The sequence below is a fragment of the Cryptomeria japonica genome, chromosome 2 (assembly GCF_030272615.1).
Source record: "Cryptomeria japonica chromosome 2, Sugi_1.0, whole genome shotgun sequence".
Lineage (NCBI taxonomy): Eukaryota > Viridiplantae > Streptophyta > Pinopsida > Cupressales > Cupressaceae > Cryptomeria > Cryptomeria japonica.
In genome coordinates, this window is record NC_081406.1 from 215,975,106 (window position 1) to 216,119,284 (window position 144,179).

Below are 144,179 nucleotides of genomic sequence, written 5' to 3' on the forward strand. Positions count from 1 at the left end.
ATTTTCTCCTTCTTTGTATTCTATATTATTAACTAATTCTAATGAACCAGAAGAATATGAAGAAGCAATGTAGGTGGATGCCAAACAACAGTGAGAGCTAGGCATGAAAGAGGAGATGGACTCCTTGATGAAAAATAAGACTTGGGACTTAGTCCCTTTACCTGTAGAAAAAAGAGTCTTGCCTAACAAATCTATTTATAGGCTGAAGGAGGAGGAAGGAGGTTAGAAAAGATATAAGGTCAGGCTTGTGGTAAAAGGTTTTGCACAAAAAAAGGGTATAGATTATGATGAAATATTTTCTCCAGTTGTAAAAATGACTTCAATTAGAACTGTACTTAGTCTTGTGGCTACAAATGATTTACATCTTGAACAATTAGATGTGAAAATAGCTTTTCTCCATGGAGATTTGAAGGAGGAAATTTACATGTTGCAACCACAGAGATATGAGGTCAAAGGTAAGGAGAACTTGGTGTGCAGGTTGAAGAAAAGTTTGTATGGCCTAAAGCAAGCACCCCGATAATGGTATTTAAAATTTGATAGTTTCATGGCTGAACATGATTATCATAGATGTCATTCTAATCATTGTGTATATTTCAAGAGATTGGATAATGGCAGTTATATTATCCTGTTGCTTTATGTCGATGACATGCTTGTTGCTAGTTCTAACATGGAACACATAAATGATCTTAAATAGAAATTAGCCAGGTCATTTTCTATGAAGGATTTGGGTGCAGCTAAGCAAATTCTCGGTATGAGGATTACATGGGACAGAAAAAATAGAACCTTGAATTTGTCCCAAAGTGACTATATAAAGAAGGTGTTGAAAAGATTTAACATGCAGGATGCAAAAGAAGTTAGTACACCTTTGGCTATTCATTTCAAATTGACTAAGGAGATGTGCCAAAAGGCACAGGAAGAGGTAAAGAAAATGTCTAACATCCCGTATTCATCAACTGTTGGCAGTCTGATGTATGCAATGGTATGCACAAGGCCAGATATTGCACATGCAGTGGGAGTTGTGAGCAGGTTTATGAGTAATCCGGGTATGGAACATTGGAATGCTGTGAAATGGATCCTTCAGTATTTGAAAGGAACCACTACAAAGGCATTATGTTTCAAAGGATCTAATGCTACTCTGAGTGGTTTTGTTGACTCTGATCTGGCAAGTGATATTGATTCACGGAGGAGCACTATAGGGTATGTTTTTACTATAGGGGGAACTGCAGTCAGTTGGATTTCTAGGCTGCAAAACATTGTTGCACTTTCAACCACTGAAGCTGAGTATGTTGCTGCTATAGAAGCCAGCAAGGAGATGATTTGGTTACAATGTTTTTTGGAGGAATTGGGTCAGACACAGGAGGAACACCCATTGTATACTGATAGCTAGAGTGTCATTCATCTTGCGAAGAATTATGCTTTTCATTCAAGGACAAAGAACATGCAGCTTAGGTACCACTTCATCTGGACTGTTGTGGAGGAGGGTCAGTTACGGCTTGAGAAGATTCACACAAGTGAGAATCCAGCCGATATGTTCATGAAGGCAGTTCCACAAGAGAAGCTGATTTCTTCCTCAGTTTCTGTTGATCTTCTTGATTGATAATTGTGGAATGTATACTAGTCGAGTCCTAGTGTTTTATCCAGTGGATGTTGCATGTATAGTGATGTCGTGTAGTTTCAGTCTCCAAGTGGGAGATTGTTCGATGTGGAGCTTGATCAGTCTCCAAGTGGGAGATTGTTGAAATGTGGCGACTGATTAGCAAAGTATTGTACACTCAGCATGTATCCTTGCTGGGGTTTGGGGCTGGGCTAGGCCCTGAGCAGGGGTTTGGAGGTGGCAGCCCCCAAAGCAAGAGAAGCCCGCTATGGGGGTTCGGGAGCGGTAGCCCCCGAGAAAATTTTTTTTGCCATTTTTTTGTTGATGAAAACTGACATTGTAATAAAACCCTAAAAAGGCTGACTTTGTTTGTTGCCCTAAAAATGCATGTTATAAGTGGCTGGGATGCTTAAGGCATTGTAGTGTTGGTGTACTATTTTTGCTGGATAATAAGAAAGATTGGATGACTGTGTATGGTGGACGTAACCCATTCTGGGTGAACCATGTTAAATCTCTATGTTATCTGTGTCCTATTTTATTCCTTTATCTTTCGTATTTAAATCTGCATATAATTGTTAGTTAATATTTGCTTCAGATCTTCTTGAAACCCTAACATAGTCCCCTCTTTATGTAATCACATACTTGCTATAGAAGTATTATCTGACCGTGGGTAGGCTTCCCATCGTGGTTTTTCCCTTTACCAGGTTTTCCATGTACAAATTTTGGTGTTATCTTTTTTGGATGGTAGGTAAATGTTCTTGTGGATTATATTTGTGTTTAACTGTTATATCTCTTATTTAAGTATTTAGTTTATGTATTCCGGTAATAAGGTTTTAATGCTTAAAGTTATATAATTTTTTAACAATTGATTCACTCCCACTCTCAGTTGTTCACTGGTTATCTGAGTTGTCTAACAATTGGTATTCGAGCCTAGTCCTCTCTGTAGAAGCTTAACCGCTCGAGGAAGATCCTATGGCATCTAATAGTTCAAGTTCATCAAGTTCATCTGCAACTATTTTTTGGAGATAAATTCCTAGGCTTGATGGAACAAATATAGAGTATGGAATATTTGAATGGAGACTCATCTAAGATGTCTTGGCAAGGAGATTTGGAAGATCACTGAGAAATGATATATACCTCGTAATATGGCATCTAGAAATCCTCTTCTGGCAGGCTTGGATAAGGACATTGAAAATGATTGTAGAGCTAGAGAAGCCCTTTTGTGTGCACTTTTTAATTAGCAAATTATGGGACTAACCGGCAAATCAACTGTAAAGGCTTTATGGGATAAATTGGAGACTCTGAATAAAGGTGACCCTACTGTTAAAATTTCTAAACTCGATGGTTACCAGGTGATATATGAGAACCTAAAGGTGGAAGAAGATGAAAGGATTACTGCTTTTATGGAGAGAGTAAATGAAATTGTTCTAGGAATTTAGTTCTTTGGTGGATCTTTGAGTGAAGATGAAATAGTTTCTAAAGTGTTGAGAGCCTTGCCACCAACTTATAAGATGAACACTACTGCAATTAATGAGTTAACAACAATGGCAAACACTTATGTTAATAGAGATACCTTGGTTGGGAAGTTATCATGTTTTGAGCTCGAGGAATTTGGTCCTTCTAGAGTTGCAAAATCTGAACCTGCTTTTCATGCATCTACATCATCTACTAGCAAGAGTGATTGGAAAGACTTATATGCTAAGGAATTGGAGGAAATGAAGAAATAATATAAAGAGTTTGAGCAACTTGAAGCCCTATTTTCTAGAAGAGTACCTAAAGGTCCAACAAGAAGTAAGTATGAAGGAAAATCACCTTTTAAATTTTTCTCATGTAATAAGATAGGTCATTTTGCATCTAGATGTCCTAAAAGGAATTCAAGATTTGAGGAAAGAGCTAGAAGATATTTTAGGCCTAACCATGATTATCAAAACAAGCATAATTACAAGAGGAACAAAGATAAATCGTGTTACTATACCGATGAGGAAGGTGTGACTGATTCTGATGATGAACTGTCACAAGATTGAGCTAGTGGATCCAGTAATGGAAAGGAATGGGTATTCTTGGATATCAAGGAAGATGATCTGATACCTGAAGAAAAATCCCTTGCTACTAAAGTTCAAGACAAGGATGAATGGGTAATAGATAGTGGATGTTCACATCATATGACTGGAGATAAAAGGAGGTTTCTATCTTTGCAACAATTTGATGATGGTTTGGTTAGATTTGGAGATGACAAAGCATGCATGATCAAGGAAAGAGGAACTATATCATTGGATGGTAAGCATTATATTGATAATGTTTATTATGCTAAAGGTTTAAGGCATAATCTTTTGATTGTAGGACAATTGGTGGATAAGGGATTTCAATTACAGTTCAAGGATGGAAAGTGCAAGATTATCAACAGATATGGATTGGAGATTGCAACCAGTACTTAGACTAAAGGTAACATATTTCATTTAAACTTAGGTGAGAAGACATGTTTGATTGCACAAATTTATGAGAGTTGGATATGGCAAAGGAGGTTATGTCATGTGAATTTTGATTGCATTGTAAAGATTAGTTCTACTAAGGCAGTGAGAGATATACCTAATATTGTGAAACCCTATAATCCATTATGTAAGGAATTTCAATTGGGAAAGCAATTCAAAACTTCTTTTAAGAGTATACAAGATAAATCTAATGACGTTCTTGATCTTATTCATACTAATTTGTGTGGTCCTGCTAGAAACAAGAGTTTTTAGGGTGAGATATTTTATGCTAATCATTGATGACTATTCTAGAATAATGTGGCTTACTTTTCTAAGGGAGAAATCTGAAGCATTCAAAAACTTTAAAATCTTTAAAGCTAAATTTGAGACAAAGATAGGATTGAAGATTAAATCCTTAAGGTCTGATTAGGATGGAGAATTCACATCTGATGAATTTAACAGTTATTGTAAAAAGAATAGGATAAGGAGACAACTATCTGCACCTCAGACACCTCAGTAGAATAGAGTTGTGGAAAGGAAGAACAAAACTATCTTGGATGCGGCTATAACTATGATGATGGAAGCTAATTTTCCTCATATCTACTACAGAGATGTTGTGACCACAATATTATACACATTCAACAGACTTCATATCAAAGGAGATACCAGTAAAACACCTTATGAGTTATGGTTTGGTAATACACCTATAGTTAAGTATTTTAGAATCTTTGGTAGTAAATGCTATATCAAAAGAGGTGATTCCATTGGAAAGTTTTATCCTAGATGTGATTAACAGATATTTCTTGGTTATTATAATGAAATAAAAAAATATAGATGTTATAAAAAAAGATTGAAGAGAATTGTGGAGAGCACTAATGTCAAGGTGGATGAGCTAAACAAAAGTCAAATTAGAACTTATGAGAGAGAATCGGTAGTGGAAAATATCATAACTAAACTAGTAGCACCTACATTGGAATAAAATATTGAACGAGTTACTTCGATATTATCAGAAAATTCAACAGTAACTGAAGATCAGAGTAGATGAACAAAAATTCAAAAGTCTCCTAAGTATGTTAGGTCAAATCATTTAGAAGATCAGATCATTTGAGACATGAATAAAGGAGTGATGACAAGAAGAAGGTTGGCAGCTAATGAGGCATGTTTAATTTCTCAAATTGAACTAGCATCAGTAATTGAAGCATGTAAAGATGAATGTTGGATAAAATTAATGGAAGAGGAATTAGATCAGATAGAAAAGAATAATACATGGACTTTAGTTCCTCGGCCTAAAAATAAGAATGTTACTGGCACTAAATGGGGTTTAGGAATAAACTGAATGAAGGTGGACAAGTTGTGAGGAATAAGGCTAGATTGGTTTCTAAAGGATATTCTTAGAAGGAAGGAATTGATTATGATGATACTTTTGATCTCATAGCTAGGATTGAAGCTGTGAGATTATTTCTAGGTCTCAGAGACAACTAAGAGGGGGGGGTGAATTAGTTGTCCAATAAATACAAACCAAAATTAACTTAACCAAACTTAATGCTTAAGGCCGGTAAACCAAACTTTAATGCCGGTAGACAGTTTAAAATTTAATTTAAGTACCAGTAAAGTTTAATGCATGAAACATAAAGACAAATAACATACACAACACATAACACAATTATTTGTACGTGGAAACCCTGTAAGGGGAAAAATCAAGGTGGGAAACCTTACCCACAATCAGATGATACTACTGCGAATAGTATGTGTGTACAATACGGAGTTTTCACATGTAGAAAGGCCAACTTCCTAGAGCTCACTGCTCAATCACAAAATGGGAGTCACACTGACTACAATTGGATGGTTAAATCCAATGATAATGTACTATGTAAAATAGCATCTTTATATGCTAGATTTAGTACCGGTTAAGCTTTGATTTGCCTTCTTCAAACCTTACTTCAATCTTGAATGATGTCTGTGTGTATAGCTCTACTTATATTTGTATATACCAAATATTACAACCTTATAAACCTTTTTTGCAATCCTATATCAGTCTCATAAATGAGATCTTACATTTATACCATAACCTAAGACCAAATGAGTAGGTCGGCTCACTAAAAGATATTACAATAAAATAAATAAAAAATGAATCAATATGAAATTCATGATGTTGGCTCAAATCATTAACAATAATAATAAATCATCTTCATGATGTGTCGTGCTGATCTAGATTAGATATGCATGTCGGTCCATAACCTAGAGCTATTTGCCGGTAACAGCAAATATGCAAACCCGATTATATCGATGAATAAATGTCCAAACAATGTCTTCAACATAACCAAGTAATCTCCAAGTCATTCCAAGTGTCGGTAAACAATATAATATGTCAGTGAACTAGATACCGATGATGGTGCATAAGTCACTTATCATGTCGATGAACATAACCAAAGATCTCCAAGTGCTGATAAGTGTTGACAAGTGTTGACATCAATGAAAAAACCATATCAACATATCCAAAATACCAACAATATCCCCCTTTGGCATTGATGGCAACACAAGATGGAAAAACCATCAAAGTGTCAAAACATAAATGCCAAAAACCAAAAACCAACAATCTCCTAAAGAGATCATCAAAATAAAGATAAAGAGAGTAACAATCTCTCCCCAAAAAGATAATGTGTTTTTCCATAGATATCTCTCCCCCTTTGACATCAAATACCAAAGCAATACAAAACCAAATACAATCAGTTCAAAGAACTTATCACAAAATATAAATTTATCAATTTATCCAAATACTCCCCCTGAGAAGTAGCTCTCCTCATAAAAACCAAAAAAAGTTTTCTCTATTAATTATGCCAGTTGATGACAATCATCAACTGTCTAAGTCTCTATCAGTGGGGGTATAACCCCAAGCTTCTCTCTGAGATACTCAAAAGATTCTTTAGGCAAAGGCTTAGTAAAGATATCTACAATTCGCTCTTTAGTATTCACATAAACCAATTTCACTTCTTTTGCTTCAATATTCTCTTTTAGAAAATTGAATTTGATAGAAACATGTTTAGTTTTAGAGTGAAATACCAGATTCTTTGATATATCAATTACTGCCATATTATCATAGTAAATTGTTATTGGTTCCTTGCATTTTACCTTTATGTCCTTCAACATTTGCTTGATCCATAATACCTGTGTACAGTTAGTTGTTGTTGCAACATATTCTGATTCTGTTGTTGATAAGGATGTGCAACTTTGTTTCTTTCTCAACCAAGAGATTAATCTACTATGAAGAAAAAATGCTCTATCGGTGGTGCTTTTTCTGTCATCTACATCTCCTACCCAATTTGCATATGTGTATGCACATAAATCAAAGTTTTCATCTCTAGGATACCATAAACCAAGATTTGTAGTTCCTTGTAGATACCAGAAAATCCTTTTCACTGTTGATTCATGATTTTATTTAGGATTACTCTAAAATCTTGAAACAATACATACTGCATTCATAATATCAGGTCTTGTTTGTGTCAAATACAACAAACCTCCTATCATAGACTTGTACCTAGTCAGATTAATAGGTGTTGATTCATCCTTCCATGATAGTTTATCAGTTATAGTCATAGGTGTGCTTACCGGTTTAGAGTTTTCTATGCCAAATTTCTTAAGTAATTCCTTCAAGTACTTTGATTGATTTATGAATATACCTTTATCAATCTGTGAAATCTACAATCCTAAAAAGAATTTTATCTCTGCAATCATAGACATTTCAAATTCTTCTTGCATCTTTTTAGAAAAGTCTTTATACAATCCATCTTCTCCTCCAAAGATTATATCATCAACAAAAACTTCAATAACCAAGATGTCATCATTAGTCACTTTGTAATATAGATTTTTGTTAGCATTACCTTTAGTAAAACCAATCTTCAAAAGATATTTGTCCAATCTAGCATACCAGGCTCTAGGAGCTTGCTTCATTCCATATAAAGCTTTCCTTAACCTGCAAACCATATCTTTGTCATCTGTCAAAGAGAATCCATCAGGTTGTTCAATGTAAACTTCTTCTTCTAGATCACCATTCAAAAATGCACATTTAACATCCATTTGATATACTTTATAGTTCTTGTGTGCTGCAAAAGCCAAGAATAATTTGACTACCTCAATTCTAGCTACTAGTGAAAAGGTTTCATTATAATCAATTCCTTCTTTATGTGAATATCCCTTACACACTAGTCTTTCTTTGTTTTTGATTACCTTACCATCTTCATTAAGTTTATTTTTGAATACCCATTTAATTCCAATTACATTTTTTTCTTTAGGTCAGGGAACTAATATCCATGTGTTATTCTTTTCAATTTGTTCCAATTCATCTTCCATAGCTTTAATCCAGTGTTTATCTTCACATGCCTCATTAATTGATGTTGGTTCAATTTCAGAAATAAGACATACCTCTTCATTTTCCAGTCTTCCTCCAGTCATAACTCCTTGATACTTGTTCCCAATTATCTGATTTTCAGAGTGATTCAATCTTACATACTGGGGTGTTTTCACTTGTTGTTGTTCTTCAGTCACTGTGGAATTCTCAGATGATGCCAGTGTGACTAGATGAACATTTTGTACTGATGTGCTCTTAGTAGGTTCCTTTGTGATTATCTCAACTACCAATTCAAAGTCTATAAACCTTCTATACTATTCATCAATCTTCACATTTGCACTTTCAATGATTTTCTGCAATCTCTTATTAAAACATCTATATGCCTTGCTCTTAGATGAATAACCAAGAAATATTCCTTCATCACTTCTAGGATCAAATTTGCCAACATACCCATCTCTTCTAATATAACATTTACTTCCAAATAATCTGAAATATTTAAGAGTATGAGTATTACCAAACCATAGTTCATGAGGGGTCTTACCGGTTTCACCTTTGATGTGAACTCTATTGAATGTATAAATAGTTGTATTGACTGCTTCTCTCCAATACACATGAGGTAGATTTGCTTCTGATATCATGCTTCTAGCTACATCCAAAATAGTTCTATTCTTTCTTTCCACAACTCCATTCTACTGGGGTGTCCAAGGTGCTGATAACTATCTCTTAATTCCATTCACTTCAAAGAGTGTATTAAATTCTTTAGATGTGAATTCACCTCCTTGATTTGATCTCAAGCATTTGATTTTCTTACTAATTTCATTCTCCACCATCACTTTGAATAGTTTGAACTTCCCAAAAGCTTCTAATTTCTCGCTAAGAAAAGTAACCCAACACATTCTAGAATAGTCATCAATGAATTAAGTCAAGAACATTATTGGATTTTTTTGGTATACTCTTAAAAGTTGCTCTAACTTGTTTTCCAAATTGACATTCCTTACATACCAGATTGTGAGGCTTAACAATCTTAGGTAAATCTCTTATAGCCTTAATTGTACTAATCTTCACAATGCAATCAAAATTTACATGACACGGTCTCTTATGACAACCAACTTTCATCAATATGTGGAATCAAGCATGTCTTTTCATTGTTACTCAAATGAAAGATATTACCTCTAGTCTAATTACTCATTGCGATTTCTAAACCAGTTTTGTTCATGATTTTGCATTTATCATTCTTGAATTGTAACTGAAATCCCTTTTCAACTAATTGACCAACACTCAAAAGATTATGCTTCAAACCTTCAACATAGTAAACATTATCACTATTATGCTTACCATCAAAAGATAAAGTGCCTTTTCCTCTGATCAAACAAGCTTTGTCATCTCCAAATCTTACTAGACCTCCATTGTATTCCTAAAAGGTTAAGAATTTACTCTTATCACTAGTCATATGATTTCAACATCCAGAATTAATAATCCATTCATCTTTATCTTCAATTTTAGCTTTCAGGGCTTGCTCTACCAGTTGAATAGTAGGTGTCGGTTGATCTTCTGTTATAGCAACAAAATCCCATCCATTATTTGTGGGTTCCTCATTAGAATCATCAGTAACTCCTTCATCAATGTAGTAACAAGAATTGTCTCTATTCTTCTTAAATATGTACCTTTGATATTCAGGGTTAGGCTTATATGTCCTTTTAGCTTCTTCTTTCAATCTTGCATGTCTATCAGGACACCTAGAAGCCATATGACCAATCTTATTGCAGTTAAAACATTTAAATGGTGCTTTACCTTCATACTTACTTCCAACTAGACCTTTAGGCATTTTCCTTGCAAATTGTGCTTCAAGCTCTTCCAGTTCTTCATTCTCCTTTCTAATTTCTTCAAGTTCTCTTGCATAAAAGGCTTTCCAATCATATTTCTCAGATGATGATGATGATGCTATAGATGATGATGATGCCTTGAAAGCTAAGTCTATCTTAATGGTAGCAACAAGACCAAGTTCCTCAAGTTCAAAAGCTGAAAGTTTTCAAACCAAAGTGTCTCTAGAAATTGATGCATTAGGCATTGTTCTTAATTCATTAATAACAGTTACTTTCATTTTATATGCCGGTGGCAAAGCTCTTAAAACTCTAAAAACAATTTCATCTTCACTTAAGGTTCCTCCACAACATTGTATACCCAAAACAATTTCATTTACTCTTTCCAAAAAAGCAAAAATCCGTTCATCTTCTTCCATTTTCAGATTTTCATACCTGACCCGGAAGCATTCCAGTTTTGCAATTTTGACTATAGTATCACCTTCATTCAATGTTTCCAACTTGTCCCAAATAGCTTTAGCAGTAGATCTATCTGATAATCCCATGATTTGCTAATCAGACAATGCGCTCAAAAGTGCTTCTCTTGCTTTGCAATCATTTTCCTCATCTTTAGCCAAGGTTGGTGGAATAGGTTGACCTTGAGTAGGAACAACATATCCATTCTTTGTAACATCCCAAATGCCCTTCCCAATGTAATTCAGACATGTTTCCATATTGATTTTCTATATGCCATAGTTGGTTCCATCAAGCTTCGGACTGTCCTTCCTGAAATAGTTAGAAGACATTGGATCTCCTCAAGTTGTTAAACTTGTACAAAAAGAGGACTGGGCTCTGATACCAATTGCTAGGTTCCGAAGGCAACTAAGAGAGGGGAGGTGAATCAGTTGTCCAATAAATACAAACCAAAACTAACTTAACCAAACTTAATGCTTAATTTCGATAAACCAAACTTTAATGCCGATAGATAGTTTAACAGTCAATTTCAGTACCGGTAAAGTTTAATGCATGAAATAGAAAGACAAGTAACATACACAACACATAACACAGTTATTTGTACATGGAAATCCTATAAGGGGAAAAACCATGGTGGGAAACCTTACCCATAATCAAATGATACTATTGCAGATAGTATGTGTGTACAATATGGAGTTTGCACATGTAGAAAGGCCAACTACCTAGAGGTCACTTCTCAATCACAAAATGGGAGTCACACTGACTACAATTGGATGGTTAAATCCAATGATAATGTGCTACCTAAAATAGAATCTTTATATGTTGGATTCAGTTCCGGTTAAGCTCTGATTTGCCTTCTTCAAACCTTCCTTCAATCTTGAATGATGTCTGTGTGTATAGCTCTGCTTATATTCTCATATACCAAATATTACAACCTTATAAACCTTTTTCACAATCCTATATCAATCTCATAAATGAGATCTTACATTTATACCATAACCTAAGACCAAATGAGTAGGTCGGCTCACTAAAAGATATGACACTAAAATCAATTACAAATGAATCAATATGTGATGCATGATGTTGGCTCAATGCATTTACAATAATAATAAATTATCTTCATGATGTGTTGTGTTGATCTGGATTAGATATGCTTGTCGGTCCATAATCTAGACCTATTTGTCGATAACATCAAATATGCAAACCCGATTATACCAATGAATAAATCACCAAAACAAAGTGTTCAAACAATGTCTTTGACATAACCAAGTAATCTCCAAGTCATTCCAAGTGCCAGTGAACAATATAACTTGCCGGTGAACTAGATACTGATGACTGTGCATAAGTCACTGATCATTTTGATGAACATAACCAAAGATCTCTAAGTACTGATAAGTGTCGACAAGTGTTGACATCAATGACAAAACCATATGAGCATATCCAAAATACAAACAATTATTTATTTCTTATGCTGCCCATAAGAACTATAAGTTTTATCAAATGAATGTTAAGTGTGCATTTCTGAATGGAGATCTTGAAGAGGAAGTTTAGATTGAGCAGCCTAATGGATTTTCACTTTTAGATGACAAAAACATGGTTTGAAAGTTAAGGAAAGACTTATATGGATTGAAACAAGCCCCTAGAGCTTTATACGTAATATTGGATAAATATTTTTTGAAGCTTGGTTTCACTAAAGGTAATGCTGACAGTAATTTATATTATAAGATCATTGATGATGACATATTGATTGTTGAAGTCTTTGTTGATGATATCATTTTTGGAGGTGAGGATAAGTTATGTATGGAATTCTCTGATAATATGAAGAATGAATTTGAGATGTCTATGATTGGGGAGATGAAATTTTTCTTAGGTTTGCATATTACTCAGACTAATAAAGGTATTTTCATCTGTCAAATGAAGTATGCTAGGGAGTTGTTGAAGAAATTTGGTATGAAAAATTCTAAACTGGTTGGTACACCTATGGTTACAAGTGAGAAATTCACTATAATAGATGCATCAGCACCAGTAAATCCTACAAGGTACAAGTCTATGATTGGAGGTTTGTTATATATGACTCAGACTAGACCAGATATAATGAATGCAGTTTGTATTGTATCAAGATATTGGAGTGATCCTAGAGAGAATCATGAGAGTGTGGTGAAAAGGATTTTCTGGTATTTGCAAAGAACAACTGAATATGGTTTGTGGTATCCTAAAAATGATGATTTTACACTATGTGCATATATAGACATAGATTGGATTGGAGATGTTGATGACCGGAAGAGCACATCCAGTGGAGCTTTCTTTCTTGGAATGAAACTTGTTTCATGGATCAACAAAAAGTAGTCATGTACCTCTTTATCTACTGTTGAAGCTAAGTATGTTGTTGCTGCTACTACCTATACATAAGTTCTATGATGAAGCAAATGTTGAAGGATATATGGGTGGACTGTAATGAACCGGTAGTTATTCATTGTGATAACTCTGCTGCTATTAACATATTAAAGAATCTGGTATTTTATTGTAAGATAAAGCACATATCTATCAACTATAAATTTTTGAAGGAGAATGTGGAAGAAAATGAAGTCAAACTGTTTTATGTGAAGACTAGAGAGAAAATTGCAAATATCTTCACTAAACCTTGGCCTAAGGAATCATTTGAGCACTTCAAAGATAGATTGGGGGTTTCTACCCCTCTAGTAGATACCTAAGTGATGCTAATTAGCATCAATCCGATATGCATTTACAAAGCTACTCGTCATTCCAGATTGATGTGTTGGTGCTACTACTCAGGGGGAGTAGTTAGCTATGTGATTCAGTGGATTTATAATATTTCTTTGATATTTATGTCAAATTTTTATCATTGATGTCAAACGGGGAGAGATATATATGAAAAATAGAGCTTAACAAGGATATCATTCACAAGGGGAGTTTGTTAACTTAATTGTAATATCATCTTATGGGAGATTGTTGGATGTCTTCCTTTGGGGAGACTTGTTTAGCATTTCTTGGCACTTGGATGTCTTTTCACATCTAGTGTTAGCATTGATGCCAAAGGGGGAGATTGGTTGCAATTGGAGGAATTAGTTATTTTTTTCATTGATGTTTTTTGTCATTGATGGCAACATTGACTATTTTGGTTCTTTACCGGTTTTCAGTAGGTTCTAGTAGAGCGGTTGGATTATGATATTGACCCGTTATGCTTTGATATACTTCGGTTTTTGGAATTGGTTTATATTTTTCATTCATGCTATTAAAATGTGTATCATGATCAGTTGGTTCAGGATTTGATGACTCAGGAGCTATCATTTGTTCTAGTCTGCCTTTTAGTCACCGGTGAGGGTTCTACTGATAGATCTTTGTTGAAGATCTTTTGATGCATGTGATAAGTGTTGTTGGTGTGGCTTCTAGATGGTTTTTGAGATGTTGATGGTTATCTTTTTCATATTCTTTTTTATCAGTGGTGTTGAATTTGGGTTCGGACCTAATGCTATCTTATTCGGCTAAGTTATGGGCTAGTTTATGTAACGTATTAGTGGATGATCCCGATGTAGTTTCGGTTGGATCTATTCATTGGATTATGTTGTTTTGGTCTTAGGTAGACTTGGTTGATCATTGGATTGTTGGTTTATGTTATTAATTTATTGTATTATCTTTTAGGTGGCCGACCTAATTATTTAGTTCCTGGGTTGGTATAGATATGATGTAAGATCTCTTTGTAGATTGTGGGTTTTTGGGATATAGGTTTATTTGTGTGTGAATAAGGTTGTAATCATATGCGGAGGTTTTGGTTGATCATAGGTAATCAAATTGGGTTGGTGAAAGAGGTTTAAGACCTTTGGTACTGAGCTTAACTGGAACTATATTCAGGCAAAGGAGATGTTATTCTTGCAGTTCACTCTTCTTTCTAGATTATAGATTGGATTTATTTTATAGTCTGTGAGGCTCTTTTTGTGATGAGAAGTGTGCTCTAGGTTGTTGACCTTCCTGCATGTGTAGTCCCCTCTTTGTATAATCACATACTTGCTATTGAATTATTATCTGACTGTGGGTAGGCTTCCCACCATGGTTTTTCCCTTTAACAGGTTTTCCACGTACAAATCTTGGTGTTATCCTTTTTGGATGGTTGGTAAATGTTATGTGGATTATATTTGTGCTTAACTATTATATCTACTATTCCAGTATTTGGTTTATGTATTCTGGTAATAACTTTTTAATTCTTAAAGTTCTCTAATTTGTTAACAACTTATTCACCCCCCATCTCAGTTGTTTTCCAGTTATCTAAGATGTCTAACAATATCAACATATTCCTCTATGTGTTCTAGTGTTGCAGTTAGATTAAATAAGTTAGTTTGGCCAGTGTGTCGTAGATTAGTTGTTGTAGATTAAAGGATTTTGAGATAAGTATCTCTAGTTGATTCAACAAAAGTTTTGTATGGTCCACATGGTGATTTGATCAGGTCATGAGGTCAAGTATTGAGGTTAGTTATTCAGTTGTTCAGTGTTGATAAGTGTTCTGGATTTTTCTCTCCATTGCAATATATTGGTTTACAGATTTGGGAGAGTGTTTGGGACATTCTAGTGTGTCCTTAATTTAGATGGTTTGTAATTTGGAGGTCTGCAAGTGTATCTTTCAGTTTGACACTCATTTTAGTAAGTGTTCTTGAGGTTTGGTATAATGATGATGATGATGATTCTATTAAGTGGTGATGTTTTGGTTGTTGTTGTGGTAATTTGCATTGCTTGTAGATGATTCTAGATTGTGTTATATTTGTGTTGATGGTATGCATTGATCGTTTTGCTTGTTGTTGATGATTTTCTCTGGTATGTTCATGTTACATGACTTTCTTGGTAATCGGATGATTGTAGCATGTTGCAGATGTTCATGGCATAATTATTGAAGGTGTTGTGTGTTCGAGGTGGTGATTTGGGTCCACACTATGTCTTAGCCAATATTGTTTTGGTTTGCATGTATTATTATAGAGTGTGTGGTCATATTTTGTAATTTGTATTGTGGGTTGAACCAACCTTGAAATATAGGTTGATGATTTATATAAATATACATAATAATCATATGAGAGATGTATCTGCGAGTGTATTCAAATGTGTATGATCAGATAAGTGTGTGAACAAGTGTTTTGATCTTTTGGAAGTGTCGAGAAGTGTGGTAGAGAGGATTAGATCGTGTGCTTAACCAAAACTATAACCATGCATGAGGAGATGTTATTCTATTAGCTCATGATCTTTTGAATATAATCCAAATCTTTTGTAAGATAGTGAGTCTTCCCTAGGGTTGTAGCCCTTTATTGTTATTGATTTTTAGCAGCGAGCCCTAGGCAATGTGCCTGAATGCATGTGCATTCACCATTGTAATATTTTATATACTTCTAGCAGGTATCATCTCATTGTGGATTTGAATTGGTTTTTAAGTTATGTTTTTGTGCAAACTAATTCACCTCCCCCTCTTAGTTTGATATATTGTTTCCAACAATTGGTATTAGAGCTAGATCCTTTGGAAGAAGCTTTACCACTTGAGGTAATCTGGGATGGCAATATATGCTTACAAGAAGGATAGTCTGAGATTTGATGGAACAAACTACTCTCTTTGGAAGAACAAGATGGAGTGTCACTTGAGATGCATCGGTGAAGATTACTAGAAGATTACTAAGAATGTGTATAATGTTCCTCAGAATGGTCCTTCTACTCCAGATGAGATAAAGTGAATATGGGTAGGAAACATGGACCCCGCCATCCCGCACAACTCAGATCACTCCAAGGCGACACTTAAGTGATCAATTTAGCACATGGGGATTATTTAAGAGTCATTGCATTGTGGAACCCAAATATGTTAGGATATTTAGGACTTAGGATTCTTAGAAAAATAGGCAACATAGTAAATTCCAATCCCTCATAAAAGTGACCAGCCCAACTCAAACATCCTAGTACACAAGACGAGTCAAAGCATGATGAGAACCCCTCTAGTGAAAACTTAAAACCTTAAAACCCACTACAATTGGTCAATAGAAAAATATAATAATGAGAAAGGATTTCATACTTGGGACATGTAGAGCTTAAACCCTTTAAACCTATTTGATAAACCAAAACCCTAAGGGATTTAAAAGACCATAGGAGCAGAGACTGAGGCAAAATTTTGACACTTCCAAGTCCCAACACATTCCATGAGGTAATCTTGAATAGAAAATAAGTTATTTTCCTACTATAAGAACATACTTTAATTCCTTATTTCCATAAATTATCAATGTCTAAGATACTTTAAGAATCACAACAATGTGTCCTCATATAAGAAACATAATCATATCCTAATACATCAACTTCCATTTCATATAAATATATGATTCATTTTACATCAAGGGGCATAGCTCTCAACTATAAATACAACTATCTCATGGATTTTACTAATATCAATGCCACATGAATCATTTTACATATAGCTGCTCCAAGAAACCATCCAATAGTTGAAGAGATAAGAATCCACATCCATGAAATAGAGCATCCAGGAAGGACATCCCAATGGCAGAAGGCATCAAACCACATGATAATGTGGAGCCAAAGGAACCATCCCCTATAGTAGGAGATGACACAAGGTCCCATACACACTCTAGACCTAGAATGACCTCTATCAACCAAAGAGAGACAACCATACTAATATCACAATTGAAAAGCAACCACATACACAATAAGACAAATCACATCACATGACTAGGTCGAAAGCATAAAATCCCATAGGTATATCAACAACCATGGCATAAGGAACAAGAACACATGTAGGGAAGAGTGTTATCACAAACTATCCTCACATAGAAGGGAATAATATATATACACAGTGGGATCTCCACCTGGCACTATGGGATCTCCACCTATGAGAGAATCAAGGGAGTTTGGTTTATCATGTCCACGGTCTTCCCAAGATCATCTTGATTCTCCACTCAAGGCATATGAGGTGGGGCACTAAAATACACTTAATTATCTTATTTAGGTGAGTCCTAATTACCCAATGCAACTAATTAATTATTAGGGTTATCCTCTCATGAGCCCAGGTCCATCACATGGAAGCCCATTCCTCCTAACCATGTTCCAAGATATCATGAAATATCCACATATTCATAAGCAACAAGAATGAGAGCCAATCACAATGTCATCAAGAATGAATCCAGAGCCTTAATAGAAAACCAATAAATAGGGGAAAGAAAATAACCTCTTGCTCAACCAAAATAATATAATCCTCTGCAATGAGGTACACATCATCTTACTGAAGCTATCACAAAATAATCTTCTACAATAAGGAATAACCATCTTGCTAGAGAAATCACAATAACCTCAACAACAAGGCACAATACATCTTTTTGGAGCCAAAAATCATAAAATAGCCAAATCTGAGCAACAATGAACTCTAAATATCATAATAAAGCCAAAACATTGCCTTTGGTACAAATCAAACTAAGGAAAACTTAGTATAGAAAGACAAAATGATCAAATACAAAAAACAAAGTAGAACAATGTTTTTGCCCAATAGGACAACGCATTCGACTATTACTTCAACGCATATAACTAATAGATCAACACATATATAATACTTTGCAGTGCATACAATAATTACTCCAGTGAATTTATTACTCAGAACAACGCATATGATAGGAACAATGGTGCAAATGCTAGATTTTGAAGCACATATAACCATCTCAACAATGCATTTACCCAATAGGGTAGCACATATGGGATATATATTGGCACATACACAAATGAGAATAGCACATAGACATTTAGGAATAGTGCATATACAACATGGAATAGTGCATTCAATCAAACCAATAGTGCATTTATCATAACAATGCATTTGACTATAGGTTTAGTGCATTCATAATAAAATTCCAAGATACGAAGATATAGATTCTATCAACTCTAGGACAAAGATGTCTTTGAAAGGAATAAAAAATGCATCAGATAGAGGCACAATGGTAATTGCAAACCAAGAGACTTAGTGAGGCAAAAAATGTTGGCATTGAAGTTGTCATTGATGTCAACATGTGTGTGTATAGAGCTAATTTTATGAAGTTGTAGAAGAGATTATTGTAATGTCATTAATATCAACAAGGTCATATTGCATATTGCAAATGAGTAGAGCAAGTGTAGCCTGATAGATATTGTGTAGGGAGACATATAGGACACTCACTGGATCGAGATACAGTGAGATGCAAAGGCATGCAAAGATGATTGATGTTGACAGTTGCACTATTGGATAAAGTGTTGGTGCAACAAGATATAACACACCATGTTAGTCCTACATGGAGATATAGAAGGTAAGCATGGGATGTGCTATTGGGACAAGTTATTGGACAAAGAAGACAAAGGCTAGTGAAATGGTAAAGGCATTGATAAAATGGGTTTGAATCGGAAAAAGTAAAGCTACATTTGTGTATAACATGTCAGGTTAGTCGCATGTAGTTACAAGCATTGTCAATTGCAACTATGTATAACATGTCATGTTAGTTACATAAATGCTACAGGTCAAGCACATAATGTGCATGTTATATCAATCTACAAAACTGTAGAAGGTGACTGAGATGTCAATAACATGATGGTTATGTGACTACAAATATCAATAACATGACGATTATGTGATTGCAGATGTCAATAACATGATGGTTATGCTGTTAGGATTCCCACAGATACTGAGAGGGGGGGTGAATCAGTATCTAACTGGTTATTGGAATTTCTTATCTTAAAACATGCAAAACATAATATAACAGTGTACCGGTATGCAAGAAATAATGCAATAAATAGAATTAAGAACATCCACATGAAAAGCACACCATAACACAATGATTTAACGAGGAAAACTGGTGTGGGAAAAACCTCGGTGGGATTTATGACCCACAATATTATCTTATTGGCCAATAAGAGAATATTTTTACAATAGGGGGGCCTGCACATGTAGGAAGGCAAACAACCTAGAGCTCACTGCTCAAACACAAATGGGAAGTCTCACTGACTTACAATGTGGATTATACAAATCCAATATCTTATACTGCTTTATAATAGCATCTTCAATGCCAGATTTAGTATCGGTTTCTGCTCTGTTCTTTACATATACCCCTTAACCTATATTTCACATAATAGGTCTGCCTAAATTCACCTTATCATATTTTCTTACTTCTTACAAAATGTCCTACAATGACTTCTTATATATACAAGTCATTTTATAATGATATTGAGTCATCTTACAAAGTTTATTAAATAATAAACAAAATATATTATAACAAAATCCTATCGGCCTCTGTGTCGGTATACTTGCTTTCTCTGTGCCAGTGTCGGTGTCCTGAGTGCCGGTGCAAAGTATGTTCTGCTAATGCCGGTGAGTTGCCTTGCCAGTGCCATAGGATTGTAAGGTTGCCATCAATGACAAAACCTTTAATGACCTTCAATGTCTCATTGGAGTTTCCATATGCCAACAATCTCCCCCTTTGGCATTGATGGCAACACTCATGATGAGAAATTTCAAAAAGTGTTCTCCAAAAATGTGTGTTCAAAAATGTTACCAAAAATGTGTGCTCCCCCTAAGCATATGATTCTTGTAGTGTTCCTATAGTGTTTTGAATTTTCTCATTCAACTACTCCCCCTTTGACATCAATGACAAAGGTTGTCAGGATGTTGGTAGAGTTTGTAGTTTCAACCTTGTAACTGGGAAGTTACAATTTGAAAAATATCTCCCAAGATTAAGTTTATACTATCCATAAACTTTTTGCTATCCTTTATTGTTGTCTCTGTTCTCTTCATTGTACCGGTGAGATGTTGTAAATGCTCTACCGGTGTTTTGTTTCCCTGTATTAATACCTTCGATACTTCCTTCCATAGAGATGCTAGATAGTCCAATCTTAGACTTAGATTTGATCTCAAATGTATTACCTTATTCACTATTCTTACTTTCTCTCTTTCCAATTTGAGTAGTTCTTCCTCAAAATTTGATATCTTCTCCTCAAAAACTAATAGTGTATTAGGTGAGTTAACAAAACTATCTACAAGTTTATTGATCTCATCCTGTACCTTGCTCATTTTCTTGTCTATATCTACAGTCAAAAAGTTTGTTTTATAGACATCTTTGTACAGATTTTTGTACTCTTTTAACAAATTACATAATTCCGATAGAAGTGTGTCTAAATCTCTATTACACTTCTTTATTTGCTCATCAAAGAATTTCTGTTTTTCAATTTCTACCTTATCCTTTACTGACTCTTCCTTTGTTTTCTCAATGTTTTCAGAGATATATTTACACAGTGTATTCAGTTGTCCTAAAGAATCTTTGTTGTCTATGTTACAATTGGGAGCAATTACCTTCAAAATTGCTATGGCATCATCAATTGCCTTGTAAGCTTGTGAGTTGTAGTCAGTTATTTTCTTGATAGAATCTAGTAATACCTCAGTCACATTTGTTGATTTGTATCCTGATGATGATCCAACAATTTGAGTTCCGGTGGAAGTAACCAAGCTTGTATTGACCTCTGTTAGGTTTGTTTGTGTCTGCATTTCTTAAAGCACTAGTTTTCCTACTTCACTAGTTGTCGATGTTGTTCACCAAAAGTGATAACCCAAGACACCTGTAAATCTATCTATGAGATAGCCAATCTCAATCAATGAAACACTTCAGGGCTGGGACAACATAACATAGGATCCTAATGATCCTCCTGCACTTCAGGTTCTGCTAGACCTAGGGGGGGACACCCTTTTGATGCATTGAATTCAACAATCACCAACATAAGACTGCATCAACAATGAGCAAACAAACCATTCCATAAGCTCACCAAATTAGGTAACATGTATAGATGGGCTAGATCTTATACAAATAATAGGTGAAATAGAGCTTTGGAAGGATAGAACATTAACCCCTAAACATAAAGGGAAATAGATTTATCTTTTAAATTGTTTGATCTGAAAGACATCCCCAAACTTGTAAGATCAGTGCCTTATCCAAGGGCAACAAAGTCACACATCAAACTATAAATGAAACCTTATACTCCAAATCCATCTTCATTATTAAATGTTCATGCATTTAAGGCCTTACATAAATGCAATACTCAGCTCACTCACAAAAAATATCAAATCCAGACACTATATTCCATTATTCATGATTTATTACAGAATTTAAATTCTTCCTTGAAGAATCCCTGCAAACAATCACAATTACCTCCTTGAGATAACAAATCTCATCCTCCTTAAGGATCTGATCTGAATATAATGAAAATACAAATCCAGAGACAACTTCTGTGTGAATTTGTGCATGCCTTACATACACAAGAACTTGCAGCTAAGAACACCTATAGCAAAGAATTGAACTCAATTACTGAAAGGATAACCCTTCTCTGTACAATCTGGAAGAATATTCAGAATTGGAAGCCATGAAAAAATGGAGCCATTCTCCAAATTTCTGGAACCCTTACAACTAAGAAGAATTCGGAATAAAAAGGGAGAGGGAACTAAATCAAATCTTCAACTGAATTGCCAAGTGTCTTCCCTCTAAATGAATTTTGTTCCCATGGAAACTGCTTCCAAAATCTCCCACATTTGTCAAAATTAACCACATAATCGGATTCCTCACTCTGAGAGCTTTCCGAAAACATATAACACTTTATACTTTAACAAAAACTTGAGCCCTGGGCGAATTAATCCTCAACATGGACCCATCATTTAAATTTTTTGAATTTCTCTATAGTTTAAACTATATCATTTAATCATTTTAAATTTGATTTTTTCCTCCATTTGTGCTCTGACGCCTTGCCACGTGGTGGCCTCTGATTGGTCGATGGGGTTGACCAGACGCCACCTGGGATGACACCTCATCATCACCACGTCATCTGCTTCGTCACTGCCACTTGGCCACCACATCATCGCCACTAGACTGCCACCTATGTGCCAACTGTGTGCCACCTCATCGGGACCCACCTGCTGGACTGCCACCTATCACGACACGTGGACGGCTCTCGTTCACTTTTGCTATTTCGCGGGGTTTAAACGACGTGCATCTTCCCTTCGCGAAATAGCGCGTACCGTTGATCTCTCTTGAACTTGCTCGCTCGTTAACCCGGCCTTCGTCTGTAAAATTTTGCCTGTTTGCCTCGGGAAGCGTTCCTGCGTGGGGTCCACTTGGTCTTCGTCCAGTCAACTCCTCTGTTGCCTCGAGAAGCATGCTCATGCATGGGCCCGCCTTAGGCGCCCATAAGCACCATTTGTCAAAAGCCTTTATGGCTTAGACATTATAGTATAGTGCGTTTTTGCATATAAATACTAAAAGCTCCCAGTGCACAGCCAATGTGGGATAATTATCTTTGCCTGTAGCTGCGTTTTGGAGCCTTGCCTGCAACTTTAATGGCTTTTTTTTCCAAGGGCTAGCAATGAAAGGTTCAAAACTTTACTCATACCACGCAGGGGCAAGGAGAGAGCACGTGAGACTTGCATAAACACCTGCCAATGCATTTTACTGAAGGATTAATGGCTTCCGAACACCACGTTTTGCTCCAATTTGCATTCTTTGATATATACACCTGCCTAATACAATTTTCATTGTTTCAAATTGCCTCCCAAGAATCCACAACAGAGCAGGGAGGAAATTTGGTGGCAAAGTAAATCAAATTTGGGCCTTTTCACCAGCCATTGCATTTGTAGTCAATGTTCCATGCTACAGCAAAGAGTAATTTTCTTGGAGTTTAAAGCTTTTGCCAAAAGCCATGCACAGCAAGGGAGGATTCAAACACACCAATATGCATTTGTGTTGGAGTTTCAAAGTCTTTCACATGCCAAGCTCCAAGAAATCATAATTTGTCCACTTACCATTTGCATTTTACAAAGTTAATGTGCCCAATCTGTCATGTGAGAGAGGAGGATCTAGTTTTCAAGTTTGGGATGTTTACTTCGCTGTTCCTACAGCCCCTTTGCCAAAAACGTGACAGCCATAGCATGGTTTCTTTGCTGCACTTCAAACACCACATAAACTTGCAATAGCATTTGACTGCAGCCCCCAAACACCACGTAGAGGAGAGGATTCATTTGTTAGATGATAATTGCATTGGCTTGGAGTTTCTAAAGATTTAATTGAGCTGGTGTAGCTGCTCTTTCCTTTATCAAACTGTCAAAGTCTCTTTGAATCTATCTTTGCTGCTCTTATTGTCTTTAATTGGATTATATCCATTATTGATTTTGTGACTAGATTGTTACGAGGCCTCTACCTTCTTACATGGCTATCTTCCTTTTCTCCTTGCAATACTCCATTTATTGGCATATTCTGAAATTCTTTTAATAAACAAAGTCACCAATAAAATCAATCCGCGGGTATGAGCCAGGTCGGGCCCCAAAGTGGGTCCGACTAAAATTTTTTTAGTTTTCACGCAACTGACCCCTGGAATGTTTCACGGACCTCAAACATACCTCTGGAAATGATCGGCATCATTTTCGGATCATAAAATTGCATTTTGCAACTTTCAGGCAATTACGCCACATTTTTCACATTTAATTGCGAAGATGTAATTTTCAAACCTGTCAAAACACCTTTCTGGAGCTCGCCATCTGACAGGCATGTACTTTGATATACAAGGATGACATCTACCAAACGGTTTCTCAAGACGAGTCCCGAGCAAAGAGATATTAATTTTCGAAAACGGCCAACTGCCTTTGTCGACACTGCGGACCTGATGAAGTCAATGTTCTGGCAACACATGATGTCTTTCTCAAAAATATCAAACGACCTCCGTAGGTTCTCAAATTCAGAACATAGGTATCTTAAAATACATATTAAATCTTTGAATTCTCAGTTCGATCACCAGATTGACAGGATGCAAACGGAGTGCTCACCAAAATGGCTACATTAACTGATCTAACACTGGAAGTGCGGATAACTGAATTTGATGGCAAAATGAGTCCTTTTGAAAACCGATCAAACGGATTAATAAAATCTTGAAATTTGAAATGTAGCTCACCATTTATACCAACATTAGCCCGGAACAAACATTCTGACATGACATTCACCGAGACATTTTTACACTTGTGCAAACATCACAAACTACAAACGGATTTGGCTACGAAAACAGAGCAAACAGATTCGTCAAGACTTGAAATTTTCCAGGGTAACTCACTTTTATGCATACAATTAAATCCATTTTGAATTTCTCCATGATGATCAATAGGGCAAAAGATATAAACACCCAAAGTAGGCTACTTAATAAAATTTGCACTTGTGCCTAGAATGCACTTTCAGCTCACCCCTCGAAATGGGTACCTAGTAAACTTATCCAAATTGAATTCTAAAAGTTGCACATCACTGAATAGGCCAAATGAAAGGTGTGGGACATGAATCCCGAGCCTTACCCTCTAAAAATCAACTGACTCCATTTTACCGCCTTGCTAACTAGGCATTCAAACTGACTTATTTAGGTACTTTTCTGACATGCAGAGCAAAATTTTGAAATAGGCCTATAAACTTGACTCAGTTTTAAATGCTCCCAACAATGGCTCTGACTGGGGATGGTTGATTGGAAAATCAACACAAGAATCCATATACCTTTGGTTAAGCAGACCACCCAAAAGACGGGTCATTCTTCTCTCAATTCTTCTCTTCTCAAAACAGGGCTTCCTTATTCTACCCAAACAGCAGGGCACTTTATTGAAAACCACACAACTGAAAGCAAAGCAACTGTACAAAATATACAACTTATCAATGGCCCCAGGCCATCAAAACTGAAATCAATTCTTACCTCTGTCAAACACTTGATTTCAATTTCCACTAACCCGAGGTAAGTTGAGATCATCATTCCAATCTGCCTGATCAAAGACACTTCCACTTCTAATCAGCTGGTCACATAAAACATAATCAGTAGCATGTTCATAATCAATCAATCTTTGAAAACCAAACGAATGCTGAACGTGCTGATCACCAGGTGACATAAGAGTGCCATACTCTTTACCACTCTTTCCCAGCTGAAATGAAAAGTGGCCTAACTTATTCTGAAAGTTGAAAACATCAGGCACATCTCTATTGCTAGTTTGCTCAAATGATGAACACTCTTCCACAATGATGGCTTGCAAACTAGAGAGGAAAACTTCCTCATAACATGACTGCAATTCGTCTTGTTGATCACAATTCCTATCAGCACTTTGCACACATGAAAATACATGATTGTCACTTGTCAATGGTTTATTTCCCACTTGTAAATCTGAGAAAACTACTTCAAATCTGTCATCCTTTTTAACAGCAAGATCCACACAATGCATACCAAAATCTGAGTTCATATCAACATATGAATCTACATTATCACACCTATCAAGCGTATATGCATCTTCATCTTGTCCATCACTCAAATCAAAAATAGGGAAAGAATCAATAGCATATGTATCATACTTCACACCCTTAAAAACATCATCAATATCTAAACAAGTACTAGTTGGGCGCGAGAGATTGGGCACATTTTTGGATGCATACCTCTGAAAATCAGTAGCTAAGAGCTCTGAAATTCGTTCACTACTTAGTGAACCTTCTTCATTTTCATTTTTCTTGGCTTCATCCTCTGAGCTGTAAACATTGTCCCAATCTGATAAAGGTATTAAATCAGCAGTGCTCATGTCTCTATGCACATTTGTTTCATCATTACAACAACTCACATCTGCATCATAACCTTTATCATGCTACTCATAAAGTGTTTCTGTATGTTGCAACATAGTTTCATAACTGGGGTTGCAAACATTTTGTGTATTGAAATCAACAACAAGTTGATCTATATCATTAGCATTTGAAACCTCAACGGGCTCATAATTAGCTGAACAATCATTGTTCTCACAAATTTCTTCTCGCTCTGAATACACATCTGAACTTTCATGCTCAGAATAATCACATTCAACATCATAGGAGGTACATCCACTCAGGGGCTCATCTCCTTCATTATTTTTAATCTTGTGTATATTTTCAGATCGGTTACTTTCAATCATATCTATCCATTCTTTAATAGATTCAACACATTCTTCTCTGAAGGCAGTAGACCAATTAACTGAGTTAGGCTCATAAAGCTCTAAGAATATCTCAATTAAAATAAACTCAGGGGGTCTATTATCAGTTGAAAGCTCATTCAATGCAGCTAAAAATCTTTCATAGAAGACATATGATGATTCTCCTTTACTTCTTAGCCCTACTTTCCCTTTTAACAACCAGACAAATCTCTCTTGGATCATTTGAAGACATTTTTCAATTTCTATATTGATCTCTTTCAAATTTGACAAAGGATTCATGGATTTAGGAACTACATCTGGATCCATCAGGTTTTATAACAGTCACTGAACCATTATCATGACCATGCACCTTACTATTTTTTTTTTAAATCTTTTCAAAAACCTTGCAGTCACTACATACTTCTTTGATCATATAACTGAAATTTGTTTCAAAAACATGAAGTATGCATACTGCAAATTTCTTTTGCTTTCTATGGTGACTGGTTCACCTTATAAGGAACATATAATTTCATAAAAACCTTGGGGAATACTTGATAAATTTTTTGTTGCTCTTCACTGCACTTCTGACTGGAAATTTGAAGAACTCCTCCAAATCTCAGGTTCGTTCTTACAGAGTCGCCACGTCCCTGAAGAGGAATAAAACTTAACCACTGATCTTCACTCTTAACACTTTCAGATTTCTGGGTCTCACCACACAGCAGAGCCACACAATATTTTCAAATTTCTTAGCAACAAAAATTTGCAAGGTTAACACTTCCAAATCTGAAAATGACTTTCAGATTTCTAAACTTCTAAGACTCTTCCCCAAATGAATTTTGGCTAGACTCATGGGATTCGATTCAACATGAATTATTACAATACTTCCCCAGCAGAGTCACCATTTTTGTTGTGGTGACTTGGATGGGATAATCTCAACCTTATATGAATTAATTCTTTCTTAACTAGAGGCGCTTGACATTTCATTTACTCCCCAGCAGAGTCACCATTTTTGTTGTTCACCAAAAGTGATAACCCAAGACACCTGTAAATCTATCTATGAGATAGCCAATCTCAATCAATGAAACACTTCAGGGCTGGGACAACATAACATAGGATCCTAATGATCCTCCTGCACTTCAGGTTCTGCTAGACCTAGGGGGGGACACCCTTTTGATGCATTGAATTCAACAATCACAAACATAAGACTGCATCAACAATGAGCAGACAAACCATTCTATAAGCTCACCAAATTAGGTAACATGTATAGATGGGCTAGATCTTATACAAATAATAGGTGAAATAGAGCTTTGGAAGGATAGAACATTAACCCCTAAACATAAAGGGAAATAGATTTATCTTTTAAATTGTTTGATCTAAAAGACATCCCCAAACTTGTAAGATCAGTGCCTTATCCAAGGGCAACAAAGTCACACATCAAACTATAAATGAAACCTTATACTGCAAATCCATCTTCATTATTAAATGTTCATGCATTTAAGGCCTTACATAAATGCAATACTCAGCTCACTCACAAAAAATATCAAATCCAGACACTATATTCCATTATTCATGATTTATTACAGAATTTAAATTCTTCCTTTAAGAATCCCTGCAAACAATCACAATTACCTCCTTGAGATAACAAATCTCATCCTCCTTAAGGATCTGATCTGAATATAATGAAAATACAAATCCAGAGACAACTTCTGTGTGAATTTGTGCATGCCTTACATACACAAGAACCTGCAGCTAAGAACACCTATAGCAAAGAATTGAACTCAATTACTGAAAGGATAACCCTTCTCTGTACAATCTGGAAAAATATTCAGAATTGGAAGCCATGAAAAAATGGAGCCATTCTCCAAATTTCTGGAACCCTTACAACTAAGAAGAATTCGGAATAAAAAGGGAGAGGGAACTAAATCAAATCTTCAACTGAATTGCCAAGTGTCTTCCCTCTAAATGAATTTTGTTCCCATGGAAACTGCTTCCAAAATCTCCCACATTTGTCAAAATTAACCACATAATCGGATTCCTCACTCTGAGAGCTTTTCGAAAACATATAACACTTTTTACTTTAACAAAAACTTGAGCCCTGGGCGAATTAATCCTCAACATGGACCCATCATTTAAATTTTTCGAATTTCTCTATAGTTTAAACTATATCATTTAATCATTTTAAATTTGATTTTTTCCTCCATTTCTGCTCTGACGCCTTGCCACGTGGCGGCCTCTGATTGGTTGATGGGGTTGACCAGACGCCACCTGGGATGACACCTCATCATCATCACGTCATCTGCTTCATCAATGCCACTTGGCCGCCACATCATTGCCACTGGACTACCACCTATGTGCCAACTGTGTGCCACCTCATCGGGACCCACCTGCTGGACTGCCACCTATCACGACACGTGGACGGCTCTCGTTCACTTTTGCTATTTCGCGGGGTTTAAACGACGTGCATCTTCCCTTCGTGAAATAGCGCGTACCGTTGATCTCTCTTGAACTTGCTCGCTCGTTAACCCGGCCTTCGTCTGTAAAATTTTACCTGTTTGCCTCAGGAAGCGTTCCTGCATGGGGTCCACTTGGTCTTCGTCCAGTCAACTCCTCTGTTGCCTCGAGAAGCATGCTCATGCATGGGCCCGCCTTAGGCGCCCATAGGCACCATTTGTCAAAAGCCTTTATGGCTTAGACATTATAGTATAGTGCGTTTTTGCATATAAATACTAAAAGCTCCCAGTGCACAGCCAATGTGGGATAATTATCTTTGCCTATACCTGCGTTTTGGAGCCTTGCCTGCAACTTTAATGGCTTTTTTTACCAAGGGCTAGCAATGAAAGGTTCAAAACTTTACTCATACCACGCAGGGGCAAGGAGAGAGCACGTGAGACTTGGCATAAACACCTGCCAATGCATTTTACTGAAGGATTAATGGCTTCCAAACACCACGTTTTGCTCCAATTTGCATTCTTTGATATATACACCTGCCTAATACAATTTTCATTGTTTCAAATTGCCTCCCAAGAATCCACAACAGAGCAGGGAGGAAATTTGGTCGCAAAGTAAATCAAATTTGGGCCTTTTCACCAGCCATTGCATTTGTAGTCAATGTTCCATGCTACAGCAAAGAGTAATTTGCTTGGAGTTTAAAGCTTTTGCCAAAAGCCATGCACAGCAAGGGAGGATTCAAACACACCAATATGCATTTGTGTTGGAGTTTCAAAGTCTTTCACATGCCAAGCTCCAAGAAATCATAATTTGTCCACTTACCATTTGCATTTTACAAAGTTAATGTGCCCAATCTGTCACGTGAGAGAGGAGGATCTAGTTTTCAAGTTTGGGATGTTTACTTCGCTATTCCTACAGCCCCTTTGCCAAAAACGTGACAGCCATAGCATGGTTTCTTTGCTGCACTTCAAACACCACATAAACTTGCAATAGCATTTGACTGCAGCCCCCAAACACCACGTAGAGGAGAGGATTCATTTGTTAGATGATAATTGCATTGGCTTGGAGTTTCTAAAGATTTAATTGAGCTGGTGTAGCTGCTCTTTCCTTTATCAAACTGTCAAAGTCTCTTTGAATCTATCTTCGCTGCTCTTATTGTCTTTAATTGGATTATATCCATTATTGATTTTGTGACTAGATTGTTACGTGGCCTCTACCTTCTTACATGGCTATCTTCCTTTTCTCCTTGCAATACTCCATTTATTGGCATATTCTGAAATTCTTTTAATAAACAAAGTCACCAATAAAATCAATCCGCGGGTATGAGCCAGGTCGGGCCCCAAAGTGGGTCCGACTAAATTTTTTTTAGTTTTCACGCAACTGACCCCTGGAATGCTTCACGGACCTCAAACATACCTCTTGAAATGATCGGCATCATTTTCGGATCATAAAATTGCATTTTGCAACTTTCAGGCAATTATGCCACATTTTTCACATTTAATTGCGAAGATGTAATTTTCAAACCTGTCAAAACACCTTTCTGGAGCTCGCCATCTGACAGGCATGTACTTTGATATACAAGGATGACATCTACCAAACGGTTTCTCAAGACGAGTCCCGAGCAAATAGATATTAATTTCTGAAAACGGCCAACTGGCTTTGTGGACACTGCGGACCTGACGAAGTCAATGTTCTGGCAACACATGATGTCTTTCTCAAAAATATCAAACGACCTCCGTAGGTTCTCAAATTCAGAACATAGGTATCTTAAAATACATATTGAATCTTTGAATTCTCAGTTCGCTCACCAGACTGACAGGATGCAAACGGCGTGCTCACCAAAATGGCTACATTAACTGATCTAACACTGGAAGTGCAAATAACTGAATTTGATGGCAAAATGTGTCCTTTTGAAAACCGATCAAACGGATTAATAAAATCTTGAAATTTGAAATGTAGCTCACCATTTATACCAACATTAGCCCGGAACAAACATTCTGACATGACATTCACCGAGACATTTTTACACTTGTGCAAACATCACAAACTACAAACGGATTTGGCTACGAAAACAGAGCAAACGGATTCGTCAAGACTTGAAATTTTCCAGGGTAACTCACTTTTATGCATACAATTAAATCCATTTTGAATTTCTCCATGATGATCAACAGGGCAAAAGATATAAACACCCAAAGTAGGCTACTTAATAAAATTTGCACTTGTGCCTAGAATGCACTTTCAGCTCACCCCTCGAAATGGGTACCTAGTAAACTTATGCAAATTGAATTCTAATAGTTGCACATCACTGAATAGGCCAAATGAAAGGTGTGGGACATGAATCCCGAGCCTTACCCTCTGAAAATCAACTGGCTCCATTTTACCCCCTTGCTAACTAGGCATTCAAACTGACTTATTTAGGTACTTTTCTGACATGCAGAGAAAATTTTTGAAATAGGCCTATAAACTTGACTCAGTTTTAAATACTCCCAACAGTGGCTCTGACTGGGGATGGTTGATTGGAAGATCAACACAAGAATCCATATATCTTTGGTTAAGCAGACCACCCAAAAGACGGGTCATTCTTCTCTCAATTCTTCTCTTCTCAAAACAGGGCTTCCTTATTCTACCCAAACAGCAGGGCACTTTATTGAAAACCACACAACTGAAAGCAAAGCAACTGTACAAAATATACAACTTATCAATGGCCCCGAGCCATCAAAACTGAAATCAATTCTTACCTCTGTCAAACACTTGATTTCAATTTCCACTAACCCGAGGTAAGTTGAGATCATCATTCCAATCTGCCTGATCAAAGACACTTCCACTTCTAATCAGCTGGTCACATAAAACATAATCAGTAGCATGTTCATAATCAATCAATCTTTGGAAACCAAACGAATGCTGAACGTCCTGATCACCAGGTGACATAAGAGTGCCATACTCTTTACCACTCTTTCCCAGCTGAAATGAAAAGTGGCCTAACTTATTCTGAAAGTTGAAAACATCAGGCACATCTCTATTGCTAGTTTGCTCAAATGATGAGCACTCTTCCACAATGATGGCTTGCAAACTAGAGAGGAAAACTTACTCATAACATGACTGCAATTCATCTTGCTGATCACAATTCCTATCAGCACTTTGCACACATGAAAATACATGATTGTCACTTGTCAATGGTTTATTTCCCACTTGTAAATCTGAGAAAACTACTTCAAATCTGTCATCCTTTTTAACAGCAAGATCCACACAATGCATACCAAAATCTGAGTTCATATCAACATATGAATCTACATTATCACACCTATCAAGCGTATATGCATCTTCATCTTGTCCATCACTCAAATCAAAAATAGGGAAAGAATCAATAGCATATGTATCATACTTCACACCCTTAAAAACATCATCAATATCTAAACAAGTACTAGTTGGGCGTGAGAGATTGGGCACATTTTTGGATGCATACCTCTGAAAATCAGCAGCTAAGAGCTCTGAAATTCGTTCACTACTTAGTGAACCTTCTTCATGTCCATTTTTCTTGGCTTCATCCTCTGAGCTGTAAACATTGTCCTAGTCTGATAAAGGTATTAAATCAGCAGTGCTCATGTCTCTATGCACATTTGTTTCATCATTACAACAACTCACATCTGCATCATAACCTTTATCATGCTGCTCATCAAGTGTTTCTGTATGTTACAACATAGTTTCATAACTGGGGTTGCAAACATTTTGTGTATTGAAATCAACAAGAAGTTGATCTATATCATTAGCATTTGAAACCTCAACGGGCTCATAATTAGCTGAACAATCACTGTTCTCACAAATTTCTTCTCGCTCTGAATACACATCTGAACTTTCATGCTGAGAATAATCACATTCAACATAATAGGAGGTACATCCACCCAGAGGCTCATCTCCTTCATTATTTTTAATCTTGTGTATATTTTCAGATTGGTTACTTTCAATCATATCTATCCATTCTTTAATAGATTCAACACATTCTTCTCTAAAGGTAGTAGACCAATTAACTGAGTTAGGCTCATAAAGCTCTAAGAATATCTCAATTAAAATAAACTCAGGGGATCTATTATCAGTTGAAAGCTCATTCAATGCAGCTAAAAATCTTTCATAGAAGACATATGATGATTCTCCTTTACTTCTTAGCCCTACTTTCCCTTTTAACAACCAGACAAATCTCTCTTGGATCATTTGAAGACATTTTTCAATTTCTATATTGATCTCTTTCAAATTTGACAAAGGATTCACGGATCTAGGAACTACATGTGGATCCATCAGGTTTTATAACAGTCACTGAACCATTATCATGACCATGCACCTTACTATTTTTTTTTTAAATCTTTTCAAAAACCTGGCAGTCACTACATACTTCTTTGATCATATAACTGAAATTTGTTTCAAAAACATGAAGTATGCATACTGCAAATTTCTTTTCCTTTCTATGGTGACTGATTCACCTTATAAGGAACATATAATTTCATAAAAACCTTGGGGAATACTTGATAAAATTTTTGCTGCTCTTCACTGTACTTCTGACTGGAAATTTGAAGAACTCCTCCAAATCTCAGGTTCGTTCTTACAGAGTCGCCACGTCCCTGAAGAGGAATAAAAATTAACCACTGATCTTCACTCTTAACACTTTCAGATTTCTGGGTCTCACCACACAGAAGAGCCACACAATATTTTCAAATTTCTTAACAACAAAAATTTGCAAGGTTAACACTTCCAAATCTGAAAATGACTTTCAGATTTCTAAACTTCTAAGACTCTTCCCCAAATGAATTTTGGCTAGACTCATGGGATTCGATTCAACATGAATTATTACAATACTTCCCCAGCAGAGTCACCATTTTTGTTGTGGTGACTCGGATGGGATAATCTCAACCTTATATGAATTAATTCTTTCTTAACCAGAGGCGCTTGACATTTCATTTACTCCCCAGCAGAGTCACCATTTTTGTTGTTCACCAAAAGTGATAACCCAAGACACCTATAAATCTATCTATGAGATAGCCAATCTCAATCAATGAAACACTTCAAGGCTGGGACAACATAACATAGGATCCTAATGATCCTCCTGCACTTCAGGTTCTGCTAGACCTAGGGGGGGACACCCTTTTGATGCATTGAATTCAACAATCACAAACATAAGACTGCATCAACAATGAGCAGACAAACCATTCCATAAGCTCACCAAATTAGGTAACATGTATAGATGGGCTAGATCTTATACAAATAATAGGTGAAATAGAGCTTTGGAAGGATAGAACATTAACCCCTAAACATAAAGGGAAATAGATTTATCTTTTAAATTGTTTGATCTGAAAGACATCCCCAAACTTGTAAGATCAGTGCCTTATCCAAGGGCAACAAAGTCACACATCAAACTATAAATGAAACCTTATACTGCAAATCCATCTTCATTATTAAATGTTCATGCATTTAATGCCTTACATAAATGCATTACTCAGCTCACTCACAAAAAATATCAAATCCAGACACTATATTCCATTATTCATGATTTATTACAGAATTTAAATTCTTCCTTGAAGAATCCCTGCAAACAATCACAATTACCTCCTTGAGATAACAAATATCATCCTCCTTAAGGATCTGATCTGAATATAATGAAAATACAAATCCAGAGACAACTTCTGTGTGAATTTGTGCATGCCTTACATACACAAGAACCTGCAGCTAAGAACACCTATAGCAAAGAATCGAACTCCATTACTGAAAGGATAACCCTTCTCTGTACAATCTGGAAGAATATTCAGAATTGGAAGCCATGAAAAAATGGAGCCATTCTCCAAATTTTTAGAACCCTTACAACTAAGAAGAATTCAGAATAAAAAGGGAGAGGGAACTAAATCAAATCTTCAACTGAATTGCCAAGTGTCTTCCCTCTAACTGAATTTTGTTCCCGTGGAAACTGCTTTCAAAATCTCCCACATTTGTCAAAATTAACCACACAATCGGATTCCTCACTCCGAGAGCTTTCCGAAAACATATAACACTTTATACTTTGGCAAAAACTTGAGCCCTGGGCGAATTAATCCTCAGCATGGACCCATCATTTAAATTTTTTGAATTTCTCTATAGTTTAAACTATATCATTTAATCATTTTAAATTTGATTTTTGTCTCCATTTGTGCTCTGACGCCTTGCCACGTGGCGGCCTCTGATTGGTCGATGGGGTTGACCAGACGCCACCTGGGATGACACCTCATCATCGCCACGTCATCTACTGCGTCACTGCCACTTGGCCACCACATCATCTCCACTGGACTGCCACCTATGTGCCAACTGTGTGCCACCTCATCGGGACCCGCCTGCTGGACTGCCACCTATCACAAGACGTGGATGGCTCTCGTTCACTTTTGCTATTTCGCGGGGTTTAAACGACGTGCATCTTCCCTTCACGAAATAGCGCGCACCGTTGATCTCTCTCGAACTTGCTCGCTCGTTAACCTGGCCTTCGTCTGCAAAATTTTGCCTATTTGCTTCGGGAAGCGTGCCTGCGTGGGTTCCACTTGGTCTTCGTAAAATCAACTCCTCTATTGCCTCAAGAAGCGTGCTCATGCATGGGTCCGCCTTAGGCGCCCATAGGCACCATTTGTCAAAAGCCTTTATGGCTTAGACATTATAGTATAGTGCATTTTTGTATATAAATACTAAAAGCTCCCAGTGCACAGCCAATGTGGGATAATTATCTTTGCCTGTAGCTGCATTTTGGAGCCTTGCCTGCAACTTTAATGGCTTTTTTTACCAAGGGCTAGCAATGAAAGGTTCAAAACTTTACTCATACCACGCAGGGGCAAGGAGAGAGCACATGAGACTTGGCATAAACACCTGCCAATGCATTTTACTGAAGGATTAATGGCTTCCAAACACCACGTTTTGCTCCAATTTGCATTCTTTGATATATACACCTGCCTAATACAATTTTCATTGTTTCAAATTGCCTCCCAAGAATCCACAACAGAGCAGGGAGGAAATTTGGTGGCAAAGTAAATCAAATTTGGGCCTTTTCACCAGCCATTGCATTTGTAGTCAATGTTCCATGCTACAGCAAAGAGTAATTTTCTTGGAGTTTAAAGCTTTTGCCAAAAGCCATGCACAGCAAGGGAGGATTCAAACACACCAATATGCATTTGTGTTGGAGTTTCAAAGTCTTTCACATGCCAAGCTCCAAGAAATCATAATTTGTCCACTTACCATTTGCATTTTACAAAGTTAATGTGCCCAATCTGTCATGTGAGAGAGGAGGATCTAGTTTTCAAGTTTGGGATGTTTACTTCGCTGTTCCTACAGCCCCTTTGCCAAAAACGTGACAGCCATAGCATGGTTTCTTTGCTGCACTTCAAACACCACATAAACTTGCAATAGCATTTGACTGCAGCCCCCAAACACCACGTAGAGGAGAGGATTCATTTGTTAGATGATAATTGCATTGGCTTGGAGTTTCTAAAGATTTAATTGAGCTGGTGTAGCTGCTCTTTCCTTTATCAAACTGTCAAAGTCTCTTTGAATCTATCTTTGCTGCTCTTATTGTCTTTAATTGGATTATATCCATTATTGATTTTGTGACTAGATTGTTACGAGGCCTCTACCTTCTTACATGGCTATCTTCCTTTTCTCCTTGCAATACTCCATTTATTGGCATATTCTGAAATTCTTTTAATAAACAAAGTCACCAATAAAATCAATCCGCGGGTATGAGCCAGGTCGGGCCCCAAAGTGGGTCCGACTAAAATTTTTTTAGTTTTCACGCAACTGACCCCTGGAATGTTTCACGGACCTCAAACATACCTCTGGAAATGATCGGCATCATTTTCGGATCATAAAATTGCATTTTGCAACTTTCAGGCAATTACGCCACATTTTTCACATTTAATTGCGAAGATGTAATTTTCAAACCTGTCAAAACACCTTTCTGGAGCTCGCCATCTGACAGGCATGTACTTTGATATACAAGGATGACATCTACCAAACGGTTTCTCAAGACGAGTCCCGAGCAAAGAGATATTAATTTTCGAAAACGGCCAACTGCCTTTGTCGACACTGCGGACCTGATGAAGTCAATGTTCTGGCAACACATGATGTCTTTCTCAAAAATATCAAACGACCTCCGTAGGTTCTCAAATTCAGAACATAGGTATCTTAAAATACATATTAAATCTTTGAATTCTCAGTTCGATCACCAGATTGACAGGATGCAAACGGAGTGCTCACCAAAATGGCTACATTAACTGATCTAACACTGGAAGTGCGGATAACTGAATTTGATGGCAAAATGAGTCCTTTTGAAAACCGATCAAACGGATTAATAAAATCTTGAAATTTGAAATGTAGCTCACCATTTATACCAACATTAGCCCGGAACAAACATTCTGACATGACATTCACCGAGACATTTTTACACTTGTGCAAACATCACAAACTACAAACGGATTTGGCTACGAAAACAGAGCAAACAGATTCGTCAAGACTTGAAATTTTCCAGGGTAACTCACTTTTATGCATACAATTAAATCCATTTTGAATTTCTCCATGATGATCAATAGGGCAAAAGATATAAACACCCAAAGTAGGCTACTTAATAAAATTTGCACTTGTGCCTAGAATGCACTTTCAGCTCACCCCTCGAAATGGGTACCTAGTAAACTTATCCAAATTGAATTCTAAAAGTTGCACATCACTGAATAGGCCAAATGAAAGGTGTGGGACATGAATCCCGAGCCTTACCCTCTAAAAATCAACTGGCTCCATTTTACCGCCTTGCTAACTAGGCATTCAAACTGACTTATTTAGGTACTTTTCTGACATGCAGAGCAAAATTTTGAAATAGGCCTATAAACTTGACTCAGTTTTAAATGCTCCCAACAATGGCTCTGACTGGGGATGGTTGATTGGAAAATCAACACAAGAATCCATATACCTTTGGTTAAGCAGACCACCCAAAAGACGGGTCATTCTTCTCTCAATTCTTCTCTTCTCAAAACAGGGCTTCCTTATTCTACCCAAACAGCAGGGCACTTTATTGAAAACCACACAACTGAAAGCAAAGCAACTGTACAAAATATACAACTTATCAATGGCCCCGAGCCATCAAAACTGAAATCAATTCTTACCTCTGTCAAACACTTGATTTCAATTTCCACTAACCCGAGGTAAGTTGAGATCATCATTCCAATCTGCCTGATCAAAGACACTTCCACTTGTAATCAGCTGGTCACATAAAACATAATCAGTAGCATGTTCATAATCAATCAATCTTTGGAAACCAAACGAATGCTGAACGTGCTGATCACCAGGTGACATAAGAGTGCCATACTCTTTACCACTCTTTCCCAGCTGAAATGAAAAGTGGCCTAACTTATTCTGAAAGTTGAAAACATCAGGCACATCTCTATTGCTAGTTTTCTCAAATGATGAACACTCTTCCACAATGATGGCTTGCAAACTAGAGAAGAAAACTTCCTCATAACATGACTGGAATTCGTCTTGCTGATCACAATTCCTATCAGCACTTTGCACACATGAAAATAAATGATTATCATTGGTCAATGGTTTATTTCCCACTTGTAAATCTGAGAAAACTACTTCAAATCTGTCATCCTTTTTAACAGCAAGATCCGCACAATGCATACCAAAATCTGAGTTCATATCAACATATGAATCTACATTATCACACCTATCAAGCGTATATGCATCTTCATCTTGTCCATCACTCAAATCAAAAATAGGGAAAGAATCAATAGCATATGTATCATACTTCACACCCTTAAAAACATCATCAATATCTAAACAAGTACTAGTTGGGCGTGAGAGATTGGGCACATTTTTTGATGCATACCTCTGAAAATCAGTAGCTAAGAGCTCTAAAATTCGTTCACTACTTAGTGAACCTTCTTCATTTCCATTTTCTTGGCTTCATCCTCTGAGCTGTAAACATTGTCCCAATCTGATAAAGGTATTAAATCAGCAGTGCTCATGTCTCTATGCACATTTGTTTCATCATTACAACAACTCACATCTGCATCATAACCTTTATCATGCTGCTCAGAAAGTGTTTCTGTATGTTGCAACATAGTTTCATAACTGGGGTTACAAACATTTTGTGTATTGAAATCAACAACAAGTTGATCTATATCATTAGCATTTGAAACCTCAAAGGGCTCATAATTAGCTGAACAATCACTGTTCTCACAAATTTTAATCTTGTGTATATTTTCAGATCGGTTACTTTCAATCATATCTATCCATTCTTTAATAGATTCAACACATTCTTCTCTGAAGGCAGTAGACCAATTAACTGAGTTAGGCTCATAAAGCTCTAAGAATATCTCAATTAAAATAAACTCAGGGGGTCTATTATCAGTTGAAAGCTCATTCAATGCAGCTAAAAATCTTTCATAGAAGACATATGATGATTCTCCTTTACTTCTTAGCCCTACTTTCCCTTTTAACAACCAGACAAATCTCTCTTGGATCATTTGAAGACATTTTTCAATTTCTATATTGATCTCTTTCAAATTTGACAAAGGATTCACGGATCTAGGAACTACATGTGGATCCATCAGGTTTTATAACAGTCACTGAACCATTATCATGACCATGCACCTTACTATTTTTTTTAAAAATATTTTCAAAAACCTTGCAGTCACTACATACTTCTTTGATCATATAAATTAAATTTGTTTCAAAAACATGAAGTATGCATACTGCAAATTTCTTTCCCTTTCTATGGTGACTGATTCACCTTATAAGGAACATATAATTTCATAAAACCTTGGGGAATACTTGATAAATTTTTTGCTGCTCTTCACTGCACTTCTGACTGGAAATTTGAAGAACTCCTCCAAATCTCAAGTTCATTCTTACAGAGTCGCCACGTCCCTGAAGAGGAATAAAACTTAACCACTGATCTTCACTCTTAACACTTTCAGATTTCTGGGTCTCACCACACAACAGAGCCACACAAAATTTTCAAATTTCTTAGCAACAAAAATTTGCAAGGTATACACTTCCAAATCTGAAAATGACTTTCAGATTTCTAAACTTCTAAGACTCTTCCCCAACTGAATTTTGGCTAGACTCATGGGATTCGATTCAACATGAATTATTACAATACTTCCCCAGCAGAGTCACCATTTTTGTTGTGGTGACTCGGATGGGATAATCTCAACCTTATATGAATTAATTCTTTCTTAACCAGAGGCACTTGACATTTCATTTACTCCCCAGCAGAGTCGCCATTTTTGTTGTTCACCAAAAGTGATAACCCAAGACACCTGTAAATCTATCTATGAGATAGCCAATCTCAATCAATGAAACACTTCAGGGCTGGGACAACATAACATAGGATCCTAATGATCCTCCTGCACTTCAGGTTCTGCTAGACCTAGGGGGGGGCACCCTTTTGATGCATTGAATTCAACAATCACAAACATAAGACTGCGTCAACAATGAGCAGACAAACCATTCCATAAGCTCACCAAATTAGGTAACATGTATAGATGGGCTAGATCTTATACAATTAATAGGTGAAATAGAGCTTTGGAAGGATAGAACATTAACCCCTAAACATAAAGGGAAATAGATTTATCTTTTAAATTGTTTGATCTGAAAGACATCCCCAAACTTGTAAGATCAGTGCCTTATACAAGGGCAACAAAGTCACACATCAAACTATAAATGAAACCTTATACTACAAATCCATCTTCATTATTAAATGTTCATACATTTAATGCCTTACATAAATGCATTACTCAGCTCACTCACAAAAAATATCAAATCCAAACACTATATTCCATTATTCATGATTTATTACAGAATTTAAATTCTTCCTTGAAGAATCCTTGCAAACAATCACAATTACCTCCTTGAGATAACAAATCTCATCCTCCTTAAGGATCTGATCTGAATATAATGAAAATACAAATCCAGAGACAACTTCTGTGTGAATTTGTGCATGCCTTACATACACAAGAACCTGCAGCTAAGAACACCTATAGCAAAGAATCGAACTCCATTACTGAAAGGATAACCCTTCTCTGTACAATCTGGAAGAATATTCAGAATTGGAAGCCATGAAAAAATGGAGCCATTCTCCAAATTTCTGGAACCCTTACAACTGAGAAGAATTCAGAATAAAAAGGGAGAGGGAACTAAATCAAATCTTCAACTAAATTGCCAAGTGTCTTCCCTCTAACTGAATTTTGTTTCCATGGAAACTGCTTCTAAAATCTCCCACATTTGTCAAAATTAACCACATGATCGGATTCCTCACTCCGAGAGCTTTCCGAAAACATATAACACTTTATACTTTGGCAAAAACTTGAGCCCTGGGCGAATTAATCCTCAACATGGACCCATCATTTAAATTTTTCGAATTTCTCTATAGTTTAAACTATATCATTTAATCATTTTAAATTTGATTTTTTCCTCCATTTGTGCTCCGACGCCTTGCCACGTGGCGGCCTCTGATTGGTCGATGGGGTTGACCAGACGCCACCTGGGATGACACCTCATCATCACCACGTCATCTGCTTCGTCACTGCCAGTTGGCCGCCACATCATCGCCACTGGACTGCCACCTATGTGCCAACTGTGTGCCACCTCATCGGGACCTGCCTGCTGGACTGCCACTTATCACGACACGTGGACGACTCTCATTCACTTTTGCTATTTCGCGGGGTTTAAACGACGTGCATCTTCCCTTTGCGAAATACCGCGCACCGTTGATCTCTCTCGAACTTGCTCACTCGTTAACCCGACCTTCGTCTGCAAAATTTTGCTTGTTTGCCTCGGGAAGTGTGCCTGCGTGGGGTCCACTTGGTCTTCATCCAGTCAACTCCTCTGTTGCCTCGAGAAGCATACTCATGCATGGGCCCCCCTTAGGCGCCCATAGGCACCATTTGTCAAAAGCCTTTATGGCTTAGACATTATAGTATAGTGCGTTTTTGTATATAAATACTAAAAGCTCCCAGTGCACAGCCAATGTGGGATAATTATCTTTGCCTGTAGCTGCGTTTTGGAGCCTTGCCTGCAACTTTAATGACCTTTTTTACCAAGGGCTAGCAATGAAAGGTTCAAAACTTTACTCATACCACGCAGGGGCAAGGAGAGAGCACGTGAGACTTGGCATAAACACCTGCCAATGCATTTTACTGAAGGATTAATGGCTTCCAAACACCACGTTTTGCTCCAATTTGCATTCTTTGATATATACACCTGCCTAATACAATTTTCATTGTTTCAAATTGCCTCCCAAGAATCCACAACAGAGCGGAGGAAATTTGGTGGCAAAGTAAATCAAATTTGGGCCTTTTCACCAGCCATTGCATTTGTAGTCAATGTTCCATGCTACAGCAAAGAGTAATTTGCTTGGAGTTTAAAGCTTTTGCCAAAAGCCACGCACAGCAAGGGAGGATTCAAACACACCAATATGCATTTGTGTTGGAGTTTCAAAGTCTTTCACATGCCAAGCTCCAAGAAATCATAATTTGTCCACTTACCATTTGCATTTTACAAAGTTAATGTGCCCAATCTGTCACGTGAGAGAGGAGGATCTAGTTTTCAAGTTTGGGATGTTTACTTCGCTGTTCCTACAGCCCCTTTGCCAAAAACGTGACAGCCATAGCATGGTTTCTTTGCTGCACTTCAAACACCACATAAACTTGCAATAGCATTTGACTGCAGCCCCCAAACACCACGCAGAGGAGAGGATTCACTTGTTAGATGATAATTGCATTGGCTTGGAGTTTCTAAAGATTTAATTGAGCTGCTGTAGCTGCTCTTTCCTTTATCAAACTGTCAAAGTCTCTTTGAATCTATCTTTGCTGCTCTTATTGTCTTTAATTGGATTATATCCATTATTGATTTTGTGACTAGATTGTTACGAGGCCTCTACCTTCTTACATGGCTATCTTCCTTTTCTCCTTGCAATACTCCATTTATTGGCATATTCTGAAATTCTTTTAATAAACAAAGTCACCAATAAAATCAATCCGCGGGTATGAGCCAGGTCGGGCCCCAAAGTGGGTCCGACTAAAATTTTTTTAGTTTTCACGCAACTAACCCCTGGAATGCTTCACGGACCTCAAACATACCTCTGGAAATGATCGGCATCATTTTCGGATCATAAAATTGCATTTTGCAACTTTCAAGCAATTACGCCACATTTTTCACATTTAATTGCGAAGATGTAATTTTCAAACCTGTCAAAACACCTTTATGGAGCTCGCCATCTGACAGGCATGTACCTTGATATACAAGGATGGCATCTACCAAACGGTTTCTCAAGATGAGTCCCGAGCAAAGAGATATTAATTTCCGAAAACGGCCAACTGGCTTTGTCGACACTGCGGACCTGATGAAGTCAATGTTCTGGCAACACATGATGTCTTTCTCAAAAATATCAAACGACCTCCGTAGGTTCTCAAATTCAGAACATAGGTATCTTAAAATACATATTAAATCTTTGAATTCTCAGTTCGATCACCAGACTGACAGGATGCAAACGGCACGCTCACCAAAATGGCTACATTAACTGATCTAACATTGGAAGTGCGGATAACTGAATTTGATGGCAAAATGAGTCCTTTTGAAAACCGATCAAACGGATTAATAAAATCTTGAAATTTGAAATGTAGCTCACCATTTATACCAACATTAGCCCGGAACAAACATTCTGACATGACATTCACCGAGACATTTTTACACTTGTGCAAACATCACAAACTACAAACGGATTTGGCTACGAAAATAGAGCAAAAGGATTCGTCAAGACTTGAAATTTTCCAGGGTAACTCACTTTTATGCATACAATTAAATCCATTTTGAATTTCTCCATGATGATCAACAGGGCCAAAGATATAAACACCCAAAGTAGGCTACTTAATAAAATTTGCACTTGTGCCTAGAATGCACTTTCAGCTCACCCCTCGAAATGGGTACCTAGTAAACTTATCCAAATTGAATTCTAAAAGTTGCACATCACTGAATAGGCCAAATGAAAGGTGTGGGACATGAATCCTGAGCCTTACCCTCTGAAAATCAACTGGCTCCATTTTACCCCCTTGCTAACTAGGCATTCAAACTGACTTATTTAGGTACTTTTCTGACATGCAGAGAAAAATTTTGAAATAGGCCTATAAACTTGACTCAGTTTTAAATACTCCCAACAGTGGCTCTGACTGGGGATGGTTGATTGGAAGATCAACACAAGAATCCATATATCTTTGGTTAAGCAGACCACCCAAAAGACGGGTCATTCTTCTCTCAATTCTTCTCTTCTCAAAACAGGGCTTCCTTATTCTACCCAAACAGCAGGGCACTTTATTGAAAACCACACAACTGAAAGCAAAGCAACTGTACAAAATATACAACTTATCAATGGCCCCAGGCCATCAAAACTGAAATCAATTCTTACCTCTATCAAACACTTGATTTCAATTTCCACTAACCCGAGGTAAGTTGAGATCATCATTCCAATCTGCCTGATCAAAGACACTTCCACTTCTAATCAGCTGGTCACATAAAACATAATCAGTAGCATGTTCATAATCAATCAATCTTTGGAAACCAAACGAATGCTGAACGTGCTGATCACCAGGTGACATAAGAGTGCCATACTCTTTACCACTCTTTCCCAGCTGAAATGAAAAGTGGCCTAACTTATTCTGAAAGTTGAAAACATCAGGCACATCTCTATTGCTAGTTTGCTCAAATGATGAACACTCTTCCACAATGATGGCTTGCAAACTAGAGAGGAAAACTTCCTCATAACATGACTGCAATTTGTCTTGCTGATCACAATTCCTATCAGCACTTTGCACACATGAAAATACATGATTGTCACTTGTCAATGGTTTATTTCCCACTTGTAAATCTGAGAAAACTACTTCAAATCTGTCATCCTTTTTAACAGCAAGATCCACACAATGCATACCAAAATCTGAGTTCATATCAACATATGAATCTACATTATCACACCTATCAAGCGTATATGCATCTTCATCGTGTCCATCACTCAAATCAAAAATAGGGAAAGAATCAATAGCATATGTATCATACTTCACACCCTTAAAAACATCATCAATATCTAAACAAGTACTAGTTGGGCGTGAGAGATTGGGCACATTTTTGGATGCATACCTCTGAAAATCAGCAGCTAAGAGCTCTGAAATTCGTTCACTACTTAGTGAACCTTCTTCATGTCCATTTTTCTTGGCTTCATCCTCTGAGCTGTAAACATTGTCCTAGTCTGATAAAGGTATTAAATCAGCAGTGCTCATGTCTCTATGCACATTTGTTTCATCATTACAACAACTCACATCTGCATCATAACCTTTATCATGCTGCTCATCAAGTGTTTCTGTATGTTGCAACATAGTTTCATAACTGGGGTTGCAAACATTTTGTGTATTGAAATCAACAAGAAGTTGATCTATATCATTAGCATTTGAAACCTCAACGGGCTCATAATTAGCTGACCAATCACTGTTCTCACAAATTTCTTCTCGCTCTGAATACACATCTGAACTTTCATGCTGAGAATAATCACATTCAACATCATAGGAGGTACATCCACCCAGAGGCTCATCTCCTTCATTATTTTTAATCTTGTGTATATTTTCAGATTGGTTACTTTCAATCATATCTATCCATTCTTTAATAGATTCAACACATTCTTCTCTAAAGGTAGTAGACCAATTAACTGAGTTAGGCTCATAAAGCTCTAAGAATATCTCAATTAAAATAAACTCCGGGGGTCTATTATCAGTTGAAAGCTCATTCAATGCAGCTAAAAATCTTTCATAGAAGACATATGATGATTCTCCTTTACTTCTTAGCCCTACTTTCCCTTTTAACAACCAGACAAATCTCTCTTGGATCATTTGAAGACATTTTTCAATTTCTATATTGATCTCTTTCAAATTTGACAAAGGATTCACGGATCTAGGAACTACATGTGGATCCATCAGGTTTTATAACAGTCACTGAACCATTATCATGACCATGCACCTTACTATTTTTTTTTTAAATCTTTTCAAAAACCTGGCAGTCACTACATACTTCTTTGATCATATAACTGAAATTTGTTTCAAAAACATGAAGTATGCATACTGCAAATTTCTTTTCCTTTCTATGGTGACTGATTCACCTTATAAGGAACATATAATTTCATAAAAACCTTGGGGAATACTTGATAAATTTTTTGCTGCTCTTCACTGCACTTCTGACTGGAAATTTGAAGAACTCCTCCAAATTTTAGGTTCGTTCTTACAAAGTCGCCACGTCCCTGAAGAGGAATAAAACTTAACCACTGATCTTCACTCTGAACACTTTCAGATTTCTAGGTCTCACCACATAGCAGAGCCACACAATATTTTCAAATTTGTTAGCAACAAAAATTTGCAAGGTATACACTTCCAAATCTGAAAATGACTTTCAGATTTATAAACTTCTAAGACTCTTCCCCAAATGAATTTTCGCTAGACTCATGGGATTCGATTCAACATGAATTATTACAATACTTCCCTAGCAGAGTCACCATTTTTGTTGTGGTGACTCGGATGGGATAATCTCAACCTTATATGAATTAATTCTTTCTTAACCAGAGGCGCTTGACATTTCATTTACTCCCCAGCAGAGTCGCCATTTTTGTTGTTCACCAAAAGTGATAACCAAGGACACCTGTAAATCTATCGATGAGATAGCCAATCTCAATCAATGAAACACTTCAGGGCTGGGACAACATAACATAGGATCCTAATGATCCTCCTACACTTCAGGTTCTGCTAGACCTAGGGGGGGACACCCTTTTGATGCATTGAATTTAACAATCATAAACATAAGACTGCATCAACAATGAGCAGACAAACCATTCCACAAGCTCACCAAATTAGGTAACATGTACAAATGGGCTGGATCTTATACAAATAATAGGTGAAATAGAGCTTTGGAAGGATAGAACATTAACCCCTAAACATAAAGGGAAATAGATTTATCTTTTAAATTGTTTGATCTGAAAGACATCCCCAAACTTGTAAGATTAGTGCCTTATCCGAGGGCAACAAAGTCACACATCAACCTATAAATGAAACCTTATACTGCAAATCCATCTTCATTATTAAATGTTCATGCATTTAATGCCTTACATAAATGCATTACTCAGCTCACTCACAAAAAATATCAAATCCAGACACCATATTCCATTATTTATGATTTATTATGGAATTTAAATTCTTCCTTAAAGAATCCCTGCAAACAATCACAATTACCTCCTTGAGATAACAAATCTCATCCTCCTTGAGGATCTGATCTGAATATAATGAAAATACAAACCCAGAGACAACTTCTATGTGAATTTGTGCATGCTTTACATACACAAGAACCTGCAGCTAAGAACACCTATAGCAAAGAATCAAACTCCATTACTGAAAGGATAACCCTTCTCTATACAATCTGGAAGAATATTCAGAATTGGAAGCCATGAAAAAATGGAGCCATTCTCCAAATTTCTGGAACCCTTACAACTGAGAAGAATTCGGAATAAAAAGGTAGAGGGAATCAAATCAAATCTTCAACTGAATTGCCAAGTGTCTTCCCTCTAACTGAATTTTGTTCCCATGGAAACTGCTTCTAAACTATCTCACATTTGTCAAAATTAACCACATAATCGGACTCCTCACTCCGAGAGCTTTCCGAAAACATATAACACTTTATACTTTGGCAAAAACTTGAGCCCTGGGCGAATTAATCGTCAACATGGACCCATCATTTAAATTTTTTGAATTTCTCTATAGTTTAAACTATATCATTTAATCATTTTAAATTTTTTGAATTTCTCTATAGTTTAAACTATATCATTTAATCATTTTAAATTTGATTTTTGCCTCCATTTGTGCTCTGATGCCTTGCCACGTGGCGGCCTCTGATTGGTCGATGGGGTTGACCAGACGCCACCTGGGATGACACCTCATCATCGCCACATCATCTGCTTAATCACTGCCACTTGGCCGCCACATCATCACGACTGGACTGCCACCTATGTGCCAACTGTGTGCCACCTCACCGGGACCCGCTTGCTGGACTGCCACCTATCACGACACGTGGACGACTCTCATTCACTTTCGCTATTTCGCGGGGTTTAAACGACGTGCATCTTCCCTTCGCGAAATAGCGCGCACCATTGATTTCTCTCGAACTTGCTCGTTCGTTAACGTGGCCTTTGTCTGCAAAATTTTGTCTGTTTGCCTCGAGAAGCATGCCTACGTGGGTCCACTTGGTCTTCGTCCAATCAACTCCTCTATTTCCTTGAGAAGCGTGCTCGCGCATGGGCCCACCTTAGGCGCCCATAGGCACCATTTGTCAAAAGCCTTTATGGCTTAGACATTATAGTATAGTGCGTTTTTGTATATAAATACTAAAAGCTCCCAGTGCACAGCCAATGTGGGATAATTATCTTTGCCTGTAGCTGCGTTTTGGAGCCTTGCCTGCAACTTTAATGACTTTTTTTACCAAGGGCTAGCAATGAAAGGTTCAAAACTTTACTCATACCACGCAGGGGCAAGGAGAGAGCACGTGAGACTTGGCATAAACACCTGCCAATGCATTTTACTGAAGGATTAATGGCTTCCAAACACCACGTTTTGCTCCAATTTGCATTTTTTGATATATACACCTAACCAATACAATTTTCATTGTTTCAAATTGCCTCCCAAGAATCCACAACAGAGCAGGGAGGAAATTTGGTGGCAAAGTAAATCAAATTTGGGCCTTTTCACCAGCCATTGCATTTGTAGTCAATGTTCCATGCTACAGCAAAGAGTAATTTCCTTGGAGTTTAAAGCTTCTACCAAAAGCCACGCACAACAAGGGAGGATTCAAACACACCAATATGCATTTGTTTTGGAGTTTCAAAGTCTTTCACATGCCAAGCTCCAAGAAATCATAATTTGTCCACTTACCATTTACATTTTACAAAGTTAATGTGCCCAATCTGTCACGTGAGAGAGGAGGATCTAGTTTTCAAGTTTGGGATGTTTACTTCGCTGTTCCTACAGCCCCTTTGCCAAAAACGTGACAGCCATAGCATGGTTTCTTTGCTGCACTTCAAACACCACATAAACTTGCAATAGCATTTGACTGCAGCCCCCAAACACCACGTAGAGGAGAGGTTTCACTTGTTAGATGATAATTGCATTGGCTTGGAGTTTCTAAAGATTTAATTGAGCTGCTGTAGCTGCTCTTTCATTTATCAAACTGTCAAAGTCTCTTTGAATCTATCTTTGCTGCTCTTATTGTCTTTAATTGGATTATATCCATTATTGATTTTGTGACTAGATTGTTACGAGGCCTCTACCTTCTTACATGGCTATCTTCCTTTTCTCCTTGCAATACTCCATTTATTGGCATATTCTGAAATTCTTTTAATAAACAAAGTCACCAATAAAATCAATCCGCGGGTATGAGCCAGGTCGGGCCCCAAAGTGGGTCCGACTAAAAAAGTTTCATTTTCACGCAACTGACCCCTGGAATGCTTCACAGACCTCAAACATACCTCTAGAAATGATCGGCATCATTTTCGGATCATAAAATTGCATTTTGCAACTTTCAGGCAATTACGCCACATTTTTCGCATTTAATCGCGAAGACGTAATTTTCAAATCTGTCAAAACACCTTTTTGGAGCTCGCCATCTGACAGGCGTGTACTTTGATATACAAGGATGACATCTACCAAACGGTTTCTCAAGATAAGTCCGGAGCGAAGAGATATTAATTTCCGAAAACGGCCAACTGGCTTTGTCGACACTGCAGACCTGATGAAGTCAATGTTCTGGCAACACATGATGTCTTTGTCAAAAATATCAAACGACCTCCGTAGGTTCTCAAATTCAGAACATAGGTATCTTAAAATATATATTTAATCTTTGAATTCTCATTTTGATCACCAGACTGACAGGATGCAAACGGCGCGCTCACCAAAATGGCTACATTAACTGATCTAACACTGGAAGTGCGGATAACTGAATTTGATGGCGAAATGAGTCCTTTTGAAAACTGATCAAACGGATTAATAAAATCTTGAAATTTGAAATGTAGCTCACCATTTATACCAACATTAGCCTGGAACAAACATTCTGACATGACATTCACCGAGACATTTTTACACTTGTGCAAACATCACAAACTACAAACGGATTTGGCTACGAAAACGGAGCAAACGGATTCGTCAAGACTTGAAATTTTGCAAGGTAACTCACTTTTATGCATACAATTGAATCCATTTTGAATTTCTCCATGATGATCAACAGGGCAAAAGATATAAACACCCAAAGTAGGCTACTTAATAAAATTTGCACTTGTGCCTAGAATGCACTTTCAGCTCACCCCTCGAAATGGGTACCTAGTAAACTTATCCAAATTGAATTTTAAAAGTTGCACATCACTGAATAGGCCAAATGAAAGTTGTGGGACATGAATCCTGAGCCTTACCCTTTGAAAATCAACTGGCTCCATTTTACCCCCTTGCTAACTAGGCATTCAAACTGACTTATTTAGGTACTTTTCTGACATGCAGAGCAAAATTTTGAAATAGGCCTATAAAATTGACTCAGTTTTAAATACTCCCAACTGTCGGTGGCACTATTTCCTTATGTACCTATTGCTATTGTTGTTCTAGAGCCTTTAACTCTATTTTTTTCTCTGTATGTTGCATTGCCTCAGTCTATGACTTAGTCTCTACCTTTTGTTCTTTATCTTTTGTCAGTTTATCAGTTTCTTCAGCTACCGGAGGCTCACTAGCCATATCTGTCTTACATGTTGTATCTTTATCTACCACTATGTTGATCTTTTGAGTATCAACATCCATAATATATAAAACTTCAGGATTAGGATTATTATCCTCTATATCCATACTTTCAACTGTCAGTTGATCTTTTGTAGCTGTAGCTGTTGTTGTTATTACTGGTGGAGTAATCAAAGGAGGTGGAGGGGGTAAGTTGTCTTTGACTTTGATGCAAGGTGGTCCACCAACTATACCTTTACCCTTGTCTTTTGCCTTCTGATATACCTTTATTGTTCTAGGGCTCATATATTCTTCCTATTTTTCTTTTTCCACTAGGAATATGTTCCATGCATTTTCTGTCTCTTCAATCACTTCTTTGACTCTTCCTACCATTAAAGCAATTTGTCGGTGTGCAGTAGAAAATACTGACCGGTTGGCTTCAACAATTAGATCATCAATTTCCTTGGGTGAGTTTACTGGGTACACAACAAGTAGTTTTTCTACCTTGATTTTCTTGTCAAGTTCTACTACTGCTAGTCTCCTTGCTTCTATCCTCTGAAATAGCTCAACTAGAATTTCATTTGCTACTTCCATCAAATTTTTTTTTATACATATCCATATGCAATATAACACTATTTTCAACTTGTTCTTTTTCATCAGCTGATAGAGTGTCATATATTTTCTCTATGTTTTTCAATTTTCCTTCCTCTGTAATTTCATTTAATAATACATCAAGAGGGGCCAAGTCTTTGTTTGTCTTCTTCTCCTTTTTGGGTGTCAGTTTCTTCTTTGGTGTAGACTTTCTTACCGGAGATCTCACTGCTTGTTGTTTTTATCTTGTCCTCCTAGGTGAGGGTGTGGTTGCCGATGAGGGATCTATTTTCCTTACAATTCCCTTGAAAGTTGCAGGCATGTCATTCTCCAAAGAAGTACCTACCGGTGATAGGTGAGTTTCAAGTTGTAGAGTTGCTAACTCATCCTCTGTTATGCCAGTTTGTTTTAACACATCTTCTTTAATGGCATTTGCTTGTCTGGAACCTCTTTTTACTAGTGCCTCAACCTTTTTCACTCTTTTCTTAGATTGTGTTTGGCTTTCTATGGTCTCAGCATTACCAAATACTTCTTCCTTAGGTTCTTTGGGGGCTTCTAGAAGTGCTTTAGCATATGTTTCTATGATTAGATCATCTGTTTCATAGCCCATCTCTGTTACCCAAACAGTCCTAGGTATGACTGCTTCCATCTAGATTTCATCCTTTTTTATCACAAAGCAGATTTCCTTCTTGTATTTGTAAACCATCTTTTGTGATAGTCTGATTCTCTTCTTCATTTTGGCCTTAAATGCTTGAAAGAAGTCATTTATATTATGTTCCTTGTCTTCTCCCATATTATTGAATAGTTCTGTTAACTATTTGCCTATTGGTATATCATAGCCAAGTTCTTTGTAGCCTATACCGGGAACCTATTTGCATATGTGTAGCATTAGGCATACTAACAGATTTCCAAACTTAAAGGTTCCTTTCTTGTCCTTCTTGATCTTTCCAAGATTGTCAATTAATTCATCCTTTAACCATTCACATATATCAATCTTTGCATTATCTATGACCATATCATAGCACTCTTAATGCATAAGCTTGATACTAAATTAAGTCTATTTGCATGAGTGGCCTTATACCCTAATATCATGTTGATAAATCTCACATTAATGTCTTTTACATCATTTACTCTTATAGACCTTTTATCAGATGTGGCACCAGTTAAATTCATAACTAGGTCATTGGATACCTTCTTAGTTTTATCTAGTCTTTTACTAGTGGTCGGTAACCCTGTGACAACTTTCACAGCTTCTTTAGTGATTTTATGGATTGCATCTAGCTCGAAAAATTCTCCATGCACCCTGCTTAAGACTATCCTAATAACATCCTTGGGAAATTCAAGAATGCTAAGGAACTTTGTGAATCCTAGGGTTTCAATGAATTTGTGTTCATCTTTTACTTTACTTGTTTCATCACATATCACAGATTTGAACATTGTCTTAATCTCTTCATCTCCTAGTTCCTCAATGTTACAGTGAATGTAAATTCTAGGGCCTTCAACATAAACTACTCCTTTAGGAATTTGAGAAAAAGCACCTAAAGCATCATCTTTCTTTGCTACTTCAGGAATTATTTGAAATACAGGCCTAGGTCTTTTTATGATATCTACAATAGTAGGGTTTGCTACATATTCAATTGCAGAGGTGGATGCCATGATAAAATACCTTTAATTGCCTTTGGGATGGATGATTGCTTGGAGTGTTCTTGCTTTATGCTCGAAATGCCTTAGCTCGGAGTCTTCATGCTCTTCGTAGGTTTGAAATCTCGGTGAAGTGAAATGGAGCCAAAACCACAAATTTATAGACTTTATTTGCCATCTACCACATTAAATGTATGTCGGTTAAGTAATAACTTAACATGTCTGTCGGTATGAGTATATTTCAACTTCTCATCTCTAACCGAGGGAATAATAGCATATGTGTCATTTGATTTTCCAAACCCTCAAATAACTTTCTTCAATTCAATGAAGAACTTCCTACCAGTGGAGTACTACTCTGTCCTTTTGGTGCAGTAATACTCTGTTCTACCGGTGGGGTGTTAATTGATTCTACCGGTGGAGGAGTATTCCCAATATTTAGATCTGTTTTTCTAATCCATTATTTTGAGAATTCTTGCTTTACCTCTTCAACTTTTTCTTTTCCTTTCAAGCTAGCACCTTTGTTGTCTACCGTTGTTCCTTTGCTTCTGCAGAATTTTGCAATATGCCCAATCTTGTTACATGCATAACAAGTTACATTATTTTTCTGAATAGTTTTGCTATAGCCTATGCCAGTTTGTGTTCTACATTGATTAGATAAATGTCCATATCTTCCACAAACATAACATCTCACATTCATTCTACAATTTTCTGAGTTGTGACCAATTCTATTGCATTTAGAACATTGACCGGTGGGTGTGTTGATGTACTAATAACTTTTAGATCTACATTGATTTTCTCTATGCCCATACTTATTACAATTAAAGCATTTTCCATTGAATTTATAAGCATTAGGTTGTCTTACCGGTTTGCTGTGATCCTGAGTATTTGCAGTACTGGAGCTTTCACCAACTTCAAAGCCAATTCCACAAGTATCACCATTAGGTTTTTGAGTCTTCAACAAATCACCAAGTTCCTCTGAGCTTTTCTTGAATTTATCTTTGTGTTGATTTGCAATATCCAGTTTTCTTTGTAAGATCTCTTTTTGTCTCATTAGCTCATTTGAGTCATTCTATGTATGCATCAGATCTGTCTTCAATAGGTCATTTTCATAGCTAAGTCTTGTGTTCTCATTTGTTGCATCACTTAGTCTTCTGGTCAATTCTTCTTCATTCTTCTTCCTATCTTCAATTTCTTTGCAAAATCTCATAGTCATATCCTACATCTCAATCTTTGTTGCCATGTTTTCTTGCTTCAACTTCCCTATCATATTATTTAGAGTTTCCTTTTCATCATTCTCAAATTGTATTTTTTCACAAAGTTCTCTTCTCTTGTTTCTTGTAGTGGTGAGATTTTCTTGAAGTGCCTGAATGATATCCTGAGCTACCTTTAGATCATTTTCAAGTTTGATGTTTTTCAATTTTTCTATATCATAGTCTAAGAGAGTTGCTTCAAGTTGCTTCATCAAGTTTTCCATCTTTACCGGTGTCAAGATCTTCATCAAGCATTAGGCTTATGAAAATAGAGGACCAGGCTCTGATACCAATTGTTAGGATTCCCATAGATACTGAGAGGGGGGTGAATCAGTATCTAACCGGTTATTGGAATTTCTTATCTTAAAACATGCAGAACATAATATAATAGTGTACCAGTATGCAAGAAATAATGCAATAAACAGAATTAAGAACATCCACATGAAAAGCACACCATAACATAATGATTTAATGAGGAAACCCAGTGTGGGAAAAACTTTGGTGGGATTTGTGACCCACAATATTATCTTACTAGCCAATCACATAATATTACTTACAATAGGGGGCCTTGCACATGCAGGAAGGCAAACAGCCTAGAACTCACTGCTCAAACACAAATGGGAAGTCTCACTGACTTACAATGTGGATTATACAAATCCAATATCTTGTACTGCTTTACAATAGCATCTTCAATGCCAGATTTAGTACCAGTTTCTGCTCTGTTCTTTACATCTACCCCTTAACCTATATTTCGCATAATAGGTCTGCCTAAATTCGCTTTATCATATTTTCTTACTTCTTACAAAATGTCCTACAATGACTTCTTATATATACAAGTCATTTTACAATGATATTGAGTCGGCTTACAAATTTTATTAAATAATAAACAAAATATATTAGAACAAAATCCTGTCGGCCTCTGTACCGGTATACTTGCTTTCTCTGTGCTGGTGCCGGTGTCCTGAGTGCTGGTGCAAAGTATGTTCTACTGATGCTGGTGAGTTGCCTTGCCGGTGCCATAGGGTTGTAAGGTTGCCATCAATGACAAAACCTTCAATCACCTTCAATGTCTCATTGGAGTGTCCATATGCCAACATATGCAATTAGAGATGTCAATAACATGACAAGCTAGTCATGTCAGTTATGCGATAGGGGATGTCAATAATGTGACAAGTTTGTCGCCTCGCTATCCCGTGGCCTAGGAGATTGGATAAGGAAGACTTTGCGAGGAAATCACCACAATGCGAAAAATTGGTTGTCCCACCACCCCATAGAAAATCTGATGGGCATTAATTGATCTTGTGAGATAAAACATAAGGAATCTCCCATGAGCCCACAAGGGTAAGAAGGCCTTATTGAAACATGTGCAGGATAGAAGATTCAAAGGGGAAATTGTGTCCCTCGCTATCCCATGATGGCAACAACTAGGAAGAAAAACTGAGAAGGGGGTGAATTAGTTTTCACCAGATTAAACAAATTAACCACAATCTTAAATATGATCAACTATAGCAAAAAGAAAGATAACAACAATAACAACAACACACATAACACCAATATTTTTGATGTGGAAAACCTGGTTAAGGGAAAAACCATGGTGGGAACCTACCCACAATGAGATGATACTTTGCAGTAGTATGCGTAAATATTGCAATGGAGAATGCACATGCATTTAGGAACACTACCTAGAGCTCGCTGCTCAAATTACAATGACCCAGAAGACTACAACCCTCAGGGAAGGTTTACTACATGTTATAAAGATGATCAGACTAAAATCCCACAAATATAAACTACAAAAATAACATGTGCCAATGCTTGATGATAATTCTGGTTAAGCACAATTCTCTATGTTGTAATAATCTTTAATTAATAAACCAAACTGAAAGATAAATTCACTTATTCACAAATACACCATTCTCTGATAATCTAGACACAACACCTAGACATCACCGAACCACAAATATAACACCAATATATACAAATCATCAACCTTGACTACAAGGTTGGCCAAACCTTTAATACCTAATTACAAAATTACATCATACGCTACATAAATCAACCACTGGACCAATACAATTTCATAGATAACATAGCATGGACCTAAATCAACTCTCCAGACATACACCACCACTAAAAATCCCACCAAGATCAACCGCAACTTGCTACACCACCAAAAATACCACATAGCATTAAGAATATCATTGATCTTAAAAGATCTTCAATAAATTGCACAAGGATCAATACTAACTACCACAACAAACAAAACATGATTAGGAAACACCAACAAGAACATTAGAACCATCTGCAATAGCTACACCAACACCACTTATTCAAATCTTCATAGATCAACATGCTAACACTCAAGAACACTTATTAGCAACAACTCGGATAAGAAAGATAACTTGTAGAGAATCAAATCACAAACCATCTAAAATGAGGATACACACAAACATCCAAAACACTTTCCTAAATCCACAACCAAAGATCAGATCATATCAGAGCACAACTGATCAAACACCAAAACACTGCAACACTGAACACTGAACACTAAAAACCAATCTCCATTCTGGAATCCTCAACTTGATCAAATCACCATATAGTATCATGGAATCAATAAAGAATGAAGTTTCTCTAGTTGATTCAGTATCCCAAATAAATAAACCAACTAGATCAACTCATTTGAATCACCAGATTGCCAAAACAATTCTCTGCAACACCAAAACACAAGAATATATTGACATCAATGACAACAACATATCCTAGCAGCAACAATATCCAACAATCTCCCCCTTGGCATTTATGGCAACATATGAATGTGAAAAAAAATCAATGCAAAGTAATAAATAACCATTAGAAAACTCCAACAAACTCCCCCTAAGATCATGCACACAAAGCTCCAAAAATAAGGTTTTTTTTCACATGCTTCTCTCCCCCTTTGACAACAATGCCAAAGACAAAACATATGTATCTCTATCTAAGAGGAGAAATATCTCCCCCTGAGGATAAACTTACAACTGAACAAAACACTAACTACTCTGACTAAGTAGCAACACCAACCCATCAACCCAGATAAGAAGATAAGACTCTAAATTCCACCAAATTGATGCATCTCAATGCACCTAGTTCTCATTAGGAGGGACAAAGACCCCCAGCTTGTCTCTCAAATAGACAAATTTATTTGCAAGCAAGGTCTTAGTAAAAATATCTAAAATCTGATCCTTTGTAGATAAATAATCCACTTTTACTTCTTCTTTACTAACTTTCTCCCTCAAGAAATGATACTTAATTGATATATGCTTTGTTTTAGAATATAGCACTATATTCTTGGAAATATTAATAGCACTTTAATTGTCACAATAAATAACTATAGTCTCATCATACACAACTATAATATCCTTCAACATTTTCTTCATCCAAACTAGGTCTGAGTACACTTGCTAGCAGTAACAATCTATTCACCTTCAATAGTAGATAGAGATATAGCATCTTGTTTCTTACTTTCCCATGAAATGAACTTATTCCCCAAAAAGAAAGATCCATTGGTAGTTCTCTTCCAGTCATCAACATCACCTACCCAATCAGCATCTGTATAGGCACATAACATGAAATTATCATTCTTTGGATACCATAAACCATAATCAACAGTCCCCTTCAAATAATTTTAAATCCTCTTCACAACAGTAACATGAGTCTCTTTAGGATTATCTTAAAATCTGGTATAAAGACATACAACATGCACAGTATCTAGTCTAGTATGAGTTAAGTACAACAATCCACCAACCATAGATCTATACAAAGTTTGATTAACTTTTTGAGATTTATCATTCTTAGACAACTTGCATTCAATCACCATAGGAGTTCCAACAGGTTTATAATCATCTAACCCAAACTTCTTCAACAATTCCTTCATATACTTAGATTGAGAAATGAAAATACCTTTACCGGTTTGAGTAATCTACAATCCTAAGAAGAATTGTATCTCACCTATCATAGACATCTCAAATTCCTTTTGCATATCATCAAAAAAATTCATACTCAAATCATCATCTCCTCTAAAAATAATATCATCCACAAACACTTCAACAATCAAAATGTTATCTTTACCAATCTTTAAGTATAAGTTACTATCAATAGTACCTTTACAAAATCCTAACTTCATCAAGTATTTGTCTAATCTAGTATACCAGGCTCTAGGGGCTTTCTTGAGTCCATGCAATGCTTTCTTCAACTTGCACACCATGTCACATTCATCTGATAATGAAAATCCTTTTGGTTGCTCAATATAGACTTCCTCATCCAAATCTCCATTCAAAAAGATTGATTTGACATCCATCTGGTACACCTTGAAATTCTTGTAAGCAACATATGCAAGCAGCAGTCTAACAACTTCAATTCTAGCTATAGGAGAAAAGGTATTCTCATAATCAATACCTTCCATCTAAGAGCATCCTTTACATACCAACCTTTCTTTGTTTCTCATCACTTCACTGGATTCATTCAGTTTATTCTAGAACACCCATTTAGTTCAAATAACATTCTTGTATTTAGGTCTCAGAACAAGCTCCCATGTGTTATTCTTCTCAATCTGATTCAACTATTCCTTCATATCTTTTATCCAATTATCATCCTTACATGCTTCAGAAAAATCTTTAGGTTCAATCTTGGAAATCAAGCATATTTCTTCAGTAGGAAGTCTTCTCCTAGTCATCACACCCTTTTTCTTATCACCAATAATCTATTTTTCTAAATGATTCAATCTCACATACCTCAAAAAATCAGATTATTGGTGATAAAAGCCTGAGAATAATCTGATACACTGGCATTAGCAGATACTATTTTTGTAGTTCATATTTGGCAGATTGTAGTCCGATCATCTTTGTAAGGTAATGAACCTTCTCTAAGGGTTGTAGGCTTCCAGGTCATTATATTTTGAGCAGTAAGTTGTAGGCAGTGTTCCTAAATTCACGTGCATTCCACATTGTAATATTTACTCATACTACTATAGAGTATCATCTCATTGTGGGTAGGTTCTCACTGTGGTTTTCCACATCAAAAATATTGGTTTTATGTGTGTTGCTATCATTATTGTTATCTTTCCTTTTTCTGCAGTTGATCAAATTTGACATTATGCTTAATTTGTTTAATTTGGTGAAAATTGATTCACCCCCCTCTCAATTTTCATTCCTAGTTGTTTCCAACAAGTGGTATTAGAGATAGATCCTCCAAAAGAAGCTTAACCACTTAAGGAGATCCGGGATGGAAACCTATGTGTTCAAGAAGGAGAGTCCTTGATTTGATGGAAAGAATTATACTAGTTGGAAGTATCAAATGGAAGTTCACCTTAAGTGTCTTGGAGAAGATTATTGGAAGATTACAAAGAAAGTCTACAATGTTCCTCCAAGTGGACAAGTTATCGTTGATGAAATCAAGGAACCTAAACATAACATAAGACCTAAGGAAGAATTTATGAGTGCCTTCACTGATTCAAAGATGACTAATGTGATGGGTTTGAAGATTGCAAATGAGATCTGGAAAAAGTTAGAGACCTTATATGAAGGAGATGCACAAGTTAAAGTTGCTAAGTTGCAAAGTTTGAAAAGGAAATATGAGACATTGAAGATGAGAGAAGATGAGAATATAACATCCTTTATGGCTAAAGTAATAAACTTGTTATGAATATCAGATGTGCCAGTGGAACCCTTGAGGAAGATGAGATTGTTGCTAAAGTGCTGAGATCCTTGCCTTCTGCTTACAAAGATAAAGTTGCTGCTATTGATGAGATCTGAAGTGTGACTACTGTGACAAAAGATATGTTTGTTATTAAGCTTGTTCCATTTGAGTTGATTTAGTTTGGAGAATCACACGGTAAATCTGAGACTGCATTTAAAGCATCTGTATCTGGAAAACAAAAGTATGATCTGGTAGAGAGTTCATCTAGGGTTTCTAGATATGAAAGAGAGATGAGAGAGATGGAAGAACAAGAAAGGAAATTGGATGAGCTTGAAACACTTATTACTTGGAGATTTCCTAAAGGAGCTGATAAGTATGATGTAAAGTTACCTTTGAAATGTTTGTCCTATAGTAAGATAGGACATTTTGCTTTTAGGTGCCCTAAAACAATATCTAGATATGATATAATAAATTTGAAAGGAATGATAGATTTGATAAGAATGATAGATATCATAAGCATGACAAGTATAATAATCCCAATAACCCTAACCAGAAGTTTAGATATTACAAGAGATGTTATTATGCTGCTGATGAAGGTGTGATAGATGAAGATTTAGACAATGGAAATTCAGAAGAAGAATTTATATTTATAGCTATCAAGGAAGATGATCCGGTACCAATGAGTTATACAAGATGCATTGTTGAGGAGAAATATTTGGCTACTAATATTGAAGAGAGAGATCAATGGGTAATAGATAGCGGTTGTTCACATCATATGATAGGTGATAAAAGCAAATTTGTGAGTATGGAAAGGTATGATGGTGGTATAGTGAGATTTGGAGATGATAAAGCTTTTGTGATACATGGTAGAGGTTCTATTTCATTTGATGGTAAGAATAATACTGATGATGTCTTGCATGTTGAAGGTTTGAAGCATAATCTTTTGAGTGTTAGATAGATGGTTGACAAGGGATATGATTTGCGATTCAAGAATGATAAATGCAAGATTTTGAATGCCTCTAGAATAGAAATTGCATCAGGAACTAAGACTAAAGGTAATATCTTTCACTTGAATGTCTGTGAGAAAAGTTTCTTGATTTCTCAGATAGATGAAAGTTGGTTGTGGCATAGAATGATGTGTCATGTTAATTTTGACTGCATGATAAGGACAAGTTCTACTCAAGCTAATAGAGATTTTCCAAAGATTGTAAAGCCTTCTAATCTGGAATGTAAAGAGTGTTAGTTGGGAAAACAAACAAGAACTTCATTTAAGCGTAAGTTGTGTACATCTAATGGTATATTATATCTCGTGCATATTGACTTGTTTGGTCCTATAAGAATGAGAAGCATGTAGGATGACAGGTATTTCATGTCGTTGATTGATGACTACTCTAGAATGATGTGGGTTACGTTTCTAAGGGATAAATCAAAAGCATTGGAGAAATTAAAGATATTTAAAGCTAAGGTGGAGAATAAGACAAGATTGAAGCTAAAGTGCCTGAGATTTGACAGAGGAGGAGAATTCACATCTGGTGAGTTTGATAAATTTTGTGAGAGGAATGTAATTAGAAGATAGTTATCTACTCCTATAACCCCTCAGCAGAATAGAGTTGTTTAAAGGAAGAAAAAATTTATTTTGGATGTTGCTACAACTATGTTGATTGAAGAAAATGTTGTGTAAACCTTTTGGAAAGAAGTTAGCATTGTTGTTTATACATTCAACTAGGTGCATATAAAAGGTAATTCTGGTAAGACTCCTTACAAGCTATGGTTTGGTCATGTTCCTATAGTTAGAGATTTTAGAGTTTTTGGAAGTAAATGATATATAAAAAGGGATGAAGATATAGGAAAGTTTGATACAGGATGTGATGAAGAAATCTTCTTGCGTTATTCTACTAAGAGCAAGGCCTATCGGTGTTACAATAAGAGATTGAAGAAGATAGTGGAAAGTGCAAATGCAAAGGTTGATGAATGTCATGAAAAGTATATTAGAGCATAAAGATATGAGTTTGATGATCAAGATATTGTTTCAAAGCTTGTGAAGACTGAGATCCTAAAGTACAATACTCTGGTGGAGATAGCTAATCTGGATACTATTGCTGTCAGTGAAGAAGTTCAAGAGAATAACTAATCAAACACCAGAATACTGCAACATTGAACACTAAAAACCAATCTCCATATCATAATCCTCAACTCAATCAAATCACCATATAGCATCATGGAATCAATAAATAATGAAGTATCTCTAGTTTATTCAGCATCCCAAATAGATAAACCAACCAGATCACCAAAACACAGGAATATGTTGCCATCAATAACAACAACAATATCCAACATCCTGCACCATGTAAAATGGGTGAATGGTGATCTTGCAGGATAAAACAAGGTGAAGGGAGAGATGGAGCCCACTATCCCACAATGTAAAAGATCGAAGGCTAGAAGCACTACGAAGAAAGAAATAATTGTGATGCGTGAAGCATCCTGCTACCCTACACTACAAAAAGCTAGTTTGAAAAGGTCATGCAGGGAAACAAAGGATAAAGTAAGAGGTCGACCCCTCTATCCCACACTAAAGATAAGTGAAAGAAGACTCACTATAGGGTAAGATGAAACAAAGTGGATAGAAACATACAGCCACCCCACACAATGCAAGATGGATATGCAATGGTCTTGCAAGGTAATGCAGAAAAGAAGGAAGAAGGTGAATCCCACTATCCTATAGCAAGAAGATGTAGAGAAAGAGGATCTTGTGGGGTACGAAGAACAAAGTAAAGAGGTTCTCCCTGCTATCCCATGGCTAGGTAGCGTAGATGGAAAGGAGTTTGCAGGGCATCAAGAAGTAAAATGTTTGATGCATCCCATTATCATGGAGCAAGGATGACCAAAACAAAATGGTCACATGGGCAAATGAGATGAAGTAAAGGATGAAGCATCCCTCCAGTCCACATGGGTAAAATGGGCACATTAATGATGATGTGGGGAAACAAGGAGAAAGAAGACAGTGGCTCCCACCATCCCACAACATACATGTGATGTAGAGAACATGGAAGGATTTAAGGTCATTGTGACTGATAGAGGTGAGTTGGTCGATATGTTGGTAGCTTGAATGAATCAGAGGACCATGTGGCAAGTTGAATTTAGTTGACCATATCACTTTGAAGGCAAATTTTGATGCCACATATGCAACCCGATAGATGAACTGTCCATGTAGATGGTTGATTGTGGTTGACTTGAAGACATGTATGAAGATTTTAATGACATGTGTACGTTGATAGACAAAGAGGTCCACATGGAACTTGACCAACATTAAATAGGTGACTTGAATGATAAAAAGAAGAAAAATGGCTTCCAAGTAGTCGAATACAAAAGATGATATGTCGAAGTCGAGGATGAAGATGATTTGAATGAGTTAGTTGATCTTTTCAGGGTAGGTCAAGAAAGAGTGAAAAACATGTTAATGGTGACCTTGTTGCTTACTGGTGTGTGGATCGAGGTGATCTACGAAAAAAAAATGTTAGATCTTACATGCAAATAGAGATTACTAATTTTAGTAATTTGAGTATAGTGGCAATTGAGGTTGCTAAGCTGGTGGGCATATCAAATTGTGCGGTAGATTTCTAAGAAGCTCAAGAAGATTATTTTTTGATTTTTCTTTTTGGTGGGAAGATCTATGTATGCTCAAGATAGAAGGTAGTCTAAATTATTGTAGAGGTCACTAAAAGATAAAAGGAAACATTAAATGTGGATGGCTACTAGAGTGGAATGATGAGACAAGGAGATCATTCAATGGCTCAAGAAGATTTTGTTTGTTTTTCTTCTTGGAGGGAAAATATTTGGAGTAAGTAGTTGAACACCAAGGAAGAAAATAAGGCATGTGTAGTAGTTGTTCCAAAGAATAAAGAGTGAGTTATAAATGTGTAAGTGTAGAAACTCTACAAAAATAGAGGTAACAAAATAAATAAAAAAGTTGAGGGTTGCAGGTGCATATAACACGATGCCAATAAAAGCATAACACTGCAGAAAGAGATTGAAAATATAATGATCAGATGTGAAGAGGAGATGAGATAGAGATAAAATAAAAAGTAGAGAGGGTAGACTGAAACTGTGAAAAGAACAGACAAATGACTAGAGAGTGCATAGTCGAGGCAAATAACATAGTGGGTTATATACACTATGAGAGGTAGAAAAAGAGGACTGAACCAAGTAGAGATCAAAGAGATGGATGTAGAGATAAGAAGAAGGTTGAGAGCATGGATTGGTAATAGAGATCAAAGAGTAGGGAATAGAGATGGAGAGAAAAGAAGAGTCAAGTCAATCTCAAGTGCAGAATACAAGTTGTAAATTACAAAACTTCATTTGTAACATGGTGCTTATTTGTATTTAAATATTCTACTTTTTGTAATCATCTGAGTTGGAGCTTAGATAGAGCCTACGTTGGTGCTCCTTTGGGTTGGTGCCCATAAAATTTGTAATTAGTGATTTTATTGTGAGGTTGGATTGGAGCAATAGACCAACAACATTTCTCATCAAGATTTTTCCCCACTATGGGTTTGGATTTTATGTGTGTGTGTTGACTAGTTTAACATCCCTGCTCATAGTATCTTGACTTCTATAATTATAGCTTAGATCATTTAGAAAGTTCAAATTTTTTTAATTACAACTGATTCACCCCCCTCTCACTGGTCCATTGTATTCCTTCAACAAATGGTAACTAATGAATGCATACGACTCTGCTACCATCTCGCACATGGGGAAAATAGGAAATACACAAAAACAACTCTTGCCAACAAAAGGAAATAATGAAATATTATGCAATAGCAAGGCCTTACACTGATAGTTGGACCAACCAGACTTAGTTACGCAACTCGAGATCAATTCAACATATATAGAATGATACATGACAAACACATAGAAATGAATATGGCAATACTTCAACAAATAATTTCATAGGGTTATAATAGCCCCAACATTATACTATTTAAACTTCATAACAATAATTTGACACTATCCCAAGCTTTTGTGCAAACAATATTTTTGTAGACATGGGGAAAACAATCAATCCTGAAAAAAAAAAAGAAAAAAAGGGAAGTAGAAATGCAACCAAGCTAGAGCTAGAAGTTATGGAAAAATGAATTTGAAGAAGCGCAATCCAACCACAAATCAGCTAAGCCAAAATCCAAGCTCCAAGCACACACACATCTTCAATCATACAAAATTTTTCCCAAAAAGCCAACTCAAGAAAAATCTCAAAGAGCTGAATAAATAAAAATGCATTAAAAAACTATGCAACAAAGGAGCCAATCAAAGTAATCCATAAAATAATATTTCATACCTACCATGCACAAAATCAATGTAAGAAATTATAATAAATAATATTATTTACTTACCGAGTCTCTCAAACAATAGCAAAATGGGGTAGGTAAAATATATAATATTTAATTAACCTAAATAAGTAAAAGAGCATTTAAATAATAAAATAACCAATAATAAATAAAACAAGGCAATATAAATAATTACCCTTGAATTAAATATAAGGCCACAAACTATATAAATGAATAATAAATCCAAAAGACTCAAATAATGAAATAATTAAACAATAAATAATATAAATAATAATTAAAACAATAAATCAAATCTCAACAAACATTAAATAAAATAACATTAATCCTCAACAATAAATCATGCTTTAATAATTAAATATCAAAACTATACTTTAAATTAATTTAATTAAACTATATTAACCAATATTAATTAATAATATAATCATAACACCACAAGGCAACCCAACATAGGGTCAAACATCACATCTCAAGACTCTAACCACCAACTCAAGACAAGACACTAACTGATAAGGGTATCAACTTAAACCTAGAATGTGTAGAAGGAACTCATGCCATTTCCAATCAACTTGCAATTGGGATAAAGACACGCTCAGACCTATGAGACCAGGTGGAGTCGATGTCTAGTACCTACAATCCTGCAACCACCAATCACCACAAGATAAAATACACAATAACATATTGTTAGGACTCAGAGGCAATTGAGAGGGGGGGTGAATATTGTCTATTAATTTCAACCCAGTTATAACTTAATCAAACTTGATACATAATACCAGTAAACCAAACTTAATGTCGGTTAACAGATTAATAGTTAATATCAATATTGGTGAAACTTAATACATGAAACAGAAAGATAAACAACATCCACAACACATAACACAAAGATTTGTATGTGGAAACCCTATAAGGGGAAAAACCATGGTGGGAAACCTTACCCACAATCAGATGATAATACTATAGATAGTATGTGTGTACAAATGGGGTTTGCACATGCAAAAAAGCCAACCGCCTAGAGCTCACTGCTCAATCACAAAAGAGGAGTCACACTAACTACAATTGGATGATTAAATCCAATGATAATGTACTGCTCAAAGTATCATCTCTAATGCTAGATTTAGTATCGGTTAAGCTTTGATTATATCCTTCTCTATGGTCTACTCATATGATCTTCAATATTCACACATAACATGTTACAATACATAAACCATATACCTTCTATTTTTCTCTTACTTACTTCATCTCACAAATGAGATCTTACATATATACCAAAATCTAAGACCAAATGTGTAGGTCAGCTCACTAAGAATATTACAATAAAATCAATTACAAAAAGTAAGTCAAGATGCGATGCATCATGTCGGCTCAACACCAATACCAATTGATTAAACCATCTCCAACATGTCATACTGATCTGGAATAGATAACGCATGCCAGTCCATAACCTAGACCAGTTTGCCGATAACAACAAACATGTCAACCCGATTAGACCAATAACCAAATCACCAAAACAAGTGTCCAAACCATGTCTTCGACAAAACCAAGTGATCTCCAAATGATATCAAGTCATCCTCAGTGTCAGTGAACAATATAACCTGTGAGTGAACCAAATACCGGTGACTGTGCATAAGTCATTGAACTTGTCGGTGAATATAACCAAAGATCTCCAGAAGGATAAGTGTGGATAAGTGTTGACATCAATGAAAAAACTAGTGCAACATAGCCATAATACCACATACATCATAAATAATCAGGCAAATGAGAGAGAATCATGCCATCATATCATTCTTGTATTGAGTGGTATGACATTGCCTCTATCATGAATATAGTAGTAGAATAGTCACAACCATCATAACATCGTCTCATCCAATGTAACCATGAATTAGGATTAGCATAATCAAGATGCCATCATAAACTCAGAAGCAATATAATCCATCCACGAATGATGGTTGCATAAAGATCATCAATTGTAAGTCCATCCATCATAATAACCAAGATATATATCATCATCCACATAAGTCATCATATATCATATATCCATATGAAATGTCTAGCATCATCAATAAGTATATGAGATATAGAGAAAGTCATAAGTACCAATCAAAACATCACATAAGAGTCTGGATAAGTCTATTGATGCATAAATCAAAAGATGAATATGGGAGGGACACTAATTGAAACAACACAAAACAAGATAAAAACCCCAATTTGAGCATTTTTAGCATGAGGGTGCTCCTGCACAACAATCCTAGTTCAATCTTTTAATAGCCTCAACTGCTTCAACTTCAAACTAGGAAACATTAAGATAGATCTTTTTGATATACTACTAGTCTTGAGTCGACTATTCACAATCTCTTTTGAGATGACCATGCATACACATACATGGCCCATTGTCTTCTTCAGAAAGAGCCTATTTAACATTATAAAAAACATCTAGATTAACACATTACACCCTAGCTTCATGCATTTTCTCAAGCTTTTCCATCAGAATCTTTATACTATCAACACTATTCTTAAAAATTGTATAACTAAAATTAACAATGGTGATAAGATTATCCTTAGCCTTGTTATATGTGCATACTAGATTCATCCTAACTACAACTTAAGATATGATGTAAATTAGGAAAAAATTACTAACAATAAAATACATAAATAAATGACCACTTTTGAGGAATAAAAATAAGTTTTCCATGACATCATTTTTTGTTATTCTCTAGCAATAAGGGCTACATTTGTTGGGTTTGATAGATTGGATACCCCTAGTACAATGCTAGGACAAAACTTAGTTTATGAATACTATTCCTACTTGGAAAATTAAGAATCCATGAAATATTATAGAAGAGTGAATATTTTCTTCTACATGTGGCTCGCAAGAAAAATAAGAAATAAGATTAAGAGACTATATATAGAGGCACAAGCTACCATTGATGGTAAATAAAGATAACTCATCTACTCCTAGAAGTTTACATATATTAAAATGTATGGATTACTTGGAAAACAATTTAGGTTGTTAAGGTATCTAATTGATAAAATAATTTTACTAGATATTTAAATATAGTTGGTAGTTGTAGAGACCTAAAATTGTCCTATCCTAATTAAAGAAATATTTTATTTATTAAATTATTTTATCTTAAGCCTTGTATTAATTAAATAATTTTTTATTTATTTAATTAACTTATCAAGTCTTTTCTAACCTCTTCCTATTTAAATAATTTTTTTTTTGATTTAAAGTATCATTTCCCTAAATTAAATAAATATTTTATTTATTTAATTTGTCCCACCTCTTCTATTAATTAAATAGACCTTTATTTATTTAATTAATTCATTAACATTTTCCTCCCATGACAAGCGTCATTCATCTCTTAATTTACCTTCAACTACCTCTCTAATATTTTCCTATTTCCTATACCTAACCTCTAATCTGAGTTGATCATTTATCCTCACACCTCTTAATCCTAGCCCTCCATTTCTAGTGTGCTCTCTATAAAAGAGAACTCTTCCTCTCTCTTTCCACATGAAGAAAGTAATCAAGTACCTAAACTCTATCAAATTGTCTACTCAACCATCGTACATTCACCATTGAGCTCTTGTACACACATACAAAATATAAGAGCAACTACATCAAGCTAGAACAATAGAGATAGGAGGAGAATGAAGACAATCCCTTAGAGCATGTGAGTTGTATAACATTTTTTTATTTCATATTTACATGATCTTTAGTGCTTCATTGGTTTTATGTTGGATTCTATTATAGGACTAGGGTTTAGTGGTTGAATCTATTAGGTCTAAGATTAATTTTAGTTTCTATTCCCAGCATAAATAGTAGTATCTCATGGAATACTATAATAAAACCATGAGGAAAGAGTAAAGTTACTAATCATCATTAGATTATATGTTGATTATATCATTACTTTCACAAAGCATTTGGCATAGAAGTAGAAGAAGATAACTTGTATATCTATGATTTGACCAAGCTGAAATATGACTAATATGGAAGGATGGAGAAATAAGTATCTACTTCCATAAAGAATATACAAAATTTGGAGGCTTTATAGGCTAATTTAAGCAGGAACATCCCCAGTTCTTGGCAATCTTGCATCAACAAAAATCATTTTTTTTCATTTTGTTTTCTATTTTGTTGTTTCAATATTTCCTTCTGTATTTCCTTGCATTGACTCACCGGATCTTGTGGAGCTATATTTTCCTTGAGGACATGATCATCTTGCTCATTCCTAACCATAGAGTATTTGGATCATTTTTTGACAAGTTATCGCTTCTAGATTTTGAGACAATTTAATGGCACCGGAACCACCTAGACCTATTTATTGTTGGTAAATCTTGTAGACCCTTTCTATAGCTTGTGGAGCCCTAGTTCATTGATTCCAATGTTCCTTTGTGTGTGCCTGACCTTCCCTTTGATCCACACTTCTTCCTTTGGATTTTTCGAAGGAGTCTCTTTGGTGAAGGTTGACGTGGTGTTTTGCACATTTTATCTTGTTCTTTAGCATTTGATCCTTCTTGGGCCGTCCGGATCCCTCTAGACCATATAAATCAATGTAATTTAACATCATAAATTAGTTATATAGAACATAGAAGGCATATCTTGAGAGAGGTCCGAAGCTGACCAATTATATAATTGAGCATGTATGTAGCAGGCTAGTGAACCAAATCTTGTAACCCAGATGTTACCGATTATCTATAATTAGTTTTTCATGATCTAATTCATTTAGTTCTACATTGCCTCCATCATATCTTCTTGTTTCTATTGTGTTTACTCTTACTGACCGCTCAGGATTGATCTCTTTGAGGTCCCTCCCAATCGGTGACTATACCAAGTGGTATCAGAGCGCGATTTTTTTCTGAAGATTGTGTTGTCTGTTCGTATTTTGGTATGGTTTTTTCATTGATGTCAACATCTACTACCACTTATCAACTCTGGCACTTTGAAGAATCGGAAATGTTCATAGGCAAGCAAGTGACTTTTGCACATTTACTGGTATCTGGTACACGGACAGGATATATTGTACACCAGCACTTGGAACTACATGGAGAATACTTGGTTATGTCAAAGACATCATTTGGACACTTTGTCTTGGAGATTTGTTCATTGGTATATTTGTCGTTACTGGCAAATAGGTCTAGGATAAGCACCAACAGGCTTATCTATTCCAGATCGGCACGACACATCATGGAGATGATTTATTATTGTTGTAAATGCATTTAGCCGACATGTTGTATCAGTTATTGCATCAATTATTATTTTATTTGTAAATTTATTTTATTGTAATATCCTTTAGAGCCGACCTACTAAAATTGGTCTTAGGTTATGGTATAAATGTAAGATCTTATTTGTAAGATCATGTGTGGAATGCAAAGGAAGAAATAATTCGGTATATGTGAAAATAAGAAGAGCTATACACACGGGCATCTCTTGAAGGTTGATGGAAGGTTTTGTGAAGGCTTATTAGAACTAAACCGGTACTGAATCCAGCATATGAAGATGCTATTTTGAGTAGTACATCCTTATTGGATTTAACCATCCAATTGTAGTCAGTGTGACTCCCATTTTTGATTGAGCAGTGAGCTCTAGGTGCTTGGCCTTTCTGCATGTGCAGACCCCATTTGTATACACATACTATCTGCAGTAGTATCATCTGATTGTGGGTAAGGTTTCCCACCATGGTTTTTCCCCTTATAGGGTTTCCATGTACAAATATTGGTATTATGTGTTGTGGATGTTAATGTCTTTCTATTTCATGCATTAATCTTTACCGGTACTATAATTAACTATTAAAACTGTCTACTGGCATAAAATTTTGGATTAGCAGTATTAAGCTTTAAACTTGGTTAAGTTGTTTTGGTTTGAATTTATTTGACAACTGGTTCAACCCCCCCCCCCTCAGTTGTCTCCAAGACCTAACAATTGGTATCAAAGCCTAGTCCTCTTTTGTAGAAGTTTAACAGCTGGAGGAGATCCAATGTCTTCAAACTATTTCAGAAAGGACAGTCCTAAACTTGATGGAACCAACTATGGTATATGGAAGATCAGAATCGAGACACATCTAAATTGCATTGGAAAAGACATCTAGGAAGTTACAAACAATGGCTATACTGCTCCTACTCCTGGTCAACCTATTCCACCAAATTTGACTAAAGATGAGGAAAATGATTGCAAGGCAAGAGAAGCACTTTTGAGCGCATTATCAAATCAGCAAATCATAGGATTATCAAATAGATCATCTGCTAAAGCTATTTGGGACCATTTGGAAACATTGAATGAAGGAGATTTCATAGTCAAAATTGCAAAACTTGAAAGCTTCCGAGTCAGGTATGAAAATCTAAAAATGGAAGAAGATGAAAGGATTTCTGCTTTTATGGAAAGAGTAAATGAAATTGTTTTGGGTATTAAATGTTGTGGAGGAACCTTAAGTGAAGATGAAATTGTTTCAAAATTTTTAAGAGGATTTCCACCGGCAAACAAAATGAAAGTTACTACTATAAATGAACTGAGAACAATGCCTAATACATCAGTAACTAGGGATACATTAATTGGAAAACTTTCAACCTTTGAAATTGAGGAATTTGGTCTTGTTGCTACTATAAAGATAGATTTAGCTTTTAAGGCATCAACATCATCTGCACCATGATTTGACAAATCTGATTGGAAATCCTTTTATGCAAGAGAACTTGAGGAAAGCAGGACAGAAAATGAAGAACTTGAAGAACTTGAAGCACTATTTGCAAAGAAAATGCCTAAAGGTCCACTTGGAAGTAAGTATGAAGGTAAAGCACCCTTTAAATGTTTTAGCTATAATAAGATTGGTCATATGGCTTCAAGATGCAATGATAGACATGCTAGACTAAGAGAAGAAGCTAGGAGAACATACAAGCCTAACCCTGAATATCAGAGATACAGATTTAAGAAGAATAAAGATAAATCTTGTTATCTTGCTGATGAAGGAGTCACTGATGCTTCTGATGAGGATCCGACAGATAATGGATGGGTTTTTGTTTCTATAACAGAAGATCAATCGACACCTACTGTTCAACTGGTAGAACAGGCCTTGGTAGCTAAAATTGAAGTTAAGGATGAATGGATCATTGATTTTGGATGCTCATATCACATGACTGGTGATAAAGGTAAATTCTTGAACTTTAAGAAATATAATGGAGGTCTGGTAAGATTTGGAGATGATAAAGCTTGTTTGATCAAAGGTAAAGGTACAATATCTCTTGATGGTAAGCACAATACTGACAATGTTTACTATGTAGAAGGTTTAAAACATAATCTTTTGAGTGTTGGTCAATCAGTTGAGAAAGGATTTCAGTTACAATTCAAGAATGGAAAATGCAAAATTATGAACAGAACTAGTTTTGAAATTGCAATTGGTAATCAAACTAGAGGTAATATCTTTCATCTGAATAACAGTGAAAAGACATGCTTGATTGCACATATTGATGAAAGTTGGATATGGCATAAGAGACTCTGTCATGTAAATTTTGATTGCATTGTAAAATCAGTACTACTAAAGCAGTTAGAGATTTACCTAAGATTGTCAAACCTCACAATCTGGTATGTAAGGAATGTCAATTTGGAAAACAAGTTAGAGCATCTTTTAAAAGTATTCTAGAAAAATCATATAATGCTCTTGACTTAATTCATACTGATTTATGTGGTCCAGCTAGAACTAAAAGCTTACAAGGTGATAGATATTTCATGCTAATCATTGATGACTATTCTAGAATGTGTTGGGTTACTTTTCTAAGAGAAAAATCAGAAGCACTTGGGAAATTCAAACTATTCAAAGCAATGGTAGAGAATGAAACTAGTAAGAAAATCCAATGTCTGAGATCAAATCAAGGAGGTGAATTTACATCTAAGAAATTTAATGCATTCTGTGAAGTGAATGGAATCAGAAGATAGTTATCAGCACCCCGAACACCACAACAAAATGGAGTTGTAGAAAGGAAAAATAGAACTATCTTGGATGCAGCTAGAAGTATGTTATCTGGATCAAATCTATCACATGTATATTGGAGAGAGGCAATAAGCATAACGGTCTATACATTCAACAAAGTTCACATCAAAGGAGAAACTGGTAAGACCCCTCATGAACTATGGTTTGGTATTACTCCTACTCTTAAATATTTCAGAATTTTTGGAAGTAAATGCTATATTAGAAGAGATGAGTATATTGGAAAATTTGATCCTAGAAGTGATGAAGGAATATTTCTTGGTTATTCATCTAAGAGAAAGACATATAGATTTTTTAACAAGAGATTGCAAAAAATCGTTGAGAGTACAAATGTGAAGATTTATGAACAATTCAAAGGAACTTCAAGGTATATAGAGTCTGAACCAGTAGTAGAGATACTAACAAATGAATCTACATTGAACCCACCAGTATAGAATGAAGATCAAGTTACAACGGTATCATCTGAAAATTCCACTGTAACTAAGGAACAATAGCAAACAAAGACACCTTGGTATGTAAGACTAAATCACTTTGAAGATCAGATAATTGGAAACAAGCATAAAGGAGTTATGACAAGAGGAAGATTGGCAAATGAAGAGGTATGTCTTATTTCTCAAATTGAACCATCATCAGTTAATGAGGCATGTGAAGATAAACATTGGATTAAAGCTATGGAAGAGGAATTAGAACAAATTGAGAAAAATAACACATGGACATTAGTTCCCCGGCCTAAAGACAAAATTGTAATTGGAACTAAATGGGTATTCAAAAACAAAATTAATGAAGATGGTAAGGTAATTAGAAATAAAGCAAGACTAGTGTGTAAGGGATATTCTCAGAAAGAAGGAATTGATTATAATGAAACCTTTGCACCGGTAGCTAGAATTAAGGTAGTTAGATTATTCTTGGCTTTTGCAGCACATAAGAACTACAAAGTATATAAAATGGATATTAAATGTGCATTTCTGAATGGAGATCTTGAAGAAGAAATTTACATTGAACAACCTGATAGATTTTCTTTGATAGATAACAAAGATATGGTTTGCAGATTAAGGAAAGCTTTGTATGGATTGAAGCAAGCTCCAAGAGCTTGGTATGCAAGATTGGATAAGTATCTTCTGAAGATTGTTTTTTCTAAAGGTAATGCTGACAACAACTTATACCACAAAGTAACTAATGATGACATCTTGGTTATAGAAGTTTTTGTTGATGATATAATCTTTAGAGGAGAAGATGGATTATGTAAAGACTTTTCTATTGAAATGTAGCAAGAATTTGAAATGTCTATGATTGGAGAAATAAAATTCTTTTTAGGATTGCAGATTTCACAGACTGATAAAGGCATATTCTTAAGTCAATCCAAGTATTTGAAAGAGTTATTAAAGAAATTTGGCATGGAAAAATCTAAACCGGTAAGAACACATATGACTACAAATGACAAATTATCACTAAGGGATGAATCTACACTTGTTAATCCGACTAGGTACAAATCTATGCTAGGAGGGCTACTGTATTTGACACAAACAAGACCTAATATTATGAATGCAGTATGTAATGTTTTAATATTTCAAAGTAATCCTAGAGAAAATCATGAATCAACAGTAAAAAGGATTTTCTGATACTTACAAGGCACTACAAATCTTAGTTTGTGGTATTCTAGAGATGAAAACTTTGAATTATGTGCATAAATAGATGCAAATTGGGCAGGAGATGTGGATGATAGAAAAAGAACCACTGGTAGAGCATTTTTCCTTGGTAGCAGATTAATTTCTTGGTTGAGTAAGAAACAAAGTTGTACATCTTTATCAACAGCAGAATCAGAATGTGTTGCAATAGCAACTAACCATACACATGTATTATGGCTTAAGAAAATGTTGAAGGACATAAAGGTAAAATGCAAGGAACCCATAACTATCTATTGTGACAACACTACAACAATTGATATATCTAAGAATCCGGTATTACATTCTAAAACCAAACATGTTTCTATCAAACTAAATTTTCTGAAAGAGAATGTTGAAGCACAAGAAGTAAAACTAGTTTATGTGAATACTAAAGAGCATATTGTAGATATTTTCACTAAACCTCTACCTAAGGAGACCTTTTAATATCTCAGAGATCAGCTTGGGGTCATACCCCCACTAGTAGAGACTTAGACAGTTGATGTTTATCATCAATCGATAGAACTAATAGAGAAATCCTTTACTCCGGTTTTTGATGAGGAAGTTGTTTCTCAGGGGGAGTAGTTGGTATACTAAATAAGTTGATATTTTGTATTTTGAATTTGGTTTTGTATTGACTTTGGCATTTGATGTCAAAGGGGGAGAGATATCTATGGAAAAAAACATTATCTTTTGGGGAGAGATTATTCATTTGGGGAGAGATTGTTATTTTGAGAGAAACTGATTACTCTCTGTATCTGTATTTTGATTTCTGGTTATGATCTCTTTTTGGGAGATTGTTGGGTTTTGGTATTTGGCATTTCTGTTTTGGCACTTTGATGGTTTTTCCATCTTGTGTTGCCATCAGTGCCAAAGGGGGAGATTGTTGGTAGTTTTGTATGGTTTTGTCATTGATGTCAACACCTACTATCACTTATCAACTCTGGCACTTTGAAGAATTAGAAATGTTCACCGGCAAGCAAGTGACTTATGCACAGTCATCGATATCTGGTACACTGATAGGATATATTGTACACTAGCAATTGGAACTACATGGAGAATAATTGGTTATGTCAAAGACATCATTTGGACACTTTGTCTTGGAGATTTGTTCATTGGTATATTCGTAATTGCATATTTGTTGTTACCGACAAATAGGTCCAGGATAAGAACCGACAGGCTTATCTATTCCAAATCAGCATGACACATCATGGAGATGATTTATTATTGTTGTAAATGCATTCAGCCAACATGTTGTATCGGTTATTCCATCGGTTATTGTTTTATTTATAAATTGATTTTATTGTAATATCCTTTAGAGCCGACCTACTAAAATTGGTCTTAGGTTATGGTATAAATGTAAGATCTTATTTGTAAGATCATGTGTGGAATGTGAAGGAAGAAATAATTCAGTATATGCAAAAATAAGCAGAGCTATACATGCAGACATCTCTTGAAGGTTGATGGAAGGTTTTGTTAAGGCTTATTATAACTAAACCGGTACTAAATCCAACATATGAAGAGGCTATTTTGAGTAGTACATCCTTATTGGATTTAACCATCCAATTGTAGCTAGTGTGACTCCCGTTTGTGATTGAGTGGTAAGCTCTAGGTGCTTGGCCTTTCTACATGTGTAGACCCCATTTATATACACATACTATCTATAGTAGTATCATTTGATTGTGGGTAAGGTTTCCCACCATGGTTTTTCCCCTTACAGGGTGTCCACATACAAATATTGGTGTTATGTGTTGTGGATGTTATTGTCTTTCTATTTCATGCATTAATCTTTACCGGTACTGTAATTAACTATTAAAACTATCTACCGGCATAAAAGTTTGGTTTATCAGTATTAATCTTTAAAGTTGGTTAAGTTGTTTTGGTTTGAATTTATTTGACAACTAATTCACCCCCCCCTCTCAATTATCTCTGGGACCTAACATTGTCTTGGAGATCTTGTTGTAGGGTGGCAAATTGTGGATCAAACCTATAGCTGCAAAGGACTAGAGTGAGGATAGTGTGAAGAGGAAATAGGAATGGTAGAGCGCGTGGGATTGTAGGCCCTACTGTGATGAAAATATTGGGAGCAATTGCAGCCCAGTTAGAAGTTGTTGAGACATCCCAGAGAATAAGACGACCTATTGAAGACGTGAGTGAATATGAAGAAGAAGCACCACCAGAATAGGTAGCAAAGCCACTGCCAATCGGTCTAATTGAAGAGAGGTTCTTGAGGGTTTTGAGTAGGGAAAATACTAAACCACATTTTACCCCACTGGAGTATGATGGTAGGTTGGATTTAGATGAATTGATGGATTGGATCTCGAAGATGGAGAAGTATTTTGATTTTGAGAACACTACAGAGGAAAGAAAGGTGAAATATGCCTATACTCGGTTGAAAGATTATGCATCTCTTTGGTGGGAGAATTTGTAGGTTGATAAAGAGAGAAGAGGAAAAGAAAAGAGAAAATGATGGGAGCAGATGATTGCTAATTTAAAATCGATGTTTATGCAAGTTGATTATCAAGTAAATTTGTTCTGAAAGTTGTAGAATTTGAAGCAGAAGGAATCTAGTATGAAGGAGTATATCGAAGCATTCTACAATGTGAATATTAGATCCGGACATGTCGATGATGAGGTTGAACAAGTTGTGAGATATTTGAATGGATTTTAGATGTCTATACAAGATGAACTCAGTTTGATCAAGTTGCAGAGTATTGAAGAAGCTTAACAATATGCCCTTAAAGAAGAAGAGAAGTTGAACAAAAGACATGAGCAAAGACAAAGAGGTAGAGGTGGAAGGTTTCTCGGAGGAATATTTCAAGGAGGACGATGATATTCTAGAGGAAGAGGAACCTGTACAGATCAGAACAAGGATAAGGAAGTAAGCAACTATGACAGATCATACCGGAAGGATGACATAAATTTCTACCAAAGAAGAGAGCCTGATATTACTAGAATGAAAATTTTGGAAAAGATGACTAAAGACAAGATAAGAGAGTGTTTAGAGGAACTTGCTTTAAATGTGGAGGAGGACATCGTGATTTCAAATGTAATCTAAGACAAAGAACAATGGGAGAATATAATTGGTAGAAGAAAGCCCCACCGGATCAGCTAACAAATCAGAAGATGGAGAACTGTTGAGGATGAGTAGAGCTTTGTTTCATACTAGAGAAGATGAAGAGCCCTTGCAGGAGTGAAAATTGTTCAAGACCAGATGTAAGGTATCCGGTAACTATTCTAAAGCTGTTATTGATAGTGGTAGTTCAGATAATCTTGTTTCAAAGGAAATGGTGAATAAATTGAAGTTGGAAAGATTGAAACACCCTAAGCCTTATCAGATAGCATGGATTCAAAATGATCACAAGTTGTTAGTAAGTGAGCAATTCTTGATGAAATTAAAAATTGGCAATTATCATGATGAAGTTTTGTGTGATATTATGCCTATGGATATTTGTCACCTTTTGTTGGGTAGACCTTGGTAGTTTGATAGATAGGCAATACATGATGGGAGAAAGAACATATACACTATTGTGGTGAATGGGATGAAACAAACCTTGTTATCCTTTGAGGAGCCCCTGAAGAGTGAAGTATGTATGAATACTAGAATTTGTTTGGTGGATGGAAGGAAATTCTTGGATGGAATGAGACATGAAAATGTGTGTTTTGCCTTAGTTCCTAAGAAGACTAAGAACCTAGAACATGATGAAGAACAACCAGAGGAGATAAAAGAATTGTTCATAGAGTATGATGATATCATTTTAGATAATGTGCCTAGTAGATTACCACCTATGAGGAGCATCAGTCATTTCATGGACCTGATTCCCGGAGCTAGTTTTCTTAACAAAGCTGTACACTGGATGACACTGACAAAGAATGAGGAGTTGAATAGACAAGTGCAAGTGTTGTTTAAGAAAGGTTTGATCAAAGAAATTTTGAGTCCCTGTGCAGTACCGGTAGTGTTAGCACCTAAGAAGAATATAGAATGGAGGATGTGTACCGATTCTAGAGAAATAAACAAGATCACAATGAAGTATCAGTTTCCTTTACCTAGGATGGATGACATAATGGATTGTTTGAGTGGAGCCAAATGCTACACAAGGATAGACCTAAAGAGCGGATATCATTGTATCAGAATCAGAGGAGGGGATGAGTGGAAGATAAAATTCAAGACAAATAAAGGATTGTATGAATGGCTGGTGATGCCTTTTGGGTTAACTAATGCACTAAGTACTTTCGTGAGATTGATGAATAAGGTATTCAATAAATTCATGGGTAAGTTTGTTATTGTATATTTGGATGACAATATGATTTTTAGTAAGACAAAAGAGGAGCATTTGTTGCATTTTGTAGAGGTTGAGAGAAGAGAAGTTTTTGATAAATCTAAAGAAGTGTAGTTTCATGAAAGAAGAGTTAGTATATTTGGGATTTATGATAACTATAGATGGATTGAAGATGGACCCTAAGAAGGTAAGATAAATTATTGAATGGACTACACCAAAAAGCATTGGAGACGTTAGATCATTTCATGGATTGGCTAGTTTCTACCAGAAGTTTATCAGAATTTAAGTTCAGTGTGCAGTCCTATGACTGAGACAATGAGAGGAGATAGGAAATAATTCAAATGGAAAACTGGAGCAAATAAAATTTTTGAATTTCTTAAGCAAAAGGTCATTGAGCAACCTATGTTAGCTTTATTGGATTTCAACAAGGTATTCCAAGTGGACTATGATGCAAGTGGGAACATAATTGGAGTAGTATTGAGTCAAGAAGGGCGAGTAGTAGCTTATTTCAGTGCAAAGTTGAATGATGCCAGGAGGAGATATTTCATTTATGATCAATAATTTTATGCCATAGTTCAAGCCTTGAGAAATGGAGACATTACTTGTTGCCTAAGGAATTTGTGTTGTATACTAACCATCAAGCCTTGCAGTTTTTGAATAGTCAGAGTAAGATGAATCAAAGACATATGAGAGGGGTAGAGTTATTGTAGAGTTACATCTTTGTGTTGAAGCATAGGATGTTGGCATTCCAATTATAGTGAGAGATTGATGGCATTTCAATAAGGGTATTGAGAAGGTTGTTGATGATTATGGATATAACTGATTAAGGATGTTTATTGTCTTAATAATATTATTTTGTCATTGATGTCAAAAAATTGATTTTCTGACTCAGCATGATGTTGCCATATCTTAAGAAGTATGATTTGATGAGTATTAAGATGTCGGTAAAAGACACAGAAAGAATGTGATGAATAATGGGAGAAATGAGTTATTCAATGGGAAACTATTACTGAGTTGGACAATGATGAGATCATGTTGTTTTGATTGTTTTGATATCCTACATATGTTGTTAATTATAAGGTTAATACTATACTATGTTACCGAGCAAAGAACCTAGTCAGTAAACCCTAAGGTTATCGCTATCGGTTAAAGAAGGTAGAATGTTAACCGAGTAAAGTTCAGTATTTACCGAGTAACAACCGAGCTGTAACAGATTGCATAGGATGAATAAAAGCATTATTTAATGAAGAATGCTAATGAGCTGGAGATTTGTAAATGATTGGTATGTCATGCATGAAGTTTGTTAAGGATCTACGACAATGAAAATACAAGAGGAAGATCTACAGTGCAGATTGAACCGCAATAACCTAGCACAAGTTCCAAGGAAGGAATGCAAGTTCCAAGGCAAGGTAAAATGTTTTTCAGATCAAAGGGTGCATTGAACCTAGTCAAGATTGAAGATCTGATGGCTATGATTGATCATGGGAAATGTGATCAAGGAGATTAAGCGGTCAACAAATTGTTTATAAATAGGAAATTGTTGATGAACAATGTATGAGAGCAAGTGTAAGCATAGGGATGCTCCATAGTGATTACCGAGCACAGGAGCTTGAAGACCTATTTTGAATAACAGAGTAGGGAGCCCAACAAAGGGACAAGATAAGTCCTATGACTAGACAGTGTTGAGCAAATAAGAATCTGCTCTAGCATTTTAGATGTGAAGTTGCAGATATATTTTTATTACTGTTATTTTGTAAAGTGACAGAAAATCTCTTAACCGAGTGGACCTAACAGTCTTATATGTAAATCCTCTAGCAAGGTAACATTCTAGTTGAGTGTTTGAAATCCTTTGACAAGGTCACTTCTAACAAAGTGAAGATCCTAACAGATTTGAGGGAAATCCCTTAACCGGGTCACATCTAGCAATGTGTTTGTAATCTTTAACAAGATTTGCTTTTAACTGAGCATACTCTAGAAGAGTGTATTTCTTAGTGGGTCCGAAATCCCATAGTGGTTTTTCCCTCTTTGGGTTTCCACGTTAAATCTGGTGTTATATGTGTTATGATGATTATGTGTTTATGAGTTAACATGTTTTACAATTTTTGGTTATATTGCTGAAATATGAGTTATTGAGGTTGAATGTGTTGAATATATTGAAGATTAAGTTTGTATAATTCGCCCCCCCTCTCATATTGTTAGCTATTGGCATCAGTACTTAATAATTGGTATTAGAGCTTTGGACTTTGGAAGAAAGGTTTAAAGGTACTTGAGACAAAGATCCGAAGATGTATAAGAGGGATGCCCCAAAGCTAAACAAGTCTAGTTTCTCCACATGGCAGAAAAGGATGAAGCTGCACTTATCAGGACTTGGAGAATATGCTACATATTATCTAGAGAATGATTTGATTACACCTAGCACCTATCCATTGACAATGGAAGAGATAAAGGCAAAGCAAGAACATATTCAAGCAATGATTGAAATAACATCTGCATTGACTGACTCAGAGTTTAATGACCTAGAAGGCTACAGTGATGCCAAAGCAATGTGGGACAAGCTCATATCTATGTATGGTGGTGATGAACATGTTCAAAGAGAAAAAGTGGATAGTCTAAGAGGACAACTAGAATCTATGAGAATGAATGAAGGTGAGAACATAACCCAATACAGCACAAGGTTAAAGGAGACTATCAATCAAATCAAAGGAGCAGGAGGAACTATCGAAGAAAAGGATGTAACAAGTAAGTTGTTGAGAATCCTTCTACCTACCTATGCCATTCGAGTCTCTACAATCAATGAATTAAGGTATGTACCTAACATGCTAGTTTCTTTGGATGCTACTATCAGTAAGCTACATGCATTTGAATTTGCATTCAATTATTTTCATATTGGTGAATCTAATGACTAAAATGATAGAATGAATAAGCACTCTGAAGGAAATCATAGTGGAGCAAGTGAAAGATTTCACAAAAATATGGAAGAAGTACACAAACTGTATGAGGAAATCAGAAAGCAAGAAGAGTTTGAAGCACTATTAGCCAGAAGGTTACCGAGAGGCAAAGGTAAGTATAAAGGAAAGCTACCTTTGAAATGTTTCAATTGTGATAAGATAGGACATATGGCTTCTAACTGTTCTGACAAAGATTCTATTGAAAAGAGAGAATACTGAGATGATAGATAGAAAGACAATCACTATAGAGGATACCAAGATTTCAGAAGAAGAGATAGAAAGACATGCCTAATTGCCAATGAGGAATTCAATGATGACAAATCTGATGAAATAGACATAGAGGAAGTTGTTTATGTGGCCATTAAGGATGGATCTAATGAAGAAAGGTATGAAGAAAAAGCCTTAATATCTCACATAAATAATAATGATTCTTGGATCATAGATAGTGGATGCTCACATCACATGACAGGTGATAAAAACAAATTTGTTAAATTAGAAGACTATGATGGAGGCTATGTAAGATCTGGTAATGATGCACCATGTCCGGTAAAAGGTAAAGGCTCAATCACACTTATTGACAATGCAAAATGTGATGATGTTTATTGGGTTGAAGGTTTGAAATATAATTTGTTGAGTGTAGCACAGCTAAACAACACAGGTTACCGAATAGATTTTTAGAAATAAATTATCAAAGTTCATGACAAGCATGGAAAGTTAGTAGCTACCGAGACTCAAACAAAAGGTAACACATTTCACCTTGACTCAACTCGGAACAAGTGTCTTTATGCAAAGATAGATGATACCTGGTTATGGCATAAAAGGTTTTGTCATGTAAATTTTGATAATCTGATCAAAATAAGTAAGAAGCACCGAGTAAGAGGTCTACTGAGTTTGGAAAAACTTGTGAATGCTATATGCAGAGGATGCCAGATGGGTAAGATGACAAGATCAAGCTTTACAAGTAAGGCCTACACTTCTAAGGGAATCTTAGATCTTGTGCATACTGATCTTTGTGGTCCTATGAAAGTTCAGATTTATTATGGTGATAAATATTTCATATTATTTGTGGACGATTATTCAAGGATGATGTCAGTTATGTTTTTAAAAGAAAAATCATAATCTTTCCAAATGTTTAAATGGTACAAGGCAAGAGTTGAAAATGAAATAGGAAGACAACTGAAATGTCTTAGATCTGATAAAGGAGGAGAGTTCACCTCTGATGAATTTAACTTATTCTACAATGATCATGGTATAAAAAGATAAGTCTCTGCACTGAGAACTCCACAACAAAATGGGATAGCTGAGAGAAGAAATAGATCTATTGTGGATTGTGCCAGAACCCTGATGATAGAAAAGAGGGTACCTCAAAAATTTTGGAGAGAAGCAATAAGCAACTTTGTTTACACTCTGAACCGAGTACAACTGAAGAAAGGAACTTTGAAGACACCATATTAAATTTGGTATGACAAGAAACCTAATGTAAGTTACTTCAAAATCTTTGGAAGTAGATGCTATGTTCACAAAGATGATAGAAATGGTAAGTTTGATCAGAAAAGTGAAGAAGGAACATTTCTAGGTTATTCTTCTAGAAGCAAAGCATTTAAATGTTTGATCAAATCATCTAACAAAATAGTAGAAAGTGCAAATGTGAAAATTGATGAATTTGTAGAAAGAAATGATGAAGGAAATTCCAAAGAACCAGAAGATTATGAAGGATTTGTCTATGTTCAACCGAGAAGTCCTACCGATAAAGATGCTAAAGGAAATGAATAGAATATCCAGTTACTGAGTGATGAAGAAGATTATACAAAGCCTATCGAGCTTGTATTAGCCAAATATGTCAGAATGAATCATGCATCAAGTCAAATTATAGGAGATAAGGATGATCCAGTGATGACAAGGAACAAACTAAGACAAAACACATGTCTAATATTTGAATTTGAACCGAGAATAGTAAAAGAGGCATTTAACAGTGAAGATTGGGTAAATGCTATGACAGAAGAGATTGATCAAATCAAGAAGAATGACACATGGACACTGGTCCCAAGATCAAAGGACAAAAATGTAATCGGTACAAAGTGGATTTTCAGAAACAAGCTAAATGAAAAAGGTGAGGTCATTCAAAATAAAGCAAGACTAGTTTGCAAAGGATATGCTCAAGAAGAAGGAATAGATTATGGCGAAACCTTTGCACCTGTGGCTAGACTTGAAGGAGTAAGAACATTACTGGCATATGCTGCTTTCAAAAATTTCAAGGTATATCAAATGGATGTCAAATCTACATTTTTGAATGGTATACTAGAAGAAGAAGTTTTTATTGAACAACCTTACGGATTTGTTGAAGACAAGAATAAAGATCAGGTATGTAAATTGAACAAAGCTTTATATGGCCTGAAACAAGAACCTAGAGAATGGTATGAGAGATTGCACTCTTAATCAAGATTGGTTTTATAAAAACAAGTGAAAACAACAATATGTACATGAAGAATGATGAAGACAATGGAATACTGATCTCAGCCATATTTGTTGATGACATTATATTTTGTGGAAATGATTCTCTATGCAAAAACTTTGGTAACGAAATGTGCAAAGAATTTGAGATGTCACTAATTGGCGAGATAAAGTATTTTATAGGTTTATAGATACTACAAATGAAAGATGAGATTTTCATTACTCAATCCAAGTAAATAAAGGAAATCTTGAAGAAATTTGGAATGAAGGATTCAAAACCAGTAAGTACTCCTATGACTACCAACTGTAAAATATCAAAGAATGATGAATCTGCATCTGTTGATGAGACACTTTACCGATCCATGATTGGAAAGTTACAATATGTTGTGCACAGTAGACTAGATATAGCACATGCAGTAGGTATTGTTGCAAGATTCTCTGCAGATCCCAAAGAAACCCATATGACAACAATTAAGAGAATTTTTAGATAACTGAGAGGCATTGAAGATTATGGCTTAGTATATCAGAAAGAAAATGTTTTTGATTTAAAAGTTTATACTGATGCTGATTGGGCAGGCAACATTGATGATAGAAAAAGCACAAGTGGAGGAGCTTTCCTTTTAGGAGAAAGACTAGTGAGTTGGCTTAGCAAGAAACAAGGATGTGTTTCACAGTCAATAGTAAAAGTTGAATATGTTGCTACAGCATTGAATTGCACTAATATAGCATGGATAAAACAACTGTTAGAAGGCATAAATGAGAAAGTTACCACGCCAGTAACTATATTCTGTGATAAGACTAGTGCCATTAACATTTCAAAGAATCTTGTTATGCGCTCTAAGACAAAGCACATCTCTATCAAATATCATTATCTCAGAGAAGAAGTTCAAGAGAAGAAAGTAGTGTTGGAGTATGTTAGCACAAAGGAACAAATAGCAGATATCTTCACCAAGCCACTGCCAAGGGACACTTTTGAGTATCTTAGAAGTCAGTTAGGGGTCCTTCCCCTATCTTCTACTCACTGACAAAATTCAGTGGAAGCATCAATTCGATGACTTGACAGAATACTTTTTATGAGTTGATGCTGATTTACACACTTTAGGAGATTTTCTAAAGGTGTGCAGGAAACAAAACTGTGAGGCCTCACCTCGACTCAGTCTGACATTCAGTGGATTTTATATTTAGACTATGATGGATACTTTATTTTGATGCTTTTTGAGACTTAGAACTTATATGATTTCAGGATTTGGATAACATTGCTATGATTTGGTGATTTACTTATATGCTTTATGAGATAGAACACTTCATGATTGTTAGATAGAAAGAAATTGCAATGATAGATGTCGTTATTGAATTTGCAAGACTTTACTCTAAATATAGAACTATGATGTATGTTTAGTTTATGTGAATTGGGATGAAATTGCTTATGTGAAATTGCTTGATAAAAAGATGTATTCAATCTGTGCAGATGAAAATTGTATGCAAGTAATGATGTGTATTGTTATATTATTGAATTATATCATATATGGATATTTGGAAGTACTAATGTGTAAATTGAGATGCGTAGAAAATTTACCATGTGACAATGGAAAATTATGGAGAATCAAACCTAGACTTATGTATGTTCGTAAGCCAGGGTTTGTCTATTTGGAGAGACAACACACCGTTTGTGTTGTATTTTATTTGTAACAGTATATGCTGCATGAGTGTTAAGTGTTATTTAAATTTATTGTGTAAAACCCACAAGAGATAATTTCATGTTTCATTTTTGTAAAAGTGTTTTATTTGTGTCACTTGACACGTGTGGATTTAAATTTAAATGTTTTATTTTGTCTCTTGGTGGGAAAGTGTTTAATTATAGTTTTTCTTAAATAAAATAATGTGTTGTCATAAATACTTTGGGAATATAGTATTTGGGGTGGTCAACTTATGTTTGACCCGAAAATAAGCTTCAGAGGGGTTTAAAATGGGTTAAATGAACACCTAGGGGTAGTTTAATAGGGTTTCCTAAAGCCCATAAGGTATACCTAGGGGTTAGGGGTAATTTTAGGCAAGTTTCTACTTTATAATGATCTTTTTAACGCTTTAAAAATTAGCTTTTTTGAGTTGTGCGAAAATTGAAGATTAGAAGTTTAAATCTAATTAAGATTTTTCCTTTTGGAATGGGAGTCTTTTTGCATTTTTGCTTTCTTTCCCTTTTAGTTTTGGAAACTTGTGAGAACTCAGAGAATGAGCTTCTTAAGCAAGATTTTTGGGAATTGAAGGGTAATCACCCACTCTCCATTTTTGGATACACAGAAGAAAATTTGAAAAGAAAATAATGTTATGGAATAGAAAAATTAATTAAGGGTAGAAGGAAAAAGATTCGTGGATTGGGCAGCTCTTCATCAAATATCATAATACCTTTAGGCAGATTAAGGTTGGTTTCAGTTATTCATTTTAATGTTTTCTTCTTGCTTATGTCTGGATGTATGTTGGTGTAAGAAATCTGTGTTCTTGTATGTTTTTGTTAGAAAATCTTTTTGGTATTCTTGCATTATGATTTGTATGTGTTTCGGGAGTTTTCTCAAGACCTCTTACTCTTGGGAGAGAAGAGGATCTTGAGGGTGGTAGCAGTGACAACCCTCGAGTGAGAGACTATCTTTGAGAGCGATCACAAGGGATCTTTGTTGTGACCCTTGTTGCATGGCTTGTTTGTGCAATGGGGGTCATAAGGAGGGATATAAGGCTAGAATGCCTTTGGGGGGCATAAGGAATAAGGGGTTGAGATTCTTGATATTGTTATTATGCCATGAGGTGGCTTCTTGTTTATTTCATACTTGTAGTTCTCCTCAGGGTATTGGTCCACTACCACCCTTTGAAAATGTTCATCACCAAAGTGTGGTGCTGTGAAAGCCAAGTTGGGAATGTGTTTGGAAAATCTGTATGCATTTGCCTTTATGTGTTTGCCTGTTTGTTACCCGTCTAGGAATTGGTTCTCCAAGCTCGGGGGTGGCTACCAGTTAGCCTAGGCTAGGAGGTGAGCACTCCGTAGTCATATTTGTGTTTTTCTATTATGCAGGAAAGTCTGGAGAAAGAGAATAGGAACCATGAAAAAGACACAGAAGATTATTATTTAAGATACTTAAATTCAGTTGCAGATATTTGCTTAAATTTATTATAGAAGTATGCCTCATTCATAGAAAAGAGAAGCAAGTTGTAATTCTTGAAAATAGACTTGAAGTTTTATTGTTGTGGCTATACAAAGAAACATCCTGTAAATTGGTAGAATATCTTAGAGTTGTTAAAAAAAAAAGAAAAGCTTGTTTTATTTCTTCTTCTGGTTTTTAGTAAAAGAAAAGTTAGTTTGAGTTGCATGCAAAAGCTTCTTTGTATTATGAAAAAAAAAAAAAGAGAATAGATTTCATTTAAAATTTTATCTATATTTTACTTGTGGCAAAATAGGAGTTTATTTATGCTGAAAGATTCTTAAGTATTTTAAAGAAAAAAGATGTTTTATGTAAATATTTTATTAGAGGAAAAATCAATGAATCTTTTTATTCTAGAGAAGTATATTGTATTTCTTAAAATATATTTCTAAATTGTATTTTTAGTTAGTGTTGATTAAAAAACACATATCATATATATATATATATATACATATATATATATATATAAATTTATATATATATATATATATATATATATATATATATAAATTTATATATATATATATATATATATATATATATGTTCCTGAATTAACTTAATGTTTTTCCTTTGTTATATTAGTTTAAAATTGATGCATGTAAATCTATTTAAAAATATATATATATATATATATTGGAATATTTTCGTCCTTTTAACTATGAATATAAATTTATATAAATATAAATATATATATAAATATAAATATATATATATATTTATATTTATATATAATATATTTTAAAAAAATAAATAAATAAATAAAAAAAAGGGAAAATTGTTTTTGGGTCCACATGGACCCCACTGTGTGTACGCACAGTGAGGGCCGCGCAGCGCCCACTGTGTGCACACACAGTGGAGCCGCTTCAGCCGCGGCCGCCACTGTGTGGCCACACAGTGGGGGAGCCGCTAGCGGCGCCCACTGTGTGGACACACAGTGGTGCCGTGGCACCCACTGTGTGCCCACATAGTGGCGCCATGGCCCTACCTGCCTCCATCTTCGTAACCTGCACAAAAACATGGCCGCTGCCGCTTGTTTGGCCCTGTGGAAAAATTCAGTGGAAATAATAAAAAGGGTTAAACCCTAGCCCGGGTAGGGCTAGGGTAGATGAATTTAAAATTTTTTTATGATAATTTAGAATTGATATTATATATATAAAAAAATATAAAACCCTAAATAGAGTTGGGGAAATATTGATTATTATCTTAGAAAGTTATTGTGTTTTTGAAAAAGAATTAAAATATAAAAAAATATATGTAAATATATATATATATATATATATATATATATATATATATATATATATATATATATATATATATATATATATATATATATATATATATAAAACTCTGGTCATAATTTGGAGTAAGTATTTAATTATAAATGTATATATATATGTATATATAAATATATATATATATATATATATATATATATATATATATATATATATATTTATATAATTCTGGTTATAATTTGAAGTAAGTAATAAAGAGAAATTTAAAAAAAAATGGTTGATTAGACTATATAGTCATATTGGAGATTAAATTAATTTTTCCTCTCCTATTTCTTTAGCGTGATTGATTTAATAAACCTAATGGCTATGTATCTCGTGGGGATAAAATTAAACAAAACTATCGATGCTTGGTTCGTCTCAGAACTAGCTCGAATAAAATTATGGAAATTTCTATAACGCTTGTCGTGTGAGTGAACTTGTTAATTAAATTAGTATGTCTTTTAAAAAAAAATTTGTTCCGTTTTTGCCCTAAATTTTGGGCATGACATTTTGGTATCAGAGCAAGGTTTCCACACTAGGAATCTTACTCACTTACATTTCGCCTTAGAATATTTAAAATTATTTTGTTAAATGGAATTTTGAATTTAATTGAATTTAATTCTAAAAGAAATAAATTAATTGTTTTGTCTTATTTCCTCTTAGGATGCCTCCGACGACACGACAAGCTCGCAAGCGCGGACGGGGTCCTAGACGTGTGTGCATAGCACGCGAGGAGGTAGAGAGGGAGGCATTGGTTCCAGAGGAGAACCCAGAAGCACCTCCCGAACAGCCAAATGAACCTAACCGAGACCTCTTAGCAGCCATTCAGAATCTTATTGGCATTGTTCAGGAAAGGATCCCAGCAGAGAACCCTCAGGTTAGGAGTCATGACTTTGGGAGTCATAGATCTGTTGATAGAGAATGAAGAAGGAGCCCAGCTCCGATTCTTGTAGAGAGGGTGGAACCAGTTTATTTTGAGAGAGGTCATCGAGATCCAGGGGATCTCATCAGGGAGGTCATGCGCCTCCAACCACCATCCTTTAGAGGTTCTACAGATGGAGTAGAGGCCGAGGCATGGCTTTTGAGTCTTGAGAGGTGTTTTGCGTTGCGTTCTTATGAGAGCAACTTGAAAGCATGTGTTGCAGTTCATCTTCTGAGAGGGACAACCTCCACTTGGTGGAGATAGGAAGAGTACAAATGCGGATTAGTTCCTGATACACTCACTTGGGAGATATTCACAAAGAGGTTCCGTGAGAGGTACCTATCAGAACACTTCAGGCAGCGTCGTATAGATGAATTTCATGATCTCCAACAAAAAGGCTTGTCAGTAACCCAGTATGAGAGTAAATTCTTTGAGTTGTTGCCTTATGTAGATTATCTAAAGGATGAGAAACTTTTTGTAAACCGCTTCATCAGGGGATTAAATGCTAGTATAGCCGGGCCTGTTAGGATGTCCGCTCCAGAGAGCCTTCGGGTTGCTATAGAGAAGGCACTGATTGCCGAGGAAATTCAGGTTAGACCACATGACAATAGGGATCAGTTTCAGAACCGAAATTCTGTACTTCAGACTTATGGATTCCAGAAACCGCAATGGAAAGGGAACAACTGAAATTCTTAGGGGTTCTCCAAACCCCCTCCTCCATAACAGACACCACAGAACCAGAGGCAGAAGCCTCCACAGTATCAGCAGGGCTCCAAGCCCAAGCAGTGGCAGACTTAGGGACAGAAACGTGATCAGAGAGCACAGGGGCAGTACACACAGCTGGCGGGGACTCAACAGTCCTCCAGGGGTGGGTACAGCAGATCCAGTAGGACAGGAGGTCAGGCATTTTCTAGGCCTTAGGGTGCCCAGTTTCAGGCATGGGGTGCTTTCTTTACTTGTGGAGCCATGGGGCATATGGCGAGGGATTGCCCTTAGGGACAGGTAGCAGGAAGTCAGCGGATGGCTGCTTCAGAGCCGACAGTTGGTGATATGGGCAGGTCCCATAGAGTATTCACAGCGGTTGACAACTGCTAGGCAGAGCTTCAGGCCACGGTTATCGAATCTACAGGTATAATCAAAGGTAACAATGTATCTATTTTGTTTGATTCAGGAGCTACTGACTCTTTTATATCTCCATTGGTTGTGGAGCATTGCGGGCTAGTGGCAACTAGGCAGGGTGTCAGTTGGGAAGTGGAATTAGCTTCAGGGGCTAGAGTGTCAATGGAATTAGAGGTTAGGGCATGTCAGCTGCAGATTGGCAAGACCACCACTTTAGTAGACCTTAGAGTGACTCCACTTGGATCTTACGGAATCGTACTTGGCATGGATTGGCTTTATGCTCACAGGGCCAAGATGGATTGCCACCTAAAAAAGATCGAGTGTGAGGATGATCATGGTTCACCCATAGTTATCATCGGGATTCAGAGGCCCGTGTCTCTTCGTATGATCTCTGCAATGCAGCTTAAGCGGAGCATGCGGAAGGGATGTCAGTTTTTGCTATCACTATCAGTGACAGAGGGGAAGAGGAGGAAAAAGAAACATCGCTCGATGACCATCCTATCCTTAAGGGATATTCAGATGTATTTCCTTCAGAGTTATCGGGAATGCCTCCCTACAGAGAGATTGATTTTCATATAGACCTAGTACCAGGAGCCGAGCCAGTTTCCAGAGCACCTTATAGGATGACCACAAATGAGCTTAATGAACTTAAAATTCAGCTTGAGGAACTTTTTGAGAAGGGTCATATCCATCCTAGCGTATCCCCGTGGGGTGCACCTGTCATCTTCGTTAAGAAGAAGGATGGATCTCTTCGATTGTGCATGGATTATCGACAGCTAAATAAAGTAACCATCAAGAACCGATATCCTTTGCCCAGAATTGATGATTTATTTGACCAGCTTTAGGGTGCCAAAGTCTTTTCCAAAATAGATCTGAAGTCAGGATACCATCAGTTGAGAATAGTGGAAAGTGATATCCACAAGACCATATTTTGCACTAGATATGGTCACTATGAGTTCACCGTAGACCCCTTCGAACTTACGAATGCCCCAGCAGTTTTTATGAGCCTCATGAATGGGGTGTTCCGTACCTTTCTGCACCATTTTGTTATTGTGTTCCTCGATGATATACTGATATATTCTCAGAATGAGAAGGAGCATGAGGAGCACCTGAAACAGGTATTGCAGTGTTTGCGGGATAACTAGTTGTTTGGCAGCCTATCGAAGTGTGCTTTCTTTCGATCTGAGGTCAAGTACCTTGGACACGTTATTTCCGATGATGGGATCTCAGTTGACCCATCAAAGATTAGGGCTATTATGGATTGGCCAGCGCCTACCAGTGTGACAGAGGTCAGGAGTTTCATGGGTTTAGCAGGGTATTACTGACGTTTTGTTGAGGGTTTCTCTAGAGTCGCACACCCTATTACTTCTCTTCAGTGTAAAGGGAAGAAATTTGAGTGGAAAGAGAAGTGCGAGAAGGCCTTTCAGGAACTCAAGAAGGCACTTACTAGCGCTCCTATCCTTGTTGTACCAAACCTTACAGCTGACTTCATGGTTTGTACAGATGCTTCCCTAGAGGGTTTAGGGGCAGTTCTTATGCAGGATGGTAGGGCCATAGCTTTCGAGTCTAGGAAACTTAAGACTCATGAACTTAATTATCCCACTCATGACCTTGAGCTCGTAGCAGTAGTGCATGCACTTGTGAGGTGGAGACACTTCCTTTTAGGTCATCACTTTGAGTTGCATTCAGACCATCAGAGTCTTCAGTACATCTTTACTCAGCCGAACCTTAATGCACGTCAGAGGAGATGGATGGAGTTCTTGTGCGAATATGATTTTGACGTTCACTACATCAGGGGAAAGGAAAATGTAGTTGTAGATGCCTTGAGTAGGAGACGTCATGAGGTTTACACCATATCCATGGGCACATACTTGAGAGACCGTATACTTCGGCACTTGTCAGAGGATGGATGGTATGCAGAGGTTTGTCAGGTATTACGTTCTCAGGTTACTCTAGAAGGGAAATATGTGGATATTCTTTGGAGTTCGATGGACTGTTACGCCACAAAGGGTGCATTTATGTACCTTCCTTTGGAGGGTTGCGAGAGTTCATTGTCACGGAGGCTCATAGAGCTCCTTATGCAGTGCATCCCAGGGTTAAGAAGTTGCATGCTGACTTGAGGCAGTTGTATCATTGGTCAGGAATGCAGCAACTCATTGCTGAGATAGTAGCTCGATGCCTCGAGTGTCAGAGGGTAAAGGCGGAGCACCGCCATCCAGGCGGGTTGCTTCAGTCTCATGCTATACCAGAGTGGAAGTGGGATACTATATCCATGGATTTCATCATTGGTCTCCCTATGTCTTCTCGTCGCCATGATGCTATCTTGGTGACAGTTGACAAGTTGACCAAAGTAGCTCACTTTTCACCAGTTCGTACTACATTCACAGCTCCAGCAGTAGCGCAGGTGTTCTTGTGAGAAATTGTTAGGCTTCATGGCGTACCCCGCAAGATTATATCTGACAGGGATTCTCTTTTCAATTCTTCCTTTTGGAAGTCATTACAGGCAACTATGGGCACTAAGCTCAATTTCAGTACAGCCTATCACCCGGAGACAGATGGTCAGACAGAGAGGGTCAATCAGGTGTTAGAGGATATGTTTCCTATGTACGTCATGGATCATCAGACCCGATGGGAGGAGTATCTTTCCTTAGTGGAGTTTGCCTATAACAATGGGCATCACACTTCTTTGGGGATGCCACCCTATCAGGCACTATACGGCAGGCCTTGCAGGATGCCCTTGAGTTGGGATCGCATAGAGGATAGAGTTGCTATTGGTCCTGAGTTAGTTCGGGATATGGAACAGTAGGTGGATTTGATTAGATAGCATCTCAGAGAGGCTCAGGATAGATAGAAGAAGTATGCCGATGCAAAGAGGATAGATCATAGCTCTCTGGTTGGAGACAGAGTTTTCTTGAGAGTGCGACCGCATAAGAGTCCAATCCATTATGGAAAGGGTTCTAAGCTCGCACCTTGCTTTGTAGGACCTTTTGAGATTCTGGAGAGGATAGGCCCAGTTGCCTACCATTTAGCTTTGCCACCTAGCCTGTCATGCATCCACGATGTGTTTCATGTTTCAGTTTTGAGAAAAAATATCTATGATGAGTCTCACCTTTTAGATTGGGATGCCTTGCAGGTGGAGTCAGACGGGCAGCTAGCTTTGGAGCCCATTCGCATTTTGGCACGCCGGACATTGGCCCTTCGAGCTTGAGAGCTGGACCAGGTTAGGGTCCAGTGGGATTGTTATGATAAGGTTACGGCTTCATGGGAGGACGCAGCACGTATGAGATCAGAGTACCCCCACCTCTTTGATGAACTCCAGGAGGAAGTTCATGCCTAGAGGGGGAGGATGTGAGGCCTCACCTCGACTCAGTCTGACATTCAGTGGATTTTATATTTAGACTATGATGGATACTTTATTTTGATGCTTTTTGAGACTTAGAACTTATATGATTTCAGGATTTGGATAACATTGCTATGATTTGGTGATTTACTTATATGCTTTATGAGATAGAACACTTCATGATTGTTAGATAGAATGATATTGCAATGATAGATGTCATTATTGAATTTGCAGGACTTTACTCTGAATATAGAACTATGATGTATGTTTAGTTTATGTGAATTGGGATGAAATTGCTTATGTGAAATTGCTTGATAAAAAGATGTATTCAATCTGTGCAGATGAAAATTGTATGCAAGTAATGATGTGTATTGTTATATTATTGAATTATATCATATATGGATATTTGGAAGTACTAATGTGTAAATTGAGATGCGCAGGAAATTTACTATGTGACCATGGAAAATTACGGAGAATCAAACCTAGATTTATGTATGTTCGTAAGCCAGGGTTTGTCTATTTGAAGAGAAAACACCCCGTTTGTGTTGTATTTTATTCGTAACAGTATATGTTACATGAGTGTTAAGTGTTATTTAAATTTATTGTGTAAAACCCACAAGAGACAATTTCATGTTTCATTTTTGTAAAAGTGTTTTATTTGTGTCACTTGACACGTGTGGATTTAAATTTAAATGTTTTATTTTGTCTCTTGGTGGGAAAGTGTTTAATTATAGTTTTTCTTAAATAAAATAATGTGTTGTCATAAATACTTTGGGAATATAGTATTTGGGGTGGTCAACTTATGTTTGACCCGAAAATAAACTTCAGAGAGGTTTAAAATGGGTTAAATGAACACCTAGGGGTAGTTTAATAGGGTTTCCTAAAGCCCAGAAGGTATAGCTAGGGGTTAGGGGTAATTTTAGGCAAGTTTCTACTTTATAATAATCTTTTTAATGCTTTAAAAATTGGCTTTTTTGAGTTGTGCGAAAATTGAAGATTAGAAGTTTAAATCTAATTAAGATTTTTCCTTTTGGAATGGGAGTCTTTTTGCATTGTTGCTTTCTTTCCCTTTTAGTTTTGGAAACTTGTGAGAACTCAGAGAATGAGCTTCTTAAGCAAGATTTTTGGGAATTGAAGGGTAATCGCCCACTCTCCATTTTTGGAGACACAGAAGAAAATTTGAAAAGAAAATAATGTTATGGAATAGAAAAATTGATTAAGGGTAGAAGGAAAAAGATTCGTGGATTGGGCAGCTCTTCATCAAATATCATAATACCTTTAGGCAGATTAAGGTTGGTTTCAGTTATTCATTTTAATGTTTTCTTCTTGCTTATGTCTGGATGTATGTTGGTGTAAGAAATCTGTGTTCTTGTATGTTTTTGTTAGAAAATCTTTTTGGTATTCTTGCATTATGATTTGCATGTGTTTTGGGAGTTTTCTCAAGACCTCTTACTCTTGGGAGAGAAGAGGATCTTGAGGGTGGTAGCAGTGACAACCCTCGAGTGAGACACTCTCTTTGAGAGTGATCACAAGGGATCTTTGTTGTGACCCTTGTTGCATGGCTTGTTTGTGCAATGGGGGTCATAAGGAGGGATATAAGGCTAGAATGCCTTTGGGGGGCATAAGGAATAAGGGGTTGAGATTCTTGATATTGTTATTGTGCCATGAGGTGGCTTCTTGTTTATTTCATACTTGCAGTTCCCCTCAGAGTATTGGTCCACTAACACCCTTTGAAAATGTTCATCACCAAAGTGTGGTGCTGTGAAAGCCAAGTTGGGAATGTGTCTGGAAAATCTGTATGCATTTGCCTTTATGTGTTTGCCTATTTGTTACTCGTCTAGGAATTGGTTCTCCGAGCTCGGGGGTGGCTACTAGTTAGCCTAGGCTGCGAGGTGAGCACTCCGTGGTCATATTTGTGTTTTTCTATTATGCAGGAAAGTCAGGAGAAAGAGAATAGGAACCATGAAAAAGACATAGAAGATTATTATTGAAGATACTTAAATTCAGTTGCAGATATTTGTTTAAATTTGTTATAGAAGTATGCCTCATTCATAGAAAAGAGAAGCAAGTTGTAATTCTTGGAAATAGACTTGAAGTTTTATTGTTGTGGCTATACAATGAAACATCGTGTAAATTGGTAGAATATCTTAGAGTTGTTAAAAAAAGAAGAAAAGCTTGTTTTATTTCTTCTTCTGGTTTTTAGTAAAAGAAAAGTTATTTTGAGTTGCATGCAAAAGCTTCTTTGTATTATGAAAAAAAAAAAAGAGAATAGATTTCATTTAAAATTTTACCTATATTTTACTTGTGGAAAAATAGGAGTTTATTTATGCTGAAAGATTCTTAAGTATTTTAAAGAAAAAAGATGTTTTATGTAAATATTTTATTAGAGGAAAAATCAATGAATCTTTTTATTCTAGAGAAGTATATTGTATTTCTTAAAATATATTTCTAAATTGTATTTTTAGTTAGTGTTGATTAAAATACACATATCATATATATATTCCTGAATTAACTTAATGTTTTTCCTTTGTTATATTAGTTTAAAATTGATGCATGTAAATCTATTTTAAAAAATATATATATATTGGAATATTTTCACCCTTTTAACTATGAATATAAATTTATATAAATATAAATATATATATAAATATAAATATAAATATATATATATTTATATATAATATATTTTTTAAAAAAAAAAAAAAAAGGAAAATTGTTTTTGGGTCCACGCGGACCCCACTGTGTGTACACACAGTGAGGGCTGCACGGCGCCCACTGTGTGCACACACAGTGCAGCCACTTCGGCTCTCACTGTGTGGACACACAGTGGACGGCCGCAGCCGCCACTGTGTGGCCACACAGTGGGGGAGCCGCTAGCGGCGCCCACTATGTGGACACACAGTGGTGCCGCGGCGCCCACTGTGCACCCACACAGTGGCGCCACGACCCTACCCGCCTCCATCTTCGTAACCTGCACAAAAACATGGCTACCGCTACTTGTTCGACCCTGTGGAAATATTCAGTGGAAATAATAAAAAGGGTTAAACCCTAGCCCAGGTAGGGCTAGGGCAGATGAATTTAAAAAAATATTATGATAATTTAGAATTGATATTATATATATAAAAAAATATAAAACCCTAAATAGGGTTGGGGAAATATTGATTATTATCTTAGAAAGTTATTGTGTTTTTGAAAAAGAATTAAAATATAAAAAAAAAAAATATATATATATATATATATATATATATATATATATATATAACTCTGGTCATAATTTGGAGTAAGTATTTAATTATAAATGTATATATATATGTATATATAAATATAAATATATATATATATTTATATAATTCTGGTTATAATTTGAAGTAAGTAATAAGGAGAAATTTTTTAAAAAATGGTTGATTAGACTATATAGTCATATTGGAGATTAAATTAATTTTTCCTCTCCTATTTCTTTAGCGTGATTGATTTAATAAACCTAATGGCTATGTATCTCGTGGGGATAAAATTAAACCAGTTAGTTTCCGCAAATAAAATTAAACAAAACTATCGATGTTTGGTTCATCTCAGAACTAGCTTGAATAAAATTATGGAAATTTCTATAACGCTTGTCGTGTGAGTGAACTTGTTAATTAAATTAGTATGTCTTTTAAAAAAAAAATTGTTCTGTTTTTGCCCTAAATTTTGGGCATGACAAAAACAAGGAACAAGAATTGAAGACAAAATGCTCTGATCGAGACTGAGTTGATACACAATAGCAAGGAAATCACTTCTCAGAGGAAGAAATCATTTATTAGTTCTTTTACTTTTTGGCATTGTTGTCAAAGGGGGAGAAGACTAATGTATGGGGGAGAAGACTAATGACCGAAGGAGGAGACTACATGGAGAAGACCAATGACAGGGGGAAGAGCATTTCAAAATCTTATAGCAATTTGAATCCGAATCAATTAGGTCAAATCAATTGGTTTTTCCATCAATGCCAAAGGGGGAGATTGTTGGCATTCCAATTACAATGAGAGATTGTTGGCATTTCAATAAGGATATTGAGAAGGTTGTTGATGATTATGGATATAACTGATTAAGGATGTTTATTGTCTTAATAATATTATTTTTTCATTGATGTCAGGAAATTGATTTTCTAACTCAGCATGATGTTGCCATATCTTAAGAAGTATGATTTGATGAGTATTAAGATGTCGGTAAAAGACACAGAAAGAATATGATGAATAAGGGGAGAACTGAGTTATTCAATGGGCAACTATTACCGAGTTGGACAATGATGAGATCATGTTGTTCTAATTATTTTGATATCCTACATATGTTGTTAATTGAAAGGTTAATACTATACTATGTTACTGAGCAAAGAACCTAGTTGGTAAACCCTAAGGTTATCGCTATTAGTTAAGGAAGGCAGAATGCTAACAGAGTAAAGTTCAGTATTTACCGAGTAACAACTGAGCTATAACAGATCACATAGGATGAATAAAAGCATTATTTAATGAAGAATGCTAATGAGTTGGAGATTTTTAAATGATTGGTATGTCATGCATGAAGTTTGTTAAGGATCTACGACAATGAAAATACAAGAGGAAGATCTATAGCATAGATTGAGCCGCAATGACCCAGCACAAGTTCCAAGGCAAGGTAAAACATTTTTCAGATCGAATGGTGCATTGAACCTAGTCAAGATTGAAGATCTAATGGCTATGATTGATCATGGGAAATGTGATCAAGGAGATTAAGCGGTTATTAAATTGTTTATAAATAGGAAATTGTTGATGAACAATGTATGTGAGCAAGTGTAAGCACAGGGATGCTACATAGTGATTATCGAGCATAGAAGCTTGAAGACCTTTTTTGAATAATAGAGTAAGGAGCCCAGCAGAGGGACAAGATAAGTCCTATGACTAGACAGTGTTGAGCAAATAAGAATCTGCTTTAGCATTTTAGATGTGAAGTTGCAGATATATTTTTATTACCGTTATTTTGTAAAGTGACAAAAAATATCTTAACCGAGTGGACCTAACAGTCTTATATGTAAATCCTCTAGCAAGGTAACATTCTAGTTGAGTGTTTGAAATCATTTGACAAGGTCACTTCTAACAAAGTGAAGACACTTACAGATTTGAGGGAAATACCTTAACCGGGTCACATCTAGCAATGTGTTCGTAGTCTTTAACAGGATTTTTTTTTTAACCAAGCATACTCTAGAAGAGTATATTTCTTAGTGGGTCCAAAATCCCACAGTGGTTTTTTCCTATTTGGGTTTCCACGTTAAACCTGGTGTGATATGTGTTATGATGATTATGTGTTTATGAGTTAACATGTTTTACAATTTTTGGTTATATTGCTGAAGTATAAGTTACCAAGGTTGAATCTGATGAATATATTGAAGATTAAGTTTGTATGATTCACCCCCCTCTCTCATCTTGTTAGCTATTGGCATCAATACTTTACATAGGAGTGGAAAGTCACACAAAGTCGTTGATACATTAAGTAGAAGGAGGAATTTTCTTATAGAGACGAGAATGATAGTATTAGGATTTGAAGAGTTGAAGACCTTGTATGATGATGATCCATATTTTATAGAACCTTGGAAAGCATGTAGAGAATTGGTTATGGTGGACAAAAGTCAGTGGTTGGATTATTTCATTTATGATGGGATGTTATTCAGAGGAGTTTAGTTGTGTATACCTAAGAGTTCCATGAGGGAGAATCTGATAAAAGGGAAGCATAGTGGAGGATTAGCTGGACACTTTAGTGTTGACAAAATGGTAGCATTAATGAGTGAACATTACTTTTGGCCTTATATTCATAAGGATGCTAGGAAATTTGTGCAAAGTTGTAGAGTTTTTCAAGTTGCAAAAGGTAGTAGTCAAAATGTGGGATTGTATAAGCCTTTGACAATACTAGAGAGACCTTGGGAAGACATAAGCATGGATTTCATACTTGGATTACCTAAGACACAGAGAGGAAATGATTCTATATTTGTGGTGGTGGATAGATTCTCAAAGATGGCTCATTCCATACCTTGTAAGAAGACATCAGATGTAGTGCATGTAGCTGACTTATTTTTCAAGGAGGTAGTGAGATTACATGGACTACCTAAGAGCATAGTTTCAGATATAGACACTAAGTTTGTTGGTTATTTTTGGAAATCTATTTGGAAGAAGATGAAGACAGATTTGAAATTCAGTTCTACTTTTCACCCACATACTAATGGATAGATAGAGGTAGTAAACCGGAGTTTGGGAAATTTATTGAGACGCTTAGTTGGAGATAAAATAAAAAATTGGGATTTGATTCTTGCACAAGTAGAGTTTTTCAACAATAATTAAGTCAACATGAGTACCAAAAGAACACCTTTTGAGATTATTATCAGAGTACACCCTAGAGGTATATCGTAATTGAGAGATATCAGTAATGAAGATAAGAGGATTGTAGAAGCATAAGAGTTTGCATATCACATGGTAACCTTACATATTTAGGTTAAGCAACATTTGGAGGATATGAAAAAAAAGTAAAAGGAGAAAGAAGATGAGAAGAGGAGACATAAGGAATTTGAAGTTGGTGATGAAGTGATGGTGTATCTAAGAAAATAAATATTTCTAGTTGTAACCTATAACAAGTTGTAGATGAGGAAGTTTGGACCTTGTAAGATCTTGAGGAGGTTTAGTTTTGGAAATGCATATGAAGTGGAGCTACTGGATAGTTTGAGTATTTCACCTATATTCAATATTGCAGATCTACATCAGTATCATGAATCAAAATTCGGTGAAGATAATATTGAGGAATTAGAGAAATAGTTGCCCCAAAAGGAACCAGATTAGATTGAAGATAGTTTGGACAATAGGGTTGGGCGTAGTACTTGGAGCAGTTAGTACAAGGAGTATCTTGTGAAATGGAAGGATAGACCAGTTAAAGATTCATCTTGGATTTCTCAGGAAGAGGTGGACCACCTTGGTTTTCCTCTAACCCCATCAAAATGAGGGACTCACTTTTTCAGCAATCTCAGATGTCTAATTTAGGAGCATCCCCAGTTCTTAGCAATCTTGCATCAACCAAAAATATTTCTTTTTAGTATGTTTTATGTTTTGCAGTTTCAACATTTTTTTTTAATTTCCTTGCATTGTCTCACAAGATCTTGCGGAGATGGATTTTTCTTGAGGACATGATCATCTTCCTTAATCCTAAACTGCAGAGCATTTGGATTATTTTCTACCAAGTTATCGCTTCCGGATTTCGAGACAATTTTCTGGCACCAAAACCACTTGGACCTATTTGTTGTTGGTAAATATTGCAGACCCTTTCCATAGCTTGCAGAGCCTCAATTCATTGATTCCAATGTTCCTTTGCATTTGGCTAACTTTTCCTTTGATCTGTACTTCTTCCTTTGGATTTTTTAGATGAATCTCTTTGGCAGAGGCCGACCTAGTGTTTTACATGTTTGATCTTGTTCTTCGGCATTTGATCCCTCTTGGGCCAACCAAATCCCTCTAGACCATATAAATCAATGTAATTTATCATCATAAATAAGTTAGACAGAACATATAAGGCATGTCTTCAGATTTAGAGGTCCGGAGTTGACCAATTCTATAATTGAGCATGTATGTAGAAGACCAATGAGCCGAATCTTGTAACCTGGATGTTATCAATTATCTATAATTAGTTTTTCATTATCTTCAATTACTTTCCATTGTGTTTATTCTTGTTGACTAGTCAGGATTGATCTCTTTGAGGTCCCTCCCAACCGGTGACTGCACCACTAATTGTCTAGGTGATAATTAAGAGAAGAAGATATTATATCAAAACTTTATAATAAAATAAAAGATTAATTAGCTAATCACAGTACCCAACAAGTGAAATAATATGTCAAAGTATTTCATCTTATTTATAATATAAATTTATTTTTTGTTGAGCCATTTCTATACCCAATATCTTAGGAAAAATGTCTTTGTTGAATCAAGTCTTAAAAAGAATGTATTGGATGGCACTATGATTCGATAAATTCACACATTAAACGACTAAATGTTATGGGAATTACATTAATTTATATTATGGAATCAAATAAAAGGAGAAAACAAAAATCTAATAATGAAGATGAGGATTTTGATGATTTATTTGTTAAGAAATGGAAATAATAAAAAAAAAAAGTATTGTGAAAAATGGAAGGATATAATTTTATTGAGGTTCCTCTAATGCTTGAGATTGTTATTGTATAAAATATAGAGGAAAAAACTCCTATAATTATTCCAACAAAAAGTACTATACTCACCATAACTCAAGTTCCTCAAAAAGCCATCCAAACTCGTACCCAATAAGCATAGTGTAGTCACACAAATCTGTCCATTTTAATTAAATGAATATTTCGTATTTATTTGATTAAAAATCCACTAGCCATCAGTTAATTAAATTAATATTTAATTAATTTATCTCCAAACATTCTTCTATTAATTAAATAAATTATTCAATTTATTTTAATTAATTCATTAAACCAAATTCCAATCAATTAAATAAATAAAATCTATTTATTTAATTAAATCCCTTTTTCCTCTTTTAAATAAATTAAATAAAACATTTATTTAAATCATTATCCCCCCCCCACTTGCATTTTCCTACAAATGCAACTTGCACACATTTATTAAAATAAATGAATTTTTATTTTAAATAAGATCCTATTTCCCCTTACCCACCAAATACAATTGCATTCCAAAATCCCCTTCTAGATTCTTCTAACCCCTTCCTAATTAGCCTAATCCATCCCCTAATTATTGTCACATTCCTAAGCAAAATGGAGTCACTTCTCAAAGACTCCAAAGTCTTTGAAAAGCATTTAATGCTTTGTGTGTTCAACAAATTAACCCCCAAAGTCTTCCAAGACCACTAATGGCTCTTACATGACCATTTATGGCTCTTACATAACCATTTATGGTTATTTCAAACTTATCCCCCCAAACATTTATTATTTTGACCATATTCATCCATTTCACATTTGCACAAGAGTTTATCCATTGGATAAAAGCTTTATTCTTTGAATAAAGAGTTTATTCATTCAACTAACCTTGACTTTAGCTCCCAAAGTCATATCAAGCATTTAATGCTTATTCCCTCCCCTTTCAACCTATCTCACATTGACACTTGTCATCCTGGGATTGGGTTGAAAGCCCTCACATGGATTTGAAATCATTCAATCCTAACCCTTGTTGAGATTACTCAATCTCAACCATCCATTGCTCCATTTTTCCTATAAATAGAGCTCATTTCTTCATAATCCAGATCCTGAAAACTTGTATGCATTTAAGCTATAGGCAATTTAAGAGAGCATTTTAGCATAATTAACTAATATCTTGTCATTTTGGATAAAATAAATCATTTTAGCATCAATAACATAGTATTAGCTTTTCATTTCACATTTAGAGCACAATACTACAATCTCAATCCTCCATAAGCATCCATAGTGCAAAAAGCTACTGAGAGCTACACTATTTTGGAACTTGGAGAGGAGAGGAACAAGGAAGAAATAATCTAAGAACATGTTAGGAGGTATTTGGAGATGCCTCATCATATTTGCTTCCTTAGTTAAATATGCTTTCACATTTTTAGTGTCTCTCTTTATATGCCTTTTTAGATTGGTTTTTGATTGACTAACACTAACCATTTCTTGTCTTGTGTGTGGTTTTATCTTAGACTAATCTTGTTCACTTTGCAGGGCATCATTTGGTGAACCCGACGTGAATCGAACATGCAAAAATATCATTTTTTTTGTAAGCTAACATGTCTGATTGTTGAAAGTGTCACATAGGTTGCACTTTGGCACTATTGCACATGTTCTAGCGCTACCGACACCCCTATTTTTAGCGCTATTGTTTTTACAATAGTGCTATTGTACAAATTTCAGCGCTTTTGAAGCAGTTTTAGCGCTTTTGTCGTTATTCTGGCACTATTGATAAACTTTTAGCACTTTTACCTCTCTGTCATTCCTATTCTTTCAGTGCTTTTGTGTTAAATAGCACTTTTGTTCACACATAGACTAGTGCTATTGTAACAGAGAGTTGTACAAAAATTCCTTGTAACCAAAAACCAAAAATTTTAGGCTTGTAGAAGCCCACCAAAACATGTGGATTTTTCTAACTAATTGTCTTTTATGTAGGTTCTAATCTTTTTGTGCAGGGGAAGGAGTTAGTTTAGATGCTTTAAAAGTTTCTTTTTTACTTTCTTTTAAAAAAAATTTGGTTAAAAAGAATCCTTTTTTCCTTCTTGCACAAGTTAAAATAAACCTCACATTTTATTTTGGAGTGCATAAAATGAACCTCAAACTTGTTTTTGGTGCTTAAAAAGAAAAATCATCTTTCTTTATTGCAAGGTAAAAAGAACAACAACTTCAAAATATTGTTTTCATTGCAAGTTAGAGATACATTTTGTTTTGGTGCTTAAAATCAACAAGACAAATTTTCTTTCTTGCATCAAACTTAAAAATCACAAGCCACACTTCACTTTTTGGGCAAATAAAAAGAACAATCCACTTGTTTTGATTTTTGCAAAAACAAATTTTACTTCAAGCAAACGTGTTTTTCATTAAGTTGACCAGGATTTCCGATTCTAGATTACAAAACACATTGCCTTTGAAGTTAAAAAGAACACCATGGCTGTTGGAGCAACATCTCCAAATAGTTAGATCACATTTGAAATGGTGGATTAAAAAGAACAAGTGTCTTTCGTACTTGGCACACTTGCGCAAAAGGTCAGTTGAGTGGTCCTACCTCTAACACACACTATCCTCTCCCTTGGCTTTCGTGGTCCTAGGTGCAAGAGAAAAGTGTTAGTAAAACTCAAAATTTTATCTTTTTAAGAGAGGCCTACTAAGGGATCGATACTCTTGGGAATGACCTCGAGCAGTAAATCCTTCGAGCCGCTATAGAAATCAGGTGAGAGCAAAAGCTGTAGCCTTGGGTATAGCTGTTCCTACAGTGTAACTGGCCGAAAGGAAAAATGGGCCCCACCACCAGTTACAAGGCTCTTAAGTGAGTCACTGCAGAATGAACTTATGTCCAAAAACATCGAACATGACTAAACACCTTTAAGTAGTAGCCCACCTGTTCTATTGATTGAGGATATTTGCGATATAATTTAGTGCAAGAGCATAGATGGTTTTGCTCCCAAGATACTCACCATACATATTTCCTTGAGTAGAAACATAGCTTTTTGAAAAGTCACTTGTGGCTTGATAAAAGTGGTGACTCCCCCATCATAGGGATCATCTATTTGTTATGCTTGTGCAAGACTTAGTATATCACATCCTTACCTACCACGGTGGGATTCATAAGGTATGTAGTACCAAAGTCAAAGAAATATCAAGATGTGCGCTAAATTTATCACAACTGGCCATTTGACCTTAGGGATAAAAAGTGTTTGAAGTGTGTTGGTTTTAAAGACCAAGTACAAATTGAGCTGACTTCAGGCTTTGGAAATACACCTTAAAATACATCTAAAGGAAGGGTCATATACAAGTCCAAGGATTGGGTTGATCTAGACCCATACTCATTTGTGCCTTTTAGGCAACATTCTTGTGTTTGTGTACTTGCTTTGTTTTCTTGTCAAAGAAACATCAAATCAGAAAATCACTTCCAAAAACAAAGTATTCATCCAACCAAACACATCAAAAAAAAGCAAAAGTGCAAACAACAAAGAGTCAAAGTTTTATGACCATTCTTCACATCTTGCGAAAGAAGAAGCATCATCAGAATATCAACTTGAAAAGAAGACCATTAAGCTCAAAGGCTTTGATCAAAAGGAGAAAATTCTTCTATATAAATAGACAAATCTTTGTCTCACATAGAATTTTTCTATGTCACATGCGTCTCTACCTTAAAGGCAAAACAAACAAATTTGATTCAAAGACATTGAACTGTAGAGCTTTTATGCAATATAGAGCTCTAAGTTATCACAAAAACTAAGGAGGTAAGATTAATCCCAACTTTTTCCCAAACATCTTTATCACATATAACATAGCTCGAGAAATACCACCCACACCTGAAAGAGAAGAGGTAGAGTTTGTCCCTTTTGTAATACAAAGCTTTTATTGAAGTTAAAAACATTTTCATCCATCATCTTATTCATACATCATCACTTCATCATCAATTCATTCCAAACTCTCAAAACATTAAGAGGTTCTTGTCCCAAAGTTCTCTTTTAGATATTGCTTGAATCAAATGCATCACATCACTTTTAGATTGTTTCTACATCTAGGATAAAGCTCATCCTAAGAGACACATCTACGCAGGTTAAAACTAGTTCATGAGTGAATCTTCTCATTACTAGGTAGTTAAATCTATAACACATCTTAGATTTCTCTACACCTTATCACATCCAACCTTATCAAAACAAACAAGTAATTCAAAGAAGGAATTTTGGTTACATTTACCTTAAAAAGTGCTAGAGATCCACATGCAACACAATTCACCAATCATCAATCTCTCATTTCATCAAAAACTCATCATCATTTTCACTCAACTTCAACAAAGACTCATAAATAAATTGGCTCAAACCCGATCACAATCAAGGCAATGAGAAATAGAAATAGAAGAAGAAGAGGAAAATCTCAATGAATTTCAAGAAGCACTTGGAGGAAATGCGAATGACAAAAACCCAAGTACTCCTACTCCTGCAACAATAGAAAGGCTCAGCATAACCCTCTCTTTAACAGACTGTTTGACGAAATACTCAGGAGCAATGCGGATGCTCACTTCTTTAGACTCGCTCAAGAAGGAGCAAAACTCCCCTCTGACTTTGATCTTGCCCAATTAAGACAAGCATCAGAAAGACAAACTCACCATGAAGAGGAAAGAGGTAGGGATCCCATCAGATATAACATTCCTCAAGGTAACCCACCACCTCCTCCTCCAAATGAAATGGAGATGTTGTGGCAGCAAGTCAAGAATCTCGCCCAACAACTTCATAGTGGTGTCAAGACTAACCAATTCTCACTTAATGACATCTGTCCCTATCCTTTTGATAGGAATCTTTACATGCCACGATTTCCATTCGGGTTTGAAACACCCAAATTTGAAAAATATAGAGGAAAGGGAGATCCTTGTGATCATGTCAGAGAATTTCATTCTGCTTGTCTTGAAGTAGTATATGAAGACACCTACCTAATGTGCCTTTTTCCCTAAAGCTTGGGAGGAATGACCACATCATGGTTTTCCCGACTACCAGGTGGCATTAGAACATTTGAGGAACTCATCCAGAAGTTCCTTGCTCATTACTCTCATAACATTGAACATGACATTACCATGGCTGATCTGTGCAACACCAAACAAAAACCAGGTGAACTTTCTCAGTATTCCTGCAACGATGGTGCCAAATGTCTAGCAGACGTTCTCTTCAGTTACCTGAACGAGAACTAGTGGAAATATTCATTTCCAACTTAAACGAAGAAATGGAGTTTCACCTAGATGTCAAAGACACAGACTCTTTTAATGATATGATCACCAAGGGTTTAAAATGTGAAAGGGCACTTATCAAGAAAGGACTCATCAAAATCTTTAATGAACCAAAAGATGGTCCTCGCCCACGCTTCAATAGCGATAAACCAAACTTCTGGAATAAAAACAAGAATATCATCAATGATGGGGTTGTGGATGCTCGGACTATCCAAAATGCACAACCTGTGGTTTGGTTTGCAGGACCAAATCCTCCACCTTAGAATACCACAAATGTTCCTTCTAATCAAGGTCACATCACATCTCATGATGAACCAAGACCTCATCAGCAAAAATAGAAACACACATACACTCCCTTAGGGGAACCCATTGAAATGGTATTGCGACAACTCATTTCTCAAAATTTGGTCACTCTACCTAAGCTATCAAACTATGAGCCTCAGGTCAAACCGGCATGATGGAGAGATACTGAACACTGTGAATTCCATCAAGGAAGAGGACACAAGACAAGTAATTGTCACCAATTGAAAGATCTCATTCAGGATCTTGTTGATTGAGGAGAAATTGAAATTGAAGGACATGACCCAAAAACAACAAATAATGATCATCTAATGTTCAAAAATCCACTTCCATCACAAGATCAAAGGGGTCCTTCCACTTCTAGATGAGGCACTGATACCACGGATTATACACAGGCTGCGTATAATTACACTGTAAATCATCTGTATGATGCCAGTGAACAAGTTACAACCATAACCTTCAAAAATCCCAACTCAAATTGCAATGTTGTTACATGTCGCGGCAAAGTTACCATCAAGGCAGCTCCACAAGGCACCACCTCCATCCCAAAGCAGTACAATCTTGTGGAACAATTAGACAAAACCCCTACACTTATATCCATTTTAGAGCTTTTGTGTCTATCGCCATCTCATAAAACTATCTTGGATCAAGCACTCCAAGAGGCGTCAGTCCCTACAAATCTGAATACAGACCAATTTCAAGCCATGGTTGGAAGTCTAAAGTCATCACCTTGTCTCACTTTTTTCGAAAGTGACAACTCTTCCTTCCAGCAACCTCATAATGCTTTGCTACACATTGAAGGCTTCATTAACCAGCATAGGATCAAGCGAGTCTTGATCGATAATGGAGCAGGCCTGAATATTTGTGCACTACAGTTGGTCACGGCATTGGGATATGCAATAGAGTCAGTGGATCCTCGTAAGAAGATCACAATCAAAGCCTATGACGATGCAGAGCATTCATCCAAAGGAGCTGTGGTACTACCAATCCGAGTGGGCCCTGTGGTAAAACACATCATGTGTCAAGTTCTGAAACTTCCTCTGCCATATAATCTATTGTTAGGGAGACCCTGGATACATGCCATGCAAGCCATTCCATCTACTTACCATCAATGTATCAAGTTTCCACATAATGGTGTAGAGATCACAATCTTGGGCGATGCAAATCCCTTTGCATATTGCCATAATCTCAGCCATCAACCAGAGATTACCGTTCCTAATAATAGAGAAGCCATTTCTTCCACATCATATATAAGTCCTGCCTCTCTTGCCAGTTTAAACACCACTATACCAAAGCAAGAAAAGCTTAAAATAAAAATAGCAGAGGAAGGTCCTGGGGAATACAACTTGAGTCAACTCTTTTGTGTGGGACAAACACCCACTTCTCCTAGAACACATGGTAAACCACAACAGGTACTCCAGCAACCACTAAACATGCCAGCATGTGCTTTGATGCCTTTCATCCTTGGAAAGAGTCAAGAAGAAGAAACCCAAGATGAGGACTTAGTGGACTGGATCTATAAAGATCTCATCACCACTGATATACTGCAAGTTAAACTTCCTACAGATCAGCATGGCAAAGGCCTCCTCATTATGCAAAGAATGGGGTATGATGGTTAGAGCGCTTTGGGCTATTGCAAACAAGGACAACATGAACCTCTGCTACTGGAATTAAAGCCCAAAGGTAATACAGGCCTAGGCTTTGAAAAAGAGATTTTTCCTAAACTAAAATTCAAAGGAAAACCCAGCAAACCATTTTGCCCCCCTATTGCAAAGAGGACACCTTTCATTATCAAAGCAACATCAAGCACCATCACGATTGCCCCACCGAGGCTCAGAATCCCAACACAACCATCACCAATGCCACTCATCCCACCAAACGAACCTGTAATCCCATCAGCAGCACCATTAGCAACAACAACTATATCAGAACCCGCAGTAGCATCCATGGCACCAGCAATACCAACAGAAGCCACCAAGTCAATATTACCGATACTCCCCGTATTGGATCCTTTAATCCCCATCAACCGTCCTGCAGCACTGATCACTACAAAGGTACATCAACCAATCACACCTATAGTATTTAACTCTAAGGACATCCCAGTATGGTATAGTAATCGAATGCTGGAAAGTGACTAAGAGACCGACTCACATGAGTGGGAATTTGATTATGTACAACTTAACACTTTAGATGAGGAAGACACATCACCACCTCCACCACGCAAAGACATCCTTGTTTACAGAGAAGAACAGATAAAGACCACTTGGGCTCTTGAACTGGAAACATCTTCCACAGACCCTACGTCTCATCCTACGCCTGATTTGGACAAGGAAAGTACCATCAATGACCTTCACCATAACATCTTAACCCTCGCTAATACCTCTAACAAACTTAACCTAATCGATGAAGTAATGCCCATTATCCACCCTAAACTCATCAAATGGAACCAACCAAATCCCCCATGTCTTGACTTCTTCCAAAACGATGAGGTTATCATTGACTTTTTGGAATTAAGAGATAACCTACCAAGCGGGGATCACAAAGCTAGATTCGCCATAGAACTTAATAGCGCAACATACTTCGGGGCGGATGCCAAACCTTTTAGCTGCAAAAATATAACAATAAAACATGGATCTTCTAGTGAAAACCACACTGTGGCACTGTTTGATCCGACAAAAGAAAAAAGAAAGAGCGTATCCAATGGTGAAAACCTCTCTAAGGTGCCTGCGGATGAAGGGTTTGACATTCTCCCTGCTAGTACACAATAGGAATGATCAATGATTCTCATTGAGGAAACCAAAGAATACAATGTGGGGACTCCTAAAAATCCTCATATCATACATCTGGCATCTCTTCTCACTCCAGAGGAATAGCCTAAATTTATAGAGTTCTTCCAAAAGCGTCAGATCAACTTTGCATGGTCATATGCAGACATGCTTGGGCTTGATCCTGATTTAGTCATGCATCACCTCACCGTAGCAGAAGGAGCCAAACTTGTCAAGCAGAAGCTTCGTAAGATGCATCCTCAAATTGCAGTACTAGTCAAAATAGAACTCAAGAAACTCCTAGATGTTGGTTTCATTAGACCAATTGATTATGCAGAATGGATCTCCAACATTGTGCCTGTTGGCAAACCAAAAGGGGGCATCCACATTTGTACTGACTTCAGAGATCTGAATAAGGCCTGTCCTAAGGATGACTTCCCCCTTCCAAATATCAACATCATAGTGGATCTGACAGCAGAACACGCCATGCTTTCACTCATGGATGGCTTTTCAGGATACAATCAGATAAAGATCACACCAGAAGATCAACATAAGATAGCCTTCACATGTCCATGGGGCACATATTGCTGGAATGTAATGCCCTTCAGTCTAAAGAATGCAGGAGTGACTTATCAATGAGCAATGACCACCATCTTCCATGACATGATGCATACTATGATGGAAGATTATGTGGATGACTTACTAGCAAAATCACTTACCAGAGAAGGGCATCTCCACATCTTAGATAAAATCTTTGATAGACTAGAACAATACCATGTTCGACTCAACCCCAAGAATTATGTCTTTGGAGTGACCTCTGAGAAGCTTCTAGGATACATTGTCTCAAGAAAAGGCATTGAGATCGATCCAGCAAAGGTTAAAGCAATCATGGATATGCCACCACCAAAGAATATCAGTTAGCTAAGGACATTACAAGGGTGGCTTCAATCCATCTGAAGATTCATTGCACAATTGGCTGATAAGTGTCACCCATTTACACACTTGCTACACAAGAACATCTGCTTTCAGTGGGATGACCGATGCCAACAAGCATTTCAGACGCTTAAAGACTATCTCATGAATCCGCCATTGCTAATACCCCCCAATCCAAGTAGACCATTGTTACTCTATATCTCAACAACAAGTACAACATTGGGTATACTACTGGCACAACATAATACAGAAGGAAAAGAGTGTGTTGTTTACTACATCTCTCGCACACTGGTGGGCTATGAACTCAGTTACACACCTATTGAGTGAGCTTGCCTAGCAGTAATCTTAGCAGCCACTAAACTGAGGCACTATCTATTAACACACAAAGTACAACTCATTGCAAATATTGATCCACTCAAGTATTTACTCAGCAAAGCAGCATTGACAGGCTGCTTGGCCAAATGGGTGATGATTTTAAGTGAATTTGACATCGAGTACATGGACCATAAAGCTATCAAAGGTCAAGTTATTGCAGATCAGTTGGCCGATGCACCTCTCATAGGTAATAATCCTCTCATTTCCAATTTTCCAGATGAAGAGATATTCATGATCACAACAACACCACCATGGAAATTATACTTTGATGCTTCATACACTAGGCATGGCTCGGGGGCAAGCATTCTGTTTATCACACCTCAAGGTGATAGCATCCCGAAGTCTTACAGGCTCACATTTCCATGCACCAACAACATAGCAGAGTATGAGGCCTTGATCACAAGACTCAGGCTAGCCATACAATGGAAGTTACAGGAACTACAAGTATATGAGAACTCACAATTGGTCATTTGACAAGCAACTAATGAATATCAGACCAAGGATGATAAACTCATGCCATATAAGCAAATGGTGGACACTCTAAAGACATCATTTACTACTATCACTTTTGAGCAGATACCAAGAGATCAGAATCGAGCTGCTGATGCTATGGCTACCATCGCATCTCTCCTAGATCTTCCACAGAATTCAACATGCTACGAGTTCTTGGTCGAACAACTTTGGATTCCCGCTTATGATATCCCCAAATCCGAAATGATATGTCGCCTTGTCGGTTTGGAATCCCCATGGTACGGTGAATTCTACACCTATCTCCATGATCACACCCTTCCTCCCAACCAATCGAATAACCAATGTAAAACCTTCATTCGCCAAACTGCTCGATATACCATTATTGCTGAAACCCTATACCGACGCGGTCTTGATGGTACTCTCCTTCGATGTCTGGAACAAGATGAGATAACAAAGGCTTTGGAAGAAGTCGATGAGGGCATTTGCGGGACTCATTCAAGTGGTCCATCACTCGCCAAGAAACACCTGCGCAATGGATACTATTGGCCATCTATGGAAAAAGATTCCTACTACTTTGTCAGAAAATGCAAGAAATGTCAAGTTCATGGCGACCTGATACATGCACCAGCCCAGGAACTGCAACCAATCACAACACCATGGCCTTTTTGTCAATGGGGCCTTGACCTTGTGGGTAAAATCCATCCATCTTCATCCAATGGCCATAAATTCATTATTACCACCATCGAATATTTCACAAAGTGGATCGAAGCTATTCCACTTACCCAAGTCACCGGCAAGCAAATCGCCTCATTCATCCTCAACTACATCATCTGCCGGTATGGTGTACCCATGTCCATCATCACAGATAATGGTCTTCCTTTCAAAAATCAGGATGTTCACGAACTTTGTGAGAAATTTCACATCCAACACCACTTTTCCACTCCCTATTACCCACAAGGCAACGTTCAAGCCGAAGCATCCAATAAAAACATATTGAGGATCCTAAAAAAGACAGTCAATGATGCCGGTCATGATTGGCATGTTCAACTAAACCTAGCACTATGGGCATATCAAACTAGCATTCGAACCCCTATAGGCGCAACTCCCTACTCATTGGTCTATGGTGCTGAAGCTATTCTACCTATTGAGGTCGAGATACCATCACTACGGGTTTCCTTGCATAATCTGATAGATGATGAAGCTTACAGAGTCTCACGCCTTAAGGACTTAGAGTTACTTGATGAGAAGCGACAAGCTGCGTACAATCACCTTAAAGCCTATCAACAGTGCATGAGCAGAAGCTACAATCACCGAGTTAGACCTCGTACATTTGAGGTAGGTGATCTTGTTCTATGAGAGAATCCTCACAACCAACCAAACAGGGAACATCAGGGCAAGTTTGAATCAAACTGCCTAGGCCCATATGTTGTCACTGCTGTGTTCGGGTCCGGGGCATATCAGTTGGCTACATCAAAAGGAGAATTGCTTGCAGATCCAATCAACAGCATGCACCTCAAACGGTTTTATACCTAAGATGTACAGAGCATCAGGCTCCCCTACATACTAGAAAATACCAAAAAACATTCAAAACAAATTCAAAATCCAAAAACATTCAAAATAACTCACAAAAATACCAAAAAACATTCAAAACAAATTCAAATTCCAAAAACATCAGAAAACATCGAAAATCACACAAAAACATGGCAACACTTTGTACATACTCATCCATGCAGATACCAAAACAAGCATTGACAAAATACTCACACGATGACCATTTACCAATCGACCACACAATCCACATCAAACATCAAAAACTGTCTTCAAACAAGGATGCATCCTTCCTTACCAAAAACAAAGACAAAAGTGACATTTTCTTTGACAAGAAAATTATGTTCAGCTATCAAATACTTGGTTGGTTTGTGAGTACAATCATTCATTTATTTGTATCGGGATCTTTCAACATTATTTTTTATCATTTGCGCATTATTTCTGATGAAGTTCTGGGGCATGTACTAATGGTGTCTATGTGGGAAGTTCACCAAGCTACGTAATCTTATGCCAAATGCAGTCATGGATCATTACGGCTTGCTGACTACAGCGTATACCTCGACCATAAGGGCATGAACCATTACCAAGGATCCTTATTCTTTATTCTTTATGTATATATTGTTTGTTTGCAGGTACAATGCTCTTCCTTTGGTTCCTCCTACCTCATCCAAACTGGATAAAGGTTTTTATCTCTTAGTATAGTATGCACTTGTCTCAGGATATGATTAGCCTAAGATCAAGGAGGATGATCCAAGTCATGCATGAACAAAGATAATCCTTGTCTATTCCACAAGCAATACTCTGGTCGACTTGACCCTTATATCAAAGTCATTTGTATTAACTTGCTATATAAAATCCATGTAAGGAATACTCAGGTCATCTTGAATCATTATGTCAAGATGCTTGTATTCTCTTCCAACATTTTAAAGCTCAATGATGAAAATAGAGCACTATGGATCATCATTTCATCTCATCCATTTATATATTGCATTCCATTGCATATCACCCATTTATTCATCCATTCATATATAAGATTTATATGCAAATGTGAAAATTAAGCTGGTCTTCGATACAATCATGATCAAGTACTCTAATACATCATCAATGCATCATGCAATGTCTCAAAAACCTTGCATTCCTCATGGTCATATCATCATCGCATTTAGTTGCATCTTGCATTAACTACATTCACATCATTTTCACTTAAACATTGCATATAGTTCATTTTTGACATTAGTTTTCATTAAATCATTTACATCATTGCATCAATCATAAATAATTAGATTCATTCATGGGATCAAATTGTCTTTGATTATATTAAGCCATTTACTATGCATTCCTTTAATGTCAGTTATCCATTATCATTTTATTATCCTTTATCATTTATTATTTGCATACATTCATTTATAGTTAAAAGGTGCATTCATTCATTACTAAGTATCTTATTATGCTCATTTTAGGATTCATTCACATTGCATTCATTATCATCTATTTAATTGCATTAAGGTGTAGTTATTAAAACCATAAGTTATAATATCATCACATTATCATTTGTACTTAAATCACATTTAAAAACATTTAGAATCATAAATCCATTTGTTTCCAAAACACATTGATTCATACAATTTTATAAATATCCATTATGCATATGCATTCATTTAACACATTATTATATAAACATTTGTAATTTACTTTTTTTTTATCCATATTGCATTTATTTAAACATCTAGATACATATCCATACATAACATCATTCATTCGACCATTGCATTAACATCATCACATAAATCATCTCATCATTATATCAAAATAGGCAACACCAAAATCCTGTTCATAAATCATCGTAAGCATACATCATCATCATGAAATTACATACATAAAAGCATTACATCAAAAATCCAACAAATCATACATATATAAACCTACATTCATCTGTTAGTATCATCATAAACACATGCATAAAAGAAACATCTCATCAAATGCATACATGTACATATATCCATCTAAGCCATAAATCATCATGCTGCATAAACATCCATACATAATCAACTACATATCATCAAAATATGGGATCTCCTCATATATATCTCATCTCATATATCAGAGTGAAATGAAGTCTACAAAAATCGGCTACCAAGAGCCATCCAAGATACAGTCCAAAGAATAAAAATAATGATACAATACATATATGCAAAAAATGCTCTCTCAAATGCCACTCTGGCCAGATGCTGTCCCAACACCTCCCCCTGCTCCACCACTGGTGCCTACACCACTTGATCCATCTCTCCGTGGAGGCCTCATCAAACCACCACTCCGTCCTGCATCCCCTGATCTCTCCCTCCTCAAAGGACCCATCACACCCCCACTCCTCTACACCCTCTATGATCGCTTTGATCTTGCCTACCACATCTGCAAATAGCTAAGAGCTCGCTGACTCACTGGCACCACCTACTCATATAAACCCAACCAGTACTCTATCTCAGCCTGTGCTTGCCGCATCTCCCTCATCACCTCCCCTGTAGGCCCCTGTGCTCCTACTCCAATCCGCACTCTCTCCTGCAGCTCCGCCAATCTCTCCACTGCACTATCTCTCTCCCGCAGCACCACTGTCAGCTCTGACTCCCGTGCAAATAACTACACATCCCTAGCTGCCACCTCCGGCTCTAAATCCTCTATCCGCGTCTGCAAGTGTACTATCACATGATCCCATAGATCTCCAGTAGCTCCCTCCCCGGTATCCATAGCTGCCTCCCCTACACCACCCTCTCCAGTAATCCCCTCCCCTCTGTTCATCGGGATCTCCCTCTCCATCCCCCTCCCACTTAGCTGAACTCCTCCTTGTATCAATGGTCCCTGTGATATCTGTAGAGGCAGTCCACCTCTCCCTCTCTGCTGACTCTGCCTCCCCACTCCTCCTCCACCTCCTCTATCTCCTCCTCCACCTCCTCCATCTCCTCCATTTCCTCCACCACCTCCTCCACCTCCTCCTCCTCCTTGACCTCCTGCCCTCCTCTGTCTCCATCCCCTCTCATCCTCAAAAGCTGGGATCGGCTCTGCTGGATCCAATATTCGTGGGATCAGGTGCACTGCTCGGTACTGTGTGTACTCATCTGTAACACCAGCATCAATGACCCTCAGTCGTATGTCCCATGGCCTCGTCTGTAGTGTCCGAAACTCTGCCAGTGCCTGATCATACGATAGCACTAGACCCCATGTATACCTCTCCCAAATCACCCGAGCATACTCTCCTAATCCCCTAGGCAGTCCCTGCTGCCACCCAAACTGTCTCAGCACTCATCTGGGCACCTGTCTCTCCATGTGGTATGAGGTCCTCCCAATGAGGAATCGAGTCATAAACACATATGAAAGTGCCTCTGCATCATCATCCCATGGCTCACACTCCAAGTATGGCCGCCATATCACTACATCCAAATCATCTAAAGCCCATCGCCACCACTCTAACTTCCCCAAGTGGGGCTGACTCATCATACTGCTATACATAAACATGTATGGCTGATCTACTGCATGGAATCTAAGACTCATCGGTCGAGTCACTGGTAGGTGCTCCCAAGCCCAAATATGCAGCAGCGTCATGCCCACTACTAAGGAACCCCTCCCCCGGTAAACCACCTCATGGAGCTCTTGATACATGTGCACCAACACGCACGGCCCCCACGCAAATTGGGTCCCCTTGGTCATCATCATCTCGATAACCTACCCCCATCCCACAGCCAAACCATGTGAACGCCTGTCTAGACACAACAGTCCTCCCACAATACCTGACAACACTGCTAGTAGAGGCTCATATAATGCCGCTATATCCTCCCAAGCAATGGAGCCATCATCAATATACACGTCCTCATCAAAAATCCTCTGCACCGCAAGAGTCCCCTAGGATTTGTCGTATGTGACCAGCTCCCCTCGAATCGGGATCCGTAGGATGCACCACACATCCTCCAGGGTCACTGTCATCTCCCTTGTGCCAAATGGAAGGTGCAAGTCTCACTGTGCCACCGCTCTGCTAGTGTTGTGATCAATCTGTGATTCATACGAATCACGGGCATGTGCATCACCTCATATAGACCCATCGTGGCAATGCAGTCTATCTCTGCCTATGTCAATCGGTCCCACAACCCCTATGTCGCAGGATGTCGCTCCCGTAACTGCAACACGCATAGCTCCTCCTGCACATGGACACCCATCAATCACCATCAATTGTTTTGTTTTCAAACTTTCTTAAGTTTAAACCTAGACTATCAAAAGATACTTTGATCAAGTATCTTTGGGTCTCAATAGGTAAGCAATCATGGCCACCTAGACTTCAACGGACATTTCTCCTAACAAATGACCTAAGTCTCATCAGGCTGCTATGGTTCAAAACAACTCCCACTTCACCCTGCCATCCATCCATCATTAGCAATCGAGAGATTTTCTTCATCCAAACTGGGGCATCTCTTTATCCTAAGACAAAAGTGCTATTATACCACCAAAGCACTTGTTTCTCAACAATAGCGCTACAACCCTAGCAAAAGCGCTCAATCAGCTATACAACAGCGCTAAAACAACTATACAGTAGTGCCACTTTAACTCAATAGCGCTCAATTAAGCCCTCAATTGTGCTTATTAATCGATAGCCAAACTTGCCTACAATAGCGCTACTACCAACCAAAAGCACTCAAACAATGGGGCAGTAGTGCCATTGCGACGTAGTAGCGCTAGTTTATGGAGCAAAAGTGACAAAACTGTAGTTCCAGTACTCTTGCTCCGACTTGACTTGGACTCAGCTAAAAACCTATCAAAATGCACAAAAATTAAATTTTTGAATTTGCGTACCACTGGTCCGTAGTCGTCTGGGTGCTGGTACCGTCAAACTCACTCAAATCTGTTCTCGGTGATTGGAATCGGCATCCTGACTGCTACTCGATCCTCCAAATGTCCCTATCAGAGCTCTGATTTCCAAATGGTCGCGGTCACAAATGATCCTATTTTCACCCCTTTCACCCCATTTATACCCTTCGCCATCACCGTAATTTCCCTCTGCTCATTGCCATGGTCCCCATGAACTTCCTGAGCTCCACATTTCTCAATTTTTCCCCCGTTCTCTTCTATTTTTCACCCATATGCCTAGTTTTTTCTCTTGTACCACCATGCCCATTTTCATTCTTTTTCGAGAGATCGCCCGATTTTTTGAAATTTTTCGGCCCATCTCTCAAGGGGGCATACCACCCATTAAATTTACATTTTATGGGGCATTTTCTCACACCATTTTTTCTTTCTTTGAAACGACACGATAAACTGCACCATCTCAAAGACGGGCAAATGTAGTCACACAAATCTGTCCATTTTAATTAAATGAATATTTTATATTTATTTGATTAAAAATCCACTAGCCATCGGTTAATTAAATTAATATTTAATTAATTTATCCCCAAACATTCTTCTATTAATTAAATAAATTATTCAATTTATTTTAATTAATTCATTAAACCAAATTCCAATCAATTAAATAAATAAAATCTATTTATTTAATTAAATCTCCTTTTTCCTCTTTTAAATAAATTAAATAAAACATTTATTTAAATCATTATCCCCCCCCCCACTTGTATTTTCCTACAAATGCAACTTGCACACATTTATTAAAATAAATGAATTTTTATTTTAAATAAGATCCTATTTCCCCTCACCCACCAAATCCAATTGCATTCCTAAATCCCCTTCTAGATTCTTCTAACCCCTTCCTAATTAGCCTAATCCATCCCCTAATTATTGTCACATTCCTAAGAAAAATGGAGTCACTTCTCAAAGACTCGAAGATAAAATAAATCATTTTAGCATCAATAGCATAGTATTAGCTTTTCATTTCACATTTAGAGCACAATACTACAATCTCAATCCTCCATAAGCATCCATAGTGCAAAAAGCTGCTGAGAGCTACACTATTTTGGAACTTGGAGAGGAAAGGAACAAGGGAGAAAGAATCTAAGAGCATGTTAGGAGGTATTTGGAGATGCCTCATCATATTTGCTTCCTTAGTTAAATATGCTTTCACGTTTTTAGTGTCTCTCTTGATATGCCTTTTTAGATTGGTTTTTGATTGACTAACACTAACCGTTTCTTGTCTTGTGTGTGGTTTTATCTTAGACTAATCTTGTCCACTTTGCAGGGCATCACATAGGTTTTAGCACCTATCATTTCTCAAATAACTAAAGAGACACTACAATAAATAACTACACAAGAGGTGGAAATAAATGATTAATGAATAATGATAACTTCATATTCCTCTCCAATAAATAAGGTAATAATCTTGTCACCTTATTCCATGAATAAATTGAAAAAGTAAGAGTTAGTAAAATGTGATGTTATTAGTAATAGGAGATAATCTAGTGTAGTGCCCCTCCTAGACTTGCATTTAGGTAGACTTATTTGGACTTATGATGGTTATTTGGATGGTAATTTATGACTCTTCTGATATCTTAGATGGTAGCATTGATGTTAGGACTTATGTGGGTTATATCTTGTGATGATACTAACCCTATTTCATGATCATGATGATTCTATGTGATGTTTTGATATTATATTGTGTGACTATCTTTGTGAGTATAGACAATGTCATATTACTCATGTTAGAATCAATGATAGTCCCAAAGAAACTAAGAGGGGGGGTGAATCAGTGTCTAACTAGTTAATAGAATATTTAAACTTATTAAGAACTTTGTATCCAAAAACAGTGTACCGATAAATAAGAATAATAGAGACAACATAGAGAACACACCATAACACAAGATATTTAATGAGGAAACTGTAAAGCAGAAAATCGCGATCGAACCCTAGTTGCTCTCCCCTCTTCCAACTCCAAGGAGAAAGAAGGGAGATTCACTAGGGTTGATGGTTTTTCACTTAGGGGAGAGACTTTACATTCAAAAGAGGGGTTGAAACCCACAAGATCCAATCCCACGCAATGCAAGATTGGATGCTAAATGAGTTTCAAGGGTTAAGACAGCAAGGCTACCCTCTTTTGTAAAGAATGTGCATAGAGAAATTAAGCTAGGAATGCATAGAAAGTGATAAAGATTCGCTTATAAACTGAGATAGGAATACAGTATGAAGCTGCGGACCTAGAATTAGCAGTAAAATGTCGATACGGCACTGTCCTGCAAATTTGAGCAAAAGTTGTCGGGACAATGGCGCCCGGCGCCACGGTCCTCCGAAAAATCCACGAAATGAAGGGGGATCTGTTCGTCTCTACACAAGGATTCCAGATCTTCAATTTCAGCCGCGTACCTGCAACCTACACACAGAAAAGCGAAGACAATTGGGGGGTTAGGGATTAGGGGTTTGCCTTTAGGTCAAACCTCGGTTTTGGAATTAACCAAGAAATGAGCAAGTGCTATAAATGTAAATGACTGTAAAACAAGTACTAATACCTTGTTCTAAGGATGTTTGTATCCTTATGTGTGAAGGTTTAGATGTTGTATGTTGTATGTTGTAGTAGTATGTGATCTCCTCTTCAATGGTTGAATCCTTGTATTGAATGCAACACTTAGCCTTGAATGGAGACTTGAAATGATCAATTGCTTGAAGGAATGCTTGAATGCTTGAATGCTTGAGTATAATTTCCACGCTTTGTACACATATCCTCCTCATGCCAAATGAGAGAGAAAAATGTAGTTTATATACTTGTCATTTAGGGCTGATAGACTGATTTTCCCGACCTTAGGTCGACCAGGGAAATTTAATTTCCAAATTGCAAACATAAAGACCCGAAGTCCAAAAGAGACCGGGCCCAAAATAGGACCCAGGGACCAGGGCACTGGGCGCCATGGTCCTGGGGACCAGGGCACTGGGCGCTCTGGTCCCACCTCCCGGGACAGCAGGGTGCAAGGAGGTTCAAGCCAGGGTGCTTGAAAAATGCAGTTTTCAGTGTCATAATCAGGTTTCGGGGTCTCCATTCAGGTTGCGTGTTGCGTCACCATTGTGAAGACTGAAATGCAGTCGAAATTGCAAGTGTCACAATTTTAGGACACTACATTTAGCCCCCACTTTAGCGGGAGTATGTATGCTCATACTTCCGGTAAAGTACAAGGAACAATCATTGAAAGACTTTCACCACGTCAAGGAGGCAAGACACACCAAGCCCCCAGTGGACTAAGGATCTTACGACTTCGATTCACAAAGTAAAAGGGAAGATCATGAGGGAGAACCATGACTGTCAGTAGTAAGGTTCCCTCACTATGAGTCATGCAAGAAAGATATCAAAAATTCTCAAGGCAAGGTTAAATTTGCCAAGAAATTCTCAAGTATGTTGAAAAGATATGAACGGGATGTATGCCCCCCTACGTTAAAGTGATCGCACATGCCTCACCGGGGGTGATTGCTTTAAGGTAGTGATGCATATAAGAATGAGAAAGGAAAGGAGCACGTTATCGCAAGGATTTAGCCCCCAAGTGTGAGATAAGCCCAAGGATAATAGACACAAAACACAAAGCACAAGGTGACTTCGCTTTCCTTGGGGTCAGTATGCTGTATGATAAGTCATGTATATATATCATATGTATGTATGCATAATTGTTCTTCATTCCCCAATCAAGGAAGGTCACCTAGAAGAAGGGAACACATGTGTCTTTTGAGTCAACATGAGAGAGATCGAGAGATCTCAATGCTTTGCATCGTCCTCAAGTAGACAACACTAAGGACAACAAATAGAAGAATGAGAATAACATATAGAAGAAGTAACACAAGAGAGGAGGAGAGAATCTGCTATGCTAATGTAACTAGTCTAGCACGTCATCTACCCCCCGATCTTGCTGATCAATGTTTCAGGAAGGCAGGGAACATGCTAGAGGAGGAACATCCAACACAGCAGATGGAGCTATCACAAGATCCAAACAAGGGCTATGTGCATGTTCCAAGCCACGTTGTTCTTGTCTAGGAGCTAGGATAAGTGCTTTAGAAAATTCATTGGATAAATGGTTATCAATATCAACAAGTTCATATTCACTATCAGAAGCAAGAGAAGTAACATTTTCATCTATATCATCATCAAGATTTATAAAAATAGGATCTTTAACTCGCACAGGATCAAGACCATCATGCATCTTATGTTTAGGAGATTTAGGCTCAATGTTCGGCTGAGGAGAAAATGGAATAATGCTTGTTGAAGGTGTTTTTGGAGATTTCAAAGTTTGAGAAGCAACTACTTGAGCTCTAAGACGACGCTTTCGTCAGCGTTCACGTGCAGAATGATTTCGTCTAGTCTTAGTAGGAAGTGAAGAAGATTGAGGAGGAGGAATGTTCTCATCCCTATCACTTGGGTGTTTAGGTTGTGGTCTCTTAGGCTGGATAATAGGAGAAGAAGAAGGTCTCTTCTCTCTATAAAAGGAAGGGGGAGGAACTGCTCCATATAAAGGAGGAATTTTTGGTTTAGGAAGAAGACCAAGTCCATCATGACGAGGAGGTATAGGTCTACTTTTAGGAAGTTTATTAGATATAGACATAGTCACATCCATAGGGATGGGTTGGGAATCTTCTTGAGGAAAGACATTAGTTTTATCTTTCAAAGGAAGAACTTCCTTCTCAAGAACGATAGGAATGTCAAGTTTGGGTGTTCTAGGTTCACTTAAAGATAGGATCATATCTGTTTTCCACTTTTGATAAGATTTGAAAAGATGATCACTTCACGGAGGAAGAGATTGGAATTGTTTAGGCCAAAAGTAATCAAGAGGAACACTAGAGGTTCTTTCAACTGGTTTAAAGAGACTATGATTGACAGTAACAACTTCACCATTATGGGGAAATTTCAAACACTTATGTATAGGAGAAGCAATAGCTTTCATGGAAGATAGCCAAGGATAGCCAAGCTTCACACGAAATTGTTCGGAAGATGGAATAATAGAAAAGTTCACATCAAGGGATTTGTTATAGACCTCAATAGGCAATGTAATAGAACCAATTGCAGGAGAAGAAAATGCATCAAATAGTTTCACAATCACATCTGTTTTGTCATAGATCACTTGATTCAATTGCAAAGTAAAAAGAAATTCTTCAGTAATAACATTAACCATGCATGAAGGATCAATAAGCACTCCACGACAAGGTGTATTCTTGACTTTTGCAACTATGTATAAAGGACCATCAGGTGCCCTAATGGTTTCACTGGAATCAAATGTGATGGAAGGTTCTTTAGGGTTTTCTTGCTGCTCTACAAAGTTAATCACATTCGGAGCCATAGACACAAGACCATCAGATGAAAAAGAGGAATCATTAGTCTCAATCGCATTAGAGGTATGAGAAGGTAATGGATCAGTGAAAATCTAAAGATTTTGATTAGGAGGAGCTACAGATGTATTGCCTTTATCATTCACTCCAGAAACAGAAATAGTATTATTATCAATCAAATCTTGAATTTTACCCTTTAAAGAAAAACATTTTTCAGTATCATGCCCAAGCTGACGATGAAATTGACAAAAGGCTTTGTTATCAAAATAAGGTGAAGTAATCTTTGTAGGATCAATTTGCCTTAGAGGAGGAAGAGTAAGCACATTTTGTTCCAATAACTTATTCATAATATTATGCAATGATTCATACAAATGCTTATATCTACCAATGAAATAAAGATTCTTTGAATATCATTGTCAGGCACTGGAAAAGAAATTTGAGCATACAAATGCTTATATCTACCAATGAAATCAGTCACTTTTTCTTTAACACCTTGTTTACAATGCATTAAATCAATCAAAGTAACTTTAGGACTTATATTGTTTTGAAATTGTTGAATGAAAGCATTTGCAAGTTGTTCGAAAGAAGTAATAGAATAAGAAGGCAACGAGCAATACCATTGTAGGGCTTTGTCTCTTAATGTTCTAGTAAACAGTTTTGCAAGCAACCTTGGGTCATAAGCAAAATCAGTACAAATTGTTTGAAAAGTCTTAACATGTGTTAGAGGATCACCTTTACCATTATAAAGCTCCAAATGTGGAATTTCAACATGTTTAGGGGGAATAGCTCGAACAATGTCAAGAGAAAGTGGGCTCGCAACATCAAATGTGGGCACACTAAACTTAGATTGATTCATAGAGGCAATTTGTTGCTGTAAAGAAGAGACAGTTTGTGCAAGATTGTTAATGGTCGCTTCAGTCGAAGAATTCATATTAGATGTGTTAGATTGAGATGGAGGTGTTATGTTATTGAAAGAAGGCAAAGAGTAAGGTGGTGGGACCCTATGATAATTAGTCATAGGAGATGATTGGACAGGAGGAACACTACAAGGAGGAATGGAATGGTTAAATGAATTGCCCCCTTGCGTCATGTTCATTTGCGGAGATGTAATAGGAACACTCATTGAAGGAATGAATGAAGAAGTCGGATTGAATGAAGGAATAGGGTTAATTGAAGAAGAGGGAGGATTGCCCCCATGACTAGTGATCACAGGAGGAATGTCTTGTATAGAAGTGGTCATTATGTTTGATGTAAAGGTAGGTATGCTAGCAATAGAAGTTGTCAAAGGAATAGAATGATTGACTTGTGTAGGAGGTTGTGTATAACCTAAAGTTTCGGCACAACTCTTCATAGGCATCACATTCGAATCCACAATGTGTGCAATACCACGCAAAATATCAATTCCATTCTTATCACTTTGAAGCATACGTTTTAGACCCTCAATTAAAGGAAGAGCTTGACTATCAGGATATTCTTGAGACATCCATTGTCAAAAATCATCAAATTGGTTATTCAATTTCAAAATTTGTTCTTCAAAAACCTCATGGAGAGCTTCTTCATCATTAGGAGGATTAGAGGAATTACCCATGTCCTCATTAAAAAGACTATTCAAATTAGGTTCCATCTCCTCGGTAATTAAACCTCGGAAAGACTTAATTCTACGGCTTCGTCTAACGGGAATAGTGTAACTAGGGCTTATTGTTGTAAAACTCATGCACTAGAGAGAGAGAGAAAGTTTTGAATTTAGAGGTAGCAATTTTCAGTAAAATCAGCCAATCTTTTGGATTTAAGCTGTTAAATGCAATCACGACAGTCTCCCAAAATTTTGGAAAAAATGTCCGGGACCGTGGCGCTTGGAGTGCAACACGGTCCTTGCAACTTTTTTCGTAATTTGCAGGGATGAAAGGTATGATGATTTTAAAGCTAATCTGAAAAAATTGAGTGATTTTACGATCTGTAGGTAGGCCAAATTAAAGTTGCAATCTCAAAATTGAACCCTACCTAGATTGTCGAAAAATGCAAAATTTGAATTTCGAAAAAGAGAGGGAAACTGAAATTTTGAATTTTATGATTTTAGAGGGAATGTCAAGAGCAATGCAAATTTTGAAATTCAAAAGTTGACTCAATTTCACACAAAATTCAATTTTGAAAGCGGAAATCAAAGTTGTTGTAATTAAGCACTTAATTTCAAAAGTCACAAAATGCAAGAATTTGAATAAAGCACTGAAATTTTTAATGAATGTTAACACACTTTTCAGATTTGGGACAGTAAGAACACAATTTTGACACAAAATTTCAGTTTCAATGATTTTTGAATGTTTAAAAGCCTTAATCCAAGCAATTACAAGACCAACTTTGACTGTAATTTTGAAGGTGTTAAAATTGATAAAATCAGCCAAAATTCTGGATTTTAGTAGGAAAATAGAGTAAGATCTCGCTCCTGAAATTTCAGAAAAAATGTCGGGGACGATGGCGCTCGGCGCCACGGTCCTCGCAACTTTTTTCCAAATTTTCAGGGATGAAAGATATTATGATTTTATTGCGGAATCCAAAGTTACAGCTGATTTGGAGATGTTTTGATCAGTGAAATTGTCAGACAAAGGTTGAATCAAGAGGGTTTCAAAAATTAGGGTTTTGACACTTAACCACTTAATTTTCAAAATTAAAGCACAAATATGAATTGATAATTTGTAATAGAAGGATAGATCTGAAACAAGCATTAACATTTAAACATTTCACAAGCTTAATTACTAAAAAGAAATTTTAGGGTTTTTATGCAATCACCTCTAAAATTTTGCAAAAGATCAAACATGGAAATGTAATCAATTTTTTCAGATCTAAGCATGAAAAATCAGAAAGGATGTTCACGTCGGGTTCACCAAAATGTAAAGCGGAAAATCGTGATCGAACCCTAGTTGCTCTCCCCTCTTCCAACTCCAAGGAGAAAGAAGGGAGATTCACTAGGGTTGATGGTTTTTCACTTAGGGGAGAGACTTTACATTCAAAAGAGGGGTTGAAACCCACAAGATCCAATCCCACGCAATGCAAGATTGGATGCTAAATGAGTTTCAAGGGTTAAGACAGCAAGGCTACCCTCTTTTGTAAAGAATGTGCATAGAGAAATTAAGCTAGGAATGCATAGAAAGTGATAAAGATTCGCTTATAAACTGAGATAGGAATACAGTATGAAGCTGCGGATCTAGAATTAGTAGTAAAATGTCGATACGGCGCTGTCCTGCAAATTTGAGCAAAAGTTGTTGGGACGATGGCGCCCGGCGCCACGGTCCTCCGAAAAATCCGCGAAATGAAGGGGGATCTGTTCGTCTCTGCACAAGGATTCTAGATCTTCAATTTTAGCCATGTACCTGCAACCTACACACAGAAAAGCAAAGACAATTGGGGGGTTAGGGATTAGGGGTTTGCCTTTAGGTCAAACCCCGATTTTGGAATTAACCAAGAAATGAGCAAGTGCTGTAAATGTAAATGACTGTAAAACAAGTACTAATACCTTGTTCTAAGGATGTTTGTATCCTTATGTGCGAAGGTTTAGATGTTGTATGTTGTATGTTGTAGTAGTATGTGATCTCCTCTTCAATGGTTGAATCCTTGTCTTGAATGCAACACTTAGCCTTGAATGGAGACTTGAAATGATCAATTGCTTGAAGGAATGCTTGAATGCTTGAATGCTTGAGTATAATTTCCACGCGTTGTACACATATCCTCCTCATGCCAAATGAGAGAGAAAAATGTAGTTTATATACTTGTCATTTAGGGCTGATAGACTGATTTTCCCGACCTTAGGCCGACCAGGGAAAGTTAATTTCCAAATTGCAAACATAAAGACCCGAAGTCCAAAAGAGACCGGGCCCAAAATAGGACCCAGGGACCAGGGCGCTGGGCGCCATGGTCCTGGGGACCATGGCACTGGGCGCCCTGGTCCTGAAGGACCAGGGAACTAGGCGCTCTGGTCCCACCTCTCGGGACAGCAGGGTGCAAGGAGGTTCAGGCCAGGGTGCTTGAATAATGCAGTTTTTAGTGTCATAATTAGGTTTCGGGGTCTCCATTCAGGTTGCGTGTTGCGTCGCCATCGTGAAGACTGAAATGCAGTCGAAATTGCAAGTGTCACAATTTTAGGATGCTATAGAAACCTGGTGTGGGAAAAACCTTAGTGGGATTATGACCCATAATATTCACTCACTAGCCAATGAATAAATATTACTTACAATGAGGGGCCTGCACATGCAGGAAGGCTATTAGCCTAGAGCTCACTGCTCAACTACAAAATATAAGTCTCACTGACTTACAAAATGGATTATCAAAATCCAATACAATGTACTACTATATATCAACATCAACTATACCAAGTTTAGTATCGGTTTAAGCTCAGTCTATAACCAAAAACTTCACTGTCAACTATATCACCTTATACAAAATTGTCTTATACTTATCATCTATATTCCTCTCTCTCTCATATCAAAATGACCTATAAGATCTCATACATATATGTCTTTTACAATATGACATGTCGGCTTTTACAAGGGATAATTACATTATAAAACAATAAACAAAAGTTTATTCCATGTCGGCTTGAGTGTCGGTATGCATTGTTGTCGCTATCGGTGAAGTGCCTGCCGGTGTATGTAGAAGTCTATTACCAGTGTCGGTAACTACCAGTGAGTTGCCAGATGATTTCAAGTTGGTTGCCATCAATGAGAACATCAACTATTCTCATAAGAGTGTAGAATGCCAACAATCTCCCCCTTTGGCATTGATGGCAACACTCATGAGAAAAATCCAAAAACTGAAGTCCAAAAAGTTTCCAAAAAGATGTGCTCCCCCTGAGAAAATGATCTCCTTTGAATAAGCATTTTTCTCTCTCCACTACTCCCCCTTTGACATCAATGACAAATGTTGTCAAAAAAAGTCAAAGGAGTGCAAAAATTTCACCTCAAAGTCTGTAACCGGTTGGTTACAAAAAATATATGCCAAAACTAGATTTAGACTTTGCATAAACCTTTTGCTGTCATTCAAGGTTGCCTCAGTCTATTGGATCATGTCAATGAGATAGTGCATGTGTTCTTTCGATGATCTCTCTCCTTGAAGTAATGCCTTAGATATTTCAATTCTCTGAGAGATAAGATTGTCCAACTTAGGACCAAGTTTATTTTTAAGTTCCCAGGCATTAGATCTTATGGTTGCCTTCTCTTTTTCAAGTTTCTCTAATTTCTCCTCAAAACCTGCCATTTCCTACTCAAAAACTGATATAGGTCTGGATGAACCAATTATATTATCAGCTATGTCATCTATTTCTTTCTGTTTTTTACTGATCTCTTTATCTATGTCCACTATCAAAAGGTGAGGTTTGCATATTTCCTTATATAGCTCTTTGTACTCCAAAATTGTAGAGTTAAGTACCAATAAAAATGTATTTAGGTGGTCTATACACTTCTTTATGGTGTCTTCAAAGAATTTTTTTTTCTCTTTTTCAACTCTCTCCTTAATTGTGTCCTCATTCACCTTGTCAATAGTTATTACATTGTCAACAATAAATTTGGACAATGTGTCCAATTTACCTAAAGAATCCTTAATATGATCTATGTTACAATTTGGTGCAATCAATTTAAGAACTAGTAAAGTGTTATCAATTTCCTTGTAGGCCAATGCATTGCAATCCATTATCTTCTTGGTTGAATCCAAAAGTACCTTTGTAACATTGGTAGGTCTGAATTCACCTATAGATGTGCTGGATCTCTGACCAATTACCTTTGTGCTTCCATCAAGTATAACCACTTTGCTTGCATTTTCATCTAGTGGATCAGTTTGGGTTTGCATCTCAACTTGCAAAGGTTTCTCAGACTATTTTAATGTCTCAGTGATTGCCGGTTTCTTTGTCTCACTGTGTACCTCTACCTCAGTTTATTTTTTTTGAAATTTCAACTATCGGTATCTCTGTCTCCAGTGGCCCTATGCCATCATCTTTACCTTTAGTAGGTTTTTCAGTTTCTAATAGTTTCTTTGTTTAGGTTGGGATCTCAACTTCAATAGTTTCTACCGGGTTCTCTGCCATGTTGCCACTGTCAACATTGTCTGCCTTAACCTCTGAATTATCCTTATCCACAACAATATTTACTTCCTAAGTATCCACATTCATGGTAAAGAGTATCTCAGATTCAAGATTTGTATCATCATTTGTAATACCTTCAGTGTCAATAACCGGTGGATCTTCTGATTGTACTGGTGCATTATCCAAAGGTGGTGGTGGTAGATTGTCAGTAATCTTGATGTTTAAAACTCCACCAAATTTTCCTTTTCCCTTGTACTTGTCCTTCTGATACACTTTAAATGTCTTTGTAGGTCGGTTCATTTCCTCTTGTTTTTCCTTCTCCACAAAAAGTATATCCCAATTATCTGTAGTCTCATCTACAATCTCTTTCACTCTTCCTGCCATTAAGCTTACTTATTAGTGCCCACTAGTAAAAATGGATTAGTTAGCCTCATAAATCAATTCATCAATTTCTTCTTTTTAATTAACAGGATGTACAACTAGAAGTTTTTTAATTTTTAGTTTCTTGTCTAATTCCATCACTGCTATCCTTTTTGCTTCCAATTTTCTATAAAGTTCATTAGGTAAGTCATCCACAACTTCAGTTAGAACCTTCTTATATATGTTCAAGTGTAAAATAATATTGTTCTCAATGCTTTCCCTATCAGAATCATTAAATGTATTATATAGTTTGTGTACATTAGCCAAATTACCATCATTAGTTATTTCATTCAACAAATCATTCAAAGAAGGGCTAACCGATTGTTGTTTCTTCTTTGGTGTTAGTTTCTTGGGCGGTCTCCTTACTACCTGCTATTTCTTTCTCAAAGTCTTTGTTCTCTTAGGTAAAGGATAGGGTACCCGTGAAGGTTTTCTCTTCCTTCTTTCAACTCTTTTAAATTTTTCTGCCTTCTCACTGTCTGTTCTAGAAGATGTGTCAACTGGTGAAATATGTGCCTCTGGTTGAAGTCCTTCAAGCTCACTAGCCGATATGCCACTAAGGTTCATGACATTTTCTTTGGTTTTCTTTACTTTCTTTGAAGTATCTCTAATGTATTTTTCCCTTTTCTTTCTTTCCTTCAATAGATTTACATTACTTTCAATAGTCTCAGAACTACCAAAGACCTGTTTTGATGGTTCTCTTGGTGCTTCCAGTAAAGCTTTAGCATATGTCTCCAGAATAGTAAGATCTACTTCATATCCCATCTTGGTCACCCAAATAGTCCTAGGGAGTACTGCCTCCATCCATGTCTCATCTTTTTTGATAACAAAACAAATCTCTTTATCATATTTATCTACTACACTCTGTGGTAACCTTTCTCTAGCTCTCATCTTATCTTGGAAAGTTTTAAAGTAGTCTATTATGTTGTTGTCTCTAGCAGTTCCCATGTCGGTAAAAGCTTCGTGTAGTTGTTTTCCTACTGGTATATCATAACCAAAGTCTTTGGGTCCAGTACCGGGGATATCTTTAGCAAAGTACAACATCAAGCATACCAAAAGGTTTCCAAAATAGAATGTGCCTTTCTTGTCTCCCTTAATCTTTTTCAAATTGTCAATATGCTCATCTTTTAACCATTCACACACATCTATCACTACATTGTTGTTAACCATCTCATAAGCACTGTGTATACAGAGACTAGAAATAGAGTTGAGTTTGTTAGCGTGTGTGGCCTTGTATCCTAGCACCATACTTACAAATCTCACATTAATGTCCTTAATATCATTTACTCTCAGTGATCTATTGTCAGATGTTGCTTCAGTTAGGCTTATCACTTTGTTGTTGGGAATCTTCTTTGTCTTATCAGAGCTGCTCCGGGTTGAGGGTAAACCAATAACTTCCCTAATTTCTTATCGGTTTATTTTGCAAATAGAGTCCAACCATAAGAATTCTCCATGTGCTCTACTCAATACAATCCTTACCACTTCCTCGAGAAATTGAGGGATATTCAGTATCTCCACAAAACCTAGAGTTTCCACAATTTTATGTTCGAGTTTAACAACACCATGTTCATCACAAATGACCTTAGTAAACATTTTCATAAATTCCTCAGAACCTAGTTCTTCTATATTGCAATGTATATAAATCCGAGGGTCTTCTGCAAATTCTACACCTTTAGGAATTTTTGAGAATGCCCCTACAGAGTCATTTTACTTTGTAATTTTAGGAATTATCTTAAACATGGGCCTAGGGCGTTTCACATTTTCCACAATGGTAGGGTTCAGAATAAATTTGGGAGTAGAAGAAGAGGTCATTGAAAAATACCTTTTACTGCTTGAAAATATTTTGAATGTCTGAAGAAATCACTTCACACCTTCGCCTTGAATGCCTTCACTCAGTTTTCACACTCTTTGATATTTTGAATGATTGGTGAGTCAAAAATGAGGGAAAACAACTAATTTATAATGAAATATCTCTCACCAAACGCATTAAATGCTTGTTGGTTAAGTGAAAACTTAACACATCTGCCCATAAAGAATAAACCTATCTTCTCACCATCAACCGAGGGTAATTTGCATGATTTTCAACTTGCTGCAATACCCCCAAAAGGTTACTTCTCAGTTGGTTGAAGAATCTCCTACCGGTAGAGGATTACTCTATTCTACCGGTATAGAGATAGTTTCATTAACTTTCTGATCTCTCTTCTTAATCCATTGCTTTGAAAATTCTTGCTTTACCTCATCTACCTTTTCTTTTCCTTTCAAACTGGATCCTTTATTGTTTATCGGTGAAGTATTACTTCTACAAAATTTTGCAATATGTTTAATTTTGTTACAAGCATAACAAGTCACATTATTCCTCTAAATAGCCTTTCCATATCCTATGATAGTTTGTGTTCTGTATTGATTAGATAAATGTCTATATCTTCCACAAACATAGCATTTCACATTCATTCTGCAATTTTCTGAATTATGACCAGCTTTGTTGCATTTGGAACATTGACCTATGGGTGCATTAATATTCTAATTATTTGTAAATCTACACTGATTTTCTCTATGACCATATTTGTTGCAATTGAAACATTTGCCATTAAACTTATAAGCATTAGGTTGTCTTACTGGTTTGTTTTGGTCTAGATTGTTTGCAGTACCAGAATTTTCTCCAACTTCAAATCCAAGTCCATTAGTATCTCCATTAGGTTTCTGACTTTTTAGCATGTCATCAAGCTCCTCTGAACTTTTCTTGAATTTGTCTTTGTGTTTATTTGCAGTAGCCAACTCATTTTCCAAAGTTCCCATTTGTCTCATAAGCTCAGTTTTACCATGTTGCATGTGAATCAGATCTATCTTTAGCATATCATTTTCATGACTAAGTCTTAGATTTTCATTTCTAGCATCATTGAGTTGCCTAGTCAAGTCTTGTTCATTCTTCTTCCCATCTTCAATATCTTTACATAACCTCATTGTCATATCTTGCATTTCATTCTTTGTATTATTGTTTTCTTGTCTCAACTTGTTTGCAAGTTCTCTAAGAGTTTCTTTTTCATCATCATCTTTCTACATCTTCTCATGAAGTTCTTTTCTTTTATTTTGTGCTATAGAAAAGTTCTCTTGAAGTCCTTTAATGAATTCCTATGCAGTACTTAGATCATCTTCAAGTTTGATATTCTTCAATTTTTTTGCATCATAATCTATAAGAGCTCCTTCCAATTATTTTCTTAAGTTCTCCATCTATATCGGTGTCAAAATCTTCCTCAAGCTATTAGGCTTCTGAAAATAGAGGACCAGGCTTTGATACCAATTGTTAGAATCAATAACCGTCCCAAAGACACTAAGAGGGGGGGAGGGGGTGAATCAGTGTCTAACCAGTTAACAAAATATTTAAACTTATTAAGAACTTTGTATCCAAAAACAGTGTACCGATAAATAAAAATTAATGCAACAAATAAGAATAATAGAGACAAAATATATAACACACCTTAACACAAGATATTTAACAAGGAAACCCAGTGTGGGAAAAACCTCGGTGGGATTTGTGACCCACAATTTTCACTTAGTGGCCAATGAATAAATATTACTTACAATGAGGGCCCTGCACATGCAGGAAGGCTAGCAGCCTGGAGCTCACAACTCAACTGCAAAATAGAAGTCTCACTGACTCACAAAATGGATTATCAAAATCCAATATAATGGACTTCTTTAGATTAGCATCAACTATGCCAGGTTCACTACTAGTTTAAGCTCAGTCTATAACCAAAACCTTCGTTGTCAACTATATCACATTATACAAAATTGCCTTATACTTATCATCTATATTCTTGTCTCTCTCATATCAAAATGACCTATAAGATCTCATACATATATGAGTCTTTTACAATATGCCATGTCGGATTTTACAAGAGATAATTAGATTATAAAACAATAAACAAAAGTTTATTCCATGTTGGCTTGAGTGTCAGTATGCATTGTTGCCACTGCCGGTGCTGGTAACTGTCGGTGAGTTGCCAGATGATTTCCAGTTGGTTGCCATCAATGACAACATCAACTATTCTCATAAGAGTGTAGAATGCCAACAACTCATTGTGAGTGTGGTATGTCATCGTGATTCTCTATCACCTATTTATTTATTATGAGGTATATGTTGTTGGCAATATGGATGAATTGATAATGTGTTGCGTTGATTTTTTATCATTGATGTCAACACTAGCTATTATGGTTGGTTACCAGCAGACAGGTTTTGGTTACCGACAGATAGGTTTTGGTTATTGGCAGAAGATCTAGTGTTACCGATCGAAGAGACTATTGGTTGGATACTTTGAACATGTTAGGATCAATGGAGTATGTTTGATTTTATGTGTTACATACTTTTGGGGCATGTTTTGGTCAGTTGGTATTGATTTGGTGATCAGATGCTATCATACACTCTTGTAAACACTTACTGGCATGGGTTTAAGGTTTAACCGGTAGAGATTTCACTGAGAAATCTTGACAAGATGCGTAAGTGGTGTTGGTGTGGCTTCTAGATGTATTTTAGGATATTGAAGATGTTCTCTAATCGTGCTTCAACTATTTGAAGGTATTGCTTTGGCATGGTGGACCCAGATTAGGTCTGGTGCCTATCTAGTTTATGGACCAGTATCATGTTAATGTGTTCTCTACACACTACCGGGATGATTTATGAATGATGAATATTGATGAATAGTAAATACTCAACAAATAGTGAGAGGGGGGTGAATCACTATAGACAAAAACTTCTTTAACAACTTAAACTGCAAAGACTTCACTAAGTGGTAAACAATATCACCGATCTAAATCAGGGCAATACCGGTAAAACACAGTATGACTATGAAAGACATAAACCGGTAACACTTAGATCTGCACAAAACCTAATATCTCATTTCCACTTCTCCCATATTCTTAAACAAATAATACATAAAAAATATAAAGACCACTGGATTAGCATGCTTTTACTGCTTAACAGAAAACACTAAAAATCACATGAAAAGACATCACACATGACACACCTATTTTTCACATGGAAACCCAACTGGGAAATACCATGGTGGGGATGAATACCCACAAGTTGTTCTTGAACTCTTCTGAAGTCCGCTCTGTTATGAGCCTAGTCTGGTTAAGGACTTTACAATAGGTTCTTCTAGGAACCGATCCTGCTAGGGATCACCTGGTTAAGGGATGGCTAAATACCTGGTTAGAGGTTAAAACCTTGTTAATGGTTACCTTGTCAGAAGATTTAAACAACTCAATGATTTTGAGTTACCCTGTTAAAAGATTTACAAAAAGCTTGTTAAAGCTAACTGGTAAAGGGATTTTCCAATTGCTGAAATAGTTAGAAGTCAACAGGTAATACACTAATCTGATAATAGCATGTGGGGCCCTACCCCGACCCATCCTAGTATTTTAGTGATTTTCATGTTGGAACTATTATGGATGTTCTATTTTATTGCATTATGGATGTAGGACTTTATATGATCCCAGGAATTGGATAACATTGATATATTGGTGCTTCACTTCTATGCATTATAGATATAGAATTTTATATGACTCTAGAATAGGGTAACATTGAGGTGTTGTATGTCATTATTTGATTTGCAGGACTTTATTATGATGCTAGAAATATGGTTGCATATCTTATGAGTGGATTAAATTATGAGGAGTATGATGAATTGCTTATGCGAATTGCCTTGATATGTGGTAAATTGTATTGTATAATGTCAATTCTATGCAGAGTGATTGAATTGTATTCTTAATTATGTGTTTAATATTATATGAGGCTATTGGAAAGTACTAATGTTTAAATTTAGATGCATAGGAAATTATCCATGTGACCATGGAAATTTTATGGAGAATCAAGCCTAGGCCTATGTATGTTCGTAAAACCAGGGGTTGGCTATTTGGAGAGACAACACCCTGTATGTATCGTATTTTATTCGTAAACATAATTGTTTGCATGTGTGTAAATTGTATTCACTAAATTTATTTAAATCATTCAAGGGACAATCGCCATGTGTATAATTGTGACGTGGAATTATTTTTGTAGTGTCACTTGACACATATGTTGTATGTTGTGTTGGCAATTGTCATGTAACTTTTTGGAGAGATTTGTTTTTGTTTAATTCTTATATTTCCTAATTATCCTTGAAGGTGCCAAGAAATCTAGAATAGTGAGCCATATGGAGGGTCAACTCAGAGTTGACCCGTAGGTTAACTTTAGGTGGACTTTCTAAGGGTTAAATCAACTCCTAGACTCAGTTTTGGAGCATTTTTATTAGGCCTCATGGGGTACCTATGGGTGAAGGCCAAATTTGGCCATGTGTCCTTCCCCTAGGGTTTGTTTAACCACCCAAAAAAGTGGTTTTTCCAAGATGGACGAATTTCATCTATAGGAGTGTCATCCTTGGTTAGATAACCTTCTTGGTATGTGTCATTCCTCTTCCCCATCTCATTCCTCTTCTTAAGGTGCCTTGGTTAGGGAGTGTGTAAGACCTAGGGAAGACCAACCAATGGGAGTCCCTCACTCTATCCAAGAGGTTGGAGTGAGTGAGAGAAGTCTTCTTGGGCTAGAGATTGAGGCTTAGTGAGCTAATCACCCACTCTCCATCTTTCGAGATCTTGCAAAATTTGAAAAAAATTAGTTTTGGAATAGGAATTTTGGCTAAGTGTTGCAAAAAGGATTTGTAGATTGGGCTGCTCTTCTCCAAGCTATCCCTAGAATACCCTTGGCAGATTTAAGGTAGGTGCTTTATCTTACTTGTATGTTAAAACTTGTTTGTAGAGATGCTTGAATGTAAATATTGTAATTTTTCTATGCATTGTATTTGTGAAAGTTTTTATGTGGTTCTTTCCTTTTCTTTTATTATGCATTTTATTGTGCTTTGAGAGTACCCAAGGCCATCTTACCCTTGGGAGGGAAAAATGGTCTTGGGGGTGGAAGGAGTTTGACAGCCTTAGAGTGAGAGGCTTTCATCATGAGAGTGATCACAAGGGTTTGTCTATGTGATCCTTGCTGCATAGTTTTGTTTATGCATTCGGGGGTCATAAGTGGAGAAAATATGGCATGTATGCCTTTGGGGGTCATAAGGATATGGGGGTTAAGATGCTTTTTGTTGTGTTCTTGGATGCCATGAGTTGGCTGTGAGTTACTATCTATTAGATCTCCTCAAAGGTACTTGGTCCACTTCCACCCTTGTAAAACATCACATTATGTGATGAAGTTTCAGCTTTGGGATGGGAATGTGTTTGTTGTGTTTTTCCCCTTGCTTGTTTGTGTTTGCTTGAGTGTAACCCATCTAGGACTTGGTTCTCCAAGCTCGTGGGTGGCTTCTAGTAAGCCTAGGCTGGGAGGTGAGCACCCCATGGTTGCAGCCTGATGTTTTGTATGCAGGTTGCTTGGAAAGAGGAAAGAAAAAGAAAGAGAAAGAAAGCTAGGATGTTGCTGATTTGTTTTTAGTTACAAAAAGAAATAAGAATGTAATTGTTGTTATTATTTTCAAAGATAGAAATGTGTTATTTAGTTAAGTCCTCATCTATTAGGGATGAGAGAATAATTGGGTATTTTACCCATTTGTAAAAGTTGACAACTTGAGTTCAAACATTCTTATAAGAAAAAAAAAATTATTTAAATTTTGTAATGTATTATGTTGGTGTTATTTTTATTTAATTTTGTCTTAAATTGAAATCTGTATTTTATTTATCTCTTCAAATTATTTAAAGAAAAAAAAGGGAAATGCAGAAAATATTATGTTAATGTTATAAGTATTTTTTGTTCTATTTATATGCTGCTGCAAATGTATTTACTACTATCATTTTCTTAATAAAAAAAAAAGAAAGGAGAAAACAGAAAGCTAAAGTAGATAAATTTATTCTCTTCCTATGAATGACTTTAGGACATAGAAAGTAAATTAGAAATGCATGTATCCCATTATGCAATAGATATATGCATTCCTTACATCTATAAACAAAAATAATAATAATAAAACTATTTAAAGTTTTTTTTACCTTGCTGCTATCATTTACTGTAATAAAATGTATTGTTATTTTAAACAGAAAAATATATGCAGATTTAGTCTTAGACAATGAGGGTATAAGTTAATCTATTCATGTTAAATAAATCATTTCTGAAAAAAAAATTAAAAAAAAATAAAACTATATCTATCTATGGGCTATCTGTACATTTTTAACATTCCTGCATGTTAATGTCTAAATTTGTTTTTAAGAAAAGAGACAAAAAAAAAGATTCTAACCCTAAGAAACTGATATGCATATATATATATATATATATATATATATACACACACACACATAAATACAAACATAAATATATGTTTAAATCTGTTCACACACACACACACACACACACACAAACACATATATATTTACATGTTAAATATTGTAAAAAAAAAAATAAACAAAAAGAAATAGAGCACTTTCCTTAGTGCCAAACCACTGTGTGTTAACAGAGTGGATGACACACGGGCTGGACCACTGTGTTTACACATAGTGGACGGTGCGGGTGGTGCCGCCATTGTGTGTAGACATAGTGGACAACTTGGGCCGCCACTGTGTTCACACACAGTGGACGACACCGGCTGCCACTGTGTGTACACACAGTGGACGACACTAGCCGCCACTGTGGGTGCCCAGAGTAGGTGGCACTGACCGCTACTCTGGGTAGTCACAGTAGCATCTGGGGGAGCCCTGCACTGTGACTTAGACCTCCAGTCGGCCTCCACCCCTCTAGTCGGTCGCCGCCTCATGGCCTTCGAACCTACATAACACACACAACATACACACACACACTCAAAATAAAATAAAATATAATAAACCCTAACCCGTTCCGGGTTAGGTTAAAAACAAATAAAGAAAAGAAAGAAGAGAATACTTGATGCAAAAAAAATGCAACCCTAACCCAATTTCGGGTTAGGGTTAGCATTTAAATAAGAAAGTATAATAAAAATGCAACCCTAGCCCATATTCGGGCTAGGGTTTGCATGTAAATATGGGAGGGAATTTGAATTAAAGTTTTTAAATAATAACTTATAATTTAGGGTTATTTGTAAGTTGCATTATAAAATTTAATGGGTATAGTTGGTTCATTTTATTAAAGAAATATACATGTATAAATAGGTTTAAATATAGATTTATTCATCCAAATTGTTTATATATATATATATATATATAATTTATATATATGCTATATTTTTACATATATATATATATACACACACACACATATACATATACATGTACATGTATATGTATACACGTACACGTACACGTACATATATATATATATATATATATATATATATATTTGAGGTTAAGTGAAAACCTATTTAATTTAATTTTATTAATTTTTATATAGTTCTCATATCACATTATTGACATAATTTTATGAAGGATTTTTAATAAGGATATTTCATAGATAATTTTTGTATTTAATTAAATAGGGACGTCAAGTTAAATTTAATTTGGGGGAAATTTGTAAATGAGAATTATAAATTATTTTAAATGAATTTTTAACCTATGAGGCCAATGTTGGCCAGATTCTTTAATCGTCACAATTTGAAGATTTAGGGGAAATTAAACTTGGCTATAGTTTAAATTAGGTTTATTTGAGTTAAATTTAATTTGGGGGAAATTTGTAAATGAGAATTATAAATTATTTTAAACGAATTTTTAACCTATGAGGCCAATGTTGGCCAGATTCTTTAATCATCACAATTTGAAGATTTAGGGGAAATTAAACTTGGCTATAGGATAAATTAGGTTTATTTGACAAATAACATTATTAATTTTGAAACCTTATTGGCTAAATATAAATTGGGTATTTTGTGTGTGCTTGATTAATTAAATTTTGGATTTAAGATATCCACATCATTATTCTATTGTCCCAGAATAAATTAAATGCAATTTAGACATTTAATTTTCCTCTCGACTTTAATTAGCAGCAATTTAATGAAGTTAATTGTGAGGACCCTCTTAGGGAATAATTAGCCCTCAGTATTAATGTCGCCTTTTTGAGTGAGTAGTTAATCCAATGTTAGTGAACAATTCTACTTACATCTTAGTTAAGACAAAACTCAGTTGATTTCTTTTAGTGTAGACTATTTTGAGAGCTTATGTGGTTCAAAAAAAAACTGTTGTTCTGTTTTTGCCCAAAAGTTTGGGCATGACATTTTGGTATCAGAGCAAGGTTTCCAACACTAGGAACCTTTCTCCATTACATTTTGCTTTAATTATCTAATTAATTAAATTTTTTCCCAAAAAAAATATTTATTTATTTTATTTTCTCACAAGGATGCCTCTGACTATGCAACAAGCTCGGAAGCATGGAAGGTGTCCTAGGCATATGCGTATGGCACACAAAGATGTGGATAGGGAGGAACTAGTTCTAGAAGGGAACCTAGAGGCCCCTCTCAAACCACTGGTTGACACAAACTGAGACATCTTATTAGCACTTCAAAACCTAATTGGGATAGTGCAGGATAGGCTTCCAGTAGTTGACCGTCATGCAGAAAACTAGAACTCAGGGAGCCTTAGATCAGTAGATAGGGAATGGAGTAGGAGTCCACCTCCTAATCCCATAGAGGGCCAGGCTAAGCATGAGCCTGAGTTCATTCATCTACCCAAACCACATCCAGTAGCAGCACATGTGTACTTTCAGAGAGCACGTCGTGAACTGGGAGATCTGATCAGAGAGGTTTTGCGCCTCAAGCCACCATCTTTTGGGGGATCTACCGACGGGGTAGAAGCTGAGGCTTGGCTTTTGAGCCTAGATTGGTGCTTCGCATTATGTTATTACAAAAGCAATCTAGAGGCATGAGTTGCAGTCCATCTTTTGAGAGGAACAACCTCCACATGGTGGAGACAGGAGGATTACAAGTGTGGCCTAGCTGCAGACACCATCACATGGGAAATCTTCATAGAGAGGTTCAAGGAGAGATACCTGTCAGAGCACTTTAGGTAGCGTAGGATAGATGAGTTCCACAACCTCCAGTAGAAGGGTCTCTCAGTGATCCAATACGAGAGCAAGTTCATTGAGCTCCTACCTTATGTGGATTACCTGAAGGATGAGAAACTTCTTGTCAACCATTTTGTTAGGGTACTGAACATCAGGATAGTAGGATTGATGAGGATGGCTGCTCCAAGAAGCCTTCGAGTTGCTGTGGAGAAGGCCTTGATAGCCGAGGAAATTCAGGTCAGGCCACAGGACACGAGGGACCAGTTTTAGAACCGAAACTCGGCACCCTAGTCTTTCAGGTTTTAGAAACCCCACTGGAAAGGCAACCACAGAAATGCATCAAGGTCCTATAAACCCCCTCCTCTATAGCAGTCACAGTAGAGTAGGAGGCAAAGGCCCCCTTAGAGACAATAGGGCTCCAAGCCCAAGCAGTGGCAGTCACAGGGTCTTAGATGCAACTAAAGAGAACAAGGTACATACACACCTCGGGCATGGACTTAGCAGTCCTCTAGGGGTGGGTACAGCGGTTCAAGCAGAATAGGTGGGCAACCTTTCTCTAGGCCTTAGGGTGCACAGTTTCAGGTACGTGGTGCTTGTTTTACATGTAGAGTCGTGGGGTACATGGTGAGAGAGTGTCTGCAAGGTCAGATGGTAGGTAGTCAGAGGATGGCAACATCACAGCCTATAGTTGGATATATGGGCAAGTCCCATAGAGTCTTCGCAACGGTTGACAACTGCCAAGTAGAGCACCAGGCCACAGTCATAGAGGTTGTAGGTATGATCAGAGGTATCAGTATTTCTATATTGTTTGATTCAGGAGCGATTGACTCCTTTATATCTCCATTAGTTGTAGAGCATTGCGGGCTAGTGGTAGTTAGGCAAGGTGTCAGCTAGGAAGTGGAGTTAGCTTCAGGGGCTAGAGTGTCAGTGGATTCAGAGGCTAGGGGATGTCTACTCCAAATTGGTAATACCACCACCTTAGTAGACCTTAGAGTTACACCACTCAGATCTTATGGCATCATAATTGGCATGGATTGGCTTTATGCCCACAAAGCCAAGATGGATTGTCGCCTGAAAAAGATTGAGTGTGAGGATGATCATGGTGCTCCCATAGTAATCATTGGGATTCAGAGGCCCGTGTCTCTTCATATGATTTCCACTATGCAGCTTAAGCGGAGCATGCGAAAGGGATGTCAGTTGTTTGCTATCACCATCAGTGATAGAGAGGAAGAAAATGAGAGGGAGCCTTCCCTAGATGATCATCCCATCCTTGAGGATTTTGTAGATGTGTTTCCAACCGAGTTACCTGGTATGCCACCTAGTAGAGAGATCTACTTCCACATAGATTTGGTACTAGGAGTTGAGCCAATTTTGAGAGCACCTTATAGGATGACCACACATGAGCTTAATGAGCTCAAGATGAAACTAGAGGAACTCTTAGAGAAGGGTCATATTCGTCCTAGCATCTCCCCTTGGGGCACACCAGTCATCTTCATGAAGAAGAAGGATGGGTCCCTTCAGTTATGCATGGATTATAGGCAGTTGAACAAGGTAACCATCAAGAACCATTATCCCTTTCCCAAGATCAATGATTTGTTTGATCAACTTCAGGGTGCTAAAGTGTTTTCCAAAATAGATCTAAAGTCAGGGTATCATCAGTTGAGGATTATGGAGAGTGATATCCACAAGACCGCGTTTCGCACTAGATATGGCCACTATGAGTTCATGGTGGTCCCATTCAATCTTACAAATGCTCCAGCTATATTCATGAGTCTCATGAAAGGGGTATTCCACACTTTCCTCGATCGATTTTTGATTGTGTTCCTCGATGACATATTGATATATTCTCAGAATGAGAAGGAGCATGAGGAGCATTTGAGGCAAATTTTGAGTTGTTTGAGGGACAATCAGTTGTACGACAGTTTGTCGAAGTGTGGTTTCTTTAGATTAGAGGTCAAGTATCTTGGGCATGTTATATCCAGTGATGGGATCTCAATTGACCCATCAAAGATCAGGGCTATTATGGATTGGCCAGTGCCAACCAATGTGACAGAGGTCAAGAGCTTCATGGGTCTAGTAGGGTACTACA